The sequence below is a fragment of the Dendropsophus ebraccatus genome, chromosome 5 (assembly GCF_027789765.1).
Source record: "Dendropsophus ebraccatus isolate aDenEbr1 chromosome 5, aDenEbr1.pat, whole genome shotgun sequence".
NCBI classification, from domain to species: Eukaryota; Metazoa; Chordata; class Amphibia; order Anura; family Hylidae; genus Dendropsophus; species Dendropsophus ebraccatus.
This window is the reverse complement of record NC_091458.1, coordinates 32,655,098-32,773,893: the sequence shown is the minus strand read 5'-3', so window position 1 is coordinate 32,773,893 and position 118,796 is coordinate 32,655,098. Positions and strand designations below refer to the sequence as shown.

The following is a 118,796-nucleotide window of genomic DNA, read 5'->3' as shown; positions in this document are numbered from 1 at the left end:
GACGGATGTGTGAACATTTTCACATATTGTGCAATGCATACAGTTCTGGTTTATTTGCAACATATGACCTCATAGAAAACTTACTATGTAGGTCAGGTTGGAGATGTCATTAGATGGTTGTGGGCTCACTGATCTAGAAAATGTATGAGCTTCATATTAAGAGGTGTGCTAAGCAAATTAACAAATTATCTATATGTGCCACATTTTCTAACCCGTATATATACACTGATTAACCATACGATTAAAACTGACTGTATGTAATGACTAGAGAATTGAATAGCATTAGAGATGAGTATAAATCCAATATGCTAGAGTCCAATCGCATTTAAATACCGCTGATCAAGAAGAAGCTGGATGCAGCCCTAGGGAGTTCAAATACCAAAGAGATCAAGATGGTCACTGGGCCTCCAAATTCTCCAGATCTCAATCAGATTGATCATCTGTGGGATGTGCTGGAGAAACAAGTCTGATTCATGGAGGCTGCACCTCACAACTTACAGGATCTGCTGCTAATGTCTTGGTGCCAGATACCACAGGACACTGTCATGGATCTTGTGGAGTCCAGGTTTCCATGGGTCAGAGCTGAGGACATACACAATATTAGGTTTTAATGTTACGGCTGTCTGGTGTAGGTTTGGGTCAATATCACATAATGTATGTGTAAGTATGACTATAGATGTACCCTAATATATCCTAATATGTATATACTATGATAGTAACAATCACTTTCTGGCCACATATGCAGTTTATCTGCAATCTGAATTTTACCCTTATTTTAATAATTTCCTAAAGCTTTGATGCTACCGCTTTATCCTAGTGGAAGGTTTATTCTATAGGACAGTTATTATTTTTACTGTTCTGTACGTATAATACTGCTAATGGAGCTAGTGATCAATAAGGGCACCGCTGACCTTTTATTATAGACTTTTAATGCACTTACTCCTTTTGTAACACAACTTGACACTGTTATGATTTAGCTCTTTTATGTGAGTTTGGGATAAATAAATGTAATATCAGAGTCATTGTCTTCAGTGTCCTTTCTCTGCAGGTACAATATACTGCCGGAGATCAATGAGCCATTAGCTGGGTGCAGAGCTATGTATAATATGTAATACTGTTACACACCAGATTATTGCGTTGAAGCTTCCATTTGTCCCATTCTAGCTGTTTTAAAGTGAAAATTTTGTACAGAGCTGGAAGCCTCCACTCCGTTTATTATGTGGTGTGGTATCAATGGGAGCTGTACTGCGGTAACCCACCGCTAGTCCGCTACTTAAGTACAGAGCCATGGCATCCACCTCCACACGGATCTCATAGACTTCTATTGGTTAATCCGTAGCGCAATCACTATCCGCAGTCAGGCCTGTATTTGGAGTACATGCTGCTCTAGGGGGCGGAATTGTCCCTATATTGTCCTTATTTTATAGACCTTACAATTAGGACAATACAGAGGGAGCCTTACAGACCCCAGTGTCAGTGTCCCAAGTATATTACCCCAGTATAGAGAGTGGCATCCCAGGTTCTTCTCTTCAGCTCTCCAACCTCTGCTTATACTGAGGTGCCAATATCCCTGGGAAAGCTGGGTGACCGCCATTATACTGACTACTATACAAGATGCTGGGAAAGCTGGGTGACCTCCATCATACTGACTACTATACAAGATGCTGGGAAAGCTGGGTGACCTCCATCATACTGACTACTATACAAGATGCTGGGAAAGCTGGGTGACAGCCATTATACTGACTACTATACATGATGCTAGGAATGTGAAATAAAAACAAAAAAATTGCCAAACTCCTATGTAGGCCAGCGCTGCCGCAAAAGATCACTGGCACGAAGTATTAGAAATAAATATAAAAACATTTATTGAAAATTAGCACAGATATAACGTGTTTCAAAAGCAACAGCTTTCTTCATCAGATAGTGTGCATACATGTTATGGTGACAAGCTGGGTTAAAAAGGATACAAAAAGGGCGCCAATCCCGCCCACTTGGGTTGCTAGGATATGGTAAACATAATTACAGGATAGACAATGACTGCTGTGACGTAACACTAACGGACAGATAAAGCAAAAGTGATTTACGTATGATGTCTAAAGTCAGTGGCAGTAGTCTTGCTGCCGCTTCGGAGACACTGTGGCAGTATAAGTCAAAGGGATACAATTGTAGCTGTGCACGTACAGTGTTCTGACAAATGGAGAGTCACGTGGGAAAGCGGAGGCCAATCCGGGGAGGAGGTGTGTCACTCTGATCCAATGAGAGCGGTATTACACGAGGCAGTAAACGGTATTACACGAGGCGCCGCCTCCTGCCTTTCCCTTTTTTTCCCCCCTTCATGATGCTAGGAAAGCTGGGTGACCTCCATCATACTGACTACTATACAAGATGCTGGAAAAGCTGGGTGACCTCCATTATACTGACTACTATACATGATGCTGGGAAAGCTGAGTGACCGCCATTATACTGACTACTATACATGATGCTAGAAAAGCTGGGTGACCGCCATTATACTGCCTACTATACAAGATGCTGGGAAAGCTGGGTGACCTCCATTATACTGAGTACAGGATCCTGGGAAAGATGAGTGACCTCCATCAGGCTGACTAGAAGATGCTGAAAAGCTGTGTGACCTTAATCAGGCTGACTACAAGATGCTGGAACGCTGGGTGACCTCCATCATATTGATGACAAAATACTGGGGAACACTGGGTGACCTCCATCATACTAAGTACAAAATACTGGGAAACGCTGGGTGACCTCCATCATACGGAGTACAAAATACTGGGGAATGCTGGGTGACCTCCATCATGCTAACTAAAAGATGCTAGGTAAGGATGCTGGGAAAGCTGGGTGAACTGAGTACACAGAGAGGGGGCAGGGGATCCTGTATGATACAGAACCCCCCCCTTACCCATGTACTGTTCAGGACCTACCTCCCCCTGTATATATGGGCAACAGGCCCTGAACAGTACACAGGGGGCTACAGGTACAGGATACCCTCCCCCTCACCATACTGCTTACTAGGCCATGGTGCAGGGGAGAGGGGATACTATATAAAGATCCCACCCAGATTCTGCCCCCAACCCCGCAACTTTGGCCCCGCCTCCTTCCACCCGCGACCCGACCCCTCCATGTTCCCTACCCAGGCCAGATGGTGGTCTCCTTTGGTCCCAGGTAAAGGGGGCGTCCATCTTCTCTTGCAGGGCAAGGGGCAGCTCTCACAGCTCCTTGCTTCAGTAGTGGAGCAGGGAAACTGTGAGCCGCGCTGCCAGCTCCATCACTGAAGCAAGGAGCTGACATCAGAGAGCACTGCACACGCTCTCCCTGCCACTATCGTGACTCCTCCCCCTCGATCATGGCCCCACCCACACTCATTAGCAACCATGAGGGTGAATTATTTTTTTTTTTTTTTTGTGCTCAGAAGGTGCCACCCCCTGCAGGGTGATGCCCTAGGCACCGGACCACGGGTGCCTAGTGGCAAATACGGCCCTGTCTGCAGTAGGACAGGTCCTATTTATTCAAGGAACGGACTGCAGATCCATGAAAAAGCGGAATGTGTGAATAGAGCAATAGAAATCAATGGGTGCGAAGGAGACAACCTTGCGGAAGGTGTGAATAAGGCCTAACACTGATTTACACAGTATCAAACCTGCAGCAAACACCTCATGTATGAATATTTCCTTAGAGGAGAAACGATATTTGTTAGAAATGTGTACATTTCATAAAATAAAATTCTGTGCACAGAACTAAAATATAATAACCTGCCTAATTTTGTGTGTGTGTGTGTGTGTGTATGTAATATATATATATATATATATTTTTTTTTTTAATTTATTTATTTATATATTTACTCTGAATATATGATCCCACAAATAAGCAAAGTAACAAAAAAATAAGGTTTTATTTACTGATACAGAACATATAGATCAGAGTTTACAAAATTCAGTGGTCTCCCTTTAATTATGATTTCCCATCAAGCTGTACATATGTACCATTCATCAGGATGTATCTCAGCCGTGTACCTATATGCTGACCGCTGATATGACAGGCAAAGCCTTCTGATTTTCTTGTGGAGCAAGTCTACATTTTACATACACGGGAACAATGATCAGTAAAATCCATCCTGGACACCACCAGGGCCTCTGCATTATGTAGAATGTGCACATAAGGTCCCGTTGTCAGTGTGGACAAGGCCGGTGTTACTGCCGTTCAGGACTGATCCAGTTCTACAGATCCAGTCAGAAGATGTCAGGTATTCAGGATGCAGCATCAAGACCAATTTCATAGTTAGCAAAACATCTAAACTCGTTGGCAAGTGAACGGTTGTGCTTGGGAATAAATTTACACAACTTCAGTCCAAGTATCTGAGTCACTAAATCCTCCATCACTGCACCTGGAAGACAAGAAAAGCTGGATCAATCAAAACTCCATAGGGAAGCATGGCCTTGTGTATGACTCTCTATGCATCCGCATGTACTGTACATGACCACCAAGGCCACAGATCAGCTGTCACATGCTCAGTGTATGCAGACGTCATTGAAGCACTTCAGGTGAGGAAAACCGAAGTAACAATGAGGTGAAGGGTAATAACATATAGAAAGACTTGGTACAGACTTGTGCCATGGTGAAGCAATGAATATGCTAAACGACTGTCGCTCTTAGCCGTGTCTCTACTGTTATATCCAAGCTGTATATAGAACAAATGCTCAGTGTGTAATCTGATGACTGTCGCAGGTCATCTGCCTCTCCTACCTGTTGTGAATTTATTCTCCTCCTATAAGTTGAGGATGATGTGGCTCCAGCACTCCAAAAATTGGTTAAAAATATATTAACTTTATTAACTCCTAATGTTAAAATAAGTGGTACAATCTTCTCTGTCTAGTAAGATTCTTACATCTTACGAGACAGCGTAGATTGTATTACTTATTTTAAAGAGTCACTGTCGTATTTTTTTTTGCAGAAATCAATAGTCCAGGCGATTTTAAGAAACTTTGTATTTCGGTTTATTAGGCAAATCTGCCATTATCTGTATTCAAAAAGACTTTCCCCAGGTCCCCCCCTCCTCTCTCTCATTCACTGCTCATTATCAGGAAATCATGTCTTGTTGCATCAGACATGCCCATGTCTGTTCTATGGAGAGGGGAGGGGAGAGGGGGGAGATTAGTCGGAAGCAGAGAGCAGAGAACAAAGTATTACACAGCGGGAGCTGTGTGAAAGACGTATTCAGAGGTCAGAGAGGTCAGTGCTGACTTCAGAGGCAATGGCCTGGTGATGTAGCTGTAAATTAACTCTTTGGTGTCCTGTTTTGGTGCCTCATCTCCCTCCACCCCTCCCCTCTCCATAGAGAACAATGTAGACAGGGGGGAGAGCTTCAAACTGCTTTCTCGTGATAAAAATTCATTTTTGGCTAATTAACCCAATTACAAAATTTCTTAAAATCGCCTGTACTATTGATTTCGGCAAAAAAAAAAGTAAACGACAACGACACTTTAACATTATGATTTAATAAAGTAAATCTATTTTAACCAATTTTTGAAGTGCTGGAGCCACATCATCCTCAACATGCCAAATTCATTGTCTGTTGGCCACTGCAGGAGCTGTGCACCCTCCCGAATGTACTGAGATTCCTAGGAATAATAGAGGTGAGCTGATTTCCACTTGCTTTATTTTCATTCTCCTCCTAGGAGAACCAATATTCAACCAATGGTATATTGCATTTACTTACAGGTATGTATTGTGCCATATATCCCCCACACGTCTATACACAGAAAGCAATGAGGTTTGTTATATATAATACTACATCCTTAGTCCACTGCCACTCAATAACAACTTTCTGTACATCAATAGTACAAGAACCTTTGTAATATATAGAATTACAGAAATGGGTCTCTTTCTCTACTTATCGGAATCCTCTCTTCCTCCCTCCACTGCTGACCTCTCATACTCAATACAATGGTAAAATACATCTTCATAGAGGCAAACATGAAGATGGATTATTAAGTTACTGAGGGATCAGGTTGCAGCTGTTTTCTACAGACATCTATGGGGATGGGGATCAGGAGCTGCTGGAGGGAAGCATATAACTTTATTACTAAGGGCCGTATTACATAGCCGGATATGAGAGAGGTCAGTGAGCGTTGACCGGAACACACTTGCTCCTTGTTCGCTGCTCGCTGTCTGTGCAAGTAATAGTGTAATGTTTGTGCGTGTAATGTAATAATCGAGTGAGGAGCAGGGGGGCTTCCCAGACAGTCTTTAGACCATCCTGGTAGCCCATAGAAGAGAGTGGCGGTCTACTGCTGCTGCTTCTATTACATGGGGTGACGGCCAGCGGATCATCGCTATCATTATAGGGATTTTGGTTCATATTTAAAAATCAATGATCAGCCAACATTTTGCATGTCGGCTGACCATTGCCTTTCAACATGAGCTATTACACATAAGGATTATCGGCCAGAACGGCCAATAATAATCGTTTAGTGTAAAAGTACCCTAAGTGACAGAGGTTTAGACAGGATATACTGTATTATCATACAGGGGAATACTCGCTATTATTATTACATACCTGTGCACAGCAGAATTTTCTCTTTGGACAAAAACTGAATGGTCTGGGTGGTTTTGCGGAGACATTCTTCAGACAGGTACGGAGGGTCCGCTAATACTATATCAAAGCTGTGCTGCTGCAGTCTGTCTGGCAGGTCTAGCGGGTTATTGTAATCATAGAAGACAAAGTCATTGCCATACACCGAAAACCGCCTGTCATATTCCAGCAAGTACACAGTCACATCATCTCCGACCAGTCCTTTAAGCTTCTGATAGACACTGGGAGCGCTCACACAAGCGATCCTATAAGAAGACACAACAAGAGTACAGAGAGGGTATAGGAGGCTGTAAAAGTCTGCAGCTTTTAGGAAGATCTGCTGGATATGGATGAATGTTCTTTAGAAATGGAGACAAGCAAGATATAATAATAAGAGCTGTGAGAGATTTTTGCAGACCTCATATTTGTCACCCCCCAAAATAGTTGTAGTGATTGTGAGTTGAGCTGCAGTAACCCCACCACACAATGTATGGAGTGCTCTGCTCTTGTGTATTTTTACAGTGTATGCAGGCGCTGTGGCTGGCAGAAAACTGATCATAGGCCATCAATATCAGCGTCAGAGGCATACCCAAACTATTCACCACTTAGCATTTATCAAGTGTCCACGTGACACTTCCTTACCTTCCATTTCTCCCAGAGGCCTCTATTGCTTCTTTAGCCAGACTCAGTGCTGTTTCATCACTGTACCAAAACTGGCTCAATTGCTAGTAAAGGAAATACATAAAAGATATATTACTAGAGTGCTCCCCCTGCAGGTCAGCTAATAAAATAAAGTTTTATAACAAAAAAAAAAATCAGACAGTTCATCTATCATTTTGGTACCGGATGAGAGAATAATGGAGAGTGTCAGTCTGTAGAGATATCACATCTCATCAATATCAGAACTGGATGAGGACACGGTTATCTAAACTGACTCAACCCATGGTTCCCCCTATGGCTGTATTCTTTGGCCATCGGTAATCAAACGGACTCGAGTATGCTCAAAGCCGCCCATCTCTAACCAACTGTTAGCCCCCTATTTGTGTATATTATTTTATCGATTGATTGATTTTTTTTTAAACTCCTTTACTTCCCTCAGTATAGATATCTGTCTGCTTGGCTGCTTGTTGAACCTTAATATGGTATAGTAAATAATATGTCATCATAACTCATCACCTATCCACATTATGAAAAATGGGCACTGACGTTTTATTCAGTCTATGAGACTGGCCGTCCCCTGGTCCTCTCTTCATCCTGCTTACAAGATACTTAGGGGCAGGACCCGCTGTCTCAGCCAATGGTTACCCGCAGCGATATCCCATCACCTGGGTAAGGTAGCAGGTACTGTTCCTGATCGTTCATCTCGGAAGCAGAAAGAAGAGTGAAAGGGTAAAAAAAAAAATATATATTATATATACATTTTTTTTCTTCTTCTTCCTATTCCCCACCACAGTATATCAACTTTTACACAAAGGCTGGAATATCCCTTTAAGATTGCAACAATATTGGAGGGTGGCACACCAGCACCAGATGGAATAAGATGGCGCCTCACCCAGTCCTCTTCAACGGCTCCAACTGCAAACCTGTCATAGCCCGGCCCGGCCTTCTGAGACTCTCGCTGCTCCTGTTCAGTGTAAAACACCTGTAATGCTGCCAAAGTGTGAGCCGAGAGCTGAGGAACCTCGTCATCATCATCACTGGCGTCCATATCTCTGATGAATGCCTGGAAGCCAGAAACATCAGGTCAGTTACCAGTCTATACCAGGAACGTACCAGTCACTGCGATTAGTTATATCTCTTATGGGTGACGGCTTCCATGATCTGTAATAGCGGTCATATTAGTTAAGAGTCGGAGCTAGTTTTGGATGAATTCGGAGTCAGAAAAAAAAAAAATACAGAAAAAATTTCTCACATACATTTAGTTACAAAGGGTGAAGCATTTTCTCCATATATCAGTAATAAAGCACTGGCCCTATTAGATAAGGGTGGTCGGGGAGATGTTATCGGTCACTATTTGGCAGTTTGTCTTTTTGACAAATATCTGCTTTATATCTTTGCCTTATTCCCTCAGAAGTCGCCCCAGGATCATGTAGGACATTAGGGAGAAGCTGCTGAGCCAGATCAATAAGAACCAGTGGGATAAATAACTTCCTTGGTGTATGACCGGCCATTTACCAAGGAGTCACGAGTCGGAGTTGAAGTTGGAGCTGCATCTTATCAATTCCACAGCCCTGCTGGTAACAGATGATTATGGTCCCATCATATTCTTGGGGTATGATGCTGGTATACAGCAGGCAGACCATATACCATGGCACTAGAACAAAAAGCAGACAGGCGCTCCTTGGTGCAATATCGCCAAAATCATATAAGTGAGATGTATAATCGCCCAAGAAGGGTTAAAGAGGTACTCAAGGCTGGGGTCAATTTTATTGTTTGGCCGGGAAGGGGGTGGATATAGAAGGTGCCAGTCACTTACCTCCCCGGTTCCAGCGCTGGGTCCTGGATCGCGCTGCCCTGTTCTCCTGTCCGGCTGCCGCTTCCTGGTCTGAGCTGCGGCTTGAGACGTGACGCTATGGTCGATAAATGGCTGAGCTGCCTTGAGACGTTGTGTCTCAAGCCGCAGCTCAGACCAAAAGGCAGCCGGAGCTTAATTGAAAACAGCACCTGAACTGGAGACAAGAGTATGGCTGTCTCTGGAAGAAAGTGGCCATGTTTTTGTAGCACTGGATAACCCCTTTAAAGTTAATGGGTAATGGGTCTGCTGTTGCCCACATATTGTATGGGTACTATTACACAAATCGTTTTTATTAACGATACTAGAACTCAAAGGGTCGCTATGGTGAACGACCTGAAATCGTCCACTCAATTACACGGAAAGATGATCGTTACCTATGATAGTTATTGTGTTCGTCCTGTCGTCGCCTCTACTGCGAACGACGTCTTAATACATGCAAACTATTTGCAAACGATCAACGATAAAAATAGGTCCAAATTCTATTAAATCGTTGGTTGTTTAATCGTTGTCTGCTCTTACACTAAGCGATTATCGTTCAAATCCGAATGATTTAACAATTTTCTAGCGATAGCGATAATGTGAACACCGCCATAAAGCATGTGCCTCCTTTCAAAGCCAATATATGCCAGGAGGGGACAGGTTCCCATGGTAACAGTGCGGCCAGAAGGAGCTGACACATCCTATTTATGAGGTCATACTGTCCTGACTTTGATGTCCATGGCAACCAATCACAAACTTCGTTTTGCCACATCACTTTAAGAAATGAAATCTGTGCTGATAGGTTGCTATGGGCAACAACCTCTGCCATGAGTTCAATACCTTCTACAGGTGTGCCCGACCGTAGCAGCAGTCTGATGACGTCATCACGCCACGCCGTGTGTCTAGTCTACAATTGACTGGATATAGCGTGATGTAATAACCAGTGTAACACAACTAGCGAGTAAAGATCCCGATTCTCACCTGACACGCGGAGAGATTTCTGCTCAAATGGTGAAGGCGAGATAGGAAACTACAATTCCCATCATGCTTCGCCCTTTCGCCCCGCCCACTGAATACAGTGCGCTATTAAAAGCCGACCCGTCGGCTGTGATGGCTGTACAGAATGTTGTGGTGCTTCAGTGTGAGGTAGAAGCTGTGAGCTGATCTGAAGTTTTAACTCTTTTTGAGGGACTATCTCTTTCTAGTCTTCACTCAGCACGTGCTGTCATGAGCGGTAGAAGGACCTTTATGACGCCACGGGCAACTGATTCAAAGCCGCCTTTCATTGGTCCTTATCGTCATGTGACTAATGTATTCAAGGTCCTACTGTTGATGCTCTACAAGTATTTCCCGGAAGTAGGCAGCACGTGCCCTTACGGTGACAGGACCGCAAAACATTTCACCTGCTCGGCTCCTTATTGGCTGCCAGGGCTGATGCGGCTCCGCACCGGCTCTAACTAAGGACTCATGAGGGGCACACTATGCCTGGCGCATGGCAGGCAGCATGGGGCGGATAATAATAAAGAGTGAATCATGGGAGTCCAGGGCCCCTGTGTGTAGCTGATATTGGCTTTAGTATAACCCAATGCTGATTCCACACCGGTATTAAAGGGGGTTTCCAGGGAAAGATAAAGCCATACCTGCTGTCTGTCCCTGCATTAAAATAACAAACACACTCATACAGTTAGGACAATACAGAGGGAGCGTTACAGACTCCAGTATCAGGTCCACAGCATATTACACACCACAGTATCAGGTCCACAGCATATTACACACCCCAGTATCAGGTCCCCAGCATATTACACACCCCAGTATCAGGTCCACAGCATATTACACACCCCAGTATCAGGTCCCCAGCATATTACACACCTCAGTATCAGGTCCCCAGCATATTACAGATCCCAGTATCAGGCCCCCAGTACATTACAGACCCCAGTATGAGGCCCCCAGCATATTACACACCCCAGTATCAGGTCCCCAGCATATTACAGATCCCAGTATCAGACCCCCAGTACATTACAGACCCCAGTATGAGGCCCCCAGCATATTACACACCCCAGTATCAGGTCCCCAGCATATTACACACCCCAGTATCAGGCCCCCAGTGCATTACAGACCACAGTATCAGGTCCCCAGCATATTACAGATCCCAGTATCAGGCCCCCAGTACATTACAGACCCCAGTATCAGGTCCCCAGCATATTACACTCCACAGTATCAGGTCCCCAGTATATTACACACCACAGTATCAGGTCCCCAGTATATTTCACACCCCAGTATCAGGCCCCCAGTACATTACAGACCCCAGTATGAGGCCCCCAGCATATTACAGACCCCAGTATCAGGTCCCCAGCATATTACAGACCCCAGTATCAGGCCCCCAGTACATTACAGACCCCAGTATCAGGCCCCCAGCATATTACAGATCCCAGTATCAGGCCCCCAGAACATTACAGACCCCAGTATCAGGTCCCCAGCATATTATAGACCCCAGTATCAGGTCCCCAGCACATTACAGACCCCAGTATCAGGCCCCCAGCATATTACAGATCCCAGTATCAGGCCCCCAGTACATTACAGACCCCAGTATCAGGTCCCCAGCATATTACACACCCCAGTATCAGGTCCCCAGCATATTACACACCCCAGTATCAGGCCCCCAGTACATTACATACCCCAGTATGAGGCCCCCAGCATATTACAGACCCCAGTATCAGGTCCCCAGCATATTACAGACCCCAGTATCAGGCCCCTAGTACATTACAGACCCCAGTATCAGGCCTCTAGCATATTACAGATCCCAGTATCAGGCCCCTAGAACATTACAAACCCCAGTATCAGGTCCCCAGCATATTATAGACCCCAGTATCAGGTCCTCAGCACATTACAGACCCCAGTATCAGGCCCCCAGCATATTACAGACCCCAGTATCAGGCCCCCTGTACATTACAGACCCCAGTATCAGGTCCCCAGCATATTACACACCCCAGTATCAGGTCCCCAGCATATTACACACCCCAGTATCAGGCCCCCAGTACATTATAGACCCCAGTATGAGGCCCCCAGCATATTACAGACCCCAGTATCAGGTCCCCAGCATATTACAGACCCCAGTATCAGGCCCCCAGTACATTACAGACCCCAGTATCAGGCCTCCAGCATATTACAGATCCCAGTATCAGGCCCCTAGAACATTACAGGCCCCAGTATCAGGTCCCCAGCATATTATAGACCCCAGTATCAGGTCCCCAGCACATTACAGACCCCAGTATCAGGCCCCCAGCATATTACAGACCCCAGTATCAGGTCCCCAGCACATTACAGACCCCAGTATAAGGCCTCCAGCATATAACAGACCCCAGTATCAGGCCCCCAGCATATTACAGACCCCAGTATTAGGCCCCCAGCCCATTACACACCCCAGTATCAGGCCTCCTAGCATATTACAGACCCCAGTATCAGGCCTCCCAGCATATTACAGACCCCATTATCAGGTCCCCAGCATATTACAGACCCTAGTATCATGCCCCCAGTACATTACAGACCCCAGTATCAGGCACCCAGCATATTACAGACCCCAGTAACAGGCCCCCAGCACATTACAGGCCCCCAGCATATTACAGACCCTAGTATCAGGCCCCCAGCACATTACAGGCCCCCAGCATATTACAGACCCCAGTATTGGCCCCCAGCACATTACAGACCCCAGCATCAGCATCTCTATATAAACTCCCCATCTGTATTGCTCCACACTATAACTTTGCCTATTATGTGCTCCTTTAGATCAGGTCCCATGGATTGTGTCCACATCCTAAATAGTACTTAAGATCCCTCTGCGTCCCTACACAGTAATAACCCCCCACCCCCACCACCACCGTTGCCACCATGTAGAGGACAGTGCCCCTCTGTGGCCCAATATAGTACTTAGGCCCCTCTGTGACTCTCATATAGTACTTAGGTCTTTCTGTCCTACTCTCCACTGTAGGTAGCCTGCCTGAAGGTATCCCCCAGTATGTTGTTTTCTTCATGTAGGCTTTCCCTTAGGGTAATCCCCTCCCCAGTAGGCATCACCTGAAGGTAATCCTATTGGCACTTAGCTCCCATAATATGTAATGTAGTTGAGACTCCCCTGTAGACATCCCCCTGTAAGCCCCCTCCCACCATATTAGGCATCTCCCCTGCGAGTTAACCCTCCCACCACCTCCCAACCATGTAGGCACCCCCCCCCCCCCATGTGTAATTTTAAAAAAACATACGCACCTGCCTGCAGCGCTGCCCTAGTAACTCATTTCCCCACTGTGTATGTGTGACGTCACTCATGCGCCGGGAGGAAAGAGCGCTCTCTTGTGGCTGGAGGCAAAATACTGCCCGCAGCCACAAGAGGTAATGTCAGAGAGGGGAATCAATGGTTCCTCCCTCTGTCCGTGCACTATTTAACTATAAGCACTCATGGGGATGGGGTACATAATGTACGCTATCAGCACCAAAAACCACAGTGAGCACAACAAACCTCTTCAGTAGTGCTGGACACCACAGTGCTGCCCGAAATAGCTCAAAATATCACAAGAGTACAGCACAGAAACAAATACCACTGTGCAAAGCAGACCTAGAGGGGTCTGATAAATACTATAAAGTATATCAGTTGTATCTTTAATACATTGGGGTGGTCTTTAAAAGGACATTTAGGTTAGTAAGAGACTTACCAGGCTTAGAAAACCATGGCCACTTTCTTCCAGAAACAGCTTTTTTAAAAAGCTTTTTTTAAATAAATTTTTAATAGACTTTTGCAGTCCTTCTATGAGCAAAACCATGATTGCTTATAGGGTTAAATGCAGGACTGCATTGATTCATCTTGATTTCTGCACTGTAGCAATCACGATCCACAGCAGCATCAAGCAGAGGTCTCCGCTACCTCCTCAGCCGATCATCTCCCCGTCATCACATCGCGGGGAGCCACCAGTGACAGGTATTTCTACTGTTTAAATGCAGCTTTTAGAATTGACAGCAGCATTTTAACAGTTAAAATAGCTCGCTATTAGCCGCGGTCCTTAGCTGCTGATAGCCAGGAGCCACTCAGTATCCAGTGGGCTTGCGTTGTGAGCCCTCTCAATGCTGCCTTACAGGTCGTGGTGTGGGAAGGGGTTAAAGTGAATAGAGCTTAATTGTAATATCGCAAACAATCTAAGGACAGGTGAAGTGCTGTTTTTGCAAGAAAGTAGATGTGTTTTTTGGATTGTGATGCAGTGGAAGTTCCAGCGCTGGGATTCATACCCAGCCAAGAACAATACCTCCTTAGCCATAAACTCTCATGAGGAACCGTGAGGCTACAACCCTAGGTAATGGCTGAGAATGAGGACAGACAGCTGCCCAATGCCCATGACATCCGAATCAATATAACTATTACCACTTAAAGGGGTTTTCCCATCCCAAGTTATACTTGTAGGGCTCATCAAGATAACTATTTCTGCAAATACATTCATTTAGCAATTTTCTCTTTTCATGATATGCTGCTATTTTCCTCCCATTGTTAACAGCTCGTTGTCTAAGTAACCGACCACAACTCTGCTCCAGAAACAGTGGTAACTGGTGGAAATATAGCTTCCGTAAACATATTTTTATAAATTATACTATGTGAAATTATATTACATCTCTATTAGAGATGGGCAAGTAGTGAACTATTCGAAAATTTTCAAATTTGATTCGAGTAGACTGTGATACTAGAAAGCCAGATTTAAAGCAAAAGAAACATTTTAATGCACCCCTTTAAATCACATTGCCTATGACAACTACAGATGGCATAGGAAAGGGGGAAATCAAACAGCACCCACCGCTAACTGTCATTGTGTGTTTGTGTGTGATAGAGATGAGCGAACCTGACGGATTTCTGGTTTGTACGAACCAGAAATCTCGGCATCTGACTCCAGCTGTCTGCCGGCTCCTTGCAGTGGGTGGATACAGCCTAAGGAACGCCTGGAAAACTGGGATACAGCCTATGGCATAGGCTGTATCCCAGTTTTCTAGGCGTTCCTTGCGCTGTATCCACCCGCTGCACAGAGCCGGAAGACAGCGGGAGTCAGACGCCGAGATTTCTGGTTCGTACGAACCAGAAATCCGGCAGGTTCGCTCATCTCTAGTGTGTGATGTGGTCAGATACGTTCTACACATAAAGGGGTGTGGTTCTCATGAAAACCATGTAAAAACTGAAATTGAGGCCCGTCGGTGAAATGAGTCCTCCAAAAATCCTGGGAGTTACAGGAAAACTGATAACAATACAGTCTTCTTAAGAGATTCTGGAAATTGAATATTCACACTTGAAGATCCTTTAAAGAGTATCTAGGAGAAGGCAAAGTTAAATTGAATTTGATGGGAAAACCACCCACTATTATCGCCTCTACCGACCTGATTGATCCTGCCTGCTAAACAGTCACTTCTTCCACCTAAAAGCATATTGAAAGAAAATTAGCAGGCCCTTGAAGTGAGTCCTCCAAAAATTGATTTTGTGGCCCTTGAGGTGAGGCCTCCAACATTCCCATTCGATTTGATTTAATTAAAAAAAATAAATAAAAGATTGAATTGAATTCAAGTTAATTTGAAATTGAAGATTAAAAAACAGCCACCAAAGTGACCTTTATCGGCCTGCCGCCTTCTGCCTTTGAAGCACCTACAAAATGAAAGGAAGGCAGAGGACACCGCCAACAAGTTTGTATCTAGATATAAAATGGTTTGAAATGGACAACACAAGAATACTACTAAAATAGCAAGAATCGGATTGAACGCTGAAATGCCAAGTTTTTGGCCCACACCCTGATGCAATTGTGCATGAGAGCCTAATTATTGTAGGTAGGGAAGCCAGAGGGCACCAAAATTATCAATACCAATTGGCATGAGCATTGACAAAAAATAAGTTAAGCCCTCCAAAATAGAGTTTAAGCCTTTGAGTTGAGGCCTCCAAAAATGGAGTTAGACAAGTTATAATTAAAACATTCAAAAAAATTGATTTTGATGCTGTAGAGGTTTGCCCTTTAAAAAGTTATTTTGATGCTCTTGAGGTGAGCTCTCCAAAAATGGTGTTAGACAAGTTAGAATTGAGACCTTCCAAAAATTGATTATGATGCCGTTGAGGTGAGCCCTCTAAAAATTTATCTAGATGCCCTTGAGTTGAGCCATCCAAAAATGTAGTTTGACGAGGTAAGCCCAACAAACATTACTTTTTAGGCCCTAGAGCTGAGCCCTACAAACAGTGATTTGTAGGGCTTGAGGTGAGCCCCTGAAAAAATTATGAACATGGCCCTTCAGGTGAGCCTTAAGGCTGGGTTCACACTACGTATATTTTAGTCAGTATTGTGGTCCTCATATTGCAACCAAAACCAGGAGTGGATTAAAAACACAGAAAGGATCTGTTCACACAATGTTGAAATTGAGTGGATGGCAGCCATTTAATGGCAAATATTTGCTGTTATTTTTAAAAAACGGCTGTTGTAGTGAAATAATGGCAGTTATTTACTGTTATATGGCGGCCATCCACTCAATTTCAACATTGTGTGAACAGATCTTTTCTGTGTTTTTAATCCACTCCTGGTTTTGGTTGCAATATGAGCACCACAATACTGACTGAAATATACGTAGTGTGAACCCAGCCTTATGCTGTTTTTTTTTTTAAATGGCCCATTTCTACGGTGGATGAGGAGGAGGAGAAAATGAGCTGAAGCAGACACATGGCGCTTTACTTTTGGCTGCTTTTCACTGGTAGAAAAGCAAAGACTGGGTCAATCCAGTGGCTGTTTATTTTTATGAGCGTCAACCGGTCAGCACTGTCAATTGACAGGCGGCTGCGCTTGTCTGTGATGATGCCCTTGGCTGCGCTTAACACTTTTTCTGACAGGAACAGTTCCAGCCACGTGTCCAACTTGGACACGCAATAGGTGTAGGGTGTCGAGGGATCGCGGAGGACAGGGTTGCTATCGGCCAGGAACTCCCGCAACATCCGCCGATACTTGTCCCTCCTGCTCATAATAGGACCCGCAGTGATGGAAGTTTTGGAAGGGGGTACAATGAATGTGTCCCACACCTTTGAGAGTGTCCCCCTGGTGGCTGTGGACTTGATGGATGTTGTCAGGCTCTGGGAGTAACTCTCTCTGCCGCCAGCAATGGTAGGTGGAAATATTTCCATCATGTTCTGCAAGATTACTTTATGGTATTCCTGAAATCGATGGCTCCTCTCCTCCACCGGAATAAAAGAGGACACCTTATCTTTATAACAAGGGTTGAGGATTGCGAACATTCAATAATGTGGACAATGCGTTTGTCCTGGGAAAAGCAGTCCAGCATCATGTCAGCCATGTGTGCCAGGCTCTGAATAGGCTTGACATCACTGTATTAAATCTGGCCCGCCTGACGTTGCAGCGGATTAAAATATGGGTGGTCTGGACAGCCGCTTGGACTGGCTACTTTATAAGAGACTATTTGGAGGGCTGGCTACTATATAAGAGACTATTTGGAGGACTGGCTTCTACATAAAAGACTGTTGGACTGAGGGCTGGCTACTTTATAAGACTATTGGAGAGAGCTGGCTATTATATAAAACTATGGGGGAGGGCTGGCTACTATATAAGAGACTATTTAAGGGACTGGCTTTATATAAAAGACTATTGGGAGGACTGGCTACTATGTAAGAGACTATTTGGAGGGCTGGCTACTATATAAGACACTATTGGGAAGGGCAGGCTTCTACATAAGAGACTATTGGGAGATCTGGCTACTTTCTAAGATTATTGGAGAGAGCTGGCTATTATATAAAACTATGGGAGAGGGGTTGTATTGTATAAGAGACTATTTTAGGGACTGGCTTCTATATAAGACACTATTGGGGAGAGCTGGCTACTATATAAGAGACTATTGGGAGGGCTGGGTACTATATTGGGCACTAGTGGAAAGGCTGGCTGCTATGTGGGGCTCTAATAGTGGGCCTGGCTAGTATGTGGGGCACTATGGGGGGGGGGGCTACTACTAGAAATGAGCGAACCGGCCGAGTTTCAGGTTCGTATGAACCTGAACTCTCAGCTTCTGATTCCCGCTGTCTGCCCCCTCCATGAAGAGGGTGGATACAGCCTGAGGACCCCCTAGAAAACTAGGATACAGCCTATGGCTTTGACTGTATCCCAGTCTTCCAGGTGGTCCTCAGGCTGTATTCACCCTCTGGACGGAGGCTGCAGACAGCGGGAATCAGAAGCCGAGAGTTCAGGTTCATACGAACCTGAACCTCGGCCGGTTCGCTCATCTCTAGCTACTACATGGGGCACAATTATGGGATTACCTACTGCTTGAGGGATATAATGGGTAACTACCATGTGGGGACATTTACTTTAGGAAAGGCAGTGCCGCACTCTACATTAAATATTAAGGTTGGCCCGCAACTTTCTCCAATTTTTTAATTTTGGCCCGCTGTGTATTTGAGTTTGACACCCCTGCTCTACGGGATCTTTTTGTAGTGGGGAACTTTTTAACTAAGGTGTAGTGTGGTCCCGCTATGTAATATATTACAGGTTATTACTGGCCTTTGCATTCTGCCAGTTCTTTATCACTTCATTAATTCTGTTAATCTGTGAAAAAGAGAGTTCAGTGCTGGTTCTGTGTGATTTACTTTTAGTTTATTAACTATAGAAAAAGACTCAACAAAAACAAACAGAAGAAATGGGCCATAGAATAAGGGCGCTATTACACGGGACGATTATCATGCGGAAAATCGTTATATTGTTCGAATTTAAACGATAACCGTCCTATGTAATTGCAGGCAACGATTGAAAAATCGTTTGTGTGTCGTTGATCGTTGACCCTAAAATCATTGTTAATCGTTCTCTGTAATTTCACATTCGTTCACTAATCATTCAGTGTAATTCCAAATTGTTCTTTCTTTTGCTGGGATCAGATGGAGTAAACAATCGTAATAATAATTGTAACTAACGACTATCGTTCTGTGTAATATGGTGAACGGTTTCAAGTAAACGATAAACAATCTTGTTTTTGATCGTTTATCGTTAATTGTTTATCATTAAAAATCAAATAATCTAATAGGTCCCTAAGGTTAGTTGTATGCTATAGTGTTAGCATCATACTAAACTACATACTCCGATAGTGGTAACATCATACTAGACTACATACTCCGATAGTGGTAACATCATACTAGACTACATACTCCTATAGTGGTAACATCATACTAGACTACATACTCGGATAGTGGTAACATCATACTAAACTACATACTCCTATAGTGGTAACATCATACTAAACTACATACTCCTATAGTGGAAACATCATACTAAACTACATACTCCTATAGTGGTAACATCATACTAAACTACATACTCCGATAGTGGTAACATCATACTAAACTACATACTCCTATAGTGGTAACATCATACTAAACTACATACTCCTATAGTGCTAACATCATACAAACTACATACTCCTATAGTGGTAACATCATACTAAACTACATACTCCTATAGTAGAAACATCATAGTAAACTACATACTCCTATAGTGGTAACATCATACTAAACTACATACTCCTATAGTGGTAACATCATACTAGACTACATACTCCTATACTGGTAACATCATACTAAATTACATACTCCTATACTGGTAACATCATACTAAACTACATACTCCGATAGTGGTAACATCATACTAGACTACATACTCCTATACTGGTAACATCATAATAAACTACATACTCCTATACTGGTAACATCATAATAAACTACATACTCCTATAGTGGTAACATCATACTAGACTACATACTCCGATAGTGGTAACATCATACTAAACTACATACTCCTATAGTGGTAACATCATACTAAACTACATACTCCTATAGTGGTAACATCATACTAAACTACATACTCCGATAGTGGTAACATCATACTAAACTACATACTCCGATAGTGGTAACATCATACTAAACTACATACTCCTATAGTGGTAACATCATACTAAACTACATACTCCTATAGTGGTAACATCATACTAAACTACATACTCCTATAGTGGTAACATCATACTAAACTACATACTCCGATAGTGGTAACATCATACTAAACTACATACTCTTATAGTGGTAACATCATACTAAACTACATACTCCTATAGTAGTAACATCATACTAAACTACATAATCCTATAGTGGTAACATCATACTAGACTACATACTCCTATACTGGTAACATCATAATAAACTACATACTCCTATAGTGGTAACATCATACTAGACTACATACTCCGATAGTGGTAACATCATACTAGACTACATACTCCGATAGTGGTAACATCATACTAGACTACATACTCCGATAGTGGTAACATCATACTAGACTACATACTCCTATACTGGTAACATCATAATAAACTACATACTCCTATAGTGGTAACATCATACTAGACTACATACTCCTATAGTGGAAACATCATACTAAACTACATACTCCTATAGTGGTAACATCATACTAAACTACATACTCCGATAGTGGTAACATCATACTAAACTACATACTCCGATAGTGGTAACATCATACTAGACTACATACTCCGATAGTGGTAACATCATACTAGACTACATACTCCTATACTGGTAACATCATAATAAACTACATACTCCTATAGTGGTAACATCATACTATACTACATACTCCTATAGTGGTAACATCATACTAAAAATTTCCCCACAGTCTCAGACATACGCTACCTGTAAGGTCAGACTTTTTGTGTTGCCCATTATGTACCGTATAAACACTTTGCTTCCATAAAGCTGTATGAGGACTATTTATTTATTATTATTATTATTATTATTATTATTATTATTATTATTATTTTTTCATTTTTGTCTTTTTGAGGTACATGTGACTTTTTAATGTAGAATAAACAGGACAAATTTATTATCTGGGATTGTACAGTTATGGCAATTTTTTGTACTTTCATTATTGTATGTTTTCAGCACACAAACATTTAAAAATGTGTTTGTTTTTGTCAGATGAATAATACTTTTTTTATTTCCCTACCCACATAGCTGTGTAACAAGTAGTTTTCATTAGTACAACAGACAAGTTTTTGATTGTTTTAAATTTTTTAATTGCTTCTGTTTTTGGAGAGGCATTTTGTTTTTAAAGGGTTATTCCACTCAAGTAAAATATATGTTAAATCATCCCCCCTCCTGGAGACAATTTGCTCCGTATTTGTTATTATTACTCAGTCTCCTTCCCCCAGTTCTGATTCTGCTGCTTTCTACTGAATACACAGAAAACTGTGTGTGAGCATTTCTCTCTGTCTCCCCCTCCCTTTTGTGACGGCTCATGTAAACAGTGTCCCTAGCAGGCTTTTTCTGCACTCTGTGATGCCGGGAGGGTTAATCTGAGGTCAAGTTGCTGGTGACCTCACTGTGAATAACCCTCCTAGCATTACAGAGTGCAGCAACAGACTGCCAGGGACAATGTTTACATGAGCCGTCACAAAGAGGAGGGGGAGACAGAGAGAAACGCTCACACACAGTTTTATTTGTCTTCAGCAGAAAGCAGCAGCTCAGAACTGGGGGAAGAAGACTAAAAACATAATAACCAGTGGGGAGGGGGGGGGGGGTGATTCAACATGTATTTAACCTGAGCGGAATACCCATTTAGGCTAAGATCACACGCTGTATAAACAACAGCGTTCCATGAGAACGGCCATTGTTTAACGTTACCTACGGCCATACTTAATGATCCTGATCATTAATTTCCGCTGTAGGTAATTTGTAGGCAATGGCCATTCATGTGGAATAGCCCTTGTTTATACAGTAAGTGAACATAGCCTCATGGTGTAGCATAAATTATGTGATATTTTTATAGTTTGGCTTATTAAAAATGCAGAAATACAAATCATGACTAGTGTATTGTTTTTTTTTTAACAACTGTTTAAATATATTTTATAAGGTAAAAACTTTACAGTTTATTTAGCTATTTAGGGGATTTAAAATGTTACTGTTAATTGACGTTACATCACATTACATTACATGACGTTACATTATAGCCATATATATACCAGCCAGACCAATGCTTTTAGAGCAGAGTGTTGGACAGTAACCTAGACAACGAGATGTCAACAATGAAAGGAAAATAGCAGCATATCAAGAGAAGAAGGCAAGTTTGCTAAATGATTGTCTATGCAAAGATATTCAGCGTGACAACCCCTACAGGTATAACTACGTTATGAGATGGGAGTACCCTTTTAATGCATTAAAGAGCGCCATGTATTCTCTCTTTGGTCCCATGATTGGTTCACTGCAGTGTTAAATGTCGGGTATCACATTTGGCACGCTTTATTATTGTTAGGTAACCAATCTGTAATTATAATTCAGGCCAAAGAGGCAACAATATGTTACACTCCTAGGTGTTAGTTTTATTTGTAACTGGTGATTTATGATTGACTAAATGTGTGGATTTTAAAAGCTGCTATTTCACCACAGTGTTATACATCGCTGCACTCAGGAAAGCTTACATTTGTATACATCAGAAGCCTATCTCTTTAGAACTGAAGTATTTTAAAGGGGTTATCCAGCCAAAATCTTTTTCTTTCAAATCAACTGATATCAGAAAGTTATATAGATTTGTAATGTACTTCTATTAAAAAAATCTCAAGTCTTCCCATACTTGTCAGCTGCTGTATGTCCTGCAGGAAGTGGTGTTTTATTTTCAGTCTGAGACAGTGCTCTCTGCTGACCTCTCTGGCTGAGACAGGAACTCTGTTTCCGTTTTCTATGTATCCCCATAGAAATCCCAGTTCTGTGTCACGTGATCAGTCTGGCTCTGCCTACGTATGTCTATGAAGCCCGATTGAAATCATAGGACACATAGCAGGGAACGGGCTAACTGCAGCGTGGTCCTCTCCCCGCTCATTCTCCTGAACGATATGGGTCTGAACACTCAGACCCGGACCAATCAAACCTTTTGACATGTCTCTATGGCATACAACCATACAACATGCAAAACGTTCAACAACAACCTACAGGTGTAAGCCCTTACCGTACATACTCCCCCCGGTGTACACACAATAAAAACCTGCTCTATAGACATTAAAAAATGAAAGTCTTAGCAAACTATTTGATCAAACAAAGTGTACCATGTCGCCATGTTAAGGTGTCCTCAGAGACATGGTCCCTACTCTAGCATTTTCACACTACAATGGCCTCTCCTGGGCTAAATAAGCCTACAACTGGTCAGAAAGGATCCAAATAGATAGCACCCTTGGGACATTGCTTTTTTGTATTATATCTCTATGACATGTTATAAGTTTTTCAAAACAACAGCGACACTTTACATAATAAGAACGAAATCTTGTTTTCAGAACATCCATGAATTACCTGGAGTCAAAGGCAGCTATGTGATGTGCATGTGTTCCTAGGAAAGATCAGAAGTAAGGTGAGAAAGTATTACTTTACTGAAAGAGTAGTATATACCTGGAGCAAACTTCCAGCAGATGTGGTTGGTAAATCTACAATAACTGAATGTAACCTGCCTGAGATAAACCTATATCCATCCTAAGATAATAAGAAAGAAAATACTAAAAGGGCGGACTAGATGGATCAGGGGGTCTTTTTCTGCCAACAATCTTCTATGTTTCTGTGTAAAACTATAATTCCCATCATGGCTGGACAGCCAAAGCTTTGAGTGCCCAGACACAATAGGAACTGTAGTTTTACAACAGCTGGAAGGCCCGTGGTTCCCTATCCCAACTGTATAGAATACTTTTCTTTCATCTCTTATGCAAAAAAGGGGTCATTCACACACTCCGTAACCCACGGACCCTATGGAGCATGAAACTGTGCAGTGGACTCACAGACCATATTGATACATGATGCCAGAGGAGCCGAAAGTGTCTACAATATTCGGAGGCTGTACAGTCCTGTGAAGATTTAAACACTTTCGTCTCACCCAACATCACATTGATACATGATGCCGGGAGATCTGCGAGTCCACTGTGCAGCTTCATACTCCATTGGGTCCATGGATTACTGAGTGTGTAAATGACCCTGTCTCGTTGGGTTCACTAATGTATTATTAAGATACCGTCAGGTATACACTGTAAGGCTATGTTCACACAACGTATATTTTCGTAAAACCACAGCTGTTGTACAATGCCTGTGATTATTATGAAATTATATGCTACCTTGCCATCTATGGGATCCCGGCCGGAGCGTATACACATAAGGGGACATTTATTAAGTCCGACGTTTTTTACGCAGGACTTAAAAATGTCCCCGCATCTCCGGCGGTACGGAGATTTATGTAGAGGCGGACTGCCTCTTCATTGAAGAGCGGCCGTAGAAAACCCTATCAGTGCACACTATGAAGTGCGAGGCTCCGTCCGCACGCTCCGTAGTGTGCTGTGGGGAGTTCTGATGCGCATCAGAAATCTGTGGCGCTAAAGATCATCCGGATGGTACTGCAGTTCCGGCCTGGGATAATCTTTTCAGAGACCGGCCGTTCTGTGACCTGGAACAGAACGGACAGTCTCAAACGTTGTGTGAACATAGCCTAAAAAGGTTATCCAGTCTTAGTTCCATTGAAGTAAATGGAGCTGAAATGCAATACCACACACAGCCTGAGGACAGGGGTGGCGCTGTGTTCGCAAGAAAGTAGGTGTGCTTCTTTTAATCCTTGATAACCCCTTTAAGGAACTGCTATTTATGCGTTTCTCTAATACACTAGAGCCTGTTTACCACTAATACAGCCGCTACAGTGGAAGAGTCCTCAGGCCACAAAAGGGTTAATCTACTGGCTTGGCTAGACTACTTTTCATGCCTGGAAAAGTGCCGCCCTTCAATCATTGTGGACGGTAAAAGTAAAGCCCTAGGTTATGGAGATATAATACACCAGACCAGTGCCATAACAGATCTGTATGAAATGAAGGTGGGGCACTGGATTGATTTCAGCAGCCAATCAGTGCACAGCTAGCATGTTCCAGGCTGGAGACTTCCAGGGCAGCCAATCAGAGCACAGATTGTATGGGAGGTCGTGCAGGCACCATGTAAATAGGCTGGGTTGGGAAACTCTGCTGCTAGTCTAGCACTGGCCGGATCCTTTCTGCAATCTGTAGTCATAACACGTTACAGGCGAACATGACTGAGCCAAAGGAAGGGAGTATTGTGATTATTGGAAGGTAACGTGGATACAGCATACTGCTCCTGCCTGCACTTAGCTTACATTTAAAGGGTTTGCATAGTTTATAGCAAACGTAGTACATTTATGTCTTTTATTATCGGCTGTAGAAATGTAAATTGTTAACCAGACATGCTGAGATTTGTAGTACTACAGGAGCGGTAACGTAAGAGACTACCTATACTCAGTGCGGGATAACCTGATATTAGATACAACACAGGAATCAGGATTAAAAAAATGATAGAAATAGAAATGTAATTTTTTATATAACTTATATATTATAATATTTTATATTTATTTCGGCTTTATGGATAATTATTTTTCGCACAAGAATTTTTGATTCTGAACTTTTTCAAAGATTCTGATATTTTGAACTTCTATGTGAAGTTCAATTTATGAGAGTTTTCTAACTTCTTGTTAGTTCGGAGGTTGATGTTTTTAAAATTGCTCCCATCCCCCCCACCTCGAAAAACAGGAAACAAAGAGCTGACACTGGATAACCTCCTATACACGTCTGTGTCTTTCCATACAGAAGGGCTGTGGAAATACATCCTCTGGTTTCTTGCTATTCAGCAGAATGACATAACCAGGCAGAGATTAGGAACTTGCCAATAGCCAAGGCTGTGTTCACACACATTGCAGTAATGTTGCGGTACCTTCAGAGTTTTGCGCTGATACAACACTACCGCTATGGAACTGTAGTGTGTGAACACAGCCTAACAATCCCTTGATGGATAATGTTTATTTTATTGGCTCCTTTATGTGAGCGATACCATGTTAAAGGGGTATCCCTATCTTAAATAACATAGTTATACTTTTAGGACACATCAAGTAAAATATTTTTGTACATACGTTCATTCAGCAAACTGGTCTCCTTCTGATATGTGACTCTTTCTCTTGTTGCCAACTCGATGTCTAGGTTACCGACCACCACTCTGCTCTGAAAGCAGTGGTGTATATACAGCTATAGTATACATATTTATATATTATACAGTATATATACACCAGCAATACCATTTCTTTTAGAGCAGAGTGTTGGTCGGTAACCAAGACAACAAGCTGAGGGAGAGAAAGCAGCATATCAAGAGGAGACAACTTTGCTAAATGAATTTGTTTGCAAATATATTTTACTTGCCGTGCCCTACGGGTATAACTCTATTAGCTGAGATCGGAATACTTTTTTAGGGTGCCTTCACACCTACCGACTCGCAGGTTTAATAACGCTGCGAGTCGGCTAGGTCCTGGCAGATCACAGTGTGTTGCCCTGCCGCAGCCACTGATTGGCCGGATGGGAGAGCAGGACGTCGGGACCCCGTGGAGCGAGGACAGGTAATGTATACAGAGCGGGAGGCGGGCGGCAGCGGAAGGGGTTAAGCGGCCGGCAGATTTACATACACGCAGCGGTCGTTCAGACCACTGCGTGTATGTAATGACAGTGATCTGCCAGGACCTAGCCGACTTGCAGCGTTTTTAACGCTGCGAGTCGGTAGTTGTGAAGGACCCTCAAATATACGTAGTGTGAACATAGCCTAAGGCTGCAAAAGTCCCGAAACAGTTCCAACTAGAGATGAGCGAACCTGCTGAAAGTTTGAGTTCGCATGAACCCCGAATTATTGGCATTTGAATCCCACTACATGGAAAAGGTGGATGGAGCCTGAGGACTGCATCCACCTTCTCCATACAGAGAGATTCAAATGCTGATCGTACAGGTTCATGCAAACTCGATCCTTTGGCAGGTTTGCTAATCTCTAAACCCAACACAGTACCCATAACAGGGCCGTATTCCCAGCTGCTGCTGCTCTAGGCACTACACCTGCAGACGCCCCATCTTCACTCACCAATTAGCATCATGATTTTCTAGTTTCTGAACATCATATTGATATCTGATCAGTCTTAGGCCGTGTTCCCACATTTACCGTACGTCACCACATGCAGCCGAAACCAGATCCTCATGCGGTAACCAGTAGGTGTATGCCCAAAACTGCTGTGACTGGTTAACACCGTTATACCAGACCTGACCAATACCGCCATACTGTAATAGAATAACACCACCATACCAGCCCCCCCCCCCCCCCCCCCCAAAAAAAAAAAAAGACACCAGATTTACTGGTAAGTCTAAACGGGACTTAGGAGACTGGAAAAAAAAGTTGTTTCCTTCCCCCTGCTTCCTGGCGCTGCCCTCGTGAAAGGTGCTGCCCTAGGCACCGGACCACGGGTGCCTAGTGGTAAATACGGCCCTGACCATAACACAGCACCCTGTGACTGCTATCAGCAAGGAAGCTTAGTAGTTTGATTTAGACGCCACTTCCTTATCATACTACACCTACTACTTGTAAGTAATAACTATATCAGGTAATTAGTATTTGTATAGTGTACTGTATATTGTGTTATTTACGAGAAGCAGTATTATATGTGGCCGTTCAAGTTGTTACACTAATGTAACCAAATCAAAATCTATGCAAAAGACCTAAATGCATACTATGGGGGAAATAAATCAGGGCTATGCTAGATGCATACCCAGCAAAAAGTCACACCTTTTTGCACTAATTTGTGCATTTTTGTCAGGTCTTTGCCTGGCTTGGTAGGGGGTGAAGCATGACGCCAAGGGGGATCTTAGAGCTTTTAGTAAAGGTACTGGGTAGCTCACAAGCACCTAGATGTATGTAGGGGTACGCTTCTCTACGGCCAACTGTTCCTAATAAAGCCAACTCAATTGGGTTCAGCATACAAAATGTAGCCTAATAGGGGTTTCGTCTGGTCCATCTTGAAGCATATATAGGGGATTTTCTTCTTGCACTGTTTTCTTAAAGTGACTCTGTACCCACAATCTGACCCCCCCAAACCACTTGTACCTTCGGATAGCTGCCTTTAATCCAAGATCTGTCCTGGGGTCCGTTCGGCAGGTAATGCAGTTATTGTCATAAAAACAACTTTTAATCCAGCAGCGCTGTGTCTAACGGCCGGGGCTTACATTTGTATATGCATTAGGCTGGCACAACCTCTCTGTCCTTCCTCCCCACCCTCATCATTAGGAATGCTCCAGGCAGATTGCTTCCTATTCCCCACCTGTGTGTATAATGAACATGGGCTGGATCGTTAATACACCTGTGCAAAGCTCAAACAGCAGTAAATGTTCCTGGATCATTCCCATTGATAAGGAGGGTGGAGAGGATGGAAGGAGAGGTTGTGCCAGCCTAATGCATATAAAAATGTAAGCCCGGCCGTTAGACACAGCGCTGCAGGATTAAAAGTTGTTTTTATGACAATAACTGCATCACCTGCCGAACGGACCCCAGGACAGATCTTGGATTAAAAGCAGCTATTGGAAGGTACAAGTGGTTTGGGGGGATAGATTGTGGGTACAGAGTCGCTTTAAAGGGATTGTCTGGGAACCAGAAGATGACTAAAGCCTTCTGCTCCCTGGCACTTACTTTCGGCTTTTCCAGGTCTCAGAAGTAAGCTTTCCGAGACATGGAGGGGCAGGCGCACATTCTGATCATGAAACGTTGGCAAAAGTACACCTCATTGCACTGTCCAGTAGCAACATGGTTGACAAGATGTTGGTGCAGGCTTACCATACTTTGGGGAAGTCTTATCCTAAATGTATGGCCCAAGGGGCTTGTTTTAAAGACCAGGTGAGAGAAGAGCCACCCTACAACCCCCAAAGAAATGGCACCTTAAGAGCACTGGAAGACTGAAAGACCAGACATTACAGAATTGCCATGGGTGTACAACAACAGCACTTTCTGCCACAGGTTACTCTCCCTTCTTGCTGATGTTTGGCAGAAATGGATGGAGTGCTATCAACATGATGATGTCAGCCCGCAGCAAGAGTGAAAAATGGTCACTGCAACCTGGATCCAGGCCTATTGAAGGAAAAGGCTAAAAAGCAGAGTTTACTCAACATGGAAAAACAACTCCTAGTCAGGGAAGGTACCAGTCCACAAGCGAAGCAAAAAACAAAACTAAAACGTCAATCCAAAAAAATAGCAAACCTAAACATCTTTACGTACTACTAGACCCAAGGAACATTGTTACTCAATCAAGGTAAGGGCCCTATTACACAGAAAGATTATTGTGCAAAAAAATCTTCAAATTGTTTGTATTTAAGCGATAATCTTTCAGTGTGTATGCAGGCAACTATCAAACGACTAATGGGAATTTGTTGAATGTCGGTAATCGCATCTTATGAGCTGACCATAAAGTCATTGTTAATTGTTTGCAAACCTTTAGGTGTATGTACACATGGTTGGTTCGTGTACTAGAGTGTACAAACGATTGTAATTGCAATCATAATTGCGATTGTAACTAACGACTATTGTTCCGCGCATTATAGCGAATGATTTCAGGATGTTTCCAAAAGCGTTTGCTAACGGTAATTGAAAGAAACCAAAAAATCGCCTTGTTTAATAGGACCCTTAGCCTGTTGACAATAGGAACAAGCACTGTGACCGGGAGTATGTAAAAGAAACATTCCAAAAAGCCATGGAGAAGCTCGTATAAAACCAAATCACTGGTATCAGGATAGTGAAAAATACTGTATTGACTTTTTTTTTTTTTTACCTATTCTTAATATTATCAGATGTATTATAACTGAGCATTGACTTTTCATTTTTTTTTTTACATAAAGGTTTCAGATGGAAAAAAAATATGTTCATTTTGTCCCCCACCAGCGGACAAGGTTGATAAACAGTAACTATCAGATTGTTTTCATTGTTGGTGTTCTTGCCCCGGCCTGGTGGACTTTAACGATAGATCAAAGTTTAAACGATTTGTACAATAAAGACTTCACTCAAGTGCTGGACACTTACTGAGCAAACATTGAGCAAGATCACTTTAAGGCTATGTTCACACTACGTATATTTCAGGCAGTATTTGGTCCCCATGTCAGGTCCTCATAGCAAACAAACCCAGGAGTGGATTGAAAACACAGAAAGGCTCTGTTCACATAATGTTGTAATTGAGTGGATGGCTGGCATTTTTTTTTTTAAATATTTGCTATTTTTTTTAAACAACGGCTGTTATATTGAAATAATGGCATTTATTTACCGTTATATGGCGGCCATCCACTCAATTTCTACATTGTGTGAACAGATCCTTTCTGTGTTTTTAATCCACTCCTGGTTTTGGTTGCTATGAGGACCTGACATGAGGACCAAATACAGCCTCAAATATACATAGTGTGAACCCAGCCTTAGTAAGTGTACTCACTGCACTTACTGACAGTAGTTCCCTTATAGAGATAACATCAGACTCCCCCTCCTCCAGGCTTTGCTGTCCTGCTTTGTGGTGATTCTGTCCATAAGATGGCCGACATGGAGGAGCATGTGACCATGCCCCACCTCCAGTGTCCACCACTGAGCCTGTATATGCCTGACATGAGGACCTAATACTGCCTGAAATATACGTAGTGTGAACTCAGCCTAATAATGTAAAGTGTGTTCATTTTGTACAATTCTGGTCATTCATGACCCAGATGATACTGCCCATTGGTTAAAGGGTAGTCAGCAAAATGGTAAAAAAATGGTATATGAGGGAAGTGAAAGTGCCATGGATTACAAGCATACTGTTATTTGTAATCCAAATCAGCCTTAAACCAAAGCAAATTTTCCCATAAAAAATCATTAAAATGCTGACAATTGGTTCCACACCCCCAACAATAATATTTTATTCTGAGTAACATGTAGAACAGATGAAACAAACATTTAGAAACAGCTGAATATGTGATATTATAAGTTACTGTACAGTATAGCAATCGGCCTCATTTTGCTCAAAAATGTTAGACTCATTATGTGGGAGTGTTCCTACGTATATGGTTATTGGGTAGGGGCTTAAAGGGGTGCTCTGGCGGGGGGGCACTTTTTTTGGGGGACCGGGGAGGAGGTGGCTGAAATAAAAGACGTCCACTAACCTCCCCGGTTCCAGCGGCGGGTCCCGCATCACGGCGCTCCGGTCCCCGGTTCCCGGCCGCTTCCGGGTGTCTGACGCGGGCCCGAGACGTGACGTCTCAGGTCCGCTCAGCCACTCAGTGAAGGAGGCGGGATCCGTTTGAAGTCCGCTCGGGCTTCATTGTTAATAGGGATAAAATATATAGTGCAAAAGATTTACCTTCATCTTCACCATAGGTCCGTGAGGAGGATATGTATAATTCCTGAGCATTATGTTAGCCTTGTCCACTTCTGTTCTTGGATTGTACTGAACGGTTTGTCTTTTTGTTTTATTTAAAGGGATTATCCAGCGCTACAAAAACATGGCCACTTTTCCCCCTTCTGTTGTCTCTAGATTGGGTGTGATTTTGAAACTCAGTTCTATTGAAGTAAATGGAGCTTAATTGCAAACCGCACCTGAACTGGAGACAACAGTAGGGGGAAAAGTGGCCATGTTTTTGTGGCGCTGGATAACCCCTTTAATTGCTATTGCCTTTGTTCTATAAAAGCCAGTGTTCTAACATATGGATAATCATGTATCTGTATATCCTATGTCTAACAAACCTGCTGTTTAAAATTCTGCTGTTTTGTTATGTAAATTTTTTTTTATAATAAAAATTCTTTGAAACGAAAAAATGGTAGACTTTTCTGTGACTGGTGGACAAACATGTGCGACTTTCTAAACTTTTTGTGCCAGTTTTCTGGTGTGGGCATTAATAAATTCCCCTCTTTGTGATTATTTTTAAGAAATCACCCCTCCAGATTACGCCATGTTATGCTGCGTTTACACGGAGCGATAATTCGTCCAATCGAACAATTATCGATTTCGAAATAACAATGTGTTTTTTATAACAATCAGCGTTTAGACGAATTTTTTAAGCGAACGACCATCGATGATTTGAGAACATGTTGAAAGATCAAAATGATTTCTCGCTCGACGCTTGATCGTTTGCTGTGTTTACACGAGCCCATTATCGCTCAAATGCGATCGGTATCACATGAAAGTTTGAACGATAATTGTTCCATGTAAACGCAGCATAAGGTCACAATGAAATGTCCACTGTCTGTGGATTTCCACATGTAGCTCCACCCCTAGTGCGCCCAACAGCCTAATTTACTTGTTTATTAAAGTGAAGATCTAGCAAAGATGGTGCTGAGGATAAAGGTAAGAAAATTGCCTTCATCCTCAGTTTCCTTTTAAAGAGACAAAGGGGGGAGGGGGGGGAATCAGGATTTATGGAGTATATAAAAATGCTTTTTTTTTCTTTTTTCTTTTTCAGTGGTCTCATTGGTCGCAGCTGGGCCATGGTGTTTGCGAGTGGTGGCTTTAAAGTTAGACTCTATGATATTGTGAAAGAGCAAGTTACCGCTGCACTGGAGGATATACGGTACGATACCTAAATATTACAGTAACAAGTAACAACAGTAACAAGGCTGCCAGATCTTCTTCTTTTTTTTTTTTTCCAGATTTTTTTAAATCATTCATCTTTTTAATCTGTTCATATGTTTTGATTGTAATTTCTTTATTATTTAATTTCATGTACATTATTATTATGAGGGAAAATCATCTTGTTTGAGCTGCTTAAAAGGGATTATCCAGGAGAAGAAAAAACACAGCTACTTTCTTGCAAAAAAACCCCTGTCCTCAGGTTGTGTGTGGTATTACAAATCAACTCTATTCCCTTCAATGAAACTAAGGGTCAATTTACACAGAAAGATTATCTGACAAATTATCTGCCAAAGATTTGAAACCAAAGCCAGGAATGGATTTGAAAAGAGGAGAAATCTCAGGCTTTCCTTTATGACCTCATCTATGTTTATAGTCTGTCCCTGGCTTTGGCTTCAAATCTTTGGCAGATAATCTGTCAGATAATCTTTCTGTGTAAATGGACCCTAGATAATCTTTCTGTGTAAATGGACCCTAAACTGCAATATCACAAACACCCTGAAGACAGGAGAGGTGCTGTTTCTGGAAGAAAGCAGACATGTTTTTTTCTAAACCTACATAATCTTTTAAACCTCTTAGGGCCCTATTCCACCGGACGATTATCGTTCAGATTATTGTTAAATCGTTCGAATCTAAACGATAATCGTTCGGTTGAAATGCAGTTAACGATTAACGACCGAACGAGAAATCGTTGATCGCTTTATAAGACCTGGACCTGTTTTAATCGTTGCGCGTTCGCAAATCGTTCGCATTGAATAAGACATCGTTCGGTCGTTCACAATAGATACGAACGCAATAGCGAATAAATAGCGAAGAAAAAACGATCACAATTACGATCATAAGTAACGATTATCGTTCCATGGAAATGAGTGAACGTTTTCAGGTCTTTCGCAATAGCGGTTGTTTGAGATCGTTAATCGTTAACGATTATGCAAACAATAATCGTCCGGTGGAATAGGGCCCTTACCTAATTAAAGTGACTCTGTACCCATAATCTGACCCCCCAAACCACTTGTACATTCGGATAGCTGCTTTTAATCCAAGATCTGTCCTGGGGTCCGTTCGGCAGGGGATGCAGTTATAGTGATAAAAACAACTTTGAATCCGGCAGCGCTGTGTCTAACAGCCGGGGTTTACATTTGTATATGCATTAGGCTGCCACAAACTCTCTGTCCTTCCTCCCCACCCTCCTCATCATTAGGAATACTCCAGGCAGATTGCTTCCTATTCCCCACCTGTGGCAGCACGACACATGGGCTGGATCGTTAATACACCTGTGCAAAGCTCAAACAGCAGTAAATGTTCCTGGAGCATTCCTAATGATGAGGCGGGCAGGAAGGAGGGAAGGAAAGGTTGTGCCAGCCTAATGCATATACAATTGTAAGCCCCGGCCGTTAGACACAGCGCTGCCGGATTAAAAGTTGTTTTTATGACAATAACTGCATCCCCTGCCGAACGGACCCCAGGACAGATCTTGGATTAAAAGCAGCTATCCGAAGGTACAAGTGGTTTGGGGGGGACAGATTGTGGGTACGTAGTCACTTTAAAGAGTTTCATCAATCCCATTCATGCAAGTGAACAGTGAGTTATCTATTAGTACATGTCATACACCTTGGATATTGGCTGCTGCCAGTATCTATGTAGGTGCCAGGACATGTCTGGCACACCTTACTGACAACGAACATATGCTTGCTCATAAACATAACACTGCAATGTGCTTTGCATTAAAATACCCTAAGGGTAGTTTTGTTCGATGGGAAAACTGAGGGGGCGATAATTAAAATTTAGTTTCTGAAAACATTTAACAAGACCTGTCAAAAGTTTTGATTGGTGGGATTCCAGGCTCTGAGACCCCACCGATCATGGAAAGTCTATGAGCAAGTAAGGAGAGATTGCACTCCGCCGAGCACTTCTTCCCCTTTCTTTTACCAATCGTTGGAGGTTTTACAACCTCTACCCTCGATTACCATAACTTCTGACATGTCTCTGTAACAAGTCAAACATTTTCTTCAAGTACCTTTGGCACAGTTAGGTGTAGACATTTAGAGGTAAAATGAACCCTTAAAGGGTTATTCATATCTTATATCCACAGCATATACCATGAGTCCCTGATAGGTATATGTCCCAGAGGTGGTACACTCATCTATCCCTCCGACCCTCTATCCTGCTTTGTCCATGCCATCCTGGTGGAGACTAAACAGAGGGCACAAATGGAAAGGTGGAGAAGGCTGAGCTCAGGGCTGGGACAAGGGATTTTGGTGCCTTAGGGAGGTGAGACAAATGCTGCCCCTTCCCCAATCCGTGTGTGACTTTGCATAACCCCCTCCCTTTGCTCCAGTTCCATTACACAAATCCCAAATAACGCTGGCTTCCCATCTGCAGCAGAGGCCCTGTTGGAAGCTTTGGTCGCAGGTTCTTTTCAGCTACTACAAGAGCCCCATCTATAGTGTCCCACACACTAATGGGGTCAACTTTAGGACTTCCTACCCCATTGTGCCCCCATACAATGAAATCCCCTTTTCTGCTTTCATAAATTTGTTGTCTTCTTTTGGGCCCCCAAAGAGTAGGTATATAGACCCCTCATTATGTAGATAGGTGCCCCCTCTACTCTTAATATTGCTTCCTTTGCATAGAGGTAGGTCCCTCTCTTCCCTTATTAGTGTCCCCTTTGCATCAATACTTCCCCTCTTAATCCCCCATTTAGGTAGGTAGGTGGATCCCTCTTTGCACATATATTTCCTCCCATTAGGTACATTATTTCCCAGGGCGAGCAGTTAGTACCTCTTCCAACCCAATGCACTTGAGTATAGTGCCTGTACTGGGATGCAAACATCCTGAGCCTCTCTCAGTCTCTGCCGCAGACCTAAAGCAGCCTGTGGTTCTCTGCTATGCCACAGACAATGCCATGTAAGTTACTGATGGTGATTATACAGCTCCTGTTGCACAGTTATAATGGATTTCATGATGGTTCAGTCGCCTTGGCTGTATATATAGTCCCTCAACTTATTTAGGAGAATAAAAAGTTTATTATAACACAGTCCTTCCAGAAGGCAGAGATGGTAGTGCCTTTACTTGCCCTTTTGATGCTGTGCTGAGGTATCATGGGATTGATAGTAGATTTTAGAGGGGAGAATTCAGTGTGAAATCTGAAAGTCAAGATAGTGGCAGATCAGAGGTCACATGACCCAGATACAGTAATGAAATGTGTGGATACAGCAGAGCTGGGATGAATCAGATGGCACTGCATAAATAGTAAATTATATTAGAAAAAAATCCATTACCAGTCATCTGTAAATATGAATATGGCAGTGGAGTAAATACAAATAGTTTTTTTCTTTACAGATGCACTTTTTAATTTTTTTGGAGAAGGTCTGACCCAGTATTTTAGCATACAAAGAGAAATGAGAATATGTAAAAACCCATAAAGCACACTCAAGTTAATGAAATACATAAAATGGCTATCACACTAAAACTACACTACAACACTACACCACACTAAAACTACAAAAAAATAAGAGTGTCCTCACAAGGTGCTATATGTGGATATAAATAAAGAATACACAATCACACGTAAGGAATATTCAGATGGTGACCTTTTATTATTTAGATTTTAAAAAAAAAAATTCTATTGTCCTTATGATAACAAGGCAAGGAAAGCTGGTAGCAAGGATCCGACGCATTTCATTGCCAAACATCACCAGCTGTACAGCATGCCATTGAAGCTCTGTCCATTAGAGGGCAGCAGATGACCAGATGATTGTTGTAAATCTGCTATATACTGTGCACTCACTGCAGAGGAGCTGATTGCAGAAATCAGTAAGATTACTAGGTGTCTGGAAGCTCTGTAATTACTATAAGTGCTATATACCTACTGGAGAAGGAACCAGAAAGTTAGGCAAAAGTGCGTCTAAGTATTTGTCTCTAGATAACTACAGCTTACAGATACCAGGAATATCCAGTCTGTGGCTCATATATGTAGAATACGTATCCATTAAAGGAGCGTGCTGGGCTATAATTAGTCCTGCCTCATATAGCTCAACTATATGCATATGCTTTGAAGACTGAAGAATACTGAGTGGCACATGAGATAAGTGCTGCATATTATAGACAAAGCATAGTCTTAAATAGATAGATAGGCACAGGGAGAAGTACCATAAAGAGACACCTGTCAATCCAGGAAAGCCTATATATATATATATATATATATATATATTACATATATAGTAAAAAAAGTACCATCCTGATTGAGGCTTGGGGGTTAAACTGTTTTTTTTTTTTTTACCTCAATTGGGTGAATGATGGCCTAGGGCTACATTTGGCCTATGTGCTGAGAGCTTCCCCAATGCATATGCTGGAGATGTACGGAGCCTGACCTGCAACAAGGACAAGATCTGAGAAAAGGACTTAAAGGGGAATTCTTATCTAGGCCATTTATTACATATTGATGGGATGTACCATAAATTTCCCTATAATAAAAGTGACAGGTCATAGCTGTGCTCTTGGGAATTCCTGAACAGGATTTAAAGGACAACTGCAGCCAAAAGTATTTTCTGATATGTTATTTCTTATGGAAAGTTAGACAAATTCCTAATGTACATTAATTATGGGAAATGCACATATACTGCTATTTCCCTTAATTTAGTAGATCAGGGAGGCTTCACATTCTCTCAAATACCATGACGTCACAAATCAGGGTGTAATTCCTATGGAGTGTCCAGCAGGGGGCGCAGTATATATAGAAGCCTATGGACTTTATTGAAGTTTATGGGAGATGTAATGTAATCTACACTTTATTGGTAGACTATGTTTATGGGATAATTTGGGGAGCAAGGACATTTGCTCCCAAAATGGAGGGCACCGAGCAGAGAGAAAGAGAGTTATGTGCATCTAACTACCCCCTCCCTCCCTTCCTTGCTTGCTGCAGTGGGACAGATAGGCACTACTACTCCTCCCATGATCTGCTCATAGTATGAGCAGATGATGGGAGGAGTAGTGCCAGGGAGATCCCCAGCACCAAGCCCCCCCTCAGCAGACAGCCCCCCAGGACCGACACCACACCCGCCGCCCACACACAGATCTGGCCCCCTCCGCCGGTAACCTCAAAGATCTAGCCTCCAGCCACCCCACACACCCGCCGCTGGTAACCTCCCAGCCCCCCCCCATCACCCTGTCTACGGTTCCATGGAATCCTGGTTGGAAACACTGATCTACATATTGCTGTTACATACTTGTTATTGCCCCCCAACCCCCTTCCCGCTGTTTTTTTGACTCCCTATTAGAATGTCCGCCTGATGTGTTCCGTGGAAGGAAGAAGCCGCTTATTCTATGCTGATTTATATAGGTTAGTCCATCAAGTATCAGAAATCACTAACCCCCCCCATCTGCTATGCGATACAGTTGTGTGACCAACAGCAAAGGACACATTCTGAGAAGGAAACACCAGGTGGCACCATAACAAGTGTGAACCCACAATATCTAGACACAGGGAAATGTTTTAAGTCATCCCAATTGAGACGTAATATTTTATCATGGGGAGACCACTTCAGTTTAAATAGGAACTTGAGACTGTAATATAGCAGAGGTGGCCACAAAAAGACTAATGGGCCTCCTCTGGCTCCAACACCATGACAAACAAACATGCAGAATTTAGTGAAAAAGTCGAGGATTGCTCAATTGTTTATCCGGCCATTGACCCATTCTTGTTGGCAGCACATCGGCTGTGTACACTGGATTATGTACTGCCAACAAACCCATTTGTACACATGTTGCACTTGTACGTTTACATTCCTGGTGCCAGAAAGTGGCAGGGATTTGTCATTTACTTCTATTAAAACATCTCAAGTCTTGGTGCATTCTTTCCAGTCTGGAGAGCAGTTCCTGACATAGACAGAGGTGGCAGCAGAGAGCAGTGTGTCAGACTGAAAAAAACAAACACCACTTCCTGCAGCTGATAAGTATTGGATTTTTTTTTTATAGAAATATATTACAAATCTCTGGCACTTTCTGGCAACAGTTGATTTGAGATTGAAATTCTTTTTGGTGAACTACACGTTTAGGCTGGGTTCACACTACGCATATTTCAGTCAGTATTGTGGTCCTCATATTGTAACCAAAACCAGGAGTGGATTAAAAACACAGTAAGGATCTGTTCACACAATGTTGAAATTGAGTGGATGGCCGCCATTTAATGGCAAATATTTGCTGTTATTTTAAAACAACGGCTGTTATATTGAAATAATGGCCGTTATTTACTGTTAAATGGCGGCCATCCACTCAATTTCACCATTGTGTGAACAGAGCCTTTCTGTGTTTTTAATCCACTCCTGGTTTTGGTTACAATATGAGGACCACAATACTGACTGAAATATGCGTAGTGTGAACCCAGCCTCCAAGGGAATCTGTCAGTTCTATATCATGCTCAGAGCTGTGCAGATAGCCGATAGGAAGGAAGCTGATATCAGTCTATGAGCTGATGTGCAAAGATATAAAACCATGTCTTACGTCCAAGCTCAAGTGCCATAGAGCCTCCTGCCCTGCATGATGTACTGTATTTGACTCCTAGCACTGAGCCTTGCACAGCACTTATGCAGGACAGGTGGGGTGGGGAAGAAGAAGGAGGCATGCATACTGCACTTCAGCACAGGCTCTATGGGTCTTAAGCTTGGAGAGAAAACACGATTTTATATCTTTGCTAAAAGCCATCAGCTAAGAGACCGGTATCGTTAGTTCTCCTCCTATCAACTATCTGCCCAGCTTCTCTTTCACTACTGTGTGCTACCCTTAAATAGGACGGCATAAACCTGTTGACAGAGTCTCTTTAACCCCTTAGCGTCCCATGACGTACCTGGTACGTCATGGTGGCGAAGGGGGAGTTCAGAGAGGGGTCCAGACGGTACCCCGCTCTAAACGGCGCTGCTCCCGGCTGCTATCTGTAGCCGGGGAGTGCCTCTATTAGCCGGAGCAGGTCCCATTGCGCGCCGGATAATTAAGCACCCCCCTTTTCCCATTTTATAAATATAAATAAATAAACAAATAAACATGTTTGGTATCGCTGCGTGTGTTATCGCCCAAATTATTAAATTATCACATTCCTGATCTCGCACGGTAAACGGCGTAAGCGCAAAAAATTCCAAAGTGCAAAATTGCGCATTTTGGGTCGCATTAAATCCAGAAAAAAAAATGTAATAAAAAGTGATCAAAAAGTCGTATATGCGCAATCAAGGTACCGATAGAAAGAACGCATCATGGCGCAAAATATGACATCTCACACAGCCCCATAGACCAAAGGATAAAAGCGCTATAATTTTTTAAAAGCCATCAGATAAAATAAAAGTTATACATGTTATATATCGTTGTAATCTTACTGATGTGAGGAACATGCATAACAAGTCAGTTTTACCATAGGCGAACCGTGTAAATGCAAAACTTCCCGAAATCCAAACAAATTCCTTTTTTTTTTCATTTTGACAGCGCAAATGATTTTTTTCCGGTTTCACAAAATTTTTTATGGAAAAATAATTCCAGTCATTGCAAAGTACAATTGGTTTCGCGAAAAATAAGGGCTCATATGGGTCTCTCGGTGAAAAAATGCAAGCGCTATGGCCTTTTAACCCCTTAAGGTCAAAGCCTATTTTCGTTTTTGCGCTTTTGCTTATTCCATTTTAAGTTTAAAAGTCCATAGCGCTTGCATTTTTTCACCTAGAGACGTATATGAGCGCTTATTTTTTGCGAAACCAATTGTACTTTGCAATGACAGGCATTATTTTTCCATAACATATGCTGCGAAACCGGAAAAAAATCATTTGCGCTGTCAAATTGAAAAAAAAAAACGAATTTGTTTTGATTTCGGGGAGTTTTGCATTTACGCCGTCCGTCCTATGGTAAAACTGACTTGTTATGCATGTTCCTCAAGTCGTTACGATTACTATGATATATAACATGTATAACTTATATTGTATCGGATGGCCTGTAAAAAATTCAAACCATTGTTAACAAATATACGTTCCTTAAAATCGCTCCATTCCCCGGCTTATAGCGCTTTTATCCTTTGGTCTATGGGGCTGTGTGAGGTGTCAGTTTTTGCACCATGATGTGTTCTTTCTATCGGTACCTTGATTGCGCATATACGACTTTTTGATCGTTTTTTTTATTACATTTTTTCTGGATTTGATGCGACCAAAAATGCGCAATTTTGCACTTTGGAATTTTTTTGCGCTGACGCCGTTTACTGTGCGAAATCAGGAATGTGATTAATTAATAGTTCGGGCGATTACGCGCGCGGCGATACTAAATATGTTTATTTATTAATTTATATTTATAAAATGGGAAAAGGGGGGTGATTTGGACTTTTATTAGGGGAGGGGATTTTTTATTAATAAAAACACTTTTTTACTTTTTTTTTTACTGTAACTAGAAGCCCCCCTGGGGGACTTGTATATAGACAGCACTGATCTCTCATAGAGATCAATGCTGTGTATATACACAGCAAAGATCGATTAGATCGGTCATAGATTACTATGGCCTGCTGCAGGCCATAGCAATCTATTGCCGAGCCGGGATCAGCGTCATTCCGACGCTGAGGCCCGGCACGGGCAGAAGAACGGATCTCCCCCCCGCGATCGCATCGCGGGGGGGAGATCCGTCCCACTAGACACCAGGGACGTGAGGTTTGAAGCCTCTAAGTGCAGCTGTCAGGTTTGACAGCTGCACTAAGAGGCTTAATTAGCCGGCGCGGCAACGGGACCCGCGCCGGCTAATAGAGGCCCTGCCCGGCTGCACGTGTCAGCCGGGATCAGCGCCGTTCAGAGCGGGGTCCTGGCGGGACCCCGCTCTGAACACCCCGAGCGGCACCATGACGTATCAGATACGTCATGGGTTGCTAAGGGGTTAAACATAAAGTGGAAAAAGCAAGAGTGCAAAAACGAAAATTGGCTTTGACCTTAAGGGATTAAATATCACAGTCATAAAAACTTCCAATATAAATGTGACCTAAATCCAATTTAGAAACTCCATAGAGTGCACTTCCCAAGCGGTGTATCTGGCACAGCCTGGCACCAGATAGTGGCAAAGTCCATCATCCGGAGTTCCTGAGGATCTGAGATAAAATGTAATGTGATTCTATTGAGATAAGGTATGATTTGTATGATTTGTGCACATAAAACCCTGGTTACATCTAATGTATACAACTCTTATACAAGCTTTTAGAAAAACCTTTTGTAAATCTGAAGCCAAGTAAAGATCTTTGCAGCAGCGCCACCACAGGATAAATGAGGCATTACAGTTTCCATTTAGGTAAGTTGTATATGTGTAATGCATGGACATGCTGGGTCCTCCAGGGTGAGTGATGCTCTTTGTAGCCCCACTCTGCTCTGGTTATTGGGTAAAGATTGTAATATTATGGGGTCCAGACTGTGGGTCCCCTCCTCTCTACCATCCTTATCTGAAGCAATTCTCTTTACTCTGGTATCCAGGGCCGGCTCCAGATTTTTGCGGGCCCTCGGGCGACAGAGATTCAGTGGGCCCCTCATTCATCCACTATGTCCACTATGCACGATCACTTGAGACAACACTAACATACACAAACACACGTTACTGACACAGACACTGACTGACTGACACAGACATCAACTGACTGACTGACAGTTTGACACACACTGACACATTCAGACACTGAGACACGCACTTATATCTCAGTCTTCTCCCTCTACCTCTCTGCCAGGCTGATCTCCACACTGTAATGTTGAGGACCTTTGGGTCATGTGATCAGGTCCTTAACCCTTTTCTCAAACTGTGCAGATCCTGCTTCGTCTCCTGTGTGTTCTGGTGTCCAGCGCTCACCCTGCACTACAATGAGCGGGCTGAACATTAGAACACGGGGCCCCTCTCCCTCTCTGGGCCCCTAGAGGCAGTGTGGGCCCCGGAACTTGCCCGCGTAAGCCCTGTGCTGACGCCGTCCTTGCTGTTATCTTATATATCAAGACGATTGGTCCAGTTCTAATCCTCCCATGTCCATTGTAGGTGTTTACGTAGGTAGGTTTTAGCCCGGCCTTAGCTTAGCGTCTTACTAAACGTTGTATACTGTTTTGCTATAACTCTGATTCATATATTGCAGATAATAGTAGCCGCTCTCATCAAGAAATTTTTTTGCTTCAATGCTTTTTATTATTTTCTTTCCCTCTATTAGGAAGCAGATGGAAGAGCTGAGAAAATCGGGAATTCTAAGGGGAAGTCTGAGCGCTGAGGAGCAAATCTCTCTGATCAGTGGTTTCAGTGATTTAAAGCTGGCACTAGAGGGCGCTATATTCATTCAAGTAAGAAACCTCAGTACTAAGCTGTATGGCAGTACAATGATTAGCAGTTCTTGCTTAGGAATATTTCCTTCTCTATTCTTGAACAGGATTTTCACTAAAAATATATTTTCAGTCTTTCTTGTAGGATTCAGGAGGAAGCTCCCATAGATCCCTGTAGCAAAAAGTGTAACTTCCATAACTGATTTAATACTGCATTATATTGAGGGTCAGGGTCTGCCTTCTCGGCTCTCACCTCTTGCTGTGGTTTGATAGCTATATAGGTTTTGTTACATGGCTGCCTGTAGGGGGAGTAAACTGAACGTGTATTTCAGGCTCTGTGCACACAGGAGCGGTATGGTTAGTGCCAATGATGGAATCTGATCCCATCCTAGAAAATCAGGAAAGTCTTTCCCAAAGTTTGCCCTTAAAGGGGAAGTCTAAATAATTTTAAGATATGTTATTGCCCAAGAAAAGTTATGAAAATTACTAATAGACACTTATTATTGGAAACGCACCTATAGCGCATTTTAAGTGCAGGGAAAATGCGCTATAGGTGCATTTCCCATAATAAGTGTCTATTAGTAATTTTCATAACTTTTCTTGGGCAATAACATATCTTAAAATTATTTTGCCTGGACTTCCCCTTTAAATGTGAAGTTCATTTTGCTGAATGCCAAATGTTTTACTAGTTTGCAGTTTACAAATTCTTGATCACTGAAATGTAGTCACTAAGTAAGGTTTCCCAAATGGGAATGTGCCATCAGAAAATGGATGATTGTTTAAAGGGGAATTCCCATTACAAAGGATAGGGCATACCAAGCAGATCAGTGGGGGTCAGACCTCAGGGACCCCCAATAATGTCCAGAATGAATAGAGCATACCACATTTGTGTGGCCACTGCTCAATTTATGGCCTATGGCAGGGGTAGGGAACCTTGGCTTTCCAGCTGTTGCAAAACTACAACTCCCATCATGCCTGGACAGGCATGATGGGAGTTGTAGTTTTGCAACAGCTGGAGAGCCAAGTTTCCCTACCCCTGGTCTATGTGGTCTCCACACATTCAACAAACAGTTTAGCACATACCCTTTGCACAGCAGTCATGCCTGGGACAATTATATTCCCCATTCTCAGGATTGTTGGGGGTCTCACAGGTCACACTGTGGGGTCACAGTGTGTCACTGTAAAGAGTCGGTCTTAGGATAGAGGCTAAGGGTCTGCTGCAGAAGTACAGAGCAGGGGGGTATACCCAGGGCCGGACTGGGACTTAAAATCAGCCCTGGCAATCAAACCCCAGCAGCCCGCATACCATATAATGGATAGCGTAATTCCCTGTAGCAAATTCTGCTTCATTTAGCCATGTCCCCACTACTCCCTTAAACATGTGAACCCACCATCAGCACCTAAAAATAATGCTATAACATAATCTGCTGTGGATTTGATGCGGCATATTTATGCATTTATTTCAACTGATTAAATCACAAGCATCAAATCCGCATTGGATTAGGTATGAACATGCCCTTAAAGGGAACCTGTGGGGTCTATACCAGGTGCACAGCTGTAGATCCCAGCGTACAGGTCAGGGACTGGATCTTTAGTCCAGTGTAAACCTTTATAATCATTCTTTCCATTACCAGCTGAAGTGTCACAGAGGTGGAGCCACAGCAGCACCTTCTGCCCCGCCCCTTCCTGCTCTGACTGATGGACGTATAGGTTAGTGCTGCTGCTGCTGCTGCTGTTGTGAAACTTTAGTTGGTAATGAAAAGGACAATTATAAAAGTTTACAATGGACTAAAGGTCAGTGATATCTCCCTCACACCTGTCTGCTGAGATCTACAGCCCTAGACCTGGAATGGACCTCATAGATTCCCCTTAAAGGAGAAAAACATGGCCACCTTCTTCATGAAACAGTGCCACACTCTTCTTCAGTTTGTGTGAGGTATTGCAGCTCAGTTCCATTGAAGTGAATGGAGCCAAGTTGTAATATCACACACAGTCTGAGGACAGGGTGATGCTGTTTTTGGACAAAAGTTACTATATTTTTTAAATCCCTTTTATCCTGACTATGTCTGCACTCCATATAATGGCGGTATAAGTTGTAAGGTTTTATTCATTAAAATGTGTCTGCTGGTTGTGATCTCATGTGTAATCAAAGCTACATAATACGCTGCTAGATAGACATTTCCTACTGGATATCTATCTATGTCCTATCTATCTATCTATGTCCTATCTATCTATCTATCTATCTATCTATCTATCTATCTATCTATCTATCTATCTCCTATCTATCTATCTATCTATCTATCTATCTATCTATCTATGTCCTATCTCTCTATCTATCTATCTATCTATCTATCTATCTATCTATCTATCTATCTATCTCCTATCTATCTATCTATCTATCTATCTAGAATTTTCTGTGCATGATAATACTGTCATAGTTAATAACACCTGTAAGCAAATATTATTCCCATACTGTACATGTTACTGCTATACTGTTATTAAGCAAACCTACCAATATTTCCTATACTACCAGTATAACAAATAATATCACCACACCATGAGCACGGCCATTACCACCACATAATGACTAATACTGCAACACTGTGACTGAATACAATCCACTATATACAACACTAATATTACCAATAATACCAGAATACACAGGACCAGTAATACCATCACACCATGCCCACTACCCTCAGCATACGGTGACTGTATACCACTATACTGGCACCAAATAACAGCCAATATATAAAGACCAATATTCTTCCAAAGCAGTGACCATAAAACACATGTGTCAAACACCAGCCTTCCAGCTGTTACATCACTACAAATCCCATCATGCCTGGACAGCTAAAGCATGATGGGAATTGTATTTTTGCAACACCTGGAAGAACGGAATTTGACACCCCTGATACCGCGGTAGATCCCAGCTGTATAAAGGTTCTGCAGACCTTATAAGTGATTATAGTGCAGTTACATCCTGTGACTCACAGTAGGCGTCTTCTCTGCATGAAGAGCCGTCCACTTTTCCTTTTCTTCTCCATCTATCTCCGGCCGTCATGAAGGCTTCTCTGGCCATGACTCCTCTCCACGGGATCTGTCAGACAGACATTTTAGGCTTCTTGTTCCAGCAACATCCTCATCAATACATCCCTCCATATAGAATAGCCTCCTGCTGCACACCTTTCCATATAGAATAGCCCCCCGTGCATCCCCCCCATATAGAATAGCCCCCCGTGCACCCCTCCATATAGAATAGCCGCCGTGCACCCCCCATATAGAATAGCCCCCCGTGCATCCCCCCCATATAGAATGGCCCCCCTGCTGTGCATCCCCCCATATAGAATAGCCCCCCGTGCATCCCCCCATATAGAATAGCCCCCCTGCTGTGCATCCACATAAATAAAATAACACACACTTTCTCACCTGTCAACTCGCTCCTGGCAGCTTCTTCCTCCCGGATCTTCGGTCACTGCACCTGCCTCCTGCTGCAGCATGGCGGCGTCTCTCTTCTCTCTCCTGCCAGGTCCTCAGCGGCGCGTCATGGAAGTGACGTCAGCCGCCGGGGGCCTGGCAGAGGTTCCTGCAGACGTGCCTGCGCGCGGCACGTCTGTGACCCCGGGCCGGCCCTGACAACTTCCGGCTACGAAGACCGGCCGGCCACAGGAGTGACTGGCAGGGCCGGGGGCCAACGGCTCCCTGGATCTGTCAGTCAGAGGCAGAGTGCGGCCGCTGCAGACTGTGAGCGTTCATCTTGAACGCTCACAGTTTAAGGGCCAGGTCACCGGCCCTCTGCAGAGGCTGAATGAATAGCGCAGCGGCCGGCTGCGCTATTCTTGCAGCCACTGCTTAGGGCCAGTGCACATGGGGGCCAGGACCAGCGGCCCCCGGATTGGTAATCCTGGCAGCCCAGCGGGCATTTGCCCGCTTTGCCAGATTACCAATCCGGGCCTGGGTATACCTACCACTATGGCATATGTAATGGCAACTACTGGACCTGCAGTGTTAGGGGGAGAGAGCTGGGCATACAGCCAGTCAGACTCGGACCAGAGGGGGCTACCAATGCAGGTTTTTTTGGGGGGCCGTAAACCATGTCAAAACTACTCAGTATCTTTAATGTCACACTAAGGCTGGGTTCACTATTTATTTTTGCTGTCAGTTCAGGGCTAGGCCACTTTCAATCTATGTTTTGTTTTTTAAATATTGTAAGTAAATGGACAATTAATTCTGCAGTATGGCATACAACAGCATCCACTCTTAGTATCTGTTTTTGCGTCCGTTTTCTTCTTTCAACATATACTGTACGTTATATGGACAGCATAACTTCCTAACTTCAGAATTTGTGTCCCATTGATTTAGATTTTAAATTTTTTATTTTTGTCAATACAATAACCATTTCTTTTTTATTTCAAATTCTCTGCTTGCAACAAAGATGGTCACACAACATAAATGATAATTCACATTTACAATATGTCTATTCTATGTTGGCATTATTTAGTAAAGGTCCTTTTACTTTTGAGGCTGTTACACGACTTAGAAGTTTAGCAGCAATTTTTTTAAAATTTCACGTACAGTAACAGTGGCAACAATCAGGTACACATAAGGCACATAAGGTATCTTCACCGATAGAGACACAGTGACGGCACTCACCAAATCCTCTTGTTTAGATGCTTTATTAAGGCAAAACCAGCAGAACTAAAGTCAAGCATACAAACAGCAAGCAATGGCTGTTTCATGTCACAGCGCTTCTTCCGGCTCACAACGAACGATAAGGTATAGTAAGTGGGGACAGCAATCACATAACCTAATGGGCAAGGATTAGGTAGGGTAACAGTAGTGCCGATCACGTACACTAACAGCAGCGACAGTCAGGTACACTTACAGGAGTAAAGATTAGGTAGACAAACAGGGGACAGGGACAACTGTCAGGTACTGCAACAGGAGATGCTCATACATTACTTTGTGCCATGGTTGTTTTTCTCTCACAGTTCTGAACTCCTCCTACACACAGCAGATCAGAGTCGGAAGAGCTATAACAATCCAGCCCCTCCTGACACTTTACACTGCGATTGGTCCGTCTGTAATGACGGACCGATTGCAACCAACTGCTTAGCTGAGGCAGGTGGTGATAGGTCCCTGGCTGGTTGCTGTGACCTGTGACCCCTTGCAGACATCACTCAAAGTTTAGCACGGACACAGTTGATCTCATTCACCTATATATGTGGGGTTGCACTCCTGTGCAGTAATCGAGGATGTACATGCATGTGAAATGGGTTAAAGGGTTATATGCCTTTCACCCGTTTCACCGCTTTGCCATTAACCACATCACAAACGTTATTCGTACTAAAATCTTATGGAGCTTTGCCTCAAGAACGAGTCTTCTGTAAATCATCTGTTTCGTGCAGATTCTGACACTGACCTGTGGTGAAAAAATGGCTGCCATGCCTGGCTTTGGAATGCAACATGGTCTCCATAGACTAAGGCAGCTGGGGCCTATAGATAGGATAGTTTCGCTCCTAATTTGGCATAATTAAACAATTGAAAATGTTTTTGCAAAAAAAATAAAAATAACGTCACACGACGGGGAACAGTCTGTTTACCTGTAGTCTGGTATGAAGTAATCTTAAGGGTACAAACACACACGGCATATACGCTGCGTATTTACTGCTGCGATACGCAGCAGATTAGATCTAAATAACTGAACACAGCATCAAATCTGCTGCGTATCTGCTGCGTATCTGCTGTGTGTGTTTGTACCCTAAGGACAATTTGTAACACACAATGTAACCTCATCAAACGTTCTTGCATAGACATGTAAGGGCATATGCCAGGTCTTGGTGTTGTAATGTGCTAAGCTTCTAAGGGAGATACTTGTTTTGTGCCAATTACTCTTTTCTATGTTTATTGGGAAGTGGTGGATTGTTCCATCTCCTCCGATGTCTCGATAAACATGCACGCTCTGATCCGCAAAGCAACTATGCATAATTAGCCATTGCCAGGCACCGTGTGTCTCCAAGCCAAGGGATCAGACATCTAACAATTAAACATGCCTGATCCTTGTTGTCCCTGATCATCAGGAAACAGCTGGTAGGCCCATATACAGATGACTGACATTTTTGACGAGTTCCATTGTCCATGTATAATAGTTTTTGACAGAATTTCTAATTGATGTCCCACAATCAGCAAAATTAAACGGTTAGAAGTATTTTGTTGTAGAAATTGACGTGATTCTGCTCATTTGTCATGTCCAATATAATGCATGGACAAATGGGCTTAACTAGAATCCTTTGGCCCTTAGATATTTTTTGGAATAACTCCCCCACCAGTGAACATACATAACAAAATTACCAAATAACCCCCCCCCCATTTATAATATATCTAAAAAAAAACTGCCATATCACAATGACAAATTACCACCATGCTGTTACTAAATAAAAACCCGCTGTGCCATACAATGACCACATATATTGGTAGAGACCCGCTCTGTAGACCATGGGGGGAGATTTATCAGACATGGTGTAAAGTGAAACTGGCTCAGTTGCCCCTAGCAACCAATCAGATTCCACCTTTCATTCCTCACAGACTCTTTGTAAAATGAAAGGTGGAATCTGATTGGTTACTATGGGCAACTGAGCCAGTTTCACTTTACACCAGTTTGATAAATCTCCCTCTATGTGTGTAGACCATTACAATGCAGATACATTCAGTGCTCACACATTATGTATTCTTGGAATTAGAATAAAAAAAATAAATAAAGTTCCTTAGCCTATCCCTAGCTATAGTGGTAATAATGTTTCTCCTGGTGTCTTGTCTCACACAGTATTGGATACTATTGTGTACCCGCAAACAACAATATACCTGCTTTTTTGTCCCACTTAGTATTATGCTCCTCTGTGTCCCCACACAGTAGTTAGCCCAGATAGCTGCCCTGTACCTAATAATAATAATTATCCCTGCCCCAGTAATAGTGCACCCCTGTTTACATTACTAACCAATAAATAGGGAACAAGTAAGAGATTGGGGGGGGGGGCGTCCTCCATACCCCCTGTCGTTCTCAGTATTGGACCCTAGTCTTCTTTGTTATGAATACAGTCATGGGTACGGCACGTGACCCACGCCTCTATTGATTCCTATGGAGCCCCTGGAAAGAGTCGAGTAAGCCAGAAAGTGCTTACTCGGCTCTTTCCAACAACTTCATAGGAATGAATAGAGCCTTGGGTCACGTGCCGCACCCATGACTGTATTCATAACATATAAGATGGGGGCCCGATACAGAGATCGTCGGGGAGTATGGAGGATGGACCATGATGTTGACAAGCCCAAATGGGACACATAGAAAGTTGTTGTTAATATAAGTGGGAATAAAACATGTAAACTTTATTTTGATTAGTTTTATGTCTTTCTAATGTATTTTATAAGGGAAGATAATGGTTTGACACGATGTCCCTATAAAAGCAGGGAGAAATGATGACGCAGGCTGCTCCTATTGAAAATCCCTTCCTGCCCCTGTCCCTGAGGTGTGGCACAAGTCCTAGAAATTGCAGCAATTCTTAGAAATTTGCTTTTATGTTTTATCATGACTTTTCCCTGGGTAAAGCCTGTTATTACTTGAACAAGCGACACACGCCAATTGACAGGAACGGGACGAGTCCCGGGACCGGCTAATGGATGCACTTATTACATAATGGCATTTCTATGAAAGTTCTCTCTGTGACAGCCGGATTAATGTTATGTTTTATTGGCTAATAATTTAATGATTATTCTTAATAAATGTGACCGGTGAAGCTTTTTAATAAAATCAGCGAAGGCACAGAGGAATGTTGTGATCTGTATGTCAAATAAAGTTAACTGTATATAATACTGTATATGACTGTATATGACACCTCCATGTACAGTCAGCAGATCCTGATAGCAGAATATTCCTTTCAGAGATGGCAGTGATCCTCGGCTGATCGCATCTTTTCGACTGCTTTAAAATTCATCGCTATTGGTAGTGCATCGTCCTGTGTGAACAGGGGATATGCAGCAATCAGCAAAGGGAAACTGACAGCACAGATAGTTATATATCCATGCTGTCAGTTTCCAGATCACACATGCAGTACATACATACCTAGTACGCTACTGTGTAATTCGGCATCCTGCTCTCCGGCTCTTCTGTCCTGGCCACTGGCAGTATCCTCCAGCAGAGAACGTGATGCCGGATCACACAGCAAAGCACAAGGTATGTATGCACTGTATGTGTGATCTGGAAACTGCCAGCACCGATATATGTACATCTCTGCTGTCAGTTCCTATGGCTGCACAAACGATACAAGGTTCCCATGGCTGCTCAACTATTGTGTAAAGGCACTGCAAACAAGCGCAGATCAGCAAAAAATAATAAAAATATAATTTAAACATTCCATAAAGGTGTTTTCTAGTTTAGGAAGTGCATTTTCATACACCCTATTAGAGAAATCTGAGCGGTTACAAAGAGCCTCTTGCTCTGGAGGACCAGTCCTGTCTTGTATTACCCAGGTCTTTAATTCAATAGATACTGTGTAATGCTAATTCTCCCCTGTGGGGGCACTGCAGGGAAATTGAGCACTTATTACCAAGAATAATAGCTGATTACTGGGGTGTACCAGGGTGTACTATGTGACCCTTCTAACAAGCAGTGATTGTACAGTGAATATCAACAACATTCACATTTTTTTCCATAGACTGGAAAACCAGGCTAACAAATGTATTGTGAAATTAGTTAAATGCTTAGAACTTTGGGTAAATGTTGTCTTTAGAAAAGGGTGTAGGTCGCCATGTGTTCTTCTTATATGTTGATGTAGCTTTCACTGATCCACGCATGTGTTGGAAAAACGTGAGGGTAATGGCTGCGTAACAAGAAATATCTCAAGGCAAAATTCACTCTGCGCAGCTCTCTGCCACACCCTCCTCTATAATAATCTGGATATAAGTGAATGGCGCCTTATGTAACTACATAGAAATGTAAATTCTTAAGTGGGAATACTGGAAATGACATGACAAAGGAAAACTCATTTATACTAATGTTAAAGGGGTTGGCCACTTTATAGTAAAAATTTTTGTGTGTAGTAATAAGTAAGTGTATTCACATTGCTTACTGACAGTAGCTCCCTGTGTACCCCATAGAGGTAAAATCATTCTCCCCTACTCCATGCTGTGCTGCTGCCATCCTCCATAGGCATATACAGGCTCAGTGGTGGACCCTGGAGGTGGGGCATGGTCACATGCTCCTCCATGTCGGCCATCTTATGGACAGAATCACCACAAAGCAGGACAGCAAAGCCTGGAGGAGGGGGAGTCTGATGTTATCTCTATAAGGGAACTGCTGTCAGTAAGTGCAGTGAGTACACTTACTAATACTGCACACTAAACAATTTTATTATAAAGTGGCCAAGCCCCTTTAACAATAAAAACATAATGCTATTAATCCTTATTAAATAAAAGTTTCCTTTATCCTATATTGATTTCAATTGGCTAATGTGGTTCGGAGGCCACTAGTTGACCATTGGTACATTACGGGTATATTCACACGAACGGACTCGCAGCGATATTCTCGCTGCGAGTCCGGCAGGTCCTGGCAGTTCCCACACACTATATACTCGCTGCGGTCTGAACGACCGCAGCGGGTATGTAATTCTACCGCCCTTAACCCCTTCTGCTCCCGCCCGGCTCCCCCGCTGTAAGCATACATTACCTCTCCTCGCTGCACGGGTCCGGCGTCCTGCTCTCCCGTCCGGCCAATCAGTGTGTTGCCCAGCCGCAGCCACTGATTGGCCGGATGGGAGAGCAGGACGCCGGACCCGTGCAGCGAGGAGAGGTAATGTATGCTTACAGCGGGGGAGCCCGGCGGGAGCAGAAGGGGTTAAGGGCGGTAGAATTACATACCCGCTGCGGTCGTTCAGACCGCAGCGAGTATATAGTGTGTGGGAACTGCCAGGACCTGCAGGACTCGCAGCGAGAATATCGCTACGAGTCCGTTCGTGTGAATATACCCTACAGGTATAGTTTCAGTAAAGTATGCCTCTAGATGATAAGTGGATATGGCAGATAGCAAGAATATATTTCTCCCAGTATAGCTAGCTATAAGATGGCTTATTTTTTTGCGGGACAGTTGGTAGTTTTAATTAACACCAATTTCAGGTCCATATATCATATACTTATTAATGCAAATGCCCCCAGATAGAAATGTCAGATTGCTAAACGCATCATGGATATGCAGTATGTAAATGATTACAGGCCTTACCACAAGAGGGAGTAAAAGTACTCTCAGAGGCTACTGTAGGGCAGGTTACCTCTAGGTAAGAGATCGATGACTTGTAGACTGAACTCTTTTATTCATTGATAGACTTTTTGTACAAATGACAGACCTTGAGAAGGAGGCACATGGGCTGAAAGAGGCAGGATAGTTGTTTCGATTAATTCTTGACCATCTAGAAACGGCTTTTTGAGTACAGAAAGAGGCTTTTTTGCCTAATGAAACCTATTACAGAGTTTTTTATGATCTCTTGTACTATTGATTTCTGGGAAAAAAAAAATTCAAATGCCAGTTATATTTTAACCCCTAGGTCACCCTGGACATACCCGTACGTCCAAGGCCGTCTCCATGCGTTTAGAGCGGGGCCGCGCAGCGGCCGCACTCTGAGCCGCCACGGTCCCAGGTGCCGCTCGTAGCCCGGGACCGCGGCTATTAGCAGGCACGTTCTGATTGCCGTGCCCACTAATACAGTAATCGGATGCAGCTGTCAAAGGTGACAGCTGTATCCGATTACTTGATGCAGCCGTTCCCTGGTGTCTAGTGGGGAGGATCGCTCATCTTACCCCGTCCGGGATCAGCGCTGCAATGGCGCTGATCCCGGCTCGGCACTCAATTGCTTCCGGCTGCAGCAGCCGGAAGCAATCAATGTGCCTATCTCATCGATCTATGCAGCATAGATCTGTATGAGAGATCAGCGCACTTATACTAGAAGTCCCCCAGGGGGGCTTCTAGTATAAGTGTAAAAGTACAAATAAAAGTGTTGTTATTAATAAAAAGCCCCCTTGCCTAATAAAATTTTGAATCACCCCCCTTTTCCCATGTTATGAATAAAAATAAATAAATAAACATGTTTGTTATCGCCGCGTGCGTAATCGTCCAAATTATTAATTTATTACATTCCCGATCTCGCAACAATGGCCATACTTTTTGCGGATTGCAACATAACCTTATCTGATATGGGATCCCGGCTGGAGCGTATACACATCGTGCCGCAAATAACTGACATGTCAGTTTTCTGCGGACGGAATTCAGTGAATTGCGGTCGCAAAAAGACCTGTCAGTTGACACAGTGAAGCGAGCGGCTCCGACTGTGTGAACTGTGTGCCATGGGAAGCTCTGATGCGCCCGCATCAGAGCTCTGCGGCTGGATGGGTCATCCGGCCGGTACTTAAGTACCGGCCGCGATGATCCCGGCACAGATCGCCGGCCGGTCTGATACGTTGTGTGAACATAGCCTAAGCCTGGGAATGGAGCGATTTTTAGGAACATATATTTGTTAACAATGGTTTGAAATTTTTACAGGCCATCAGATACAATGAAAGTTATACATGTTACATATCGTTGTAATCATAACGACTTGAGGAACATGCATAACAAGTCAGTTTTACCCCAGGGCGAACGGCGTAAAGACAAAAAAAAACCAAATAAATTTCAATTTCACCACGCTTTGAATTTTTTTCTGGTTTCGCAGTGTCCTTTATGTAAAAATTCAGCCTGTCATTGCAAAGTACAATTAGTGGTGCAAAAAATAAGGGCTCATGTGGGTTTCTAGGTGAAAAAATGCAAGTGCTATGGCCTTTTACGCACAAGGAGGAAAAAACGAAAACGCAAAAATTTAAATTGGCCCGGTTCTCTAAGGGTTAAGGTTATTTTGTGGCCTCTATGGTAAACAACTACCACTAAAATGCTACCACTGTCCACTTATAGCTATGCCACCGGTCAGGACTTTACGGAGGCCTGAGCAGCTCTTTTCTTATTGTATAATTCTCATACTTTTATGTATTATGATAAACAAACATAATTTTCCATATAAGTCATGGTATGAAAACAACAAGTACTGCTCCCTGGGTGGGGACAGCCAGCATGTATACTGATGCCTTGTAACTGGGCAAGTGAATTTAATGTCCCATTACTGGCTCAGGTGACTTCACGATGAATTAAAGAAAGGAAAACCCTCTAAGTTTTTACATGTTGTTATAATCTCCTGAAATTATCTAATTATTTAGGAGAGCAGAAGACTTTTAATAGCAGTTTTTATTCCCAGTTATGAGAACGTTTTGCGTCTACTAAGAATTTACTCACGCTTCAGCACTTCAATTACCAGATTAGGCCACCTTTACCATTTAACATTTAACTATTTACCATTTTACCATTGGTCTTGGATTTCCCAAGGCACCTTAGTGTAATATCATTTGAATTTCAGACTTATTATTGGAGTACTTAAAGGGTTTTTCCATCTTGACAAGTTATGCTCTGTCTGCAGTATCCAAGGAATTGGGCATAAGGGAATATTGGGGTCCGACCGCTGGGTTCCCCCATGATCATCAGGGAAACTAAAATGGAGCAGCAAATCACGTATGTGTGCTGCATGTCCAGCCTGCTGCTCAGATTTTGGGGTCCCTGTCCTTGAGGGTGTGTGTGGGGGTCCACTGGTCAGACACTCTCCGTATCCTGTGTATTAGGGTATAGCTTGTTGAGGCTTTAAAGGGATTTTCAAATTTTAATGCAATCTTAAGTTCTGAACTAAATCACTTTAAAATTTCTTTGAATGACCTGGACATTATTATGGGACTTGGGAAATTAAAGTATGTAAAGAAGCTTAAATAATAAATTTTCTTAAAGGGGTTGTTTACCATTTTTTTCTTTCAAATCAACTAGTGCCAGAGATTTGTAATTTACTTCTATTAAGTAAATTAAAAGTATTTCAGTACTTAACAGCTGCTGTATGTTCTTCAGGAAATAGTGTATTCTTTCCAGTCTGGAGACAGGAGAGGTTGTCTATGAGGATTTTCTTCTGCTCTGGTCAGTTCCTGACATGGACAGAGGTGGCAGCAGAGAGCACTGTGTCAGACTGGAAAGAATACACCACTTCCTGCAGGTCATACAGCAGCTAATAAGTATTGGAAGACCTGAGATTTTTTAATAGAAGTAAATTACAGATTTCTTGCACTTTCTGGCACCAGTTGATTTAAAAGAATTTTTTTTTTTTTGAGGAACAACCCCTTTAAATTGGATGAGGAAATATCTGTAAGTGATCTTTTTGCTTGTCTGTAAATACTAGCTTATAAAGGTATTGAGGGCTGGGTTCACTCTGTGCAGTCTGTTTCACGTATAGGTTTTATGAAAACACGGACGCAATTGTGCGACTGACCAAATAAGATGCTTTTTTTTTTCTTTTTGTGTACACAAAAATGTGGTTGGCCACGTTTTTGTATACATTTAAAGTAACCATTTAAAAACAGATACGTCAAATGGACTTTAAAAACGCAGTGTGAACCCAGGCTTAGAGTAATAAACAGTTACGAAAAAATAATCGGTGTTTATCGGATGGGGCACCAAGAACTGAGAAATAGCCAAGAAGTACCAACATTGGGGTGAACCTAGCTAAGCTTAGTTGTCCAATAAACTAAAGTTGTATTAGGTAAGGATTCTATGATTTGAAATATATATATTTCAATAGTTTATAGTTGTGTTGTATCGCAGTCATGCTTTTTATTGTATTATAGTCATACAGTTTGTGACTATATAAAGTTTTTTTTCTTCTCTTTCTTACACACAGCAACAACTAAGCCCTGCCCCCTTTTTTCTGTTCTGGTCTGTTTGGAACTAGAGACAAAATTCCCCTAACAAAAGGTAATAGATAAAACTTGTGCCAAAACCAGAAGTGGATTCCAATGGGATGGAAAATCTAAAGGGAGGACTTGTACTTCTCTGCCCAGTTGGATCCTTCTGCCATTGGCACAAAAACTACTGTGTCAGTTTAAAAAACAAAACAAAAAAAACTGCTATGTTTGAAACCAAATATGTTATGGTTTATTTGAATCTTTTACCTCAAATAAATAATGTCATCATACAGCAAGTGAATAATTCCATCATGAACAATACTCTCTGACAGTAACAAAGTACAGTAGAACAACCATTAAATGACTCCTTAGGTGACTCTCGACCTTTCCCGTTTACTCCTAACTTGCCCCAACAAACATAAAAACTTGTTCCAGAGATATATTATATATATAATATATATATTTTTTTTTTTGGACTTAATAATGATAATAGAAGTGATAATGTCAGCCCCTTACTCTATGTGCAGTTCTTTGCACCATCCACAAGCTTAGATGCTGCACATTTGATATATACCTGTATAAAACTTGTCCGTGTCTCCTTTCTGCTCTAAAATGACTTTATTTCAGCCAGGATATGAGGCCCAACTAATGGGAAGCCCCGCCCAGTTGATACTGTTAACCAATAATATGTAGCGACAGTAAAAAGGGTGACAGGATCACTTTAATTCTGTATTGCAATACACCCCCCCCCCCCCCATGGCAACTGTAAGATCTAATAACAAGCATTGGTTGACAGCCTAGTTTCCCCCTTAAAAAGATACTGTTAACAACCCAAAGCTTGTTCCCATATACCTAACGTGGTTTGCATATGGCGTGATAGGAAACTTTACTGATGCCATTGTTGTAGGTTTTGATAGCCTTAAAGCTTATAAATAGGAACATTGCCACATAGAATTATTTATTATGATTCTGGATGTATATATATATATATATATATCACACCTTTTTGTTAGTATGCAAATGGGGCTCAAGTGCCCAGAGGTTGTTATCCAGCACAGCAAGAGCCTAGGTATGCCTAGTCCATGTCCTCTTTATTACCATTTTCTTGCTCTCTTGCATCTGTCTACCCGATCCATCAAGAAAGAAATTTTTGTGCAATAAGATAGATATATGGTAAGTATGTATGATTCCGTGTCTCCACCCGTATCATATAAACATAGAGAAGAAAACTAGAAAAGTAAATCACGGTAGTGGTAGACAGACTAAGTCAAATAACAGACTGAGTTTATTTAGATATGGAAATAACAAACTGATTGGTCGTAGTAGTAACAAACCAATTGGTAGCAGTATACCACGGCACCACAAAAGTATGTTGGAGAAAGAAAGAAAATCCCTCTATCAGACTGGTTAGGTCTGACGTGTAGGGGAGGGGGGAGGGGAAGGGGAGAGGAGGAAAGAGTTAAGGATGTGAGGTCGGTAGTAATGAATACTGATTCGTCCTGTCTCACTATGTAGGAGCCGCTAGAGTCAGACGTCCCCCACAACTAGCGGAGCTGTCCCTGCACTCGGTCGGTGCTAAGGTCGGGGAGTTCCACTTAGTCAAAGTTAAGAAGTCATATTATAGGTATAGCAGAGAAAGGAGATATATGTATATTCGCTTTGTCCACTATGGTTCCAGTGTCGATGTACTGGCTTTGTCCACTAGGGTTCCGACGCGTTTCCCCTCCTTGTCTCAACCAGTTGTGGCGGGAGCATGGAGGTTCATCAGGGAGGATATGGACTTCTTAGGGTAATCTCATAGATATATATGTCAGGTTGTCCAGACGATAAATGGGTTTTGGGACAACTCTGTGCTGGTCCTTGTTGATGAAGGACAGAGTTCCTAGTGTCCTGTGGACTGAGGGATCAAGATGATACTGCGGCCTCTGGTCACACTCCTAGTGTCCTGTGGACTGGGGGGTCAAGATGATACTGCGGCCTCTGGTCACACTCCTAGTGTCCTGTGGACTGGGGGATCAAGATGATACTGCGGCCTCTGATCACACTCCTGATACCTATTAGTTGTTTGATGCGATTCCACACCTTTGACCTTAGAGCGTTGTTACATTAAGATGCTGTCAACAAATCCCATGTGTATATGATAAGTCTGAATGAGTGTAGGTTAGTTGATGATATATAGGTTCGCTGTTCTCCACATGGGAACTGATTCTGATGTAGTGTGTACGTTAGGTTCCGGTCTCCAAGGACGCCGATCTGCGTCTCGTCTGTGTCTAACGTACACACTTCATCAGAATCAGTTCCCCTGTGGAGAACAGCGAACCTATATATCATCAACTAACCTACACTCCTTCAGACTTATCATATACACATGGGATTTGTTGACAGCATCTTAATGTAACAACACTCTAAGGTCAAAGGTGTGGAACCGCATCAAACAACTGATAGGTATCAGGAGTGTGATCAGAGGCCGCAGTATCATCTTGACCCCCCAGTCCACAGGACACTAGGAGTGTGACCAGAGGCCGCAGTATCATCTTGATCCCTCAGTCCACAGGACACTAGGAACTTTGTCCTTCATCAACAAGGACCAGCACAGAGTTGTCCCAAAACCCATTTATCGTCTGGACAACCTGACATATATATCTATGAGATTACCCTAAGAAGTCCATATCCTCCCTGATGAACCTCCATGCTCCCGCCACAACTGGTTGAGACAAGGAGGGGAAACGCGTCGGAACCCTAATGGACAAAGCCAGTACATCGACACTGGAACCATAGTGGACAAAGCGAATATACATATTTCTCCTTTCTCTGCTATACCTATAATATGACTTCTTAACTTTGACTAAGTGGAACTACCCGACCTTAGCACCGACCGAGTGCAGGGACAGCTCCGCTAGTTGTGGGGGACGTCTGACTCTAGCGGCTCCTACATAGTGAGGCAGGACGAATCAGTATTCATTACTACCGACCTCACATCCTTAACTCTTTCCTCCCCCCCCTCCCCCCTCCCCTACACGTCAGACCTAACCAGTCTGATAGAGGGATTTTCTTTCTTTCTCCAACATACTTTTGTGGTGCCGTGGTATACTGCTACCAATTGGTTTGTTACTACTACGACCAATCAGTTTGTTATTTCCATATCTAAATAAACTCAGTCTGTTATTTGACTTAGTCTGTCTACCACTACCGTGATTTACTTTTCTAGTTTTCTACCCCATCCACCACATACAGTCTACTTACCTGAACTCTTACCATGCTGGGGAACACCCCCTGCACTTTTGAGTCTCATTTTACATATTTTAAAAAAATGTTTATATCTCATTGCTGGAATGGCGATAATAATGATATGCCTGGAATCATAATGACCAGCCCTGTCTATCTATGTGCCTATTTATTCCCGTTTTCCTGCTAACAGGTCTACTTAAATAATCCATGGCAGCTGACCAGTCAGTGGTGCCAAAGAGTGCATCAACTGATTGTGCCTGACAGTTAATACCCCCCATACTCATCATAGTAATTATAGTTGGGTAACTGCCATTGAAAAGCATTGAGTCACACAATACGTGCAACTTTATATTTTCCGATCACACCCAAAGTTACGTTTTAATCGTGAACTTTAACATAGAAAATAATTTTGTTTAAAAAAAAAAAAAGAAAAATAGTGATACAACATGCCGATTTGATAGAGCACTTTGGCATTGCGTAGTAATGAAATGTCGCTAAAAAAAATTACATTTTAATCAATGGTAATAATAATAATAATAATAATAATGCTACTATAAATAAATTGACCAAGGACCTGAAGAAGGTATTACATTGAATTAGAATCTACCCCAGTAATATTATATCATATATCAATATGGTAAAAAAAAAACTTGAGTTCATGCTTCCACATTATTTGAGGGTAGTGCCATTTGACTTGGCAGGGCAGCCCTTAACCTGTGAAATCTGGTGAAGCTTGTACTAGTGCCAGACAATAATCTGGTAGCAGCTGACCTAGTTACCTTTCTAAAGAATTATCCTGGCTTCTTCACATTCTCTAGAACGTGACCTATTTCACTGTGAACACTTCTGCCCTTTCTTGTTCTCCATAAATGTCTAAGTGCCATAGTTTATTACCTTTCTTAGGCAGGCAGTACACAGGTCACACCAAGAGGAATTGTATGCAATAAAAAGGGGGACAGGTTAATTTACAAAAACTTAAAGTTTGAAGCCCATCTTACCTTTAAACAAATATATGACTTTGCATGGGAAGTCAAAGGACTCTGTCGGATAAGTTAGTGGGTCACGTCGGTGAAAGCAACCGTATAAGCTGAAACTTCACTTTTTCCAACCTTTGTCCAGTCAGTGAAGTGTAAAAAAAAAAAAGGCAACAGTTTGCAGTTGATTGTTTCTACCACATTTTTATTCTTAAGATGTCAGCCTTTTATTGGCTTTTAAAGTGTTCTGTCAACAGAAAAAATACTTGACATATCAAAACTTTTGATCAGTGTTCAGACCCTCACAATATCCAAAATGAGCTGGGAAAAGAGCTTCCAATTTGGCTGTCAATATAAGGTTTATATAGCTCTCCCAACTGACTACCGACAGGCGATGCCGGTGCAGATATGGTTCGGGTGTAATATAAAATAACTGCTATTGTTCTCGGAGAGATAAACCAATGCCAAAGCAGTCTGACTGCGGCTTAACCCTCCTTTCCCCATAGAGAACACAAGCATTTTTGGTTGTGTATAGTGAGGATGAGAGAGATAACTGTCAGCCAAACGATCATTCAGCCAACAATTCTTGAAGGTGTAACCTTTAGGCTCAGGTTTACCAATTTATTGGGGACAAAAAGGTGACTGATTTTTGTCTCAGAGAAATATCAACCAATCACAGCTCAAGTTTTATTTTTCAAAATGACTTATGATTGGTGAGAGTAGTTATTTGTGCACTCTGGCCCTTAGCCTAGAGCGTACCAAAAAAAAATATTTCTATATGCCAGAATTTTATTTTGGTTTTACAAATACAAGTCATATATTCATATATCTTACATAGTTCGAGTAGTAAATGACAATGAAATGTACAGTAATGGGTGACATACTGCTGTTGGGTATTTAGGTACACTATTATGACGTAGCTTACACAAACAATATGTTATTAGGTAATTGAGGGGGAGTGTAAGGGAAAGGGCAAAATGAGTTATGTATTAAGATAGGAAGTAAGGAGGGCAGGAAGATAGGGAGAAGGAGAGAGGGGAAGGGAGAGGGGATCCAGAGTTTTCTTTACGCAGGCATAAGTCAAGAATTATCTTCTGCACATCTGTTTGTTGTATATGCTACACTTGGTTGGTGGTTTTGGTATGGTTTTGGTATGGTTGGTGGTTTTGGTATGGTTGATGGTTTTGGTATGGTTGATGGTTTTGGTATGGTTAATGGTTTTGGTATGGTTGGTGGTTTTTGTATGGTTGATGGTTTTGCTCTTGTATACCATACTGTTGGGTTTTAGAATTAGGTATTAGGTGTTAGGGGCCCTATGGGGACAAGATGGGTGGGCACTACATTTTCAAGGAGATGTTAGATTATAAAGATGGGCAGAATGCAGCTCTTAAGTAAAATAAAGGTGAGCTAGGCAAAAGTTTGGCACCATGATGGTTACATTTTTTTAGCTGTCTAGTTTTTTTTAATGGTACAAACATAATTTGGTAATAGACCTCTATACTGCTGTAAATAGTACTTTGTGGTATGGGTTGGTTAAATAACCAGACCCAATGGTGTCTAAACTCTCCCATATCAGCAGTTTATATTCACAATACTTTAGACTTACAGTTAAAAATTTAATAACATCGAGCACCATGTGATGTAAAACTTTGCTGATACTTAGAATTTGATCTATACACAGCAATTACTTTCTAATTTTTTTAAGACAGGGACCAACAAGCCCAAAGGGAGGGTATTTACACACCTTATTATGTAATGTGAGCATTTCTTATGGGTAGTACATGGGTTGATCAAGGTCGGATTTCTTACAATTTATACCATGTAATGATATATCAGGAACAGGTACGACGGGAAAGGATGGTAATAAATCAGTATGTTCTTAAACTTTAAGAAAAATTAGTAGTATAGACCTAGCACTGAATATAAAGTCTATAGGAATATTCCATCACATAGTGATTATGATATTTTTGGAATGCCGGGACAACATGTCAAAGTTTTTACAAATGACAAGAAGACATTAAAGTGATTGTCCGATGATGAAATCTATTTTTAAGCTTTTTGTGGTCTTTCATGCTTTCCTTCTGCTTGTGATGCAAAATGTCTGCTCTGTTGTCTTTAGCATAACAAATTGTCTGGTGCACTTCCTCTAACAGGCTTCCTGTTCCTGTGTAATGGACACTGTAGCCAGGAATTCAGCCAACTCTATCTTCTTTCCACTATGTGGGAAGGATTATGGTCAAGAAAGTGCAGTGGGAGGGTGATAATGTTGGCTGAATTCCCGGCCAAAGAGTCCTATACATAAGGACAGGAAGACTGTTACATCATGTCCATCAGACAGGATGTTGGGCTGAAGACAACCGAGCAGATGGTTTTTCAAGAGCATTTTTTCAATATAGTTCTGTGCAGGAAGCCTTAAAGGAGAAGTCCAGCGAAAAGTATTGTATTGCCCCCCAAAGGTTATGCAAATCCCCAATATACATTTATTACGGAAAATGCTTATAGTTATAAGTGGGGGAGTCTGATTGTGACATCAACCTGTTATCTAGGAAGTGACATCACCATGTTATCCAGGAAGTGAAGCCTTGATGCAGTAATAAATGCAGGGTAAAAAGCACTTTATAAGCATTTCCTGTAATTAATGTATTTTGGGGGTTTGTAAACCTTTTTGGGGGGGGCAATATAATACTTTAATAAAAATTTTTTAGCGGACTTCTCACAGTCGTTATTCCTCACAGACTCTTTGGAAAATGAAAGGTGGAATCTGATTGCTTGCTAGGGGCAACTGAGCCAGTTTCACTTTACACCATGTTCGATAAATCTCCCCCCATACTGTTTTATTCCTATGCAACGACAGAAAGAGCCGAGTACGCTGGAAAAGTGAGGAATGAATAGAGCCGCAGGTAACGCATCATACCCACGGCTCTATTCCTAACAGAGCCAGCAGGGCCCGATACGGAGATCGTGGGGGTAGCAGAGGTTAGGAACCCCCGCAATCTCATACTTTGACTTTATCCTGTGGACAAGGGAAGACAACCTGGACAACCTCTTTAAAAATCTCAACATGTCCCTAATGTCTTCTTATTGTTTGACTCAAGTACAAACTATCCAGGTCTAGATGAACCTTTCGTAGTAGGTCACCGAATAGGAGAGTAGTCTTATCTTTTTGTAAGACCGAACAACAGGATGAGCTTGTATGGTCAGTTTTCATCAAGCAGAGACAGAGGTATTTTCTATCACTCTCCATCGGTGACAGTACAGTAACAACACCATGCCAAGTTATAATAAAGCAAAAAAGAAAAGTCATTAACATTCCAACCAGATAGATGAAATAAAGCCATGTCTAAATCCGCTTCCCTGCGTCTCCTAATCTTCTCTGTCTTCTGGGTCAAATAATTAGATATAAGATTCTTTTCTTCAAGACTAGATAAATGTCAGTGTTAGTTGGGGGAAAGATCAGGAGCAACGTGAAAAAATATTACTTTACTGAAAGAGTAGTTGATGCTAGGAACAAACTTCCAGCAGATGTGGTTGGTAAATCTACTGTAAGTGAATGTAACCTGCCTGGGATAAACATATATGTGTCCTAAGATAATAAGAAGGTAAATACTAACAGGGCAGACTAGATGGACCGGGTGGTCTTTTTCTTCCGACAATCTTCTATGTTTATACGAACAACCACTGATATATATACGGTATATAGTTAGGAGACATACAGGAACTGCACGTAATTTTGATCGCTTGTCTTTCTTCCTTTGAGCATTCACACCCTGTCTGATATGGTAACAGCTATCAGATATCTGCTTACACAAGAGGATACAACGCCAACAAACAATAGTTTCAGGTCATCGTAACTAAATGCGGTCAATGACAGAGAATGTTGTGTAATATTACTGCACGTTATCACTAGTCATTGTGGACGTTGGCTCCACATTAGTGCACAGGACAAACTTGAGTGAGGAATCCCTCACAAACACAAAACTTGTCGGACAAAGTTTAGACCTTGTCTAGTGGGAGGGTTAAAAGTAATGGCTTATCATACCCAAAACAATAGGATCAGGCAGTTGAAATCCAATATGTCCGATCCTTCTCTCCCCTAACAATATATGTCAGGGGAAAGACAGGAGACCACATACACTTTAGACTTTGGATGGGTTCAGCTATAGTATATGGCCACCTTTTAGACTTTTGGTACATTTTCTTGGATATGAATTGGGAAAACCAGTGTTTCTACTAACGTTGTTTTTCTCCATCATTCATATTTAGTACCATTTATTGCATAGGTAACAGCCTTAAAGGGGTTGTCCAGCGAAAATCTTTTCAAATCGACTATTATCAGAAAGTTATAAAGATTTGTAATTTACTTCTATTACAAAATCTCTTACCATACTTATCAGCTGCTATGTGTCCTGCATCAAATGTTGTTTTATTTTCAGTGTTATACTGCTCTCTGCTGACATCTCTGTCCGAGACAGGAACTCTGTCTCCGTTCTCTATGAGTTCCCATAGAAAACCTTTACTGCTCTGAACAGGTCCTGTCTCGGCCAGAAGTGGCAGCAGAGAGCACTGTGTCAGACTGAAAATAAAACAACACTTCCTGCATGACATGTAGTAGCTAATAAGTATGGGAAGACTTGAGATTTTTTTAATAGAAGTAAATTACAAACCTATATAACTTTCTGACACCAGTTGAGTTGAAAGAAAAAGATTTTCACTGGACAACCCCTTTAAAATGAGTCACCAGTGCAGCCAGGGGGTAGGGAAAGTAAATAGTATGCTGGGCTGTATAGCTAGAGGTATAACCAGAAGGAAGAGGGAGATTGTGATCCCGCTGTATACAACTCTAGTGATATCCCATCTGGGATACTGTGCCCAGTTCTGGAGACCTCATCTACAAAAGATATTGATAAAATAGAACGGTTCCAAAGACGGTCTACGAAAATGGTGGAGGGTGTAAGGCATAAAACATATCAGGAAAGCCTTAAAGGATAAGTCTGGCAATTTTTTTTTATTGAAGTACTGTATTGCCCCCCAAAAGTTATACAAATTACCAATATACACTTATTACGGGAAATGCTTATAAAGTGCTTTTTTTCCCTGCACTTACTACTGCATCAAGGCTTCACTTCCTGGATAACATGGTGATGTCACTTCCTGGATAACATGGTGATGTCACTTCCTGGATAAAATGGTGAAGTGACGACCCGACTCCCAGAGCTGTGCGGGCTGTGGCTGCTGGGGAGGATGATGGCAAGGGGACACTGAGGGACACAGGGCACTGGAGGGACACTGAGCATCCCTCTGCCATCATCCTCTCCAGCAGCCACAGCCCGCACAGCTCTGGGAGTCTGGTCGTGACATCACCATGTTATCCAGGACGTGACATCACCATGATATCCAGGAAGTGAAGCCTTGATGCAGTAGTAAGTTCAGGGAAAAAAGCTCTTTATAAGCATTTCCCGTAATAAGTGTATATTGGTGATTTGTATAACTTTTAAGGGGCAATACAATACTTTAATAAAAAATTTTTGCCGGACTGTATAATCTGGAGGAAAGAAGGGAAAGGGGGGACATGATCGAAACCTTTAAATATGGACTAATATTCAGGAGGGAAATGTTTAAAAAAAAATCTGAACTCATGAACAAGGGGACACAGTGAGAGATTAGTTGGGGGAAAGATCAGAAGCAACATGAGAAGATATTACTTAACTAAAAGAGTAGTAGATGCTTGGAACAAACGTCCAGCAGATGTGGTTGGTAAATCTACAAAAACAGAATGTAACCTGCCTGGGATAAACATATATCTATCCTAAGATAATAAGATGGGAAATACTAATAGGGCAGATGAGATGGACCAGGGGGCTTTTTCTGCAGACAATCTTCTATGTTTCTTTGGATATACTTTATCCTTTGGCATGATTTTAATTTTGGGTTTTAACGGCAATTTTTTTCTTAATTACAAGAAATAATTTTTCTCTGCAATCTGTACTTAAAACAGTGTTTAAAAAAGGTAATGGTGTTCTCCGTGAATAATGCACAATTCAAATAAACTTCCTGATACAATCACATTAAAAAACATGTGATGCAATGTAAGTCTTAAATAGCTTTGTTCCTTGGAATCCAGAGCATGACGAACTAGCAAAGTGTTCCAGCTTTCATTGTCTTCAGATAAAAAAAAAACATTCCAGATAAGATTCTGTGTTATTTGATAGTGGCTCAAACCCCAACATGATTCTTATTGTTCTAAGATGAAGAAGTCGTATTCCTGATGAAGGCATTGTGACATCATTTGGCTCTATGCTTATTTAGAAAAAAACAAACAAATAATATTGTAGAACAAAAGGATTCATCAGAAACTGATATATAATATGCTATACTATACAGTGAATGTGCAATTCAAACAATTCTAATGAAAAAAGTTTATAGAGGGCTTATCCTGGGACAGTGGCTTAAAGGTTTATTATATCATTAACTATATAAAAAAAAAGAAAAGGAAATAAAAATCCTCAGGTGCCCTCAGACCCTGCTTAGCTCTGACCCATGAATTAACCCCTTCACCAATAGCTGCTCCAGGGAGCCGACACTAGTACCATCACCAGCAGGTTTGTAGCAACCTAGGGAGTTGTGTGTGGAGGGAGAGTTAACTGATTAACCCCTTCTTTACTGCTAGTGTTTTTTCTTGTCACAGTACACCTTACCTAGCTTATTTTTGTGTTGTGGAACGAATCATCTTGGCTTAAATTATTTCTTGTGGGAAAATTTAATTTGAGTGATTTGGATTACAGGCGTGTTCCCGAAAGTGATTATGCTCGTAATTCGAGGTTCCGCTGTATATCAATTTATTAAAGGGAAACTATCAGCAGGTTACCTGCAGATGTGCCCCTATAGTGCATAGGGCTTCTTACCTTGATCGTTAGTGGCATTTTCAGTATATTTACCATTTTGCGCCCCATTAATGTAAATGGGGATGGGACTACCACCCTTACTGCACCGATCTGCCCGGCTGACCTGCCCCTTCTCATGAATATTAATCTGGTGCTTTGCGGTGTGACATTACTGCAGAGTGCCGTCCTAATATTTATTAAAAGGGGTGGGCCAACCAGAGAGGATTGGTGTGGTAGCTCCGCCCCAGTGCACAAAACTGCCCTATTTACATATTTAATAAACTACAAAGTTTTCAAAAATGGCGCTGATAATCAAGATAACAAACTTACCTTCATCCTCAGCACCCTGTGCGCTATAGTAACATATCAGCTTCTAACCTGCTGACGGTATCCCTTGAAATATAATTAATTAAAAAGGTAGTATTCTTTAGCAAAATGTAATGTAAAGCCACAAAAATGCGGTGAATGTGGTTTATTTAGATGAGAGTATTACAGCGCGATTTTGCTGAAAGTCTTCTGGATGAACCGGTAATGCCGCTAGGCAAGGAACCTCTGCATATGATTGTGGCATTACATTACATTTTGAGAATAGAATTTTTTAAAAACTAAATCCTATTTATTTTTTTATTTTTTTTGGCCCATACAATTTAATTATATCACAAAACCTACTATTATATTATACATAACAGGGCTTAGTGCTTATACATAATTAAGGCTTCAGCTAAACCCAATACCTGGTAGTCCTCCATATACTGTAGCACCCTAGTATGTATCCTTGCAACCTCTGTAGGTGGCTGTACAGGTACAGGTGCAGGGATTAGGCTGTGCTTTTAGGGGAGAGAATCTCCGTACCTGAGCCATCTAGTGAAAGGCCCATCTCTCAATGAGGTTAATAAGGCAATGGAAGAGGTTTGTTTTTTATTTATTTATGTATTTATTTTTGCACTGGAGCAAGAAGTGGATTCAAAAGGAGGGAGAAATGTAAAAGAAGAACTTGTACATCTCATTCCTGCTAGATCTACTTCTGGTTGTAGCTCAAAGAACTGCATCATAAACTGCTGGGATAGTGGTTTTTTTTTGTTTTTGTTTTTTTAACACAAGACAACCCTGATGACTTTGAAACTGTGCAGACACTTTCCCATAATCCCCCTTGATTGAATATGCAGTGGAGACCAACTGCCAGTACTAGTGGGACAAATTAAGAGATTGCAGTTGAACTGAGTATATGGATGCCCATAGGTGAATAGTAACCAAGGGCAACAGGTTATCAAAACAATGCAGGCATCACTAAAGGGCCTTTTACACAGGCTGATTATCGGCCAAACGCATTGCTAGAAACACTCCTGTGGCCGGTAATTACCCTGCGTAAAAATTACAGTGATCATCCGAGGACGGAGAAAACGCCCAATCCTCTGTTGAACATCTATTTAGAACAGGCATCTTCCTGTGTAAACAGGGTTATATGAAGCTGGTAATGGTAAAAGGAAACTGACAGAACAGATATGTATGTACAGTATTGGGGTCTGGGATATGTATATATCTGTGCTGTCAGTTTCCAGATCACAAGACGCAGTGTATACTTACCAGCCACACTGCTTGTGATCTGGCACCTGGCTTCTCCCATCCTTCGGCTGCAGGCTTTATCTTTAGGCCCCACCTCCTCCATAATGATTGACAGCTGAGGGGGCAGGGCTTGACGATACAACCAGCAGCTGGAAGATTGAAGAAGCCAGGTCCTGGATCACAAGCAGCGTGGATAGTAAGTATACACTGCTTGTGATCTAAACACTGACGGTACAGACATATACCTAGCTGTGCTGTTAGTTTCCAGGGTTGCACGAACGATACGGTGATTGTTAGATCTGCTGGGGCACTCGATTTCTCGTGACAGTATCAGAAATTCTTGCACATTTGAAATTTGTTTAATATCACATAAAATATCTGCTTCGACCTATTTATCTTCATAGGACAACCTGTTTATAAAGTAATATCCAATTCTCTAGATCAGTGCTTCTCAAACTGTGAGGCGGGCCTCACCAGTGAGGCGCCCCCTAGTTGTTGGTAAGGCCCAGCTGGGGAGCCAGTTTTCATGAAAGTTACTATGATCTGCACAGACCTTTTGCTGTTTGCATAAATCTTTATTTTAGCAACATTATTAACTTATTTTGTACTTGCTTTATTAGTATTTAGAGCTTGAGAGATGAGTGAAAGTTAGTCCTAGCATTATTTTTCACTTTTAAATGGACTTTCACCACAGATAATGAGGCCCAGGCGCCCTCTTGGTCAGTCTGGTGAGGCCCCGGCATTGCCTTGGTCTGTTGGGTGAGGCTCCAGTAGAAAAAGTTTGAGAAACACTGCTCTAAATTGATCTTATGTTCACATCACATTGCCTGTAATCTATATAACCAGACAGACCTAGTTAGTGAAACCGGTATCAGCTTACCCTCCTTCTGATGTATTTGGACACCCTCCTTCTCATATATTTACATGCACCTCCTTTTAAATGAAAGTGGTTCCAGAGCCTTCACCTCATAAGTCAATGTCTCCACTCACGTTATTTGGGCCGCAATGGACAATACTCATTAAACCTTATATCTTGTTTAGAACATTTGAGTTTTTGTCTTTTATCTTGACCAAATATTGGCCTTTGGTGTTGATCAGACGGTCAGTTGTACTGACATGTTAACTGTCATGTGAAAAACCAGCGCTCGGTCTAATCTTACTGGCAGCCATGATAAGTTCTGTGTAATCTACCAGAGACACAGGGCTTCACCTTTTACTAAAATCTTCTTTTTTACACATAAATACATTGCACTTTGCATTAGATGACTGCTTTATTGCTGGTAATATTAGACTTTGAAGGTAATTTGGAATAACTTCAGGAAATAAGATCTCACACTGCAGTCTAATGCTATGAAACCCCAGCAATGATGTGCATAAAGATACAAGGATATCATCAGATCATCCACATACGCCTAATGGAGCACAGGGGAAATTATTGATCAACTTGTGTGTGCTTTATCTCAATCATTGTGGTGTAGTCAGCCGATCAGGTTTGCCTTTCCATTCCTTCGGATGAGCAATGTATGAACATACAGCAGGTGAAAGTAGATGACCTTACGTTTTATTTACATAGCTTAAAAAAGAGGCATGAAAATGGAGATATTATTGATCTAAATATCTGTTGCATCACTATGGGGGAGATTTATTAAAAGGCTAAAATTCCCTTTTTTAGGCAGATGGGCCCGATCGGCGTAAAAATATTCCCAAATGGTCTATTTGCCAATATTTTATTCGCATTGAGCCCATCTGTGCCTCCTGCGCCAGTGGGGAGTGCGGCAGCACATAGAGGGGACGCAGCCTCTGTGTGAGCTTCATTTACGTTCATTTTTTGGACGGATGACGGAATCACTGTGGAGTTTATGACACGGGTGGAGACGCATATGCCCGCCTCAGTCTGCCGGCAGGTGCGAGCTGCAGAATGCGCGACAGGTTCGCCATTCCGCAGTGTGCAGGTACCCTTAGTTCGGGATGTCATGAAAACTACATTATGGAGCAGGAACTCCTCAAAGAAGGGAGTCCCTGCTTTTGTACTTACTGAGCAGCTTGGCGTCCATTGTATACCGTGCCCGCTCAGTGAACATTACAATATAAGATTCAGAATGAATCTGATTTGTTCCAAATCAATTCATTAATCTCTAGTGTTGTCTCATAAATACAACCCCTGGTCAGGTGCCTGAATAAGGAATATGGATTTTATTGAGGTGGTCCCCTGTTTGAGATTCCCATTTTTTATGAGCCAGAAGGGGGGAGAAGTTCATTTATTCCATAGCCAGCCCTTTATTTGAAATGTCAGAGTTACTTTCCCAGGTAATATAAGCTGATCATCGCAGTACAAAACGTTTGCTATGAATGAGGATGTGCACATGTTCTGCATAGAATAATTTTAACTTCTTCTGCAATACCCTAATCCTCATACCCAGAATCCACCAGTGATACCAGGCCTGGCGGCCTATTAAAATCTGACCTGTTTTCTTGCCTGTTGGTTGTTATTCCTACTGCTGTTTGACTCTGTTCCTGACTCTGATCCTTACCTTCACTTTGTTCCTGGATTACACTACTCTCTCCTTCTTTGGATTTGTTGCTTGGGTCCTCCAGTTCCACTCTTGGCAGTGACTCTTGGCCTGTTTTTTTTCTGGTTGCATCTCCTCCTGTGGTTTACTTCATCTTCATCAATATTAAATTGATTACCCTTGGCTACATGTTTTTTCAGAGCACCTACTGCTACTAGGTGACTATTCTGTGAACCTGACCAGTAAGAGTCCTGTTCCACGAAGCAATTTTTCGAGGATTAACGATAAACGATCTCAAACAACCGCTTTGGCGAACAACCTGAAATCATTCACCCAATTACACGCAACTATGGTCGTTACTTATCATCGTTCTTGCCGTTGTCCTGTCACCCTTACTGCATTCAATGCTACTGCGAACAACGTCTTATTACACTGGGCGATGCGTAAACAATTTGCAAACAATCAACGATAAAAATAGGTCCAAATTCTATAAAGCAACCAACAATTTCTTGGTGGTGGTTTAATCGTTGTCTGCTATTACACAAAACAATTATCGTTCAATTACGAACGATCTAACGATAATTGTCCCATGGAATAGGGCCCTTAAAGGGGTAGTGCGGCTCGAAACATTTATTCACAAAATAACACACATTACAAAGTTATACAACTTTGTAATGTATGTTATGTAGGTGAATGGCTCCCTTCGCCGTGTTTCCCCCCACCCACGCTAGACCCGGAAGTGTTGGTGCATTATACTTACCGCATTCGTGACGACCCTCGTCCGCCCTATTGGGACAATGACATCGTCTTCGGGAGGCTGGCTGAACCGCTCCATCCGTCCCTCATGTCGCCCCCTCAATCACAGCTGAGCAGCTGATGACGTGGCAGAGGGGGGCTGGCATGAGGGATGGATGGAGCGGTTTGGCCGGCCTCCCGAAGATTACATCATTGTCCCAAGATGGCGGACGGGGGTCGACACGAATGCGGGAAGTATAATGCACCAACACTTCCGGGTATAGCGTGGGTGGGGGGAAACACGGCGAAGGGGGCCATTCACATACATAACATACATTACAAAGTTGTATAACTTTGCAATGTGTGTTATTTTGTGAATAAATGTTTAGCGTCGCACTACCCCTTTAAGTCCATATGCTATATTGGGGTCAGGATGAAGACAGGGAGGTTCCTTAGACTGCACATCCCAGTCTATCCAGTGTCAATCTGATTGCAATTTTGAGAATTTACTTCTCTAGTTAGGAACATAACATTCTGTCCAGAAAAAAACAAAACGCCGGACAAGGAGGAGATGACACAAGCCTCTGATAATGGTTGTGTTGTATCAGCAGCTCTACTGTTGTTATACCAACTGAGACATACCAGGCTACTCCACCAAAAACCACACTATATAAAACTGCTGACATCTTTATTATCATCTCAGTCCATTATATATGTCACATGTAGTTGTTTGACTGGTTTAGGTTTTGTTTTTGAAGCAGATATACATTTACATTGGCACACATGCTGTGAGTTCTTTTTGCCATCGTCTATTAGGTCACATACACATAATAGTCACTACTTGATGTACTTAGTAGTAGTGCATAGACATTTATATAAAAAATAAAAAAAATGCTCTATTGGCGGTGGCCATATAAATGAGAGAAGATTTAAGAATTGACAGCAGCTTATATCTCATAAGAACAAAGGACTGAACCTGTTGAAATCTACAATGCCTGATCCTTGTTCCCTTCAACATCTGAAACAATGGATTGCCTTCCGATCATCTGCTGGTTTGGTTGTTTGTTTATGTCTGTTTATCATACCATACTTTAAATAAGCACTTCCACTTCAGCAAATTGCATAGGTCAATAGTAAAAGCGAATATTAGAATATTAGAAATGTGACAAAAGTGCTACCTTCTATTGTTATTAATACCCCCCCCCCCCCCGCTAAACTATCATTCACCATCAAATCATAGCAAACCAGAATCGCCTCAGAGATTGATTGCCAAAGTCAATTTTGCAATACCTCCTGCGGTTCAAAAGTTTGGCTATGAGGGTTGCAACAGAACTGTTAAAGGGAAGTTGTCGCTAGGTTTACGCTGCCTTAAATGAGGGCAGGCAGCATAAACTAGTGACAGAAGTGCTGAACAGATCGGTGTATTACTTACATCATTCTGTTCAGCCGTTCTCCTAATATGCAGGAGAATAAGATTGTTGCCACACCCCTCCCCCGCCATCCAGCTGCTGCTTGACAGTTGACTGCCCCTACACAGCATAAATAGATAATCAGCAGCTGGTGGGCGGAGATTTCTGCTTCTCATGAATATCCAGGACTACTGGGCTCACACACATAATGGAGAAGACTACTTTTTATCCATGTTATTCAGGAGGATATCTCCAAATCAGCTGCACAGAATAATGTAAGGGATACATCATTCTGTTCAGCTTCTCTGTCACAAGTTTATGCTACCTTTAGATAGGACAGCAGAAACCTACCGACAGTCTCTTGTGGCTATGATACGTCAGCTGTATTTGCCGAACATCACCTCAGTCCTCTCTTCTTTCATCAGTTCCATCTTCAGTTACCTGTAATGAACAACACAAGTGTGAAACTTTTTATGTTGATAACTTTTGAACCACAAAAAATAGACTTCATTTCTGAGACAATTCTCTTATGCTACATGACATTTGAAAAATATTGGAAAATTTTGCCCTTGATTCAAGATGGCCGCCGAAACACAGCCTAAAAGATAGAGCCCCTTTACCCATTACGTGCTGGGTTATTCAGATATGTCATTTCCATTTTCCCTTTTTTTCTAAAATAAAGAGTTGTCCCTAGACTTTTGATCCACCCTGTATACTATAAAACACACTAAAAGTCTGTCTGGTTCCACTCCCTTGTAAGACGCATGACCAGCAAACTTCCCTCTGCAGAGCTTGACTGACTGTATACTTGTTCTGTAAGGGTTTTTTTTAGACATTTTTCATATTGTCTACAGCACAGCCCAGATATACTCTATTGTAAAATTACTGTAACTTGTAAGGCAATGTATGCTTTTCATATCCTGATTCCAAGAAAGGTTGTCGTGTCAAAAAGTGAAAGTAAAAGGCACCTACAGTACCAGCATATCATTCACATGACTTCCCTGAAACCGACAACAAAGATAACGTTTTATTTGATAAAAGAATTTTCAATTGGTATTTATTATGCTGCAGACGTTTATCAATGGATTTGATCATGTGGATTAGATAGTAGATGGTTGCTTAGGTGCATTGATGTGACCATTGCCCTGATCAGTTATGCAAATATTAAGATACGTTCTGTAGTGCTTACCATTAGTGACTGTCCATGGCCATGACAATGTCAGTTCAGCAGTGTACTGCTGTAGCCGTTTGGGAGCCCACTACATCATAGTAATGCAACATCCGCAATGCAAAAACAGTGCTCAGCACTACTCAACCCAAGGACTCAGCATTATCATGATCCTGAGGCTAGAGTCAAGACTGTCACTAATGGAGGTGCACTTGTACATGTCCAGAAAAGGTACAGTGAATCTTAAGGAGAGAAAAACCTAAGGCACTCACCAAATATTATATATTTGGTGAGTGCCTTGTGTTTTTCTTTATTTTTTTTTATAATAAATTATGATGCAGAGAGATGCAGGTGAAGGGTTCAGTCTGTGATGTGCATCCAGCTTACCAACCGGATATCATAGACATGTGAATTTGGCTAAAGCCTGTGTGCTGTGAAGGTCATGGTCTGTTATTCTGACATTTCCTTCTCTTCTGCCATGTGCTGAGAATTTATCCTCCATTCAATCCAAAATGGCGTATGAGTCAGTGGATCTGAGGGCTGAACAATTATCACCCAAATAAAAACCACGATTAAATGAATAATATGGATTTCATGATTAATGAACAATTATTTTAGACTGATAATTAGCAAACAACACCCCCTATTTACGTACCACACCATCTTGTTATTTGTAATGAATTGTCTTAATATGCCCTCTACACACAGTATAATGCCTCTATAGTGCCCCCAAACACATGGTATAATGCCTCTATAGTGCCCCCCAACACATGGTATAATGCCTCTATAGTTCCCCCAAACACATGGTATAATGCCTCTATAGTGCCCCCAAACACATGGTATAATCCCTCTATAGTGCCCCCAAACACATGGTATAATCCCTCTATAGTGCCCCCAAACACATGGTATAATCCCTCTATAGTGCCCCCAAACACATGGTATAATCCCTCTATAGTGCCCCCAAACACATGGTATAATCCCTCTATAGTGCCCCCAAACACATGGTATAATCCCTCTATAGTGCCCCCAAACACATGGTATAATCCCTCTATAGTGCCCCCAAACACATGGTATAATCCCTCTATAGTGCCCCCAAACACATGGTATAATCCCTCTATAGTGCCCCCAAACACATGGTATAATCCCTCTATAGTGCCCCCAAACACATGGTATAGTGCCCCTATGATATCCCCCCACACATACACAGTAAGGCTGGGTTCACACTACGTTTTTCCTATCCGTTCAATGTATCTGTTTTTATTGGTTACGTTTAATGAACAGAAAAAATAATACATAAACACTATCTTTATGTACGAAAAAAAAAAAAAACACATCCGTTTCGAACCGTTTTTTTTTTTCCATAATGGAAGTCAATGGAAAAGCGGATCCAAGCAGATGGCACAGAACTGCATCTGTAGTGTGACCCCAGGCTAATCCACCTCCATACAGCATAATGCCCAGTACTGGTGGCCTTCTCCTGCAATACACTGAGCCCCCTGAGCTGTCATCATTTGCAGCACCTGGTGGTCCTTTAACTGCAAGCTCTCCTGCCCAGCACTTGCAGTTATGACTGCACTTGACTAATCTTAGTGGTCAGGGGGGCCCAATCAAAAGTTTGCAATAGGGCCCAGCCATTTCTAGTTCCAGTCACCCCTGGGAGTCCTGATGATGTAGTCACCCCTGTTGGCCCAGCCTGAATGGTGAGCATGGAGCTGGTTGCCCACTGTTGTGTTCAAACCTATCGGCATACTGAGGACGCCAATAATACTAAATATAATGTACCAGCTTTGTAATCAAACCAAAATAAAAGGTCACATTGGTTATTTAACCATTTTTTTTTAATGGTTAATTTCCATCCCTATTGGCTCCTGATTGATCATAATGGGCAAGAGGCCTAAGGGAACAAGGACGCCCACTGCGTATTCTTATACTTAGATGTGAGGACTATGTGAGTTTTTAATTGCATCTGTGATGATCTGAGAATGCCAACAGTGGCCATCAGTTCAAATAGATGACACCACTGGATGTGCCAGTTAGACCTGCTGGGCTGGCTGATCTGTGAGATGTGCAGGTGACACATCGTCGGCGGGCTCTTCTTTTAGTGCTTGGCAGCTCTTGAGATTTCATCAGCTGGTTCCTCTGACTTCTTGTTAATTATAATAAGCAATCGAACCAGATTCTGCTTCTGCAATGGCCTGGGAGTCTTATAATCTACAGTGTGTATCTAATGCTGGACAGCCATGGGATCCACGGACTGTGTTGTAGCCTTTGTTATACATAGAAATCTATGGAGCAGATAGTTTTAGGGCTTTAATACATGGGGTGATTATTAGCTTAACGGACCAGTATTGCCCAGTGTAGTTTTGCTACTGGTCTGGACAGTTCCTGATATGGACAGAGGTGGCAGCAGAGAGCATTGTGTCAGACTGGAAAGAATACACAACTTTCTGCAGGACATACAGCAGCTGATAAGTACTGGAAGACTCCAGATTTTTTAATAGAAGTTAATTACAAATCTCTGGCACCAGTTGATTTGAAAGAAAACATTTTTTTGTGAACAACCCCTTTTAAATGAGCGCTGATCTACTTGATTACTTGATTGGCTCTCACATTGGGAATGAGGCTGCATGTGTGATACAACTATTATGCAAATGAAGTTTCCCAACTTTTGTTGACTACAATGATTATCAGATTGCTTAACCAGGCATGTCTGTGTCTTATGGTGCATTTACACGAAACGATAATTGGGCCGATCGTATGATTAACGATGTCGGAGTAACGATTTTTTTTTTCATAACGATCAGCGTTTAGACGGTACGATATATCGTACGGAAAAATCGTTTTGCGAATCGTTTTTGGCTGAAGAGGGGAGACGGGAATTTCAAACGGCTCCTCTTCAGTCAATCAGTGCTGCCTTGCATTGATTGGCTGAAGAGGGGAGCCGGGAATTTCAAACGGCTCCTCTTCAGCCAATCATTGGTGAAGAGGAGCACTGATTGGCTGAAGATGAGCCGTTTGAAATTCCCGACTCCCCTCTTCAGCCAATCAATGCACTGAAGAGGGGAGTCGGGGATTTCAAAGACCTGCTACATGGAGCAGGTAACGTATGCTCGCGGCCGGGGCGTCGGGGGCGATTGCAGTGGCGGCGTTGGGGGGAGGGGTTTGCGATCAGAGCGGCGGGGGGGCGATTGGAGCGGGGGTGGCGATCGGGGCGACGGGGATGGCGATCAGAGCGGCGGCGGGGGTGGCGGGGGTGAACGACCATTTGATAACATGTTGAAAGATCAAAATGAACGATTTCTCATTCGTCGTTTGATCGTTCGCTGCGTTTACACGTACGATTATCGTTCGAATTCGATCGTTATCGCGCAAATTCGCACGATAATCGTTATGTGTAAACGCACCTTTAGGGGCCCTTTTAGGCGGCCTGGTTTGGGGCAGTAAAATCAGCGATTATTTACAGTCCCTTTACAAAGCTTGATAAATTATGTTACCAAGCTGCATGAATGATTGGAGGATTCTTCATGCAGCCACCTAAATGCACTGTAACCGGCCACACATCCCCCATTTGGACAATATGTGCGGCCTATAATAACTATATGGCCACACAAACGTATCAATCAGCAGATCCCATCCCTTTTGTTCTTGGCAAAACATTCCGCTGAAAAATTAATCTGTTGGCTGCCTTTCAAGTGATCTGCCCAAAGCAAATAACCCAGAGATATTTCACCGAAGATAAAATTCTAGATATTTTATAGTTTATTTAGCAAAAGTCACATGCAGGAGAAAAATAATTATAAATCAGATCAGATCAAATCTATATTTAAAAAAGAGCACACAATCCTTTGGAATCACAAATAATAATTTTGGACCCACTGTGGCACAACCCCATAATAGATACAAGCATGAAAGTGCAATCAACACAACAATTTACTAGAGAAAATTCATATAATAAATACACCCAAAACTACCAAAACTAAAGTACATTATATTTTTGGTATTGGCTTATGTGTAACTCTTTTATGAAGAGGTAAGCACTTTCTTTGATCATGATAAAAATTTGGTCTGTTTCATTTAAAGAGGTACTCCAAAGGAAAAAAAAAAACTTTTTAAATCAACTTGTGTCAAAAAGTCATAAAGATTTGTAAATCTAAAATCTCAAGTCTTCCAGTACTTATCAGCTGCTGTATGTCCTGCAGGAAGTGATGTATTCTTTCCAGTCTGTAACTGTGCTCTCTGCTGCCATCTCTGTTCATGTCAGGAACTGTCTAGAGCAGTATCAAATCACCATATAAAACCTCTACTGCTCTGGACACTTCCTGACATGGACGGAGCAGAGAGCACTGCATCAGACTGAAAAGAATACACCACTTCCTGCAGGACATATAGCAGCTGATAAGTACTGAAAGACTGGAGATTTTTTAATAGAATAGTTACTTTCAAATCTGTTTAACTTTCTGACAGTTGATTTCAGGCAGACTCTGTGCAGAGAGCCAATAATACTGATCAATGCTATGCAATAGCACAGCATTGATCAGTATATGCAATCTAATGATTGCATATGTAACATAAAATAAAAAAAAAGTTCCAAATATTAAATAAAAAAAACCCCTTCCCCAATAAAAGTTTAAATGACCCCCTTTCCCCATATACAAATAAAAATATGTAAAAAAAAATAATTTTGTATCAAAGCGTGCAGAATTGTCCGATATAGTAAAATATAACAATATTGTTCCCGCGCAGTGAACAGCGGAAAAAAACCACACCAGAATTGGTGAACTTTTTTTTAAAAACAAAATTATATATCAGAGAAAATTTAATTAAAAAATCAAAAACTTTTTTTTTACACCAATATGATACCAATAAAAACTAAAAATCATAGTACAAAAAAATTTAATGAAAAAATAAAAGCGTTATGGCTCTTAGAAGACAAGGAAGAACATTACCACAATGGACATCAGTGCATCAATGACCTTTGGTCATAAGGGGTTAAACTACGTATTATGGCTGCTACTAGAGAGCTGAAGCTGATCGCCTTGTTTTTGTTATTTTTGCTGTGTATAATTATTTCTCATAGAAAATCTTGTAATGTATTTGATTTCCTTTTGTGTAATAAACTTTCCCAGAAACCAGAACAGCGGCGGTCTTTTACTTTCTGGAGTTAAGCAGCAGGTCATGGCGTTCTCTGTAACCTGCAGGGTTCACATTGTCAGTAAGGACATGGCGCCCCGATCAGGGCTGATGATTTTGAGCCTGACAAAAACTTTTATTGGAGTGATCCAAAAGCGTCCGACAATTATACCAGTGTAAACCGGCCTTTCAGCAAACAGCCCATTCATGCATCCGGGATAATCGGAGCTGCTTGGGTTTCTTGCAACCTTGAGTTTTCTAACTTCTGGTTTTCATATGATCCGAGCAGGGCAGCATTGCCTTTCACTATTCGCTCACACAATGGGCCTATTCTTTGGTCTTCTTTTATGGCTTTACTTGGAAAACGCAAACGTTTGATATCTCCCTTAGTTAAACGTAGCTGTTTATGCCGCCCTAGAGCACACGTTGGCATTGCTGAAATGCAAACTACATTTAAAGGATAGCGGTGAGTTGAAAAAAACAGTATTGTCAGAATATATTGTATTATACTTTATTTACAATAAAAAATAAATAAATAAAAATAAATATCTATATATATATATATATATATATATATATATATATATATATATATTGCAAATCTATATATAAACAACACTACTAACTGTGCTCAGTTATGAGGCAGGGCAAAGAACTGCCACAAAGAGTGTCTCTACCTCTGGAGGACCCAAAATGTCCAAACAATGATGAGCATTGTGTAATGCCTCATTTCTCCTTTGGGGATGCTGTTGGGGACTGATCCTCCTCATCGTGGATGTTTCTATTGGTGCAACAATATAATCAGCTTAAAGGGAGTCAGAAAATCACCTATAGTTAAATATAATTTTTTTGTGTGTTTTTGATTTTTTTTTTTTACTTTGCATGTTAATATTTGTTTCATAAAATATTCCAAATACCTCGTAGCACTCAGTCTGGCTGGTAGGCCTTAAAGGAGTTATCCGTATCATCACAAACAGAACAGGAAGTCTTAACCTAGTTTAAAGGGGTTGTCCAGCAAAAACCTCCTTCTTTCAAATCAACTGGTTTCATAAAATTATAAAGATTTGTAATTTACTTCTATTTAAAAATCTCATATCTCCCCATACTTATCAGCTGCTGTATGTCCTGCAGGAAGTGGTGTTTTATTTTTAGTCTGACACAGTGCTCTCTGCTGTCACCTCTGTCCGAGACAGGAACTGTTCAAAGCAGTAGAAAATCACCATAGAAAACCTCTCCTGCTCTGGACAGTTTCTGTCTCGGAAAGAGATGTCAGCAGAAAGCACTGTGTTAGACTGAAAAGAAAGCATTTCCTGCAGGACATACAGCAGCTGATAAGTATGGGAAGACTTGAGATTTTTAAATAGATGTAAAGTACAAATCTATATAACTTTCTGAAACCAGTTTATGTAAAAGAAGAAAATTTCTGCTGGACAACCCCATTTATCAGCGACTTTCAAAAGCATGCAATACTTACTTAAATCTTCTCCCACTTACCTACAGGATGGGAGGCAAAATGTGGCCAATTGGCTAGACAAGAGGAGTTAGCTAGTTGGAACAGTGGGAAGCGTGAAATGTTTTTATGAATCTGGCAACCATGGCATAATTACCGTAATCTCATTTAAAGATCTTTATTTCATAATGCTGGGTGGTTTCCTTCCTTTTAACTAATTGCATAACCACACAACATGTTAGTTCTCAGCAACCTTTGGTTTTGTTTGTTCTCCTTTGAGTTACATCCCCTTCTTCCCTACTTCCCTTTCTCCCGCTCCCTACTCTGTTCCCTCCTTCCTCCCTTCCCACTTCCCTCCCCTTTACCCTAGACGCAGCCTACCCAGTGACTTATATGCAAATGTACATGTATATACTTGGGGACACCTGTTACATTTATGTATGCTCCTCTTTTGTCTATTGCAAATGTGTAACTGGGAATAATTATATATCTTATATGCTGACTGTATTTCTTGTTATTACAAAAAACTTTAATAAAACATGTTAAAAAAACAATCTAAAAAATGTACATAAAATAAAAATTTTACATTCAGAAAATCGGAACAGATAAGATGGTATTCAAATGAAAAAAACATGTTTAATGTTACAAAAAAAAATAGGCAACATATTTATTAATGTATTATTCATTGGACCAATAGTAACAAAAAATAAAAAGAAGGCAATGACATGTCATTTCAGGGTCATTTTTCTGAAAACAATAAATTTTAAGAAACTCTGTAATAGGTTTTATTTACCAAAAGAGTTTCCTTCTGTACTGAAAAAAAAACTGTTTTCCTAGGTCCCCCTTGACTTCAGAAGAAGCAGGATTTCTGTGTCCATTATGCTCTATGGAGAGAGGAGGGGCTGAGAGAGCATCATTTAATCTTCTCTCAGCAAGTTCCTAGATAAGCACTGACCTTTCTGACCTCTGAATCCAGCGTTTTAGGTGCCCAGACAGTCTACAAACAGCTGACCTTTATGTCTCTTCTCCCTGCTCACTCATCTCCCTTGGCCCCTCCCCCCTCCATAGGATATAATGGACACAGCAGAACCCGTCTCCACTGGCTTCTCTGTAATGAAGAGGGATTTGCCTGATAATGTACAAGTAAAGGGGGAGGCTGGGAAATTGCTTTTTGAGTACAGAAAGAGGCTTTTTTGCCTAATAAATCCTATAATAGAGTTTCGTAAAATCGCTTACACTACTGATTTCTGCAAAAAAAAAAAAAAAAAAAAATATATATATATATATATATATATATATATATGACTGTTACACATTAAGTCTAAAATCTCAATTTTATGCCCCATAAAATTGTGCATTAGTCTCCTCTCTGAACACCTCCCAGAATGGCATTCCTCCAATGTATCCTCACCGACTCCTATTGTTCCTCAGATGTCACTCCATGCACTAGCTTCTTATTACTCAGACAATACAGCTCTTAACCTTATAGGAAAAAAAGGAGTGTGAGACAAGGGTTGGCGGGGATCAGAAGGCCAAATCTGCTATTGGGGGCCATTGAGTATTGATTAGAAAATACCTGTCATAATTGCCAAACACCACCTTTATAACAGGAAAAATATGAACTTTTTCATAAAAAGCTTTTAGTGGGAATTGAACCTGTGATAATGTGGGGAAAATGCTAAGGTGGCCAAGTTAAGGGCCCTTTCTGGGGGCGGATTATCGTGCAGGAGCATCACTAAATATGCTCTTGCAGCCGATAATTGTGCCACGTAAAAGTGACAGCGATTAACTTAGGACCGGGAAAACACCTGAGATTCAGTTAATCCCATAATGTCAGCCTTCTTTAAAACCTATTCCTATCGGTTGCACATCTCCCTGTGTAAAAGATAAAAGGAAACTGACAGCACGGATAAGGATATATCTGTGCTGTCAGTTTCCAGATCACATGCAGCAGTGTATACTTACCCTCCACGCAGCTTGTGATCCGGCATCTGGTTCTCTGGACGCTGCTGTAACTTCAGGCTGCCACCTCCTCCAGATTGATTGACAACCAGATGATGCAGGGCTTGAAGATACAGCCGATGGTCAGAGGACAGGAGAGCCAGAAAAAGGATCACAATCAGTGTGGCTTGTAAGTATAGGCTGCAAGTGATCTGGAAACTGGCAGGGATGCACTAACAATATCAGGATCAAGCAGTCTATCGGCTCAATTTCTCATGCCATGTACCCTTAAACTACCTATTTAAAAAGATTAAATGTGAACTATCAGCAGGTTAGATTAATCTAACCTGCTGTTAGCTCCCTATTTTTCATGGGGCGCTGAGGATGAAGTTAAGTCTCTTACCTTCATCCTTGGTATCGTTCCCATGCAGCTTTCAATGTAATCCTGTGTCCGTTTGAAGCAATGCGGGCAGGACTACCACCCCCAGATGGCCTGGCTGGGGTTGGATAGGCACTCTGGGGAGGGCAGGGCTCCAAATGGCCTTACCGGATACAAGATTACAATAAAAACTGTATGGGAATGGTTGGAGGTAATGCACAATAGGGAAATATCAGCAATTATCCCCATTAAACAACATTGAGCTGCACTTGCTCACATCTGTCTGTGCACAAATGACTTGAAGTAAAGTCCATTAATGGATGCAAAAGAAACAGCACTTCAAACAGTGCAAAAGGGCTTTTTGATCTTTGTCATCCTCAGGAACAATAAAAACAACAGAAAAAAAACCAACAACTATGTTGATGCGTGTGAAACAATGCAATGCTTTGTCCACAACACCTGAAAAAACTTTAGCTGGCCGAATGCAAACTATATTCAAGCACCAATAAAGCCAATGTCATCCCTATCCATAGAGAGGATCGGCCATTTTACTTTGTATCGGCATGAGAATAGGAAGCACCGGCATGTTAGTAATTGTACTTTCACACTATTTTGTCCCATAGGGCACTGCTCCAAGTCTGTATATGCGTTGCCTATATTCTCACTACATTTCTGGGTCATACTGTGAATCTATAAGACGGAGAGGAATATTCCTGCCAGGGCTTGATGGTTGAACTAATAAAAATAATTGCGCTTCTGGTGATTATTTTTTTATTGTTTTTAGGAATGCGTCCCAGAAAATCTGGATTTAAAGTTGAAGATATTCTCTGACATAGATCGTCACGTCAACGATTCAGCCATAATAAGCAGCTCAACATCTTGCCTCTCACCAACAAAGATGTTTAATGGTCTCCGACATGTCAAGAATTGCATAGTAGCACATCCCGTAAGTCCCACACTTTTTGACTAGTTTGGCAGATAATCCCTGTGATTTTTACATATATTTAAATGGTGTAATTTAGTTTAATAGTCTGTCTAGGAGACATAGAGGAGCCTGATCCTAAGTAGAGCTTCTTAGTTGTAGTATTGGCCCATATTTGGGTAAAAGGTAAGGAACTATTCTCTGCTAAAGCCATTGTTGTGCGTCTAAAGTTGGCCAACAAATGGAGGGTGTGTGCTTGATGGTTTTCCACTCTTAGGCAATGTTCATGAACATTATTTGCGTACATCTGGTGATGTAAGCTTTCAGCTCGCTCTAGAGATCGTTGAGTATTTGAACATGTAGACCCTCATTCGTTCTAAATTTTTTAACATATCTCTCTGATACATCAAATATTTTTTTTGCAAATGTCAGAAACACGTTAAAATGTAAATCCAGTTATGTCCGGGCAGCAGGAGACTGCACTTCCAGTATATCCATAGATTGCTCACTTTGGGCTCTATTACACTGAACGATTATTAGCCTTTCGTGGCTGACTACCGACCGCTCAGGCTAATAATCGTTCAGTTTAATAGCGTAAGCTCAAAGGCAACGATCAGCTGACATGATCACTCCGTGTAATAGGAGAGATGGCAGCAGACCGCCGCTGACTTCAGTGGGTTGCTGATGGGAAAAGTCATGTTAGGCTAGGTTCACACTGCGTTTTCAGCATCCATTTAACAGATCAGTTTTTTGCAAAAAACGGATTGCAAAAAACGGATGCATTTATGTGCATCCGTTTTTGTTCTGTTTTTCCATTGACTTCCATTATAAAAAAAGGATCAAAACGGATGCGTTTTTTTTGACGCACAATAAAGTTCTGTTGACACTACTTTTTTGACCGCTAAAAAAACGGATCCATTAAACGGATGCTGAAAACGCTAAAATATTGATAAAAAAAAAATAAGCTTCACCAAACCTTTGTCTGTCTGAAATATTTCCAAATGTCCACCACGTCTCTGGTTTATATCTAGCATGTTGGTCAATAACATTTTTAGCCAAAACGGTGAGGGGAATCATCACAGAAAAACTACATGGACAGATTTGCTCCATTTCCTGTATTTTGGACCAACTCCTGGTCTCTCCATGATAACCACTTTTAGTGATCAATCTGATCTCTCAGTCCCCAGATTGCTAAAGTTTTTTTTTTTCTGAAACCCCCATCGATCAATGGCCTTTATGGGGGGAATCTAGAATTACATGGCAACCATACATACATGTATGTAATACATGTATGGGCCTGGTCCAACAGAGGAGAACCACTGATGTTTAGCAGCTTGTGGCTCTGACTAAATAAAATTCATATTCCTTTATATTGGGAAATTAAGGGGACTGCTGGAAATTCATGCATATAGTCTATTACATCCACCATCAGTCATTAAAGGGGTTATCCAGCGCTACAAAAACATGGCCACTTTCTCCCCTCTCTTGTCTCCAGATTGGGTGGGGTTTTAAACTCAGTTCCATTGAAGTAAATGCAGCTTAATTGCAAACCCCACCTGAACTGGAGACAAGAGAGGGGGGAAAGTGGCCATGTTTTTGTAGCACTGGATAACCCCTTTAAGCAATGACTGTTACTCCACTCAGTATACACGTCTACAGAAGTCTTGGATATTTCTAATTGGTAACATGCTGTAATTGGTCCTATTGTTCTGCAGCAGATTGAGTCATCCTGTTGACTTGTTACATTGGATTTTAATTTCTCTTTAGGTAGGTAATCTCTTAAAAGCACAGGGATACAGTATTCCAGCATCCATTATTTTTTGTGAGTTTGTGTTTTACAAGCTGTGCAAGTAATAAAAATGCTGTTTTGCCTCCCAAACATACAAGACTGCAACTTTCCGTGACATCGTTCGTGGGATATAGGTTAATTATAACTTACAACATCTAAAGGGAATTTAGGGCCTAGATTTTTTTATTTTTTTTTACCATTTGGAGACATTTACTGAAACCTGATTCTTTTTGTGCTGATCTGTTTATATTTTCTCATAGTGTTTTTATTTCATTTTCTATACATTATAATGGGGACAGCCGTCTTGCCTGAGCTATTTGATATATCCTGCTTTAAAGTGTGTGTGTGTATATATATATATATATATATATATATATATATATATTTTAGTGTCCATGTCTGTGCTCTTGCTTTAAAAATGAAGTTCATATATTACCTCTACAAGATTTCAGAAATATTTTGTAATTTAGATAGTAATATGGAAAAAAAAAAGAAAAAAAAAATCACCACAAATTCTTCACAAATATGTTGAACATAAAAACAGGACATAAACAATAGGTAATTTTCTGATTATGCATATCCTTAGTGATATCTAGGAAAATTGATGAATGATGAAGTGTTGCAACCATAAATATCTAATAAAATATTTTAAAGCACCCATTTTCCGTCCAAAGTGCTTTAAATATTTTGTATATATACTGTAAAAGTACGGCTGTTGTTGCAATTGGCAACAATGGCGGCACTTTTTACGGAAAGATACATTGCCTAGTCTTCTATGGAACCCCGGCCGGAGCGTACACATATAGTATACGCTCCGGCTGGGATTTCTCACTGCGCCGTAGAAAACTGACATGTCAGTTTTCTGCAGCCTCTATTCAGTGAATAGTGGCCGCAGAAAACCCTGTCAGTGCACACTGTGGAGCGAGCGGCTCCAGCTGTATGTTCCATAGTGTGCAGTGGAGAGTTCTGATGCGGGCGTGCACGAATGTGTCCGCATCAGAACTCTGCAGATGCAAAGATCATCAGGCCAGTACTGCAGTACCGGCCGGATGATCTTTTCAGAGATCGGCCTTTCCGTGACCCGGTCGGGTCACAGAACGGCCGGTCTTTTACGATGTGTTAACATAGCCCTAAACAGTACAATACTCTGTAACTAAGTTCCAAATCATAGACACAGCATTAAAAGAGGAAATCCAGAGAGCAGAAAAGGTTTATCTGGCATCCAATGTTAGTCACTGATGGTGCAGATAGCAATTGGCTATGGAGTGGGCCCAACTCCCGATCCTACACCAGACACACATAACCTTCAGGAAATTTGTATGTATCATAGAGTTGTTAAGAAATTAAATGCTGTTCTTGTGAAACACCATGTTGGGATGGGTTTCTTTTGGCCCACCAGAGGGTTTGATTCTCAGGTTCTGCCTTTAATCTCTTCGCTTAAAAGTGTACTCCTAAGAAAATAAATCAGATAAACTGGGGCAAGTTGTAAATTGCCTCTATTTAGAAAAATAAAAAATAAAAAAAGAAATAAATTCCTGTCCTTATCAGCTGCTGCACACCCTGCAGGAAGTGGTGTATTCTTTTCAATCCAATATGGTGCTCTCTGCTGCCACCCTTGTCCATGTCAGGAACTGTCCAGAGCAGGAAAGGTTTGCTCTAGGGGTTGCTACTGCTTTGGACAGTTCCTGACCCTGGCAGCAGGGAGCACTGTATTGAACTGGAAAAAACTATACCACATACCCCAGGGCATACAGCAGCTGACATGTACAGGAAGGCTTGAGTTTTTAAAAAGATTTTCACTTTGAAAATGCTGCAGTACTGCTATAGTACCTCACTAAAACTGCAACATATGTGAACAGGGCCTATGAGGTAGGCCCCAAAGCACCTCATGCTAGATTTTTAGGGCTCAGGGAATCCTGTGGTGGTCTAATCTGACCCTATGTAAACATGGATAAGGCCCAATGACTTATAATAATTGCTCTCTCTCATATTCTGCTTCGCAGGTGAATCCACCATATTATGTTCCCTTGGTTGAGTTGGTTCCCCACCCACAGACGGCACCGGCCACGGTGGAGAAAACATACGCTCTCATGAAGAAAATTGGCCAGTCACCTGTAAAATTAATGAAGGAGACTGATGGGTTTGTGTTGAACCGGCTCCAGTATGCGGTGATCAGCGAGGCATGGAGACTTGTCCAGGTACAATATGTGCACAGTATTATCGGTGTGCTGCAGTAAGTGAAATATGATGGAATACATTGTTATTTTACATTGTTCTTTGGGAGACTGAGATACAGTATTAGCCTGTTATGTGGTGCAAACATTTTTATAACACATCATAGCTAGTCATCTGGGACTATGTCTGCATTTAATTTATGTTCTGGTTAACCCACTTTTTATAAGGTTGTCACTATAATCTTGCCTATTCATTACATATTAACATAGGGGGAGATTTATCAAACATGGTGTAAAGTAGATTTTGCTCAGTTGCCCCTAGCAACCAATCAGATTCCACCTTTCATTTTCCAAAGGATCTGTGAGGAATGAAAGGTTGAATCTGATTAGTTGCTAGGGGCAACAGAGCCAAATCTACTTTATACTAGTTTGATAAATTCCCCCTATAGTTTGTAAGACTAACATATGTCGCTGTAATTCTGTCAGTTATCCTGCGGTGTGGAGGTAGAAGCCATTGGTCCGCATTTTATTTCCGATTCTAGATTTGGCAATCATAATAAATCTCTGGATCATCAACCCTTGTCCAGAATCTAGTGACTATATCCTGTAATATCATTACACTCCAGAAGTGTATCCAGGCCCCTATTGACCTCTTTTAGTGAGTTGGCCTTTACCATTATAGTAAAGAATCCCTTTTGTGTTGGTGTCAAACATTTTTGTAGATCCCAGGGTAGATCTTTGTTCTGTCCCCTGATATCTTTATATGTAGTTATTAGGCTGCCCTCAGATGTCTTTTTTTCTTTTTTCTTAAAGGGGCAGTTCACAAAAAAAAAGAATTCTTTCAAATCAACTGGTGCCACGGATTTGTAATTTACTTCTATTAATCTCAACTCTTTCAGTGCTTATCAGCTGCTGTATGTCCTGCAGGGAGTGGTGTTTTCTTTCCAGTCTGGAGAGCAGTAGAGGTTTTCTATTAGGGTTTGCTGCTGTTTTGGACAGTTACTGACATGGACAGAGGTGGCAGCAGAGAGCACTGTGTCAGACTGAAAAAACAGTTTTTGTTAACTACCCATTTAATAAAGGAGAAGTCTGGCCTCAGGATTTTTTTTCCAAACAACAGGGGAAGTTTTTTTTTTTGGGGGGGGGGGGGGGGTTAACATATCAAACAATACTACCTCACCTCTTCACATGCCTCTCCAGCACTGGATCGCCGTTCCGGGACCCCCGCCTGGCTCCAGAATATGACAACCCGGCTAATGACTGGGGTGGGACGCCACTGCAGTCACTCATTGGCCGAGCGTGCAGCTCATCATTCGGGCATTTTTCCCCAAGTCCTGATGTCATTACAAACCGGGGGGAAAATACCTTCCGGCGGGGGATCCTGAAGGCGGTCATGCTATTCATTGCAGGCATGGGGAGGGGTAAGCAATCCTTGATTGTTATTTTCTTCCCTGCCTCTCTCCTTTAATATTTTTATAATCTTTCTGGGTCTTGTTGCTCTCCCATTGAATATTATTCTGGTTGCCTGTCTTTCCAGCTCCTCTATGTCTTTCTTGTACCCTGCTGGCTAAGACTACGCACAGTATCCCATGTGTTACCATGTGTGATCTAACTAGTGATCTGTACAGTGATAGAACCACTTCCTTGTCATGTGCATCCATGTCCTATCTAATGCACCCCACCATCTTATTTGCCTTGGCAGCAGCCGCCTGACACTTGGTTGCTACCGTTAAGTTTACTGCCAACGAAAATTCTTAAGTCCTTTTCAATGTCATTTTTGCCCGGTGTTTACCCATTTAGTGAAGTATTTTGGCAGGGATTTTCTTTTATCTCACATTTATCAGTGTTAAGCCTCATCTGCCACTTCCAAAGCCAAAACATTAATATTATCTAGATCCTTTATAATAGTTTGCTGTCCTCTTTTGTGTCATCTGCAAACATTTACATTTTACTGTGTAAGCCCCCTGTAAAGTTATCACTAAATACATTAAAGACAAAAGGGCCCAAAGCTGCCCCTTGTGACCGCTCCAATAATGACCCCGTAGTACCAAACAACTTAGTGCCTATTACATGGGGCGATTATCTGCCCAATCAGGCCGATTTGGGCAAATATTGCCCCACCTAATAAAGACAGTGATCATCCAAAGAGCCGATCATCAGCTGATTGTTATATTTCAGCACGTTTAAAAATCATTGCTTGCCGACCACGCATCACTCTATATAATAGGAGGTGCATGGTCGGCGGCTAATGAAGGTGTATAGAGAATAATAAAGTTATATACTTACCTTTCCAAGCTTCCTGGTGTCATTTTTGCTTCTCCATGCTTACCGCAGCCGTCACTGCAGCTTCTGGAGCTGTCTCTGCTCAGCCAATTACTGGCCACGGCTCTGTCCCGTCTTGGTCAACGATTGGCTGAGCGGGCTTTCACTTCAGAGACGTGTCAGATGTGCCAGCGGTGGCTCCTGGGAATGTTGGTGAAGCCGGAAGGAAGCCGAGGAGCATGGAAGGGTAAAGTAGATTTATTATTTTCTATATATGCAGCAAGGGCTGCCCCATCATGTATACAGCCCTTGCTGTACAATCATTGAGCCATGTAATAGGGTTAGTAAGTGATCATCTGTACATCAGAACTTGTAATACAGCTTTTATAGTCACCAATCAGAGTATGTACTGCTTAAAACCGCCCTCTGCTTCCTATGATGGATATGGTTACTTCAGAATTTCCATGGAGACTTCCAGCGAATTCCGTCACATTCCACCGTCCGCCCAAAGAATTGTCCATGCATCCTTGTGGAGATTAATGGTAATCTACATTCTGAGAGGTTGGATATATTTCAAGTTTCTTAAAGGGACTCTGTCACCTCCAACCCACCCTCCTCAAAACCCTAAACTAAACTGAAATGTAAGTAGGATAAAGGATGTTGATTCCAATTCTGTCATTTGTATCTCTCTTCTCCTTTGTATTTCCCGCTGTAAGCCTACACACTGGCCATGTTGGTGCTTAGAGAGGACTACTCAGCTCAGGAATATAATGGAGAGGACTACTTACACTCCTTTATTTGTGGCTTATAGCAAAGCAATGCAAGAACATAGAAAGATAAAAATTGTAGATATAGAATCAGCGTTGAATACTCTACTGCTGTATAATCTACTGATAACTTATGTTTAGTGCGTGTTTTGGAGGTGACAGAGTGCCTTTAAACTATTTAAAGTGCATAAATCATAAGTGGGGATTGTCCTGCTACAGGGGTGGTGCTAAAGCTTCTTAGGCCTCACCGGTAACTTTCGTTCATGTCCTGTCCCACATGGATGAACCTCACCAAAGTACTGCTCCCCCTTGTAACATCTGCAGTCTTTCCTCTGTCTTGGTTTAGAGCAGGGGTGTCAAACTCAAATAGACAGTGGGCTGAAATTAAAAACTTGGACAAACTCGCGGGCCAACCTTGATATTCATTGAAACGCACAAGCAGCATGTGTGTAACTTTCAGAGTGGCGGGCAGCGTTCCTGGCACTGTCAGAGTGCATCACCAAGCACTTGCAGCCGTGAAGAAGTGCCGGATAGGCAGGAAACAGCTGTCGCTGCTACACGCTAGGCGTCCTCTCGTTTCACCTGTTTTTGCATGAATTTAATAAAGATATGGTGAAGACATCTAATGGTGAGTGCCATGTCTACCCCTCTTTTGTGACATATATAGTAGCCAACCCCCACAATAGTGCCCATTATAGTAGCCAGCCCCCACAATAGTGTCTCATAGTATCCAGCCTCCCACAATAGTGCCCCATAAAGTTAGCCAGCCCCCACAATAGTGCCCCATGAAGTTAGCCAGCCCCCACAATAGTGCCCCATGAAGTTAGCCAGCCCCCACAATAGTGCCTCATGAAGTTAGCCAGCCCCCACAATAGTGCCCCATGTAGTAGCCAGCCTCCCATAATAGTGCCCCGTGTAGTAGCCAGCCCTAAAACAATAGTCCCCATGTTATAGCCAGCCTGTGCCCTGAATGCCGCTAATACCTCTAGGGACAGGGGCACTGTTGGTCCTCTTGCTGCCATGTCTCCGGTGCCCGGCGTCCGGTGCAGCTGCTCGCACTTTATCTCCTGCATGGAGCTTTGGCTCACGTGCCAGGAGGAGAGGAGGAGGAGAGGCCGGATCTGCCTGCAGCCTGAACCGGTCACCCCTGGACAGCTCCCGAACTCGCGCTACCCCTGGATCCGGCCCCTATACTTACGCCATCCTGCCGGTCCCGCTCCTGATGCCGATCCTGCTGAGGAGATACGACCGGCCGCTCATCTGCGCGGAAAGCAGTTTCTCCGCGGTGGGATCGACCTCAGGAGCGGGACCGGCAGGATGGCGTAAGTATAAAGGCCGGATCCAGGGGTAGCGCGAGTTCGGGAACCATCCAGGGGTGACAGGTTCCCGGCGCACATCGCATCAGATTATAATATGGGCGGTCCAGAAGACCGCCCATATTATAATCTGTTGCAGTGTCCTATTGGCGGGCCAGCTCTAGGCAATCAACTGATTTCCTAGGCGGGCCAAAAATATTGGCACCGCGGGCCAGATTTGGCCCGTGGGCCAGAGTTTGACATGTCTGGTTTAGAGGAAGAAACTGTGTCATTGTTTATGTCCACAAGAGGGTTGTCACTTTGCCCGTTTCACAAGTGGCAGCACCGCCCTGCTATTCATAACAGCCCGCAGTGCTTTTAGTTGGAATGTGGTAGGAGCTGCGATGTAGATTCTCTCCCCACCCCCACCCCACCCCCAATGAAATACAAGTGCACATGGTAGAACAACAGGAGTAGTAAGAAAAGAGTGAGATGGGGGGATGAATTAGAGGGACAGGTGTATATGTTTCTTACAGTTTTCAATTGTGAGCAGCTTCTGACTCACAATTATGGCCTATAGTGGCCGAACAAGGAAGGATCAGCGTTATTTGATCATAACACAGCTCCTACATCATACCAGGAAAGAGGTCTGTGCCTGTAAGGCTACTGACAACCAATAAATGGGTATTTCCGCTTACAGCATTTACCATAAAGTCACAGGAAAAATAGATGTTCTTAATGGGGAAAAACCCTTTTAATTAGATGGTAGATTAGGTATCCTGTGTTCTCTATGGGGAGAGGTAAGCCGTAGCCTGAGCGTTATTCTGCGATTTAAGCCGTAGCCAGAGCTGCAGCCAGTGAACTCTGACTGCAGCCTATCTCTCTCAGAACAAAGGGGTCGGTGGTGATGTTCCATCACGGCTGACCCCCTATCACCACCAACATCATCCATCAGTGGTCTGTCGGGAGAGCCCCATACACCTTATGGCAACAATGGCTGAACCTGCTGGGAAGGGTGGGTACTGCCAATTAACATATAAGGTGTATAGGGATGTTTAGACTTCTCTGTATGAAACTAGAGGATAACTGTACAAAGGTAAAGTGGGATCAAAGGTAGGGTCCAGTGTTCTCTGTAAGGGCCCAATTACATGGAACAATAGTCGGCCGATTCAGCTGATTATTTCTCCATGGAATAGAGACAACGATCAGCCTATGACAAAGATCATCGGCCGATCACGTCTTTTGGTCCTCACCAAAAATTGACGACCATTGACTGTTCATCACTACATGTAATAGTGAAGCACAGATGAGGGCTGACGATTGTGTAAAAAAATAAAACTATATACATTACCTCTCCGCGGTCCCGGTGTTCTTCTGCCCTCTTCTCGCTTCCCAGAGATGCCGCTGTAGCTTCAGAGCATGTCTCTCATGAACTGACAGGCTGCTCAGCCAATCACTGGCCGTGGCAGTGTAATTGACGGCCAGTGTAATATAAACAAGCGCTGATCTAGCAGAGTTGAGCACTGGAGTTGAGAAGCACTGTTCTAAATAATAAAATAAAATTGTAAAAACTTATCTGTCTTATAGTTTGAGTCAAATGCAATGTTTCTCCCTGACATTCTCTCAATGACTTACCAACCAGTCAACATGTGGAATCTAAAACCTCCCACCATTACATGCTAATCCTGTTGCAGGGAACATGTCATATGTTCTAACAATACATGTATTTAAAATATATATAGTCAATGTGTACTTTACTCTGGGCTGATTGGTGTCTTTGGCATAAGGCTCAGTTCACAAGGAGTATAATCGACGGAATTGAATCTCGCCAGCCTCCGTGACATACTGGTAGTCTATGGGAGGCTTGTGCACCTCCTTCTCTCCGCGCTGAAGAATGGACATGTCAATTTTTCCGCCAGTTTAACTCCTTGTGAACAGAGCCTAAGTCTCAAAAGTTTTTGTTGTCAAGCGATTTAGCCAATTTTAGGACAAAACATAAACTAAGTGGTATTATTGGTTCAAGACTACATTGAGGCTATGGAGAACCTTAGGATAGAAACTGGGCTCTTGAGGTTTTACGTAAGGTAAACAACATGCTAAAAATAAGGTTGGAATTCCTGGGGTTTTCCCTCTTTGTTGTTGTCCCCTGTAGACAGGTTCTTTAAGGTGAGTGAGTAACATCCTCCCTTCTTATCACAACATTACAAAATAGCAATAGCAATACAGTAATGTACTGCAGGAAGCAAAGACATTTTGCTCTTGCCACTGTTGCTCAGCTCCTTACACTTGGCCACTTTTCCTGGTTCCTAGACCAACTTAAACTGACTGTTCACTGGCTGTCTAATATATCACACCCCTTAACAAGTGCCATTAAGTATATTCAACATTACTCAATTCATCTGTCAGCTTTTTTTCTAGCTGGGAAACCCCATTAATGTTATTGTGATGAGTGTATAGTCATAGTTACACATCAGTAGCATGTAGAATAAGCACCTTCAAGATGGTGGGTCTTGTCAAATGTTCATGGTATACACTGGAATATTTCTGGTTTGTGTTGAAGGTGTTGATTTAAAGTGTCACTATAGTTACAAAAAAATTGACATGTTATAGAGACATGTCAAAAGTTTTGATCGGTCCATGTCTGAGTGTTCAGACCCGTACTGAGTTGTTGGTTGGTGTAATAGCGCCTGTGAAAAGACCACAATCAGCTGACATGCACAATGTTTCAACAGGATGAAAAATCACGATAACGAGAGTGATGGTCTGCTGCACAAGGCTCCGTGTAACAGAAGTGGCGGCAGCAGACCACCGCTGACTTCAATGGGCCACATGGACTATTTAAACATCACCTGGGCAGCCCCTCTCCTAGCTCCCCATGGCCCCCTTCCCGCTTCTCCCGCTCACTGTTTGTGCGTGTAATATCACAGGCAGTGTGCGGAGATTGAGGAGGAAGTGATCGCTCACTTCCTCCTCTAGATCGTGTCCATGCCCCGATGGGTTAGAACTGTTTTGGCAAATGTTATGGCTGACTAAGGAAAGTGTGTGTATAGATAGGGATACAGCTATCGATTGCTAAGCAGTGGTTATCTTTGCATAAAGATTTTAGATCTACTGTTATTTATGTAATTATAACTTTTTGTAAATCTTTTTTTTTTTTTACATACATGTACATTTATTGCTAAACAATGCCGCCTTTTATTTAACACACAAGACAATGCGCGGGATATCACTGCGTTCCATCACCAGCTTGTACACAAAAACCATAGTTATGCAACACCAAAGCCATACTGTTTAGCTTCCGTGCCCTAGCATGTGTGCGTCCTGATATTAGAGATTAGATTGTGAACAAACAATGGGACGGGTGTGAGTAAATGCAATCTGTGTACAACGCTGCAGAATATGTTGGTGCTATATAGATATGCTGCAACATAAATAGGTGCTCATATATCGCTACTCTTTCTTTTAAAACAGGATGGAGTCATATCGCCGAGGGACGTGGACACGGTCATGTCTGAAGGCCTTGGAATGAGATATGCTTTTCTCGGCCCCCTAGAAACTGCACATCTCAATGCAGAGGGTAGGATCGGGATTTTAACTAGAACTAAGCATATAAAGGAATATATAATCCACTCTATAACAATGCACTGTCATTTACAGCTTTCTTTACACCTGGGCCTTTTTACTACTGTATTACAGGTCATAATGTCCAGAAATGAACATTTACTTGCTCCCCTCCACCCACAATAATAATGTAGAGTATTATAAAGCTAATTTACAATGTATGAGTGTAGGTATATCATCTTAACGCTTTCTGAGAAAATAGGTGTCTGCTTTCCATAAAACCTATGAGTATCGTTCATTAATCCGTGTAATGTATGTAATGGATGCGTGCATCATCCCCTGTGTAGTGTCTTACACGTACCCCATGTAACTGAAAACTCATCAACCCTAATGCATTATATATATGAACAGAAGATTACCTTCACAGCATATATGTAAGCAAAATGAAAACTTCTCAGTTCTATTTTATTTTTTTGCCAAAGAACTTGTCTACTATCTATTAGCCATGAGGGTATTTGCTGCCAAGGGGGTACAAATCATAGAGGCAGACCTTGTGGCTGCTATAGGGCCCTAGGAGAAAGTGGGGCCTGCTGTAGTTTTCAGACAGCACGGTGGCTCAGTGGTTAGCACTGTAGCCTTGCAGCGCTGGGGTCCTGGGTTGAAATCCCAACAAGGGCAACATCTGCAAAGAGTTTGTATGTTCTGTGTTTGCATGGGTTGTCTCTGGGTCTTCCAGTTTCCTCTCACACCCAAAACATACAGGTAGGTGAATTTAGAATGTGAGCCCTAATAGGGACCAAAATGGACAAACTATGTAAAGTGCTGCAAAATCAGTTGGCACTGCAGATAACTTTACATTGTTCTGTCCCCATGATACTGGGTGGTGACAAACTTTTCCAGACATAGGGTGGGTTCACTCTACGGAATCTGCGCGGATAAGTTCTGGCAAATTCCATTGCTCATACCCGCTCATGGGGCGCGCATATCCACCCGTGCCATAGACACAATTCTGTCCTGTGACAAAGGCCCGTCTGTATTGAAAAGAACCTAGAAAAATCTGTTTATAGATAAATAACTGTTTCTTCTGAAAAATATTCTGGCTTGGCGAAAAATCTTCAGTCTCCTAAAGAATTCAGGCATTAGAAATTTGTGTTAAGGCTCCTCTGTGTGCCCATATAGTAGTTAGGGCCATCTTTGCCCCCATGTAGTATTTAGGCCTATCTTTGCCCCCATATAGTATTAAGCCCCTCTGTGCCCTTATTTAAAGACATCACCAAGTAACAGTAAAATAGTGGCTGGAATACTGCACCCCTAGTACTGATATTTTATTACATTATTCTCTATACAATAGCGGTGATGCCTTGATGTGAAAACATACTGGAGCACCTCAGACAATTTGGATTACAAGGTGCCACTCTTTTCGATGGTTTCTCTATGTCAGTCTTGACACTCACCACATTTGTGATGCTCATTGGTTGATGCGTATGGCAGTATGGCAACATACCCATAGACTTTAATAGACTAATGTATGCCCAAAACGGGACTGGGATATTCCTGAATGCCACAATCCTGCAGCTGACTGTGTTTTTACCCTATTTTGTTTCGGTAGGTGTATGCACCTCTTAGTCATAGAGTTGCATATGTCTGTCCACACTTAATAAATGTGTAAGTGTAGCCACAAGATGGATGGATTGGTCATCAGATGAAATATCAGGTGTGAGATCACACTGTCATATACAGTCGCTGGTCATGTAGTTTGGTACCATTACATTACTGTCCTGCTCCAGGCTGCTGTCTCCCATCATACCCATAGTTCACAAGGTGACCTAATGAGAAAGTCCTGTACATCCTGCGGGACCTTTTGGCTAATAGGTAACTTGGACTGAAGCCTAAAGACGAAATAAAGTTGACAATGAGCGCACCAGACTCTGGTGAGACGGAAATCTGAGTGCTGAATAGACTATAATGCTGGAGCTCAGGCGAAGAAGAATCTGTCCTTTATTTTAGTAAGAGTAGTGGCAGAATAGCATCTAATAGTAGAACATGATAGTAGTGTGAACTGATTCCAGCGCTGATGTCGTCTCTGATCCATGTACAAGTTCCAGAGCCTTTCATTCATGTAACTAAGAAGGACTGATGATTGGGACAGTGAGAAACACATACTGGTAATTATACTGTAAGATTATATAAGGCCTATGTGCAACTTGCATAGATTTGCATCTATTTTATTTATCACACACATGTAAAAAAAAAAAAAAAGATTTTTTGAAGACAGTCTTGAAGTCACTTCTATGGAGATCTTTGTCTCCAAGATAATGGGCTACAAACAAATCTTGTGAATCTGCAGTCATACTACCTTCCATAAGTAACCAAAGAGTGGAAGGGAGTATCACTGCAGAATCTGGTTACATACATTACAACATATGGATGAGATTTGGGAAAATTTTATCCACTATGCTGATGCTATCGATTACAGTGGGTTAGTTGCTGATAAATTCAGTATATTACCAATCCACCAGGGACAAATAATACTATTACACTTCTATTACCACCATACTATAACTGAATGTAATCTTATAAAATACTTAGACTAATGTTCCCATACACAGTGACCATTTATAGTGACCATATATTGGTACATACAGGCTCTGTACATCATACATATGATGACCGTGCACATATAAACAGTGTCTCACAGGGGACGTTATCTGTGAATTGAGTTGTTCCCTTTTTTTTCTTTTTCATTTGACCTGCACCATGATTCTTCTGTCTAGGCTCCATCACATATAGTATTTGGCTCCCCTGTGCCCACTATATAGTAGTTAGGTCCACCTCTGTGTCACCATGTAGTAGTTAGGCTCCTCTGTGGATCCATATAGTAGTTGGGCCTCTCTGCCCAGGCAGGCCCAAGTAGGCAGTATCCCACATGTAGTTGTCCCCCTGTTAATAAGCCCCCTCAGTCGGTGGTATACTCCATGTAGCTGTCTGCCCAGTAGTTACTCCCCATGTAGGTAGTGCTCCCAGTAGGGATAGTGTACCTTAAATAGGAGATTTTTTTTTGTGTGTGTAATCTGTGCAAAATAGGTGACATGCCACTAATCTGTCACAGATTGAAATTCATGCAGAAAATGTTTAAAGCATGTTTAGAGGATAGTGAAAACCACATTGCTAATAGATTGTCACTGGATTTGACACAGATTTTCTTTATGAAATCCAGGTCAAATGCAAACTATGGCTTAGCAGGGATAGCAGCAGTAGTGCTCGGTCACAGCCTTATAGAACCATCAGCAGTAGAAGAACCATTTACTGCAGCAGCCTGTATTCTGAGCATGGCGTCTCAGCATTTCATGCAGCTGTACATCTAATATTTGTAACATATTTTATTATATGCTTACATTTGTTGTTAATAATAGATTACAGTTGTGTTATATCTATGTTTTTTTATTTGGTCCAGGCTTTAAAAGCTATTGTGAACGCTACGGAGAAGGTATAAAACGTGTTTTGGAAACTTTTGGACCCATTCCAACTTTTTCAGGTGAAGTTGCAGAGAAAATCGACCAGGTACATATAAAGTCTTTTATTTAACAGCAATTACATATGTATAGTCCTGTTGCTTTTGCAGGTTGATAGTATATACCGTTTAGAGCCTAGGTCCAGATATCTGTAATGATTAATTTTATAACATATATTTAAAGGAGATGGAGCTCAGTTGTCCAGTCTCCTGCTGCTGTTGTCCTGACTGTTTGGTCCGTTGTCTTGACATGCAGGAGACACTCACTCAGCCAGTCATTGGCCTTAGATGTCATCCACCTTAGCCAGTGAATGGCTGAGCGGCAAAACAAAAGCAGGAAGTGCTGATCAGTAGGAAACAGTCCATTGCTTCCAGGGGAGAATAAGGTCCCTATTCCACCGGACGATTATTGTTCGCATAATCGTTAGCAATTAACGATCTCAAACGACCGCTATTGTGAAAAACCTGAAAACGTTCACTCATTTCCATGGAACGATAATCGTTACTTATGATCGTATTTGCGATAGTTTTTTCTTCGCTATTGCGTTCGTATCTATTGCGAACGACCGAACGATGTCTTATTCAATGCGAATGTTTTGCGAACGAGCAACGATAAAAATAGGTCCAGGTCTTATAAAGCGATCAACGATTTCTCGTTCGGTCGTTAATCGTTTACTGCATTTCAACCGAACGATTATCGTTTAGATTCGAACGATTTAACGATAATCTGAACTATAATCGTCCGGTGGAATAGGGCCCTAACGCTATGCATATGGAGTCCGATGCAGCTTGTAGAGGAGTGCGAAGAAGCTAGAGGCCTGTACATTTTTAATAACTTATGGGTTAATGATAGCTATCCCTCCTGTCCTCTCCATAGCCATAACACAGCCAAATGGTCATGTGATCTCTATAGGGGAGCTCTGGCACTGACTTATCTCTCCGAAAACACAGGGTCAGGCAGTGAAAATCCGTCACGCCTGCCCCTCTCTTCACCAGCCGATAGAGAGTCAGGAGTCTCTTGATGAGCTTAGTGAAAAACCATTAGATACAGGCCATAAACTATTGTTTATTGTCAGAATAATACAATGGCTAACACATTGTGACTTAATGGGGTTATCCAGCGTTCGAAAAACACGGTCACTTTCTTCCAGAGACAGCACCCCTCTTGTCTCCAGGTCAGGTGTAGTTTGCAATTAAGCTCTATTCACTTTAGTGGAACTGGGTTGCAATACCTGCACCCAAACTGGAGACAAGAGTGGTGCTGTCTCTGGAAGAAGGTGGGCATGTTTTTCTAATGCTGGATAATCCCTTTGAAGAATTTCTTCTGCAAGCAGTAGTATATAAATGCAGGAGACCTCTTTAAGGAACTGAAATATCAATTGGCTGCCAATGAATCCCTTTAGACCATCATGGTAAAACCGACTAAATCTGATGTTGACTTTTGGTCTTCTTAACACCTCTTGGACCAAGTTCAATAAGTTTGTATGTGTATTAGCATTTGCACATAAGTTAGTAGGCATTTCCTTACCCATCTGCTTCTGTGGATTGGCTAATATGCATTTACATGAAATCTGGAGCGGTTTCTTGCATCATTCTCTTGGACGTGTAGCTACTCATGCATCGCTTCCACATTGTAGAATGGAGACAATAGCTTGGGTTAGCTGGAAGCAACTTAACAAGGGATGATTCAATCCATATTCCCTTTTTCTTTTGGCAGGCATTGTGGGAGGAGCAGACTGATGTAGCTGATCAGCTTAAGACCCGGAGAGAATGGAGGGATGCATGTCTGAGTCACCTAGCCAAGCTGAAGAAAGAAACCAAAAAGAATTAGTTCATGTTTGTGTCTCGATGATTCCAAATGCCATTCAGTGCGCGGCTTACTAATCCCCTGCTCTTGGCTCCAATACATACATTTGCTGCCAACATGGGCGATGCGGTGTATTAGATTGCAGCAAAAAGTATACAATGAATAAAACGAGGATGGGAAGATTGTTTTGATTGTTTTGCCTGACTTTACGGACGACGTTCTTGATCAGGTTCCTATATTGGACATCTAGATTTAATATTCGCTTATGCCTTGGGACCAATTACTGAAATTTTTGTGGACAAATTTGCATTTTCATTACTGGAGACAGTGATCTTCTCTTACTCATTACTAGCTACAAGTAGCAGGACTTTGCAAGGGTTTTTATGTCTTGTTTTTATAGCTTTGGGTTGATTGCATTTGGTGTTATATTTCCTGCCCATACATTTCATGTGACCAGAAATGGTTCCAGTACAAAATTTTACAATGGCTTCCATAGGTCTGTTGGCTGTCAAGCGAATTTACTGGTGACCTCCCAGAATATTTACTGTATTTTGTTTACTTTCCCATTAAAGATGGATGTGATTTAGCCCCTGTGTCATTTATTGTTTCTGTGCCGCTCACAATCACACACGTTTTCTATTGTATGTGCTGATATGTTAGGTTTTAGGCTTGCTCCTATGTCAGGTGAAAAAAAAATGTAAATGCTATGGAAGCATATAGCATTGCTCACCTGAGTGCCCAATCCCTTTGTTTTGTGGTTATGACAGTTCTCCCATCCTGCCTATGTCCCTCACACAGCACTCCTGTTAGTTCCCCACCTAGAGTTGTTGCACAACATTTCAGTACACATCAGACTATTTCTCTGCAGTCAGTAGATCTGCAGCACCTGCTGCATTCATTCCCCGGCAGCTTTCCTGGTTGAGACATCATTTATCACAAGACCGAATGGTGAATACACACCTTATTCTTCCCTAAGTACCCTAATAAAGGTGTATATGTATGTATGACAAACTCTCTAGCTGGAGGAGCTGGATAGAGGTGATGAGATCAGCGATCAGTGAGGCTTGCCTTCAGTGACCAGATCCTGCCAATCTCCTTGAGACAGATGGTAATTGGCTGTTTTCGGATGGAGGGAGATGTCAGAGAACCGCTGAGATTTCATTGAAAAAATGTAAGGACTACACAATTTCCTGCCAGGGAGGTTTCAAAGCACTTGGTAGGCACCAAGCACTGCATACAGGCAGGGCCGGATTAAGGTTGGTGGAGGCCCTGGGCAAAAATTTTGTTGGGGGCCCCCCCATTTTTTTCCCCCAAATATATCCCATACAGCGATCTATACAGGTGGCTACTTACTGTAGCAGACTTAGCACCTACCCCTCCTCACTCCTGGCTGTATGGCTCAGCATCCTCCTCTGTTTTGCATGTGATGGTCACTACAGGCTGCAGTCCAGAGGAAGATGCCAGGCCCTAGAGACAGGATGGGGAGGGGTGTATTCCCACTCGGGGGGGTGTTCCCACTTTGTGTTTATGTTAATAATGCAATGCGAGAACACAGCCCTTCAGTACTTTCTGTGCTCTCTTGCCCCCTGTGTCAGCCCCCACAGCAGCAGATGCAGATGTGAATCGCTGAAGGAACCTGGACTTGCAAGTCTAAGTCCCATCTGCAGTTCCCAACCATGTACACTAGCTGAAGCAGTAAGGAGGAACCAGAAAGTACTTAAAGGCTGTGTAGAATATATAGCGGATATGGTACATGTGAACGTACCCTAAGGATTAAAATACACAGCTGTGTGCAGCCCATTATATGGCATATATAGCCTGTGTGCAGCATATGACATACATTGGATATACACCATATGCTGCACACAGGCTATATACCATACACTACTCTCAGGCTATATATCATATGCTGCACACAGGCTATATATCATCCACTGCTCTCAGGCAATACTGTATATCATATGCTGCACACAGACTATATACAGTATATACCATATGCTGCACACAGACTATATACAATATATACCATATGCTGCACACAGGCTATATGTCATATGCTGCACACAGAATATATACAGTATATACCATATGCTGCACACAGACTATATACAGTATATACCATATGCTGCACACAGGCTATATGTCATATGCTGCACACAGACTATATACAGTAAATACCATATGCTGCACACAGGCTATATCTCATACACTGCTCTCAAGCTATATATCATATGCTGCACACAGACTATATACAGTATATACCATATGCTGCACACAGACTATATACAGTATATACCATATGCTGCACACAGACTATATACAGTACATACCATATGCTGCACACAGACTATATACAGTATATACCATATGCTGGGCACAGACTATATACAGTATATACCATATGCTGCACACAGACTATATACAGTATATACCATATGCTGCACACAGGCTATATACAGTATATACCATATGCTGCACACAGACTATATACAGTATATACCATATGCTGCACACAGGCTATATACAGTATATACCATATGCTGCACACAGGCTATATACAGTATATACCATATGCTGCACACAAACTATATACAGTATATACCATATGCTGCACACAGGCTATATACAGTATATACCATATGCTGCACACAAGATATATACAGTATATACCATATGCTGCACACAGACTATATACAGTATATACCATATGCTGCACACAGGCTATATACAGTATATACCATATGCTGCACACAGACTATATACAGTATATACCACATGCTGCACACAGACTATATACAGTATATACCACATGCTGCACACAGATTATATACAGTATATACCACATGCTGCACACAGACTATATACAGTATATACCATATGCTGCGCACAGACTATATACAGTATATACCATATGCTGCACGCAGGCTATATACAGTATATACCACATGCTGCACACAGATTATATACAGTATATATCACATGCTGCGCACAGACTATATACAGTATATACTATATGCTGCACACAGACTATATACAGTATATACCATATGCTGCACACAGGCTATATACAGTATATACCATATGCTGCACACAGACTATATACAGTATATACCATATGCTGCACACAGACTATATACAGTATATACCACATGCTGCACACAGACTATATACAGTATATACCATATGCTGCACACACTATATACAGTACATACCACATGCTGCACACAGACTGTATACAGTATATACCATATGCTGCACACAGACTACAGAATTATTATCTCATGCAGTTTTGCCACAATTGCAGCTGATACAGTAAAACTCTGCTATTAAAAAGCAGCGTGTGTATTATGGCAAAGAGCAATATTTCCCTTTTCACTTCAGGGCCCCCTACCAAATAGTTTTCTACAAAAAAACAAAGAAAAAACATGTAATTCAGTGACTCACAGGTGACGTCTTCTTTAATCTCAGGTGTCACTTTCCTTTTCCTCTCCATCTGGCCTGGACCTCCAGGATGATTTCTTGCAGCTACAATTCTTCTCTTTACAACCTGCAAGACAAACATCTCAGGCTCCGCACATTTCCTTCAATTTCCTTCCCTTTTTTCTTAATGAGTGTGTGGGTTGTCCCCTGTATGTAGCATCCTCTGCTGTGCCCCCATATAGTAATAATGTCCCCTGTGCCTACATATAGTTATAATATCTCCTGTTGTGCCTCCGTATAGTAATAAATTCCTCATGTTGTGCCCACCTATAGTAATATTGCCCCCTGCTGTGCCATCATATAGTAATAATTTCCAGCCCTGCTGTACCCCCTGCTGTAATGTGCCCCTATAGTATATACCCCCTGCTCTAATGTGCCTCCATAGTATATGGCCCATGCTCTGATATGTGTCCCCATACATAGTATATACCCCTGTTCTGATATGTACCCCCATTGTATATGCCCCCTGCTGTAATGTCCCCTTACATAGTATATGCCCCCTGCTCTGATATGTGTCCCCATACATAGTATATACCCCCTGCTCTAATGTGCCCCCATAGTATATACCACCTTCTCGAATGTGTCCCCATAGTATATGCCCCCTGCTCTGATATGTGACCCCATACATAGTACAGTATATGCCCCCTGCTGTAATGTCCCCATACATAGTATATACCCCCTGCTCTGATATGTGTCCCCATACATAGTATATATACCCCTGCTGTAATGTCCCCCATAGTATATACCACCTGCTGTAATGTCCTCCATAGTATATACACCTGCTGTAATGTCCTCCATAGTATATACACCTGCTGTAATGTCCTCCATAGTATATACACCTGCTGTAATGTCCTCCATAGTATATATACCCTTGCTGTAATGCCCCCCATAGTATATACCACCTGCTGTAATGTCCCCCATAGTATATATACCCCTGCTGTAATGTCCTCCATATTATATATACCCCTGCTGTAATGTCCTCCATAGTATATACACCTGCTGTAATGTCCTCCATAGTATATACCCCTGCTGTAATGTCCCCCATAGTACATACCCCTGCTGTAATGTCCGCCATAGTATATACCCCTGCTGTAATGTCCTCCATAGTATATACCCCTGCTGTAATGTCCCCCATAGTATATACCACCGGCTGTAATGTCCTCCATAGTATATACCCCTGCTGTAATAACCCCCATAGTATATACCCCTGCTGTAATGTCCCCCATAGTATATATATATATATCCCTGCTGTAATGTCCCCCATAGTATATATACCCCTGCTGTGATGTCCTCCATAGTATATACGCCTGCTGTAATGTCCTCCATAATATATATACACCTGCTGTAATGTCCTCCATAGTATATACCACCTGCTGTAATGTCCCCCATAGTATATATACCCCTGCTGTAATGTCCTCCATAGTGTATATACCACCTGCTGTAATGTCCTCCATAGTATATATACCACCTGCTGTAATGTCCCCCATAGTATATATACCCCTGCTGTAATGTCCCCCATAGTATATATACCCCTGCTGTAATGTCCTCCATAGTATATACCCCTGCTGTAATGTCCCCCATGGTATATATACCCCTACTGTAATGTCCCCATGGTATATATACCAGGAAGGAAGGAGGCCGGTGACTTAATTTGGGGACCGCTTTTGTCCAGTGTCGGACTGGGGCACCTGGGGCCCACCAGTATAGAACCAGTGAAATGCGACATGCTGACCCGCTCCTTTCCTGGATTCATCTGTATCTGTGACAAATCCCTTGTAAATAACATTTTCAGTCGAACTAAAACTCAGGGTATGCTGGGAGTTGTAGTCTCTGAATAAATCACTGTGTGCAGAGTGTCCTGGTGGCTGCAGTCTGTGGGTGACTACCATCAGGGCTGGCCTTTGGGGTGTGCGACCTGTGCGGTTGCACAGGGCGCATCACTCCAGGCCAGCAGGGGGGCGCTCGGGCAGAAGAGACAGCTGCACATCTAGCTGTAGTAATGTGTGCTGCTGTCTCTGTCTGCAGGAGCGCCGCCGATACACTACAGCAGGAGGGTGCAGGCGGCCCGGCTGCTGGGCAGAGAGGCAGGTCTGCTTACTTATCTTTGGTGTAGTAGAAAGGAATGCTGTATGTCTGCAGGAGCGCCGTTAGAAAGGAGCAGGGTGCTGGGCAGCCAGCTGGGGGAGCGATCGGGCGGACAGACATACACAGCATGCATTATGTGACAGTGTCGTGCTGTGTGTATGTCTGTTCGCCTCGATCGCTCCCCCAGCTGGCTGCCCGGCACCCTGCTCCTTTCTAACGGCGCTCCTGCAGACATACAGCATTCCTTCCTGTTATCAGGGCCGGCCTTAGGGGTGTGCGACACCGTGTGTCAAAGGGGGCGCCAGGACCCGGTAAACCCGATCAGGTGCCGGGGCTGCCACCCGGGTGCTGCGCCGCCCTGTTTAACTAGAAGCATGTCTATGACATGCTTGTAGTTGCCTTGTTTAGACAGCGCAAGAAGCGATTGGCTTTTCACGCTGTCAATGACCCTTGTGGCCGCAGGCAGCAATATGCCTGCGGTCTCAAGAAGCCAGCTGGATAAAGTTTGAGTGCGGTGCGTTGCGTGCACATGCACGGAAGGAAAGCCGGGTCCTGAAAGCTTCCGGTGCAGAGAGCCTCTGTATATCAGGCTGCCTGCACCGGAAGACCGAAGATGCCATGCCTGGGACTGACAGAAGAAGGGAAAAGAGGAGCTACGGGGAGCTGGTGAGTATTTATTTATTTATTTTACTCTCACCATGGGGGTGCTATGATACAATATGTTGGGGCAGCACACGGGGGATAATGTATTGGGGGCAGTACACAGGGGGGATAATGTATTGTGGCAGCACACAGGGGACAATGTTTTATTGGGGCAGCACACAGGGGGGATAATGTATTGAGGCAGCATACAGGGGGATAATGTATTGAGGGCAGCACACAGGGGGGTTAATTTATTGGGGCAGCTTACAGGGGGGATAATGTATTGGGGCAGCACACAGGGGGATAATGTATTGGGGCAGCACACAGGGGGATAATGTATTGGGGCAGCACACAGGGAATGATAACCTATTGGGGCAGCACACAGGGGACGATAACCTATTGGGGCAGCACACAGGGGACGATAACCTATTGGGGCAGCACACAGGGGACGATAACCTATTGGGCCAGCACACAGGGGACGATAACCTATTGGGCCAGCACACGGGGGATGATAACCTATTGGGCCAGCACACAGGGGACGATAACCTATTGGGGCAGCACACAGGGGACGATAACCTATTGGGGCAGCACACAGGACAATAACCTATTGGGGCAGCACACAGGACGATAACCTATTGGGGCAGCACACAGGACGATAACCTATTGGGGCAGCACACAGGGGACGATAACCTATTGGGGCAGCACACAGGGGACGATAACCTATTGGGCCAGCACACAGGGGACGATAACCTATTGGGCCAGCACACGGGGATGATAACCTATTGGGCCAGCACACAGGGGACGATAACCTATTGGGGCAGCACACAGGGGACGATAACCTATTGGGGCAGCACACAGGACAATAACCTATTGGGGCAGCACACAGGACGATAACCTATTGGGGCAGCACACAGGACGATAACCTATTGGGGCAGCACACGGGGGATGATAACCTATTGGGCCAGCACACAGGGGACGATAACCTATTGGGGCAGCACACAGGGGACGATAACCTATTGGGGCAGCACACAGGACGATAACCTATTAGGGCAGCACACGGGGGACGATAACCTATTAGGGCAGCACACAGGGGATGGATAATACATGGGGCTCCACAGAGGGAATTATAATTCATTAGAGCAGTACACTCATACAATGAGGAATGCACAGAAGGGCACAGGAAGGACATACCTAGCTATTATGTGAGGGCACATTGGGCATTAAAATTATATTGGGGGTACAGAGGCAGCCTAACTACTGTAGCAAGGAGACTAAAATGTTTCTCTGAAGATTCTGGAGAGAAGATTCATGGCCAGGAGAAGATGGCCCAGGCAGAATGGAGAGAAAAAAAGAAAAATTGAATGGCCCAGATCAGAGAAGACGCCCCCTGTGAGTTGGTGTTGTTCAGTAGCAGAATTGCTTATATGTAATCACTGTATGGTAGTAATATTTATCGTCAGCAATAAATTTGATACTCAGTGGGGACACTTTGAGGGCATTATACTGTGTGGGAAGACTAAGAGTGTGCCCTTCTGGTCTCATATTCTGCTGATTATGCGCTGTGTCCAGGAAGGGGGGGGGGGCGCTGAGAGGAAATTTCGCACAGGGCGCCATCTACCCTAAGGCCGGCCCTGACTACCATCAGCCCTGAAGGTCCAGCAATAAATCTGTCTACAGTTATGAGAGGATTGTACTGCTGTACTACAACTCCCAGCATATCCTGAGGGCTGCAGACTGTCAGTACATGCTGGGAGTTGTAGTGCTTGTAGCTGTTGTAGTTGGGTCCTAGGTGCATTATACACTGGATGCTTTGTGGGAGATCAGAATACAGAGATCTGTGGGGGCTCAGTGCAGGGAAGTGACCCCAGAACATCACTAATAGGGGATAGGGGGAGATGTTGTTGTTCTATACCCTATTAGTGATGTTCTGGGGTCACTTCCCTAAACTGAGCCCCCACAGATCTATGTATACTTATATGCCACAAAGCATCCAGTGTATGATGCACCTAGGACCCAACTACAGCAGCTGCAGGCACTACAACTCCCAGCATATCCTGAGGGCTGCAGACTGTTCTGGGAGTTGTAGTGCCTGCAGCTGTTGTGGTTAAGTCCTGGAGGCATTGTGGGAGATCATAATACAGAGATCTGTGGGGGCTCAGTGTATGGAACTGACCCCAGAACATCACTAATAGGGGACAGAACAAAAACATCTTCCCCTATCCCCTATTAGTGATGTTCTGGGGTCACTTCCCTGCACTGAGCCCCCACAGATCTATGTATTCTGATCTCCCACAAAGCATCCAGTGTATAATGCACCTAGGACCCAACTACAACAGCTGCAGGCACTACAACTCCCAGCATTTACTGACAGTCTGCAGCCCTCAGCATACGCTGGGAGTTGTAGTGCCTGCAGCTCTTGTAGTTGGGTCCTAGTTTAAAAATTTGCGCTAGTGTACTGTAGTGACCCCGGGGCTGTGTCAGTACACTACCGCAAACGATACACTGACCCATTAAGACCCCAATGGTGCACAGGCTCTGCACACTATAGAAGTGATTATAGTGCAGTTACTAATGACTCACAGGTGACGTCTTCTCCTATTGCCGTCGCTCACACTTTGCTTTCTTCTCCATCTGGAGCAGCCATCATGAAGACTTCTCCGACCACAACTCATCTGCAGGCGGGCAGCTGGGGGTGACTGGGGAAGGGAGGCAGCTGAGGGTGACTGGGGAAGGGAGACAGCTGGGGGTGACTGGGGAAGGGAGGCAGCTGGGGGTGACTGGGGAAGGGAGGCAGCTGGGGGTGACTGGGGAAGGGAGGCAGGGATAGCAGCTGGGGCAACAGGGGGAGGGGAAGAAGCTGGGGGGCAGGGAGAGCAGCTGGGGCGACCGGGGTAGGGGAGAACCTGGGGAACAGGGGGAGCAGCTGGGGTGACAGGGGGAGAAGATGGGAGGGCAGCTGGGGTGGCAGGGGAGGGGGAGAAGCTGGGATGACAGGGGGAGAAGATGGGAGAAGATGGGAGGGCAGCTGGGGTGGCAGGGGGAGAAGCTGGGGGGCAGGAAGAGCAGCTGGGGCAACTGGGGGAGGGGGAGAACCTGGGGAACAGGGGGAGCAGCTGGGGCAACAGGGGGAGAAGATGGGAGGGCAGCTGCGGCGGCAGGGGGAGAAGATGGGAGGGTAGCTGGGGTTGCAGGGGGAGAAGATTGGGGGCGGCTGGGGTTGCAGGGGGAGAAGATGGGAGGGCGGCTGGGGTTGCAGGGGGAGAAGATGGGAGGGCGGCTGGGGTTGCAGAGGGAGAAGATGGGAGGGCGGCTGGGGTTGCAGGGGGAGAAGATGGGAGGGCGGCTGGGGTTGCAGGGGGAGAAGATGGGAGGGCGGCTGGGGTTGCAGGGGGAGAAGATGGGAGGGCGCCTGAGGTTGCAGGGGGAGAAGATGGGAGGGCGGCTGGGGTTGCAGGGGGAGAAGATGGGAGGGCGGCTGGGGTTGCAGGGGGAGAAGATGGGAGGGCGGCTGGGGTTGCAGGGGGAGAAGATGGGGGGCGGCTGGGGTTGCAGGGGGAGAAGATGGGAGGGCGGCTGGGGTTGCAGGGGGAGAAGATGGGAGGGCGCCTGAGGTTGCAGGGGGAGAAGATGGGAGGGCGGCTGGGGTTGCAGGGGGAGAAGATGGGAGGGCATCTGGGGTTGCAGGGGGAGAAGATGGGGGGCGGCTGGGGTTGCAGGGGGAGAAGATGGGGGGCGGCTGGGGTTGCAGGGGGAGAAGATGGGAGGGCAGCTGGGGTTGCAGGGGGAGAAGATTGGGGGGCTGGGGGAGAAGATCGGGGTAAGCTGGGGTGGCAGGGGGAGAGGATGGGTGGGGGCAGCTGAGGTGACAGGCAGGGAGGGAAGAGGGAGCGGTCGGGGGGCTGAGGGATTAGCCGGCTGGCAGGGGGACCAGCCTGGGGATCAGCAGGGCGGCAGGTACAGAGGCAGGCTGAAAAGGTCTCCCCCATGCAGGGCCGGCGTGAGCTTCCAGTACAGACAGGCCAGAAGCTCGCAGTGCAGCCCCGCGATGCCCCCCAAACCGCCCGGGCGCGGACGTTAGCGCCGGGGCGGCGGAGGGGTTTAACAAAAAAAAACCCTAGTGGTGGAGGCCCAGGGGCACGTGCCCCTTGTGCCCCCCCCTTTAATCCGGCCGTGCATACAGGGAACACTCTACAACAGTGCTTCTCAATTCCAGTCCTTAGGCCTCACCAGCAGGTCATGTTTTGAGGATTTCCTTAGTATTGCACAGGTGATATAATTATACTCAGTGCATCAGGTATTCTCACAGGTGATCTTTGTATGGGAAATCCTCAAAACATGACCTGTTGGTGAGGCCTGAGGACTGGAATTGAGAAGCACTGCTTTACAAAACCTGCTGTTCTGGAGATGCGTAGACCTATCTAGCCATCTAGCCACCAAGTTTTTCTTGCCCATATTCCTATTCCTTCTGACATTCTATACAAATGCTGTGACCGTACAATGTAATGTTTGCAGAGAAATTAGACTCACAGGAATATAATCCCTTTGTCAACCTTACAACCATATCCTTAATGCACATTGTGTTCAGCTTTTGTACAAATAATCCGCCTTGTTCAGTCACGTTAATCAGATGGAGAAGGCCAACTACAATCTACACGCGGAAATATAGTTTTCTGATTTCTTTGTAGAAGGTAACCTTTGATATACATGTATACATATTAGTAAATTACACCCTGTCTTCTTTTCTTACAGCAACTACTGTTGCTTGTTTTGTAAGTGAATGGTCATGTCTGTCGTCCCCTGAATATCTCTGCAGCTAAGGCTGGGTTCACACTACGTACGTATTTGCCATCTGTTTTTTTTTCATCCATTTTTGCAAAAAACTGATGCATTTGTGTGCATCTGTTTTTGCATTGACTTCCATTATAAAAACAAGGGTCAAAACGCAACAGAGTTTTTTTTAACGTATACAAAAATAAGGTCAAGTACCGTTTTGTGAAAATTAAAAAAAACTGATGCGTTTTGATTAGAGATGAGCGAACCTGGAGCATGTTCAATTCCATCCGAACCCGAACTTTCGGCACTTGATTAGCGGTGGCTGCTGAAGTTGGATAAAGCCCTAAGCCTATGTGGAAAGCATGGATATAGTCATTGGCTGTATCCATGTTTTCCAGACAACCTTAGAGCTTTATCCAGCTTCAGCAGCCCCAGCTAATCAAATGCCGAACGTTCGGGTTCGGATGGACTTGAGCATGCTCCAGGTTCGCTCCTCTCTAGTTTTGATCCTTTTTTTAATAATAGAAGTAAATGGAAAAATTGATTTACACAAATGTATCTGTTTTCCATTGTTTTTTCCATTGTTTTTTTGCAAAAACACATGGGAAAAAAATAGATTACAAAAACGTAGTGTGAACCCGGCCTAAGAGTGTCACTGTGTATGGAAAATTTTCAATTTGCACTAAAGCATTCTCAGTCAGACCCCTGTCGCTCATAAAGTGTTGGTCTATACTAGTGATAAGATGGGAATAAACCTTTAAGTCATTAATAATCAGAAGCAAAAAAAGAAGAGCCTGTGGACGCAGGACTAGCCAGACATCCCTCCAGAAAGGACCCAGCCAAGGGGTGGCTCCTGTAAGGAAACCACCAAAACCACCATATTAAGTGGCCCTATAAGTCAGTGTAATGACAAGGGAAAAACCAAGGCCAGGTGTCCAGCCAAAGACAGCTGTTTCGGGGTATTCCCAAGCTGACAAGCTGTTTGGGTATAATTACTAAACACACCCCAATAATGAGGAGAATGGTGGAGAAGTATACCCAGAGTGAATGGAATGGACTATTTCAATAAGGCTTGCAGATATCCATGACCCTCACTAGTGTTGAGCGAACTTACCGAAAGTTTGGGTTCAGCAACGTTCTTACAAACTCCAGTGCTCGGCGTTTGACTACCGGTGGCTGGAGAAGCTGGATGCCACTCTATGGTATTCTTATGTCATCTATTCTAGTTATATGTCAAGTTAAATATTTTTGACTATTTTGAACAAATGCTTGATAAATGATTATTTTACAGGAGCAGATAAAGGCCACATTTCCATATTTTTGGTCACCTAAACCGCGCCACCATGCAGTCACCAAAAGCCGCGTGATGGTGCTGATCTATCCTGAAAGGCTATTTTGGTTGAAATCAGACACTTTTATCTTATTTAAAGTTTTTTTTTTCCATTTTAGTTATCCCCTTTCAAGAGGATAGGGAATAACTAACAGATTGTGGGAGGTCCATTCATGTCAATTCTTTCGGCGGATAGCGGAATTGGCCCTGTAGAATGGTGTCTATGGAGCCGGCGGAAAGTTGCGCGTACTAGTGATGGAATCCGTAAGAATTTATCAGCGGGGATTCCTGTAGTGTGAACCCACCCTTAGAATGGAGCTGAGATTACACATGTGCATTATTGCTCCATTCATTCTCTATAAAAGCTGTGGAAACAGCTGAATGTGCGGCTCCCACATAGAAAGAATGGAGCATAAACAACCAATGTCTCCATTCTAATACTAACAATCCCGCAATCCCTATCCTTGATGGGATGGGAAAACCCCTTTAACTTCAGGTAAATGGGCACCTTTAAATCCGTTTTCTTAATCTTCATAGCTCTGACCTTTTTTGAACCCTTAGACAATGTTATAGATGGATAGAAGCTTTACATTCGGTTCATTATTGGACCTGTAATCTTTTTTTGCTTTTATAAAACCAAAAGTGAAAAAAAAATATCTTCATAAACAAATCTTTATATTGTTACAGTCCAGGAACGTGATGCAATTAATTCTAATGCAAAATTCACAGCCTAGGTGGGTCTTGTTCGCCCAGCTACAGGCGTTCCCTGTCTGCGTAAGGACTGGAAGCTATAGTCGCAATCGCTGCCATAATAAAGAACCTGCAACATCTAAACTTAGTCACCATGAACCTCATTTACATTTCCTGCATATGAAGGCAGCATGCCAGTTTGCATTGAATGTCATAATATGGGGAGGATAAAAGGTACAGATGTACGCGACACCTTCCTGGTTATTGGGATTAGTCATTGATTATTTTTACCAGCACAGCAGAATTACTGCAGGATTTTACAGGTTCAGGCTACGTTCACACTACGTATATTTCAGTCATTATTTTTCAGTCAGTATTGCAACCAAAACCAGGAGTGGATTAAAAACACAGAAAGGATCTGTTCACACAATGTTGAAATTGAGTGGATGGCCGCCATATAACAGTAAATAACGGCCATTATTTCAATATAACAGCCGTTGTTATAAAATAACAGCAAATATTGCCATTATATGGCGGCCATCCACTCAATTTCAACATTGTGTGAACAGATCCTTTCTGTGTTTTTAATCCACTCCTGGTTTTGGTTGCAATACTGACTGAAATATACTGACTGAAATATACGTAGTGTCAACATAGCCTTAAAGTGGTTCATCCGAAAATGTTTCACATAGTCAATATTCACTTGAGATTTTGTCCTCATTTTATGTGTTGGGTGGGGTGTCTATTCAGGATGATCATCAATAAGGCTATGTTCACATATAGTATTTTTGTTCAGAATTTTGCAGCCAAAACCAGAAGTGGGTTGAAAACACAGAGGCTATGTTTTTTTTGCCATGAAATGTTGTCCATCTACTAAATTTCAACGGTGTGTGAACATAGCCTCTGTGTTTTCAACCTACTTCTGGTTTTGGTTGTAAAATACTGACCAAATTACTGAGCAAAAATACTGTGTGGGAACATAGCCTTAGGCTGCATTTATACGTTCTGTGTTCCTCACGGAACACGGACGTGGAATGCCTGTCTGTGATAAGATGCTGGCAACTGTACTCATATGTGCCATGCTGTAATGAATCAGCTGTGCGGCTTTGTCACTACAGTGCGGTACATATCTGTACAGTTCCCCTGCTCCCAGCATCTAATTACAGATGCAGCCCGGGCGGGGGAGAACATTCCACATCCGTGTTCCGAGAGGAACATGGAACGTGTGAATGCAGCCTAACGCTATGTTCACACAACATAAGAGACCAGCCGGTTTCTGAAAAGATCACCCTAGCTGGGTACTGCAGTACCGGCCAGATGATCTTTGGCGCTGCAGTGTTCTGATGCGGGTGCAGTGTTCAATGAATAGCGGCTGCAGAAAACTGACATGTCCTTTGTTTGCGACGCCGCTAGGGATCCCAGCCGGGGCATATACTGTGTGTGTGTGTGGGGGGTTTACGAAGACCGGCGTACAAGTATGCCGGTCTTATATTAGGCCCCGCCCCCTTTTTCCAGGCAGGATTGGCTAAGAGGCGTACTCCTCTTAGTGAATCCGGGTGGCCGGGCGCCCGAATCTGCACCCGGCATACCAAATCTAAACCTGCTTCCAGCAGGTGTAGATTTCAGTCATGATTTGCGCCTGCCAGCACACCCCCAAAGCTCCGCCAGCCTGCCCATCGGGCAAGTCGGGCGTACGGGAGGCGTATGCCAGGGAGAAGGGGCAAATCTGCAAATACTCCCTGGCGTATGCCTCTGGCGTACCCTTCGTAAATCCCCCCCTATGTGTATACTGTCTGTCTATACTGATTTTCATAGGCAGCAATGGCACGTATAATAAATGTTTCACTTGACAAATACAAATTTAGCTATATTAGTTAAAATGGGATTATCCCTTTAAGATACATAGTCCTCTGTAGTTTTACTGAACCGAATTTAGATCCATAATCCTTTGGAGTTCTGAATTCTGTTCAATACTTTATGTGCATATTTTTCAATGGTCAATGGAAAATGTCCCTATTGCAGCATATGGTACTGATAGCAAAGTGTGGCAGGAAACCGGGTCTGATGATACTACAATAAGCTAACCATAATAACCTAAATAGCAAACATTGTATGTAGCCAATGTAATGGGGACGGGGATTAATTCTAAAATCTAGGACAGCTAAAGGCAATCTTACATAATCATGATGAGGCCTCATATTTGCCAACACCCAAGATCTCCTGGTTATCTACAGATGTAGCAGCCATCACAATGTAGCATCTGGATGCTGCTGTATATACATATTGCCATTTACTATGTAACTTTCCATAGTACCCAACAGTGTAGAGTGCTATGGAAAGTACAGGGACTTCTGTCAAAGAAGAGGGTCTCTATCCTGTACCCATCAAATATGTATGACGGGCCAGGAGGTAAGTGGAGATGTTGTTTGCATCAATTTTTGTGCCCCACATGCATAGTGTAGGTTTCAAACTACTGCCCTCCAGCTTTTGCAAAACAACAATTCCCATCATGCCTTGGACAGCAACGGCTGTCTTTCTTCCAAATCAACTGGTGTCAGAAAATTATATAGAAATATTCCACGAGAGTATATGGAGGCACTCACTGTATAAAATCTTCTTTATTGGTAAATCTTCATTAAAAGACATACAGAGTGTGTAGCAGTCAACGGGGACGTCGCTCAGCAGCTGTTTCCCACGCGCATGCGCGCTTCCTCAGAAGGGGTGAAGGAGTGTCTGAGGAAGCGCACATACGCGCGGGAAACAGATGTCACACTATCAGCTGCTGAGCGGCACCCCCGCCGACTGCTACACACTCTGTAGGTCTTTTAATGAAGATTTACCAATAAAGAAGATTTTATACGGTGAGTGCCTCCATATACTCTCTTTTGTGGAATATTTCTATTGTTGCTTTTGCTGTATCTCCTTGGAAGAGTGCCCCGTCTCATGCCGCAATATTAGCCCAAGATAACCATTTGCACATAGTTAATTAGTGCTGGTCCGCTGTTTCTTTGCTAAGAAAATTATATAGATTTCTAATTTACTTCTATTGAAACATCTCAAGTCTTTCAGTAATTACCAGCTGCTGTATGTCCTGCATGAACTTGTGTATTCTTTCTAGTCTGACACAGTGCTCTCTGCTGCCCCCTCTGTCCATGTCAGGAGAGGTTTTCAATGGGGATTGGCTACTCCTCTGGACAGTTCCTGTCACAGACAGAGGTGGCAGCAGAGAGCACTGTGTCAGACTGGAAAGAATCCACCACTTTCTGCAGGACATGCAGCAGCTGATAAGTACTTAAGATTTTTAAATAGAATTAAATTACAAATCTATATTACTTTCTGCCATCTGTTGATCTGAAGGGGAAAAAAAATCGCCAGAGCGCCCCTTTAACTATTTTGGAGCTCACTGCAAGAGTAAGAATTGAAAAGTTCAGTGTGTGATATACAGTCAGCTTACAGACCTTATATTACAGACTGGACACGAATGTATGAATCTGGCCTAAGGGTGATGTTTTATGCCTCATAATACACCAATTCACAGGCCTTAAAAACTGTGTGTGAACATAGCCCATGATGCACA

The 118,796-nt window shown here is 42.7% G+C and overlaps 2 protein-coding genes across 6 annotated transcripts; one reads left to right on the top strand and one right to left on the bottom strand.

The window, feature by feature from the left end:
* Positions 1-3,903: 3,903 nt before the first annotated feature.
* EEF1AKMT1 (EEF1A lysine methyltransferase 1) lies at positions 3,904-10,319 on the bottom strand. Of its 4 annotated transcripts, none has more exons than XM_069972041.1 (5): positions 10,056-10,319; positions 8,133-8,303; positions 7,223-7,305; positions 6,566-6,846; positions 3,904-4,393 (listed from the first exon to the last, which is right to left on the bottom strand). In XM_069972041.1, exons 2-5 carry the CDS (start codon positions 8,286-8,288, stop codon positions 4,257-4,259), a joined length of 657 nt encoding a protein of 218 aa, XP_069828142.1. In that variant the 5' UTR covers positions 8,289-8,303; positions 10,056-10,319; the 3' UTR covers positions 3,904-4,256. The 4 variants fall into 4 exon arrangements, with proteins under 4 accessions (XP_069828142.1, XP_069828144.1, XP_069828143.1 ...); XM_069972043.1 differs by lacking the exon at positions 10,056-10,319 and adding an exon at positions 9,915-9,992; XM_069972042.1 differs by lacking the exon at positions 10,056-10,319 and adding an exon at positions 9,470-9,833.
* A 14,825-nt stretch (positions 10,320-25,144) lies between these two features.
* On the top strand, positions 25,145-102,805 carry CRYL1 (crystallin lambda 1). Of its 2 annotated transcripts, XM_069969817.1 has the most exons (8): positions 25,145-25,262; positions 32,469-32,576; positions 42,819-42,945; positions 84,916-85,077; positions 88,846-89,040; positions 96,812-96,917; positions 100,356-100,462; positions 102,130-102,805. In XM_069969817.1, the coding sequence occupies exons 1-8, from the start codon at positions 25,222-25,224 to the stop codon at positions 102,241-102,243; spliced, it is 960 nt and encodes a 319-aa protein (XP_069825918.1). In that variant the 5' UTR covers positions 25,145-25,221; the 3' UTR covers positions 102,244-102,805. The 2 variants fall into 2 exon arrangements, with proteins under 2 accessions (XP_069825918.1, XP_069825919.1); XM_069969818.1 differs by lacking the exons at positions 25,145-25,262; positions 32,469-32,576 and adding an exon at positions 38,517-38,589.
* Positions 102,806-118,796: the final 15,991 nt, after the last annotated feature.

What these genes read in the sequence shown, in the direction of transcription:
- CRYL1 (XM_069969817.1), top strand. Translation starts at nt 25,222, where the DNA reads ATGACTGAGCCAAAGGAAGGGAGTATTGTGATTATTGGAAG. An exon ending in AGGGCGCTATATTCATTCAA is followed by an intron (nt 42,946 to 84,915) that starts GTAAGAAACCTC and finishes TATTGTTTTTAG; the next exon opens with GAATGCGTCCCAGAAAATCT. An exon ending in ATTGCATAGTAGCACATCCC is followed by an intron (nt 85,078 to 88,845) that starts GTAAGTCCCACA and finishes TCTGCTTCGCAG; the next exon opens with GTGAATCCACCATATTATGT.
- EEF1AKMT1 (XM_069972041.1), bottom strand. Translation starts at nt 8,288, where the DNA reads ATGGACGCCAGTGATGATGATGACGAGGTTCCTCAGCTCTCGGCTCAC. An exon ending in GAGCCGTTGAAGAGGACTGG is followed by an intron (nt 7,306 to 8,132) that starts GTGAGGCGCCAT and finishes TTCCTTTACTAG; the next exon opens with CAATTGAGCCAGTTTTGGTA. An exon ending in GAAAATTCTGCTGTGCACAG is followed by an intron (nt 4,394 to 6,565) that starts GTATGTAATAAT and finishes CTTGTCTTCCAG; the next exon opens with GTGCAGTGATGGAGGATTTA.